Source organism: Saimiri boliviensis, chromosome 2, assembly GCF_048565385.1.
Source record: "Saimiri boliviensis isolate mSaiBol1 chromosome 2, mSaiBol1.pri, whole genome shotgun sequence".
Classification (NCBI taxonomy): Eukaryota; Metazoa; Chordata; class Mammalia; order Primates; family Cebidae; genus Saimiri; species Saimiri boliviensis.
In genome coordinates this window covers 109,042,107-109,186,285 of record NC_133450.1, presented here as the reverse complement: position 1 = coordinate 109,186,285, position 144,179 = coordinate 109,042,107, and the positions used below count along the sequence as shown (strand labels likewise).

The 144,179-nt window shown below is 40.4% G+C and overlaps 3 long non-coding RNA genes and 1 pseudogene across 4 annotated transcripts; 1 reads left to right on the top strand and 3 right to left on the bottom strand.

Annotated features, from left to right (window-relative positions):
- Positions 1 to 34,696: 34,696 nt before the first annotated feature.
- LOC141583636 (uncharacterized) lies at positions 34,697 to 37,556 on the bottom strand. Its single transcript, XR_012516391.1, has 3 exons — positions 37,477 to 37,556; positions 36,184 to 36,329; positions 34,697 to 35,054 (listed from the first exon to the last, which is right to left on the bottom strand). It is a non-coding gene; the product is annotated as an uncharacterized LOC141583636 (long non-coding RNA).
- A 2,268-nt stretch (positions 37,557 to 39,824) lies between these two features.
- On the bottom strand, positions 39,825 to 93,251 carry LOC141583635 (uncharacterized). 2 transcript variants are annotated; one of them, XR_012516390.1, is made up of 4 exons: positions 93,056 to 93,251; positions 42,287 to 42,432; positions 40,998 to 41,143; positions 39,825 to 39,888 (listed from the first exon to the last, which is right to left on the bottom strand). It is a non-coding gene; the product is annotated as an uncharacterized LOC141583635 (long non-coding RNA). The 2 variants fall into 2 exon arrangements; XR_012516388.1 differs by lacking the exon at positions 93,056 to 93,251 and adding an exon at positions 43,555 to 43,627.
- Positions 65,963 to 88,913, bottom strand: LOC120363139 (uncharacterized). The gene is made up of 3 exons (XR_012516392.1): positions 88,750 to 88,913; positions 67,841 to 67,979; positions 65,963 to 66,104 (listed from the first exon to the last, which is right to left on the bottom strand). It is a non-coding gene; the product is annotated as an uncharacterized LOC120363139 (long non-coding RNA).
- Positions 93,252 to 108,672: 15,421 nt separating the features above from the next.
- On the top strand, positions 108,673 to 109,298 carry LOC141582735 (interferon-induced transmembrane protein 3 pseudogene; annotated as a pseudogene).
- Positions 109,299 to 144,179: the final 34,881 nt, after the last annotated feature.

Here is a 144,179-nt window from a genome sequence, read left to right as displayed (position 1 = left end):
CTCTTAGCTGTATCTTTAAAAATAATACAAATACACCACCAAGCTGTGTTATTGTCACAAATACATATTCAACCCTTAGCTGTATGTTTGAAAATAATACAAATACACCCCAAACCTGTGTTATTTTCAGAAATACAAATACAACCCTTAGCTCTACCTTGGAAAATAATAAAAATACACCAACAAGCTGTGATATTTTGAAAAATACAAACACAACCCTTAGCTGTATCTTGGAAAATAACACAAATACAACCCCAAGCTGTGTTATTTTCAGAAATAAAAATACAACTCTTAGCTCTAACTTGGAAAATAATACAAAGAAACCCCCAAGCTGTGTTATTTTCAGAAATACAAATAGAACCCTTAGCTGTATCTTGGAAAATAATACAAATACACGCCCAAGCTGTGTTATTTTCAAAAATACAAATACAACCCTTAGCTGTATCTTTGAAAATAATATAAATAGACCCCGAAGCTGTGTTATTGTCAAAAATACAAATACAACCCATAGCTGCATCTTGGAAAATAGTAGAAATACAACCCAAAACTCTGTTATTTTAAAAAATACAAATACAACCCTTAGCTATATCTTGGAAAATACAGATACACCCCCAAGCTGTGTTATTTTCAGAAAGACAAATACAACCATTAGCTGTATATTGGAAAATAATACAAATACACCCCCAAGCTGTGTTATTTTCAAAAATACAAATAAAACCCTTAGCTGTATCTTGGAAAATGATACAAATACACCACGAAGCTGTGTTATTTTCAAAAATACAAATAGAACCCTCAGTTGTATCTTGGAAAATGATACAAATACAACCCCAAGTAGTGTTATTTTCAAAAATACAAATACGACCCTTAGCTGTATCTTTGAAAATAATACAAATAAACTAACAAGCTGTGTTATTTTAAAAAATACAAATACAACCCATAGCTGTATCTTGGAAAATAACACAAATACACCCCAAAGCTGTGTTATTTTCAGAAAAACAGATAAAACCCTTAGCTCTATCCTGGAAAATAATAGCAATACACCCCCAAGCTGTGTTATTTTAAAAAATACAAATACAACCCTTAGCTGTATCTTGGAAAGTAACACAAATACACCCCGAAACTGTGTTATTTTCAGAAGTAAAAATACAACCCTTAGCTGTATCTTGGAAAATAATACAAATAAACCCCAAAGTTGTGTTATTTTCAGAAATGCAAATACAACCCTTTGCTGTATCTTGGAAAATAATACAAATACAAAACCAAGATGTGTTATTTTCAAAAATACAAATACAACACTTAGCTGTATCTTTGAAAATAATACAAATACACCCCCAGGCTGTGTTATTGTCAAAAATACAAATACAACCCTTAGCTGTATCTTGGAAAATAATACAAATACACCCCCAAGCTGTGTTATTTTCAAAAATACAAATACAACTCTTAGCTGTATATTTGGAAAATAATACATATACACCGACAAGCTGTGTTATTTTCAAAAATACAAATAAAATCCTTAGCTCTATCTTAGAAAATAATACAAATAGACCCTCAAGCTGTGTTATTTTAAAAAATACAAATACAACATTAAGCCTGTACCTTGGAAAATAATACAGGAACACCCCAAACTCTGATATTTTCAAAAATTCAAATACAACCCTTTGCTGTATCTCTGAAAATGATACAAATACACCACCAAGCTGTGTTATTTTCAAAAATAAAAATACAACCCTTAGTTGTATCTTTGAAAATAATACAAATACACACCCAAGCTGCGTTGTTGATAAAAATACAAATACAACCCTTAGATGCATCTTTGAAAATAATACAAGTACACGCCCAGGCTGTGTTATTGTCAAAAATACAAATACAACCCTTAGATGTATCTTTGAAAATAATACAAATACACCCCCAAGCTGTGTTATTGTCAAAAATACAAATACAACCCTTAGCTATATCTTAGAAAATAATACAAATACACCCCCAAGCTGTGTTATTTTCAAAAAAAAAAATAAATAAAACCATTAGCTGTATCTTGGAAAATAATACAAATACACCCCCAAGCTGTGTTATTTTCAAAAATACAAATACAACCCTTATCTGTATCTTGGAAAATGATACAAATACACCAACAAGCAGTGTTATTTTCAAAAATACAAATAGAACCCTCAGCTGTATCTTGGAAAATGGTACAAATACATACCCAAGTAGTGTTATTTTCAAAAATACAAATACGACTCTTAGCTGTATCTTTAAAAATAATACAAATACACCACCAAGCTGTGTTATTGTCACAAATACATATTCAACCCTTAGCTGTATGTTTGAAAATAATACAAATACACCCCAAACCTGTGTTATTTTCAGAAATACAAATACAACCCTTAGCTCTACCTTGGAAAATAATAAAAATACACCAACAAGCTGTGATATTTTGAAAAATACAAACACAACCCTTAGCTGTATCTTGGAAAATAACACAAATACAACCCCAAGCTGTGTTATTTTCAGAAATAAAAATACAACTCTTAGCTCTAACTTGGAAAATAATACAAAGAAACCCCCAAGCTGTGTTATTTTCAGAAATACAAATAGAACCCTTAGCTGTATCTTGGAAAATAATACAAATACACCCCCAAGCTGTGTTATTTTCAAAAATACAAATACAACCCTTAGCTGTATCTTTGAAAATAATATAAATAGACCCCCAAGCTGTGTTATTGTCAAAAATACAAATACAACCCATAGCTGCATCTTGGAAAATAGTAGAAATACAACCCAAAACTCTGTTATTTTAAAAAATACAAATACAACCCTTAGCTATATCTTGGAAAATAATACAGATACACCCCCAAGCTGTGTTATTTTCAGAAAGACAAATACAACCATTAGCTGTATATTGGAAAATAATACAAATACACCCCCAAGCTGTGTTATTTTCAAAAATACAAATAAATCCCTTAGCTGTATCTTGGAAAATGATACAAATACACCACCAAGCTGTGTTATTTTCAAAAATACAAATAGAACCCTCAGTTGTATCTTGGAAAATGATACAAATACAACCCCAAGTAGTGTTATTTTCAAAAATACAAATACGACCCTTAGCTGTCTCTTTGAAAATAATACAAATAAACTAACAAGCTGTGTTATTTTAAAAAATACAAATACAACCCATAGCTGTATCTTGGAAAATAACACAAATACACCCCAAAGCTGTGTTATTTTCAGAAAAACACATAAAACCCTTAGCTCCATCCTGGAAAATAATAGCAATACACCCCCAAGCTGTGTTATTTTAAAAAATACAAATACAACCCTTAGCTGTATCTTGGAAAATAACACAAATACACCCCGAAACTGTGTTATTTTCAGAAGTAAAAATACAACCCTTAGCTGTATCTTGGAAAATAATACAAATAAACCCCAAAGCTGTGTTATTTTCAGAAATGCAAATACAACCCTTTGCTGTATCTTGGAAAATAATACAAATACAAAACCAAGATGTGTTATTTTCAAAAATACAAATACAACACTTAGCTGTATCTTTGAAAATAATACAAATACACCCCCAAGCTGTGTTATTTATAAAAATACAAATACAACCCTTAGCTGTATCTTTGAAAATAATACAAATACAACCCCAAGCTGTGATATTTATAAAAATACAAATACAACCCTTAGCTGTATCTTTGAAAATAACAAAATACACCCACAAGGTGTGTTATTGTCCAAAATACAAATACAAACCTTAGCTGTATCTTGGAAAATAATACAAATACACCCACAAGCTATGTTATTTTCCAAAATACATATGGAACCCTTAGCTGTATCTTGGAAAATAATACAAATGTACACCCAAGCTGTGTTATTGTCAAAAGCACAAAAACAACCTTTATCTGTATCTTGGAAAATAATACAAATACACCCACAAGTTGTGTTATTTTCAAAAAGACAAATACAACCCATAGCTGTATCTTTGAAAATAATACAAATACACACCCAAGCTCTGTTACTGTCAAAAACACAAATACAACCCTTAGCTGCATCTCTGAAAATAATACAAATACACCCCCAAGTTCTGTTATTGTCAAAATACAAATACAACCCTTAGCTGTATCTTTGAACATAATACAAATACACCGCCAAGCAGTGTTATTTTCAAAAATACAAATACAACCCTAAGCTGTATCTTTGAAAATCATACAAATACACCCCCAAGCTGTGTTACTGACAAAAATACAAATAAAACCCTTAGCTGTATCTTTGAAAATAATACAAATACACCCCAAAGCTGTGTTATTGTCAAAAATACAAATACAACCCTTAGCTATACCTTGGAAAATAATACAAATACACGCTCAAGCTGTGTTATTTTCAAAAAAAAAAATAAAACCATTAGCTGTATCTTGGAAAATAATACAAATACACCCCCAAGCTGTGTTATTTTCAAAAATACAAATACAACCCTTAGTTGTATCTTGGAAAATAATACATATACAAAATCAAGATGTGTTATTTTCAAAAATACAAATACAACCCTTAGCTGTATCTTTGAAAATAATACAAATACACATCCAAGCTGCATTATTGTCAAAAATACAAATAGAACCCTTAGTTGTGTCTTTGAGAATAATACAAATACACACACAAGCTGTGTTATTTACAAAAATACAAATACAAACCTTAGCTGTATCTTTGAAAATAATACAAATACAACCCCAAGCTGTGCTATTGTCAAAAATACAAATACAACCATTAGCTGTATCTTTGAAAATAATACAAATACACCCCCAAGCTTTGATATTGTCAAAAATACAAATACAACCCTTAGGTGTATCTTTGAAAATAACAAAATACACCCACAAGCAGTGTTATTGTCAAAAATACAAATACAACCCTTAGCTGTATCTTGGAAAATATACAAATACACCCATAAGCTGTGATATTTTCCAAAATACAAATACAACCCTTACCTCTATCTTGGAAAATAATACAAATACACCCACAAGTTATGTTATTTTCCAAAATACATATAGAACCCTTAGCTGTATCTTGGAAAATAATACAAATGCACACCCAAGCTGTGTTATTGTCAAAAGCACAAATACAACCTTTAGCTGTATCGTGGAAAATAATACAAATACACCCGCAAGTTGTGTTATTTTCAAAAAGACAAATACAACCCATAGCTGTATCTTTGAAAATAATACAAATACACAACCAAGCTCTGTTATTGTCAGAATACAAATACAACCCTTAGCTGTTTCTTTGAAAATAATACAAATACACCCCCAAGCTGTGTTATTTTCAAAAATACAAATACAACCCTAAGCTGTATGTTTGAAAATCATACAAATACACCCCACGCTGTGTTATTGACAAATATACAAATACAACACTTAGCTGTATCTTTGAAAATAATACAAATACACCCCAAAGCTGTGTTATTGTCAAAAATGCAAATTCAACCCTTAGATATATCTTGAAAAATAATACAAATACATCCTCAAGCTGTGTTATTTTCAAAAATACAAATACAACCCTTAGCTCTACCTTGGAAAATAATACAAATACACCACAAAGCTGTGTTATTTTAAAAAATACAAATACAACCCTTAGCTGTATCTTGGAAAATAACACAAATATAATCCCAAGCTGGGTTATTTTCAGAAATAAAAATACAACTCTTAGCTCTATCTTGGAAAATAGTACAAATAAACCCCCAAGCTGTGTTATTTTCAGAAATACAAATACAACCCTTAGCTGTATCTTGGAAAATACTACAAATATACCCCCAAGCTGTGTTATTTTCAAAAATACAAATACAACTCTTAGCTGTATATTTGGAAAATAATACATATAAACCGATAAGCTGTGTTATTTTCAGAAATACATATAAAATCCTTAGCTCTATCTTGGAAAATAATACAAATAGAACCCCAAGCTGTGTTATTTTAAAATATACAAATATAACCCTTAGCTGTATCTTGGAAAATAATACAGGAACACCCCAAGCTCTTTTATTTTCAAAAATTCAAATACAACCCTTAGTTGTATCTCTGAAAATGATACAAATACACCCCCAAGCTGTGTTATTTTCAAAAATAAAAATACAACCCTTAGTTGTATCTTTGAAAATAATACAAATACACCACCAAGCTGCGTTGTCGATAAAAATACAAATACAACCCTTAGCTACATCTTTGAAAATAATACAAGTACACCCCCAGGCTGTGTTATTGTCAAAAATACAAATACAACCCTTAGCTGTATCTTTGAAAATAATACAAATACATCCCCAAGCTGTGTTATTTTCAAAAATACAAATACCAACCTAAGCTGTATCTTTGAATATAATACAAATACACCCCCAAGCTGTGTTATTGTCAAAAATACAAATACAACCCTTAGCTTTATCTTAGAAAATAGTACAAATACACCCCATAGCTGTGTTATTGTCAAAAATACAAATAAAACCCTTAGCTGTATCTTGGAAAATAATACAAATACAAGCCCAAGCTGTGTTATTTTCAAAAATACAAATACAACCCTTAGCTGTATCTTTGAAAATAATACAAATCAACCCCAAGCTGTGTTATTGTCAAAAATACATCTACAACCCATAGCTGTATCTTGGAAAATAATACAAATACACCACAAAACTGTGTTATTTTCAAAAATACAAATACAACCCTTAGCTATATCTTGGAAAATACTACAAATACACCCCCAAGCTGTGTTATATTCAAAAAGACAAATAAAACCATTAGTGTACCTTGGAAAATAATACAAATACACCCACAAGCTGTGTTATTTTCAAAAATACAAATACAACTCTTAGCTGTATCTTGGAAAATGATACAAATACACCACCAAGCTGTGTTATTTTCAAAAATACAAATAGAACCCTCAGCTGTATCTTGGAAAATGATACAAATACACCCCCAAGTAGTGTTAGTTTCAAAAATACAAATACGACACTTAGCTGTAACTTTGAAAATAATACAAATAAACCAACAAGCTGTGTTACTGTCAAAAATACAAATTCCACCCTTAGCTGTATCTTTGAAAATAATACAAATACACCCCCAAGTTGTGATATTTTCAAAAAGACAAATACAACCCTTAGCTGTATCTTTGAAAATAATACAAATACACCCCCAGGCTGTGTTATTGTCAAAAATACAAATACAACCCTTAGCTGTATCTTTGAAAATAATACAAATACACCCCCAACCTGTGTTATTTTCAAAAATACAAATAAAACCTTAAGCTGTATCTTAGAATATAATACAAATACACACCCAAACTTTGTTATTATCAAAAATACAAATAAAACCTTTACCTGTATCTTTGAAAATAGTACAAATACACCCCCAAGCCGTGTTATTGTCAAAAATACAAATAAAACCCTTAGCAGTATCTTAGAAAATAATACAAATACACCCCCAAGCTGTGTTATTTTCAAAAATACAAATACAACCCTTAGCTGTATCTTTGAAAATAATATAAATACAACCCCAAGCAGTGTTATTGTCAAAAATGCAAATTCATCCCATAGCTGTATCTTGGAAAATAGTAGAAATACAACAAAAATATGTGTTATTTTAAGAAATACAAATACAACCCTTAGCTATATCTTGGAAAATAATACAAATACACCCCCAAGCTGTGTTATTTTCACAAAGACAAATACAACCATTAGCTGTATCTTGGAAAATAATACAAATACACCCCCAAGCTGTGTTATTTTCAAAAATACAAATACAAACCTTAGCTGTATCTTGGAAAATGATACAAATACACCACCAAGCTGTGTTATTTTCAAAAATACAAATAGAAAACTCAGCTGTATCTTGGAAAATGATACAAATACACCCCCAAGTAGTGTTATTTTCAAAAATAAAAATACGACCCTTAGCTGTATCTTTGAACATAATACAAATAAACTACCAAGCTGTGTTATTTTAAAAAATACAAATACAACCCTTAGCTGTATCTTGGAAAATAACACAAGAGCACACACAAGCTGTGTTATTTTCAGAAAAACACATAAAACCCTTAGCTCTATCCTGGAAAATAATACCAATACACCCCCAAGCTGTGTTATTTTAAAAAATACAAATACAACCCTTAGCTGTATCTTGGAAAATAACACAAATACACCCCGAAGCTGTGTTATTTTCAGAAGTAAAAATACAACCCTTAGCTGTACCTTGGAAAATAATACAAATAAACCCCAAAGCTGTGTTATTTTCAGAAATGCAAATACAACCCTTTGCTGTATCTTGGAAAATAATACAAATACAACCCCAAGCTCCGTTATTTATAAAAATACAAATACAACCCTTAGCTGTATCTTTGAAAATAACAAAATACACCCACAAGGTGTGATATTGTCAAAAATACAAATACAACCCTTAGCTGTATCTTGGAAAATAATACAAATACACCCATAAGTTGTGTTATTTTCCAAAATACAAATACAACCCTTTGCTCTATCTTGGAAAATAATACAAATACACCCACAAGCTATGTTATTTTCCAAAATACATATGGAACCCTTAGCTGTATCTTGGAAAATAAAACAAATGCACACCCAGGCTGTGTTATTGTCAAAAGCACAAATACAACCTTTAGCTGTATCTTGGAAAATAATACAAATGCACCCGCAAATTGTGTTATTTTCAAAAAGACAAATACAACCCATAGCTGTATCTTTGAAAATAATACAAATACACACCCAAGCTCTGTTATTGTCAAAAATACAAATACAACCCTTAGCTGCATCTTTGAAAATAATACAAATACACACCCAAGCTCTGTTATTGTCATAATACAAATACAACCCTTAGCTGTATCTTTGAAAATAATACAAATACACCGCCAAGCTGTGTTATTTTCAAAAATACAAATACAACCCTAAGCTGTATGTTTGAAAATCATACAAATACACCCCCAGGCTGTGTTATTGACAAATACACAAATACAACCCTTAGCTGTATCTTTGAAAATAATACAAATACACCCCAAAGCAGTGTTATTGTCAAAAATACATCTACAACCCATAGCTGTATCTTGGAAAATAATACAAATACACCACAAAACTGTGTTATTTTCAAAAACACAAATACAACCCTTACCTATATCTTGGAAAATAATACAAATACACCCCCAAGCTGTGTTATATTCAAAAAGACAATTAAAACCATTAGCTGTACCTTGGAAAATAATACAAATACACCCACAAGCTGTGTTATTTTCAAAAATACAAATACAACTCTTAGCTGTATCTTGGAAAATGATACAAATACACCACCAAGCTGTGTTATTTTCAAAAATACAAATAGAACCCTCAGCTGTATCTTGGAAAATGATACAAATACACCCCCAAGTAGTGTTAGTTTCAAAAATACAAATACGACACTTAGCTGTAACTTTGAAAATAATACAAATAAACCAACAAGCTGTGTTATTGTCAAAAATACAAATTCAACCCTTAGCTGTATCTTTGAAAATAATACAAATACACCCCCAGGCTGTGTTATTGTCAAAAATACAAATACAACCCTTAGCTGTATATTTGAAAATAATATAAATACACACCCAACCTGTGTTATTTTCAAAAATACAAATAAAACCTTAAGCTGTATCTTAGAATATAATACAAATACACCCCCAAACTTTGTTATGATCAAAAATACAAATAAAACCTTTACCTGTATCTTTGAAAATAGTACAAATACACCCCCATGCCATGTTATTGTCAAAAATACAAATAAAACCCTTAGCTGTATCTTGGAAAATAATACAAATACACCCCCAAGCTGTGTTATTTTCAAAAATACAAATACAACCCTTAGCTGTATCTTTGAAAATAATATAAATACAACCCCAAGCTGTGTTATTGTCAAAAATACAAATTCAACCCATAGCTGTATCTTGGAAAATAGTAGAAATACAACAAAAATATGTGTTATTTTAAGAAATACAAATACAACCCTTAGCTATATCTTGGAAAATAATACAAATACACCCCCAAGCTGTGTTATTTTCACAAAGACAAATACAACCATTAGCTGTATCTTGGAAAATAATACAAATACACCCCCAAGCTGTGTTATTTTCAAAAATACAAATACAACCCTTAGCTGTATCTTGGAAAATGATACAAATACACCACCAAGCTGTGTTATTTTCAAAAATACAAATAGAACCCTCAGCTGTATCTTGGAAAATGATACAAATACACCCCCAAGTAGTGTTATTTTCAAAAATACAAATACGACCCTTAGCTGTATCTTTGAAAATAATACAAATAAACTACCAAGCTGTGTTATTTTAAAAAATACAAATACAACCCTTAGCTGTATCTTGGAAAATAACACAAGAGCACACACAAGCTGTGTTATTTTCAGAAAAACACATAAAACCCTTAGCTCTATCCTGGAAAATAATACCAATACACCCCCAAGCTGTGTTATTTTAAAAAATACAAATACAACCCTTAGCTGTATCTTGGAAAATAACACAAATACACCCCGAAGCTGTGTTATTTTCAGAAGTAAAATACAACCCTTAGCTGTACCTTGGAAAATAATACAAATAAGCCCCAAAGCTGTGTTATTTTCAGAAATGCAAATACAACCCTTTGCTGTATCTTGGAAAATAATACAAATACAAAACCAAGATGTGTTATTTTCAAAAATACAAATACAACCCTTTGCTCTATCTTGGAAAATAATACAAATACACCCACAAGCTATGTTATTTTCCAAAATACATATGGAACCCTTAGCTGTATCTTGGAAAATAAAACAAATGCACACCCAAGCTGTGTTATTGTCAAAAGCACAAATACAACCTTTAGCTGTATCTTGGAAAATAATACAAATGCACCCGCAAGTTGTGTTATTTTCAAAAAGACAAATACAACCCATAGCTGTATCTTTGAAAATAATACAAATACACACCCAAGCTCTGTTATTGTCAAAAATACAAATACAACCCTTAGCTGCATCTTTGAAAATAATACAAATACACAGCCAAGCTGTGTTATTTTCAAAAATACAAATACAACCCTAAGCTGTATGTTTGAAAATCATACAAATACACCACCAGGCTGTGTTATTGACAAATATACAAATACAACCCTTAGCTGTATCTTTGAAAATAATACAAATACACCCCAAAGCTGTGTTATTGTCAAAAATACAAATTCAACCCTTAGCTATATCATGGAAAATAATACAAATACATCCTCAAGCTGTGTTATTTTCAAAAATACAAATACAACCCTTAGCTCTACCTTGGAAAATAATACAAATACACCACAAAGCTGTGTTATTTTAAAAAATACAAATACAACCCTTAGCTGTATCTTGGAAAATAACACAAATATAATCCCAAGCTGTGTTATTTTCAGAAATAAAAATACAACTCTTAGCTCTATCTTGGAAAATAGTACAAATAAACCCCCAAGCTGTGTTATTTTCAGAAATACAAATACAACCCTTAGCTGTATCTTGGAAAATAATACAAATACACCCCCAAGCTGTGTTATTTTCAAAAATACAAATACAACTCTTAGCTGTATATTTGGAAAATAATACATATAAACCGATAAGCTGTGTTATTTTCAAAAATACAAATAAAATCCTTAGTTCTATCTTGGAAAATAATACAAATAGACCCCCAAGCTGTGTTATTTTAAAATATACAAATACAACCCTTAGCTGTATCTTGGAAAATAATATAGGAACACCCCAAGCTCTTTTATTTTCAAAAATTCAAATACAACCCTTAGTTGTATCTCTGAAAATAATACAAATACACCCCCAAGCTGTGTTATTTTCAAAAATAAAAATACAACCCTTAGTTGTATCTTTGAAAATAATACAAATACACCACCAAGCTGCGTTGTTGATAAAAATACAAATACAACCCTTAGCTACATCTGTGAAAATAATACAAGTACACCCCCAGGCTGTGTTATTGTCAAAAATACAAATACAACCCTTAGCTGTATCTTTGAAAATAATACAAATACACCCCCAAGCTGCGTTATTTTCAAAAATACAAATACAAGCCTTAGCTGTATCTTGGAATATAATACAAATACACCCCCAAGCTGTGTTATTTTCAAAAATACAAATGCAACACTTTGCTGTATCTTGGAAAATAATACAAATACACCAACAAGCTGTGTTATTTCCAAAAATACAAATACAACACTTAGCTTTATCTTGGAAAATAATACAAATACAACCCAAGCTGTGTTATTTTCAAATATACAAATACAACCCTTAGCTGCATCTTTGAAAATTATACAAATACACCCCCAAGCTGAGTTATTTTCAAAAATAAAAATACAACCCTTAGCTGTATCAAGAAAAATGATACAAATACACCACCAAGCTGTGTTATTTTCAAAAATACAAATACAACTCTTAGCTGTATCTTGGAAAATAATACAAATACACCCCCAAGCTGTGTTATTTTCAAAAAGACAAATACAACCCTTAGCTGTATCTAGGAAAATAATACAAATACACCCATAAGCTGTGATATTTTCGAAAATACAAATACAACCCTTGGCTGTATCTTGGAAAATGATACAAATACACCACCAAGCTGTGTTATTTTCAAAAATAGAAATAGAACCCTCAGCTGTATCTTGGAAAATGATACAAATACACCCCCAAGTAGTGTTATTTTCAAAAATACAAATACGACTCTTAGCTGTATATTTGGAAAATAATACATATACACCGACAAGCTGTGTTATTTTCAAAAATACAAATAAAATCCTTAGCTCTATCTTGGAAAATAATACGAATAGACCCCCAAACTGTGTTATCTTAAAAAATACAAATACAACCCTTAGCTGTATCTTGGAAAATAATACAGGAACACCCCAAGCTCTGTTATTTTCAAAAATTCAAATACAACCCTTAGCTGTATCTCTGAAAATGATACAAATACACCCCCAAGCTGTGTTATTTTCAAAAATAAAAATACAACCCTTAGTTGTATCTTTGAAAATAATACAAATACACCACCAAGCTGCGTTGTTGATAAAAATACAAATACAACTCTTAGCTACATCTTTGAAGATAATACAAGTACACCACCAGGCTGTGTTATTGTCAAAAATAAAAATACAACCCTTAGCTGTATCTTTGAAAATAATACAAATACACACCCAAGCTGTGTTATTTTCAAAAATACAAATAAAACCCTAAGCTGTATCTTTGAATATAATACAAATACACCCCCAAGCTGTGTTATTGTTAAAAATACAAATACAATCCTTAGCTATATCTTTGAAAATAGTACAAACACACCCCCAAGCTGTGTTATTGTCAAAAATACAAATAAAACCCGTAGCTGTATCTTGGAAAATAATACAAATACAAGCCCAAGCTGTGTTATTTTCAAAAATACAAATACAACCCTTAGCTGTATCTTTGAAAATAATACAAATCAACCCCAAGCTGTGTTATTGTCAAAAATACATATACAACCCATACCTGTATCTTGGAAAATAATACAAATACACAACTTAACTGTGTTATTTTAAAAAATACAAATACAACCCTTAGCTATATCTTGGAAAATAATACAAATACACCACCAAGCCGTGTTATATTCAAAAAGACAAATAAAACCATTAGCTGTACCTTGGAAAATAATACAAATACACCCACAATCTGTGTTATTTTCAAAAATACAAATACAACTCTTAGCTGTATCTTGGAAAATGATACAAATACACCACCAATCTGTGTTATTTTCAAAAATACAAATAGAACCCTCAGCTGTATCTTGGAAAATGATACAAATACACCCCCAAGTAGTGTTATTTTCAAAAATACAAATACGACACTTAGCTGTATCTTTGAAAATAATACAAATAAACCAACAAGCTGTGTTATTGTCAAAAATACAAATTCAACCCTTAGCTGTATCTTTGAAAATAATACAAATACACCCGTAAGCTGTGTTATTTTAAAAAATACAAATACAACCCTTAGCTTTATCTTGGAAAATAACACAAATACACCCCAAAGCTGTGTTATTTTCAGAAAAACAAATACAACCCTTAGCTCTATCTTGGAAAATAATACAAATACACCCCCAAACGGAGTTATTTTAAAAAATACAAATACAAACCTTAGCTATATCTTGGAAAATAACACAAATACACCACCAAGCTATGTTATTTTCAAAAATAAAAATACAACACTTACCTGTATCTTGGAAAATAATACAAGTAAACCCCAAAGCTATGTTATTTTCAGAAATGCAAATAAAACCCTTAGCTGTATCTTGGAAAATAATACAAATACACCACCAAGCTGTGTTATTTTCAAAAATACAAATACAACCCTGAGCTGAATCTTGGAAAACAATACAAATACACCCACAAGCTGTGTTATTTTAAAAAATATAAATACAACCCTTAGCTCTGTCTTGGAGAATAATACAAATACACCCACAAGCTATGTTATTTTCAAAAATACAAATACAACCCTTAGCTGTATCTTTGAAAATGATACAAATACACCGCCAAGCTGTGTTATTTTCAAAAATAAAAATACAACCCTTAGCTGTATCTAGAAAAATGATACAAACACACCCCCAAGCTGTGTTATTTTCAAAAATACAAATACGACCCTTAGGTGTATCTTTTAAAATAATACAAATACACCCCCAGGCTGTGTTATTCTCAAAAATACAAATACAACCCTTAGCTGCATCTTTGAAAATAATACAAATACACGCACAGGCTGTGTTATTGTCAAAAATACAAAAACAACCCTTAGCTGTATCTTGGAAAATAATACAAATACACCACGAAACTGTGTTATTTTAAAAATTACAAATACAACCCTTAGCTATATCTTGGAAAATAATACAAATACACACCCAAGCTGTGTTATTTTCAAAAACAGAAATACAACCTTTAGCTGTATCTTGGAAAATAATACAAATACACCCCCAAGCTGTGTTATTTTCGAAAATACAAATACAACTCTTAGCTGTATCTTGGAAAATAATACAAATACACCCTAAAGCTATGTTATTTTCAAAAATACAAATAAAAGCCTTAGCTGTATCTTGGAAAATAATACAAATACACCCCCAAGCTGTGTTATTTTCCAAAATACAAATACAACACTTTGCTGTATCTTGGAAAATAATACAAATACACCAACAAGCTGTGTTATTTACAAAAATACAAATACAACCCTTAGCTTTATCTTGGAAAATAATACAAATACAACCCCAAGCTGTGTTATTTTCAAATATACAAATACAACCCTTAGCTGTATCTTTGAAAATTATACAAATACACCCCCAAGCTGAGTTATTTTCAAAAATAAAATTCAACCCTTAGCTGTATCAAGAAAAATGATACAAATACACCACCAAGCTGTGTTATTTTCAAAAATACAAATACGACTCTTAGCTGTATCTTGGAAAATAATACAAATACACCCCCAAGCTGTGTTATTTTCAAAAATACAAATACAACCCTTAGCTGTATCTAGGAAAATAATACAAATACACCCATAAGCTGTGTTATTTTCCAAAATACAAATACAACCCTTAGCTGTATCGTGGAAAATGATACAAATACACCACCAAGCTGTGTTATTTTCAAAAATAGAAATAGAACCCTCAGCTGTATCTTGGAAAATGATACAAATACACCCCCAAGTAGTGTTTTTTTCAAAAATACAAACACAACCCTTAGCTGTATCTTGGAAAATAACACAAATACACCCCCAAGCTGTGTTATTTTCAGAAAAACAAATACAACCCTTAGCTCTATCTTGGAAAATAATACAAATACACCACAAAACTGTCTTATTTTAAAAAATACAAATACAACCCTTAGCTATATCTTGGAAAATAATACAATTACACCCCTAAGCTGTGTTATATTCAAAAAGACATATAAAACCATTAGCTGTACCTTGGAAAATAATACAAATACACCCACAAGCTGTGTTATTTTCAAAAATACAAATAAAACTCTTAGCTGTATCTTGGAAAATGATACAAATACACCACCAATCTGTGTTACTTACAAAAATACAAATAGAACCCTCAGCTGTATCTTGGAAAATGATACAAATACACCCCCAAGTAGTGTTAGTTTCAAAAATACAAATACGACATTTAAATGTATCTTTGAAAATAATACAAATAAACCAACAAGCTGTGTTACTGTCAAAAATACAAATTCAACCCTTAGCTGTATCTTTGAAAATAATACAAATACACCCGTAAGCTGTGTTATTTTAAAAAATACAAATACAACCCTTAACTGTATCTTGGAAAATAACACAAATACACCCCCAAGCTGTGTTATTTTCAGAAAAACAAACACAACCCTTAGCTCTATCGTGGAAAATAATACAAATACACCCCCAGGCGGAGTTATTTTAAAAAATAAAAATACAACCCTTAGCTTTATCTTGGAAAATAACACAAATACACCACCAAGCTGTGTTATTTTCAAAAATAAAAATACAACTCTTACCTGTATCTTTGGAAATAATACAAGTAAACCCCAAAGCTATGTTATTTTCAGAAATGCAAATACAATCCTTAGCTGTATCTTGGAAAATAATACAAATACACCACCAAGCTCTGTTATTTTCAAAAATACAAATACAACCGTGAGATGAATTCTGGAAAACAATACAAATTCACCCCCAAGCTGTGTTATTTTAAAAAATACAAATATAACACTTTGCTGTATCTTGGAAAATAATACAAATACACCAACAAGCTGTGTTATTTACAAAAATACAAATACAACCCTTAGCTTTATCTTGGAAAATAATACAAATACAACCCCAAGCTGTGTTATTTTCAAATATACAAATACAACCCTTAGCTGTCTCTTTGAAAATTATACAAATACACCCCCAAGCTGAGTTATTTTCAAAAATAAAAATACAACCCTTAGCTGTATCAAGAAAAATGATACAAATACACCACCAAGCTGTCTTATTTTCAAAAATACAAATACGACTCTTAGCTGTATCTTGGAAAATAATACAAATACACCCCCAAGCTGTGTTATTTTCAAAAATACAAATACAACCCTTAGCTGTATCTTGGAAAATAATACAAATACACCCATAAGCTGTTTTATTTTCCAAAATACAAATACAACCCTTAGCTGTATCTTGGAAAATGATACAAATACACCCCCAAGTAGTGTTATTTTCAAAAATACAAATACGACCCTTAGCTGTATCTTTGAAAATAATACAAATAAACCACCAAGCTGTGTTATTTTTAAAAATACAAATTCAACCTTTAGCGGTATCTTTGAAAATAATACAAATACACACTTAAGCTTTGTTATTTTAAAAAATACAAATACAACCCTTAGCTGTATATTGGAAAATAACACAAATACACCCCCAAGCTGTGTTATTTTCAGAAAAACACATACAACCCTTAGCTGTATCTTTGAAAATAATACAAATACACCCCCAAGCTTTGTTATTTTAAAAAATACAAATACAACCCTTAGGTGTATCTTGGAAAATAACACAAATAAATCCCAAAGCAGTGTTATTTTCAGAAATGCAAATACAACCATTAGCTGTATCTTGGAACATAATACAAATACACCACCAAGCTGTGTTATTTTCAAAAATACAAATACAACCCTTAGCTTTAACTTGAAAATAATACAAATACACCCTCAAGCTGCCTTATTGTCAAAAATAAAAATACAAACCTTAGTTGTATCTTTGAAAATAATACAAACACACCCCCAAGCTGTGTTATTTATAAAAATACAAATACAACCCTTAGCTGTATCTTTGAAAATAATACAAATACAACCCCAAGCTGTGTTATTGTGAAAAATACAAATACAACCCTTAGCTGTATCTTTGAAAATAATACAAATTCACACTCAAGCTGTGATATTGTCAAAAATACAAATACAACCCTTAGGTGTATCTTTGAAAATAACACAAATACACCCACTAGCTGTGTTACTGTCAAAAATACATATACAACCCTTAGCTGTATCTTGGAAAATAAAACAAAAACACCCATAAGCTGCGTTATTTTCCAAAATACAAATACAACCCTTAGCTCTATCTTGGAAAATAATACAAATACACCCACAAGCTATGTTATTTACGAAAATACAAATGGAACCCTTAGCTGTATCTTGGAAAATAATACAAATACACCCACAAGCTGTGTTATTGTCAGAAACACAAATACAACCCTTAGCTGTATCTTAGAAAATAATACAAATACACACCCAAGCTGTGTTATTGTCAAAAATACAAATACATCCCTTAGCTGCATGTTTGAAAATAATACAAATACACCCCCAAGCTCTGTTATTGTCAAAAATACAAATACAACCCTTGGCTCTATCTTGGAAAATAATACAAATACACCCCCAAGCTGTGTTATTGTCAAAAATACATTTACAACCCATAGCTGTATCTTGGAAAATAATACAAATACGCCCCAAAACCGTGTTATTTTAAAGAATACAAATACAATCCTTAGCTATATATTGGAAAATAATACAAATACACCCCCAAGCTGTGTTATTTTCAAAAAGACAAATACAACCATTAGCTGCATCTTGTAAAATAATACAAATACACCCCAAAGCTGTGTTATTTTCAAAAATACACATACAACCCTTAGCTGTATCTTGGAAAATGATACAAATACACCACCAAACTGTGTTATTTTCAAAAATACAAATAGAACTATCAGCTGTATCTTGGAAAATGATACAAATACACCCCCAAGTAGTGTTATTTTCAAAAATACAAAAATGACCCTTAGCTGTACCTTTGAAAATAATACAAATAAACCACCAAGCAGTGTTATTTTCAAAAATACAAATTCAACCCTTAGCGGTATCTTTGAAAATAATACAAATACACAACCAAGCTGTGTTATTGTCAAAAATACATATTCAACCATTAGCTGTATGTTTGAAAATAATACAAATACACCCCCAAGCTGTGTTATTTTCAGAAATACAAATACAACCCTTTGCTCTACCTTGGAAAATAATACAAATACACCACCAAGCTGTGTTATTTTAAAAAATACAAATACAACCCTTAGCTGTATCTTGGAAAATAACACAAATACAACCACAAGCTGTGTAATTTTCAGAAATAAAAATACAACTCTTAGCTGTATATTGGAAAATAATACAAATACACCGCCAAGCTGTGATATTTTCAAAAATACCAATACAAACTTTAGCTCTATCATGGAAAATAATACAAATAAAACCCCAATCTGTGTTATTTTCAGAAATACAAATACAACCCTTAGCTGTATCTTGGAAAATAACACAAATACACCTCCAAGCTGTGTTATTTTCAAAAATACAAATACAACTCTTAGCTGTATATTTGGAAAATAATACATATACACCGACAAGCTGTGTTATTTTCAAAAATACAAATAAAATCCTTAGCTCTATCTTGGAAAATAATACAAATACACACACAAGCTGTGTTATTGTCAAAAATACAAATATAACCCTTAGCTGCGTCTTTGAAAATAATACAAATACACACCCAGGCTGTGTTATTGTCAAAAACGCAAATACAACCCTTAGCTGTATCTTGGAAAATAATCCAAATACACCCCCAAGCTGTGTTATTTTCAAAAATACAAATACAACCCTTAGCTGTATCTTTGAATATAATACAAATACACCCCCAAGCGGTGTTATTGTCAAAAATATAAATACAACCCTTAGCTGTATCTTTGAAAATAGTACAAATACACCCCCAAGCTGTGTTATTGTCAAAAATAAAAATAAAACCCTTATCTGTAGCTTGGAAAATAATACAAATACATGCCCAAGCTGTGTTATTTTCAAAAATACAAATACAACCCTTAGCTGTATCTTTGAAAATAATACAAATACACCCCCAAGCTGTGTTTTTGTCAAAAATACATATACAACCCATAGCTCTATCTTGGAAAATAATACAAATACACCACAAAACTGTGTTATTTTAAAAAATACAAATACAACCCTCAGCTATATCTTGGAAAATAATACAAATACACCCCCAAGCTGTGTTATTTTCAAAAAGACAAATACAACCATTAGCTGTATCTTGGAAAATAATACAAATACACCCCCAAGCTGTGTTATTTTCAAAAATACAAATACAACCCTTAGCTGTATCTTGGAAAATGATACAAATACACCAATAAGCTGTGTTATTTTCAAAAATACAAATAGAATCCTCACCTGTATCCTGGAAACTGATACAAATACACCCACAAGTAGTGTTATTTTCAAAAATACAAATACGACACTTAGCTGTATCTTTGAAAATAATACAAATAAACCAAAAAGCTGTGTTACTTTAAAAAATACAAATTCAACCCTTAGCTGTATCTTGGAAAATAACACAGATACACCCCCAAGCTGTGTTATTTTAAAAAATACAAATACAACCCTTAGCTGTATCTTGGAAAATAACACAAATACACCCCCAAGCTGTGTTATTTTCAGAAAACCAAATACAACCTCTAGCTCTTTCTTGGAAAATAATACAAATACACCCCCAAGCTGTGTTATTTTCAAAAATACAAATACAACCCTAAGCTGTATCTTTGAATATAATACAAATACACCCCCAAGTGGTGTTATTGTGAAAAATATAAATACAACCCTTAGCTGTATCTTTGAAAATAGTACAAATACACCCCCAAGCTGTGTTATTGTCAAAAATAAAAATAAAACCCTTAGCTGTAGCTTGGAAAATAATACAAATACATGCCCAAGCTGTGTTATTTTCAAAAATACAAATACAACCCTTAGCTGTATCTTTGAAAATAATACAAATACACACCCAAGCTGTGTTTTTGTCAAAAATACATATAAAACCCATAGCTGTATCTTGGAAAATAATACAAATACACAACTTAACTGTGTTATTTTAAAAAATACAAATACAACCCTCAGCTATATCTTGGAAAATAATACAAATACAACTGCAAGCTGTGTTATTTTCAAAAAGACAAATACAACCATTAGCTGTATCTTGGAAAATAATACAAATACACCCCCAAGCTGTGGTATTTTCAAAAATACAAATACAACCCTTAGCTGTATCTTGGAAAATGATATAAATACACCAATAAGCTGTGTTATTTTCAAAAATACAAATAGAATCCTCAGCTGTATCTTGGAAACTGATACAAATACACCCTCAAGTAGTGTTATTTTCAAAAATACAAATAAGACACTTAGCTGTAACTTTGAAAATAATACAAATAAACCAACAAGCTGTGTTATTTTAAAAAATACAAATTCAACCCTTAGCAGTATCTTGGAAAATAACACAAATACACCTTCAAGCTGTGTTATTTTCAGAAATAAAAATACAACCCTTAGCTTTATCTTGGAAAATAATACAAATAAACCCCCAAGATGTGTTATTTTCAAAAACAAAAATAATACCCTTAACTGTATCTTGGAAAATAATACAAACACAACCCCAAGCTGTGTTATTTTCAAAAATACACATACAACCCTTAACTGTGTCATGGAAAATAATACGAATACACCCCCAAGCTGTGTTATTTTCAAAAATACAAATACAACCCTTAGCTGTATCTTGGAAAATAATACAAATACACGCCCAAGCTGTGTTATTGTCAAAAATACAAATACAACCCGTAGCTGTATCTTGGAAAATAGTACAAATACACCCCCAAGCTGTGTTTTTTCAAAAATACAAATACAACTCTTAGCTGTATCTTGGAAAATAATACATATACACCCACAAGATGTGTTATTTTCAAAAATACAAATAAAACCCGTAGCTCTATCTTGGAAAATAATACAAATACACCCCCAAGCTGTGTTGTTTTCAAAAATAGAAATACAACCCTTAGCTGTACATTGGAAAATAATACAAATACACACCCAAGCTCTGTTATTTTCAAAAATACAAATACAACCCTTAGGTGTATCTTTGAAAATGATACAAATACACCCCCAAGCTGTGTTACTTTCAAAAATAAAAATACAACACTTATCTGTATGGTGGAAAATGATACAAATACACCCCCAAGCTGTGTTATTTTCAAAAATACAAATACGACCCTTAGCTGTATCTTGGAAAATAATACAAATGCACCCCCAAACTGTGTTATTTTCGAAAAGACAAATACATCCCTTAGCTGTATCTTTGAATATAATACGAATACACCACCAACCTGTGTTATTGTCAAAAAAACAAATACAACCCTTAGCTTTATCTTTGAAAATAATACATATACACCCCCAAGCTGCGTTATTGTCAAAAATACAAATACAACCCTTAGCTGTATCTTTGAAAATAATACAAATACAAACCCAATCTGTGTTATTGTCAAAAATACAAATACAACCTTTATCTGTATCTTTGAAAATAATACAAATACAACCCAAGCTGTGTTATTGTCAAAAATAAAAATACAACCCTTAGCTGTATCATTGAAAATAATACAAATACACACCCAAGCTGTGTTATTGTCAAAAATACAAATACAGTCCTTAGCTGTATCTTGGAAAATAATACAAATACACCCCAATGCTGTGTTTTTGTAAAACATACAAATATATCCCTTAGCAGTATCTTGGAAAATAATACAAATACACCCCCAAGCTGTGTTATTGTCAAAAATACAAATACAACCCTTATCTGTATCTTTGAAAATAATACAAATACACACCCAAGCTGTGTTATTGTCAAAAATAAGAATACATCCCTTAGCTGTATCTTGGAAAATAATACAAATACACCCCCATGCTGTGTTATTGTAAAAAATACAAATATATCCTTTAGCTTTATCTTGGAAAATAATATAAATACACACATAAGCTCTGTTATTTTCCAAAATACAAATAAAACCCTTTGCTGTATCTTGGAAAATAATACAAATACACCCACAAGCTATGTTATTTTCCTAAATACAAATCGAACCCTTAGCTGTATCTTGGAAAATAATACAAATAAACCCCCAAGCTGTGTTATTGCCAAAAACACAAATACAAGCTTTAGCTGTATCTTGGAAAATAATACAAATACACCGCCAAGTTGTGTTATTTTCAAAAAGACAAATACAACCCTTAGCTGCATCTTTGAAAATAATACAAATACAGCCCCAATCTCTGTTATTGTCAAAAATACAAACACATCCCTTAATTGTATCTTTGAAAATTATACAAATACAACCCCAAGCTGTGTTATTGTCAAAAATAAAAATACAACCCTTAGCTGTATCTTTGAAAATAATACAAATACACCCCCAAGCTGAGTTATTGTCAAAAATACAGATACAACCCTGAGCTGTATCTCAGAAAATAATACAAATACACCCCCAAGCTGTGTTATTGTCAAAAATATCGATACTCACTTTAGCTGTATCTTGGAAAATAACACAAATACACCCCCAAGCTGTGTTATTGTCAAAAATACAGATACAACCCTTAGCTCTATCTTGGAAAATAACACCAATACACACCCAAGCTGTGTTATTTTCAAAAATACAAATACAACCCTTAGCTGTATCTCGGAAAATAATACAAATACACACTGAAGCTGTGTTATTTTCAAAAATACAAATACAACCCTTAGCTCTATCTTGGAAAGTAATACAAATACACTCTCAAGCTGTGTTATTTTCAAAAAGACAAATACAACCCTTAGCTGTGTCTCAGGTAATAATACAAATACACCCCCAAGCTGTGTTATTTTCAAAAATACAAAAATACAGCCCTTAGCTCTATCTTGGAAAATAATAAAAATACACCCCAAAGCAGTGTTATTTTCAAAAGTACAAAAATACAGCCCTTAGCTTTATCTTGGAAAATAATACAAATACACGCCCAAGCTGTGTTATTTTCAAAAATACAAATTAAACCCTTAGCTGTATCATGAAAAATAATACAAATACACCCCCAAGCTGTATTATTGTGAAAAATACAAATACAACCCTTAGCTGCATCTTTGAAAATACAAATACACCCCCAAGCTCTCTTATTGTCAAAAATACAAATACAACCCTTAGCTATATCATGGAAAATAATACAAATGCACCCCGAAGCTGTGTTATTTTCAAAAAAACAAATAAAACCATTAGCTGTATCTTGGAAAATAACACAAATACACCCCCAAGCTGTGTTATTGTCAATAATACATATACAACCCATAGCTGTATCTTAGAAAATAATACAAATACACCACAAACCTGTGTTATTATAAAAAATACAAATACAACCCTTAGCTATATCTTGGAAAATAATACAAATACACCCCCAAGCTGTGTTATTTTCAAAAAATACAAATACAACCCTTAGCTATATCTTGGAAAATGATACAAATACACCACCAAGCTGTGTTATTTTCAAAAATACAAATAGAATCCTCAGCTGTATCTTGGAAAATGATACAAATACACCCCAAAGTAGTGTTATTTTCCAAAATACAAATACGACACTTAGCTGTATCGTTGAATATAATACAAATAAACCAACAAGCTATGTTACTGTCAAAAATACAAATTAAACCCTTAGCTGTATCTTTGAAAATAATACAAATACACCCGTAAGCTGTGTTATTTCAAAAAATACAAATACAACCCTTAGCTGTATCTTGGAAAATAATACAAATATACACCCAAGCTATGTTATTTTCCAAAATACAAATGCAACCCTTAGCTGTATCTTGGAAAATAATACAAATACACTCCCAAATTGTGTTACTTTAAAGAAGACAAATACAACACTTAGCTGTATCTTGGAAAATAATACAAATACACCCCCAAGCTGTGTTAATGTCAAAAATACAAATACAACCCTTAGCTGTATCTTTGAAAATACTAAAAATACACCCCCTAGCTGTGTTATTGTCAAAAATAGAAATACAACCCATAGCTGTATATTTGAAAATAATACAAATACACCCCCAAGCTGTGTTACTGTCAAAAATACAAATACAACCCTTAGCTGTATCTTGGAAAATAATACAAATACACCCCCACGCTGTTTTATTGTCAAGAATTCAAATAGAATCTTTAGCTGAATGTTGGAAAATAATACAAATACACCCCAAGATGTGTTATTGTCAAAAATACAAATACATCCCTTAGCTGTATCTTTAAAAATAATACAAACACACCCCCTAGCTGTGTTATTGTCAAAAATACAAACACAACCCTTAGCTGTATCTTTGAAAATAATACAAATACACGCCCTAGCTGTGTTGTTGTCAAAAATACAAATACAACCCTTAATTGTATCTTTTAAAATAATACAAATACTCCTTCAATCTGTGATAGTGTCAAAAATACAAATAAAACCCTTAGCTATATCTTGGAAAATAATAAAAATTCACCCCCAAGCTGTGTTATTTTCAGAAAGACAAATACAACCCTTAGCTGTATCTTGGAAAATAATACAAAGACACCCCTAAGCTGTGTTATTTTCAAAAATACAAATACAACCCTTAGCTTTATCTTGGAAAATAATAAAAATACATCCCAAACCTGTGTTATTTTCAAAAATACAAATACAACCCTTAGATATATCTTGGAAAATAATACGAATACACCCCCAAGCTGTGTTATTTTCAAAAATACAAATACAACCCTTAGCTGTATCTTGGAAAATAATACAAATACACCTCCAAGCTGTGCAATTTTCAAAAATACAAATACAACCCTTAGCTGATTCTAGGAAAATAATACAAATACACCCCCAAGCTGTGTTATGTTCAAAAATACAAATACAATCCTTAGCTGTATCTTAGAAAATAACACAAATACACCCCCAAGCTGTGTTATTTTCAAAAATACAAATACAATCCTTATCTGTGTCTTGGAAAATAATACAAATACACCCCCCAGCTGTGTTATTGTCAAAAATACAAATACAACCCGTAGCTATATCTTGGAAAATAATACAAACACACCCCCAAGCTCTGTTATTTTCAAAAATACAAATACAACCCTTAGCTGTATCTTGGAAAATAATACAAATACACCCCCGAAGCAGTTTTATTGTCAAAAATACAAATAAAACCATTAGCTGTTTCTTGTAAAATAATACAAATACACCCCCAAGGTGCGTTATTGTCCAAAATACAAATACAACCCTTACCTGTATCTTTGAAACTAATTCAAATACACCACCAAGCTGTGTTGTTTTCAAAAACACAAATACAACCCTTAGCTGTATGTTGGATAATAATACAAATACACACCCAAGATGTGTTATTTTCAAAAATACAAATACAGACGTTAGCTGTATCTTGGAAAATATTACAAATACACCCCCAAGCTGTATTATTGTCAAAAATACAACTACAACTCTTAGCTGTGTCTTGGAAAATAAAACATATACACCCCCAAGCTGTGTTATTTTCAAAAATACAAATACAACCCCTAGCAGTATCTTGGAAAATAATACAAATACAACCTCAAGCTGTGTTATTTTCAAAAATACAAATACAACCCTTAGCTGTATCTTGGAAAATAATACAAATACAACCCGAAGCTGTGTTATTTTCAAAAACACAAATACATACCTTAGCTGTATCTTTGAAAATAATACAAATACACCCCCAAGCTGTGTTGTTGTCAAAAATACAAATAAAACCCTTACCTGTATCTTGGAAAATAATACAAATACATCCCCAAGCTGTGTTATTGTCAAAAATACAAATACAACCCTTTGCTTTATCTTTGAATATAATAAAAATACACCCCCAAGCTGTGTTATTGTCAAAAATACAAATACAACCCTTAGCTGTATCTTGGAAAATAATACAAATACACCCCCAAGGTGTGTTATTTTCAAAAATATAAATACAACCCTTAGCTGTATCTTGGAAAATAATACAAATACACCCCCAAGCCGTGTTATTTTCAAAAATACAAATAAAACCCTTAGCTGTATCTTGGAAAATAATACAAATACACCCCCAAGCTGTGTTGTTTTCAAAAGTACAAATACAACCCTTAGCTGTATCTTGGGAAATAAAACAAATACACCCCCAAGCTGTGTTATTTTCAAAAATACAAATACAAACCTTAGCTGTATTTTGGAAAATATTACAAATACACCCCCAAGCTGTGTTATTGTCAAAAATACTAATACAACACTTAGCTGTATCTTGGAAAATATTACAAATACAGCCCCAAGCTGTGTTATTTTCAAAAATACAAATACAACCCTTAGCTGTATCTTGGAAAACACTACAAATACATACCCAAGCTGTGTTATTTTCAAAAATTCAAATACAACCCTTAGCTGTATCTTGCAATATAATAGAAATACAGCCCCAAGCTGTGTTATTTTCAAAAATACAAATACATCCCTTAGCTGTATCTTGGAAAATAATACAAATACAACACCAACCTGTGTTATTTTCAAAAATACAAATACAACCCTTAGCTGTATCCTGGAAAATAATAGAAATACAGCCCCAAGCTGTGTTATTTTCAAAAATACAAATACAACCCTTAGCTCTGTCTTGGAAAATAATACAAATACACACCCAAGCTGGGGTATTTTCAACAATACAAATACAACACTTAGCTGTATCTTGGAAAATAATACATATACACCCCCAAGCTGTGTTATTTTCAAAAATACAACTACAACCCTTAGCTGTATCTTTCAAAATTATAAAAATACACCCCCTAGCTGTGTTATTGTCAAAAATGCATATACAATCCTTAGCTGTATCTTGAAAAATGAAAAAATATACCCCCATGCTGTGTTATTTTTAAAAATACAAATACGACCCTTAGCTGTATCTTGGAAAATAATACAAATACACCCCCAAGCTGTGTTATTTTCAAAAATACAAATACAACCCTTAGCTGTATCTTTGAAAATAATACAAATACACCCCCAATCTGTGTTATTGTCAAAAATACAAATACAACCCTTTGCTATATCTTGGAAAATAATAAAAATACATCCCCAAGCTCTGTTATTTTCAAAAATACAAATACAACCCTTAGCTGTATCTTGGAAAATAATACAAATACACCCCGAACCTGGTGTCTACTAAAAATACAAAAATGAGCCAAACCCAGTGGCACACGCCTATAATCCCAGCTCCTCAGGGGGCCGAGACTGGAGAACTGTTTGAACCCAAGAGGCGGAGGTTGCAGTGAACTGAGATTGTTCCACTGTACTCCAGCCTAGTTGATGTAGCCAGACTCTGTCTCAAGAAAATAAACGATTTTTTACCATTTTTAGATAGAGTGTCTTGCTCTGTCTCAGAGATGGAATTCAGTGGCGTGATCACAGTTCACTGAAACCTTGAACTGCTGGGCTCAAGGGATCCTTCTGCCTCAGCCTCCCAAGTAGTTAGTACTATAGGTGCTCACTGTAACCAACATGCCCAATTAATATAAAAATTTTTTTTGTAAAGATAAGATCTCTCTGGTTGGTATGTTACTCAGACTAGCCTTGATCTCCTGGCATCCAGTGATCCTCCCGCCTCAGCCTCCATATGCCATTATACCTTAATGGTACCTAGCCAGGGCTTAGTACTTAAATGTACTTAGAATTTCAATGTACTTAGCCAGAATCACCTATACCTGTGTTCCCAGTACTTTGGGAAGCCGAGGTAGGATGATCACCTGAGGCCAGGAGCTTGAGAGCACCTGCCCAACGTACTGAAACCACATCTCTACTAAAAATACAAAATATTATCTGGGTGTGGTAGTGCCTGTAATCCCAGCTACTAGGGAGGCTGAGGCACATGAATTGCTTGAACGTTGGAGGTGGAGGTTGCAGTGAGCTGAGATCACACCATTGCATCAGCCTGGCCAACAGAGGGAGACTCTGTCTCAAACAAACAAACATCTAGCCAGGGCTCTGGAAACCATGGCATATAGTATCTACACAGGAGACATAGAGATCCCACCATCTGGTTTTTATTTTTTATTTTTTATTTTTGAGACGGAGTTTCGCTCTTGTTACCCAGGCTGGAGTGCAATGGCGCTGTCTCGGCTCACCACAACCTCCGCCTCCTGGGTTCAGGCAATTCTCCTGCCTCAGCCTCCTCAGTAGCTGGGATTACAGGCATGTGCCACCATGCCCCGCTAATTTTTTGTATTTTTAGTAGAGACAGGGTTTCACCATGTTGACCAGGATGGTCTCGATCTCTCAACCTCGTGATCCACCCGCCTCGGCCTCCCAAAGTGCTGGGATTACAGGCTTGAGCCACTGCGCCCGGCTCACCATCTGTTTTTATACAGCTCATGAGCTGCCCAAGAATGTTTATTGGTTTTATATTTTTAAATACTTGAAAAAAATCAGACTGGGCACAGTGGCTCACACCTGCAATCCCAGCACTTTGGGAGGCTGAAGTGGGAGGATCACCTGAGATCAGGAGTTGGAGACCAGCCTGGCTAACATGGTGAAACCCCATCTCTACTAAAATACAAAAATTAGCCAGGCCTGGTGGCACACACCTGTAATCCCAGACTATAGTGCAGTGGTTCAGTCTTGGCTCACTGCAATCTCTGCCTCCTGGGTTCAAGTAGTTCTCCTGCCTCAGCCTCCCAAGTAGCTAGGACTACAGGTGTGTACCACCATGCCCACCTTTTTTTTTTTTTTTTTTTGTATTATTAGTAGAGATGGAGTTTCACCATGTTGGGGAGGATGTTCTCGATCTCCTGACCTCATGATCTGCCCACCGCAGCCTCCCAAAGTGATGGGATTACAGGCATGAGCCCCAGGTTTTTTTTTTTTTTTTTTTTTTTTTTTTTTTTTTTTTTTTTGAGAGAGGGTCTCGCTCTGTGGAGGTGCAGGCTGTGCTGAGTTCTGACTGTACTACTGCACCCAGGCTGGAGTGCAGAAGTGACATAATGGCTCACTGCAGCCTCCACCTTCCCTGGATTCAAACAATCCTCCCCCTTCAGCCTCGTGAGTAGCTGGCTACAAGAACATGCCAACATGCCTGGCTAATTTTTTTGTGTTTTTTGTAGAGACTGGGTCCCTCTATGTTATGCACGCTGGTCTCAAACACCTGGCTTCAAGCAGTCCCCCTGCCTTAGCCTCCCAAAGTCCGGAAGTCTGGATATTACAGCGGTGAGCCACTGTACTCAGTCTGTATTGTCCTTACAAACGAATTTTTTTTTTCTTTTTTGATGACAGGGTCTCAGTCTGTCATCCAGGCTCACTGCATCCAGGTGCAATTGTGGCTCACTGCAGCCTCCACCTCTCAGGCTCAAGCAGTCCTCCTGCTACAGCCTCCCAGAAGCTGGGACCACAGGTGCACCACCATGTAAGACTAACTTATTTTTTGTAGAGACGGGCTTTTACCCTCCTGCCTGGGCTGATCTCAAACAGCTGGACTCAAATTATCCTCCAGCCTCAGCCTCCCAAAGTGCTGGGATTACAGATGAGAGCTGCCAAACCCAACCTGTTTTATTGCTTATAGTAGTTACCTGTATTAGAAGACATTCCAAGCCGGGTGCAGTGGCTCAAGCCTGTAATCCCAGCACTTTGGGAGGCTGACGCAAGTGGATCACGAGGTCAAGAGATCGAGACCATTCTGGTCAGCATGGTGAAACCCCGTCTCTACTAAAAAATACAAAAAATTAGCTGGGCATGGTGGCACGTGCCTGTAATCCCAGCTACTCAGGAGGCTGAGGCAGGAGAATTGCCTGAACCCAGGAGGCAGAGGTTGCGGTGAGCTGAGATCGCGCCATTGCACTCCAGCCTGGGTAAACAAGAGCGAAAACTCTGTCTCAAAAAAAAAAAAAAAAAAAAAAAAAGAAGACATTCCATTGTGTTCAAGCCCCTGGCTGACCAAAAACTCCACGGCCATCACTCTGAGCCTGCTTATAGAGAAGACTAGTAGGGGTTGCATTGCCTTTTCTTTTTTCTTTTGAAATGGAGTCTTCTCTGGCCCCAGGCTTAAGTGCAGTGGCGTGATCTAAGCTCACTGCTAGCTCCACCTTCGGGGTTCAAGTGATTCTCCTGCCTCGGTCTCCCAATTAGCTGGGATTACAGGCACATGAAACCATACCCGGTTCATTTTTGTATTTTTAGTAGAGCCAAGGTTTTGCCATGTTAGCCAGGCTGATCTTGAACTCCTGACCTCAAGTGATGTGCCCACCTCAGCCTCCCAAAGTGCTGGGATTACAGGCATGCACCCCCATGCGTGGCAGAAGGATCGGATTTTCTCATTTTATTTTTTAGATGGAGTCTCACTCTGTCACCCAGGCTGGAGTACAATGGTGTGGTCTCGGCTCACTGCAACCTCCACCTCCCGGGATTCTCAGGCCTCAGCCTCTTGAGTAGCTGGGACTACAGGCATGTGCCACCACACCTGGCTAATTTCTGTATTTTTAGTAGAGATGGGGTTTCTATGTTGGCCGTGATGGCCTCGAACTCCTGACCTCTGGTGATCTTCTCACCTCCACCTTCTAAAGTGCTGAGATTACAGGTGTAAACCACCGTGCTGAGCCGTGGGTTTTCTTGAACCAAGGCATATTCCTTGTCATGTTTAAGAAAATTGTGCCCCAGCCCTGTACTTTCCTTGATTCATCCTCCTTTGAATAGCGAACCTCTCAAAAGCTGTAAGGAACATGGAAGAGCCACTGGCCAGGTGGGCTGGGGTCCCAAGCAGTTGCCACCGCCTTTCCCAGGATGTACACGGGGTCTCATGTACCTGTCCTGTTATCTCCTAGGTCAGCTCGTCGACACCGTCTGGGTGAAAAAAGGAGACCAGACCTTGTTTTCTTCCATGTTCAAAGCCAGTATCACCATCCACAACATTGCTGTCAGTGCATGCCTGACCCACCAGTAGCCTGGAAATATTTAGACCCGGCTTATTAACCACACACCTGCCAGACCCAACCCAGCCAAAACACTAAATCGACCAAACGCAGTGACCCACACCTGTAATTCCATCACTTTGGGAGGCCGAGGCCGGTGGATCTCCTGAGGTCAGGAGTTTGAGACCAGCCTGGCCAACATGGTGAAATCCCATCTCTACTGAAAATATAAAAATGAGCCGGGTGTGGGGGTGCACACCTGTAATCCCAGCTACTTGGGAGACTGAGGTGGGAGAATCACTTGAACACAGGAGGTAGAGTTGCAGTGAGCTGAGATTGAACCACCGCACTCCAGCCCGGGCAGAGCATGACACTCCATCTCAAAAAACAACAGTAACGAGGCTGGGCCCGGTGGCTCACGCCTGTAACCCCAGCACTTTGGGAAGCCAAGGCGGGTGGATCACGAGGTCAAGAGATTGAGACCATCCTGGTCAACATGGTGAAACCCCGTCTCTACTAAAAAATATAAAAAAATAGCTGGGCATGGTGGCACATGCCTGTAATCCCAGCTACTCCGGAGGCTGAGGCAGGACAATTGCCTGAACCCAGGAGGCGGACGTTGCGGTCAGCCGAGATCGTGCCATTGCACTACAGCCTGGGTAACAAGAGCGAAACTCCGACTAAAAAAAACCACAACAACAACAACAACAACAACAGTAACAACAACAAAAACACAAACTCAAACTCCAGCCCTTTTTTTTTTGTTTTGTTTTTTTGTTTTTTTAAGAGATAGATAGGGACTTCCTGTGTTGTTCAGCCTACAGTGCAGTGGTATAATCATAGCCCACAGCAGCCTCTTACTCCCAGGATCAAGCAGTCCTCCCACCTTAGCCTCCTGAGTAGCTGGGATTACAGGTGAATGCTACCATGCCCAACTAATATTTGTGTGTGTGTGTGTGGAGATGGGGTCTCACCATGTTGGCCAGGCTGGCCTCAAACTCTGAGCTTCAAGTGATCCTCCCATCTCAGCCTTCCAAAGTCCTGGGATTACAGGTATGAGCCTCTGCTCCTGGCCAAAACCTAATTACACATTCGTGAATGACAGAGAGCATGAGCTTCTGTGTCCTTTAACAATGAAATGCAAAATCCATCGGTATGCTGCATCCAGACCCATCTCACATGCAGGGATACACAAAGACTCAACATAAATGGATGGAGAAAGATTTACCAACCAACTTGAGAGCAAAAATAAGTTAATTAATAAAAAGCAGGAGTTGCAATTCTCGCCTCTGATAAAATAAACTTTAAAGCAACAAAGATTAAAAGAGGCAAAGAAGGACATTACATAATGGTCAAAGGATCAATGCAACGAGAAGAGCTAACGATCCTAAATATATACGCACCCAATACAGGAACACCCAGATTACGTAAGACTTATAAAGAGACAGACTCCCACACAATAATAGGGGGAGACTTCAACATCAATATTAGACTGATCAACGAGACAGAAAATTAACAAGGATATCCAGGACTTGAACTCACATCCAGAACAAGTAAACTTAAAAAACATTTATAGAACTCTCCATTTTAAATACACAAAATATACACTCTTATCAGTACCACATCATACCTACTTACAGGTTTAAATGAATTATTGGTTGGCTGCTTGTTTGTTATTTTCTTTCCTCATTTTTTTCCTGTCTCCATTATTAGGCAAAATTACTGGCATAAAAGACGTTTTCAATACCCGTTTTTAGACTGCATTCTAGCCTGGGCAATAAAGCAACACTCCCGTTCTCTCTCCCTCTTCCTCTTTCTTCCTCTCCTTCATTCTTTTTAATTATTCTTTTTTCTTTCTTTCTTTCCTTTTTTTTTTTTCCTTAAAAACAACAACAATGGCCGGGCGTGGTGGCTCAAGCCTGTAATCCCAGCACTTTGGGAGGCCGAGGCGGGCGGATCACAAAGTCAAGAGATCGAGGCCATCATGGTCAACATGGTGAAACCCCGTCTCTACCAAAAATACAAAAAATTAGCTAAGCATGGTGGCGCATGCCTGTAATCCCAGCTATTTGGGAGGCAGAGGAAGGACAATTGCCTGAACCTAGGAGGCAGAGGTTGTGGTGAGCTGAGATCATGACACTCCACTCCAGCCTGGGTAGCAAGAGAGAAACTCCGTCTCAAAGAAAAAGAAAAAAAGAAACCCCATCTATATGAAAAATACAAAAATTAGCTGGGTGTGGTGGAAGGTGCCTGTAATAACAGATACTTGGGAGGCTGAGGCAGGAGAATCCCTTGAACCCATGAGGCAGAGGTTGCAGTGAGCTATCATGCCACTGCACTCTAGCCTAGGTGACAGAGCAAGATTCAGTCTCAAAAAAAAAAAAAAAAAAAAAAAAAAGACCGTTTTAGCTCTGTATTCTGAAAAACTTGTCTAGCATTCAAAGCACGGACAGTTTTAGCTATGTATTTTCAAAAAGTTGTCTCTACCTGCCATAGCTCATGAAGTCAAAACGAGTGATCTGTGTCCCCTTGAGTTGAGCATTCTTTTAGTAAGAAAGGATTAAGTTCAATTTGAATTCTGGAAAACTGCTTCTCATCTTGTCAATCAGCTGTCAGTTTTGTGTGTTAATTTCTAGGAGAGGTAATAGAGTCAATCCAAAACCAAAGGTGTATTCAAGTCCAGATTGACAAGTCAAACCAAGAAAACAGGCACTGAGCTGGAAGAGGGATCTTTTCCCAGTGGGCCTTAAGACCCACATAAATCCTTGTGAAGGAATCGGGAAACAGAGACAGAAAGGGACTCGCCTAAGGCTTGTCACATGAAAGTGCCTGGCAGATTGACTGGCAGAGGGCTGGAAATCAAATCCAAATCTTTGGACGTGTAATTTCACAGGGTGCACCGCCTCCCCCAGGCCCAATGTGACACTTCAATGGCTTAACGAGAGCTTGACGTGATGGATGTCAACATGAAAAGACATTAGATTCCATCGGACCTGTCTTTGGCCCATTGTCTCTAAGGAGAATGTGACTGGTTCAAATTCTCACTTTGCTTCTCACCTGAGAGATGTGGCCTCCGTGGTCAATGGGAAATGAGGTGGTTTCAGTTACCAACCTCTCACTCATCACCAAGAAAAATTTTTTCAACCATACACGGATTGTGTTTTCAGGAGTGCTGGGCTTCATCCACAATTCTGAGTAACATGCTGAAAGAGGAAAAAAGATTTGCTACTCTGGAATGGAGACAGAAATAAAGACACACACACACACACACAAACACACACACACACACACACGACACAAAAAACACCCAAACACAGGCGGAACACACAACTGCTCGTGTTCAGCAAAATACTTACTGGTATGAGGTGGGCTTTGAACCCGTCCATGCTCCAATGTAATACACACCTTTCGCTATTTCAAGCGTCTATACTCGTAGGGAATGTGAATAATTCTTTCAGACATGGCCCATGATGACAGGGACCACTCTCATTTCACCCTCAGAGGCAGACAAGCGGACGGCAAAGGACTCAGGTGTCGTCCCTGCTGACGGAAGAGGACTCCCATTTCCCCTCGAACCCAAAGGCACAGCAAAAGTAGCTTTCTCTTTGAAGAGCACACAACTTTCTCAAAATACACAGCTAAAACGGTCCCCGCTTAAAGCACTTAAAACGGGGACCGTTTTAGCTGTGTATTCTGAAAATCATGTCTAGCATTCAAAGCACGGACAGTTTTAGCTGTGTATTTTCAAAAAGTTGTCTCTACCTGCCATAGCTCATGAACTCAAAACGAGTGATCTGTGTCCCCTTGAGTTGAGCATTCTTTTAGTAAGAAAGGATTAAGTTCAATTTGAATTCTGGAAAACTGCTTCTCATCTTGTCAATCAGCTGTCAGTTTTGCGTGTTAATTTCTAGGAGAGGTAATAGAGTCAATCCAAAACCAAAGGTGTATTCAAGTCCAGATTGACAAGTCAAACCAAGAGAGCAGGCACTGAGCTGGAAGAGGGATCTTTTCCCAGTGGGCCTTAAGGCCCACATAAATCCCTGTGAAGGAATTGGGAAACACAGACAGAAAGGGACTCGCCTAAGGCTTGTCACATGAAAGTGCCTGGCAGACTGACTGGCAGAGGCCTGGAAATCAAATCCAAATCTTCGGACGTGTAATTGCACAGGGTGCACCGCCTCCGCCAGGCCCAATGTGACACTTCAATGGCTTAACGAGAGCTTGACGGGATGGATGTCAACATGAAAAGACATTAGATTCCATCGGACTTGTCTTTGGCCCATTGTCTCTAAGGAGAATGTGACTGGTTCAAATTCTCACATTGCTTCTCACCTGAGAGATATGGCCTCAGTGGTCAATGGGAAATGAGCTGGTTTCAGTCACCAACCTCTCACTCATCACCAAGAAAAATTCCTTCAACCATACATGGATTGTGTTTTCAGGAGTGCTGGGCTTCATCCACAGTTCTGAGTAACATGCTAAAAGAGGAAAAAAGATTTGCTGCTCAGGAATGGAGACAGAAATACAGACACACACACACAGACACACACACACACACACACAAACACACACACACATGACCCAAAAAACACCAAAACACTGGCCGCACACAAAAATGCTCGTGTTTAGTAAAATACTTAGTGGTATGAGGTGGGCTTTGAACCCGTCCATGCTCCAAAGGAAGACACACCTTTCGCTATTTCACCCGTCTATTCTCGTAGGGAATGTGAATAATTCTTTCAGACAAGGCTCATGATGACAGGGACCACTCTCATTTCACACTCAGAGGCAGACAAGAGGACTGCAAAGGACTCAGGTGTCGTCCCTGCTGACTGAAGAGGACTCCTATTTCCCCTCGAACCCAAAGGCAGAGCAAAAGTAGCTTTCTCTTTGAAGAGCACACAACTTTTTCAAAATACACAGCTAAAACGGTACCCGCTTTAAGTGCTTTAGCACTTAAAGCGGGTACCGTTTTAGCTGTGTATTCTGAAAAACTTGCCTAGCATTCAGAGCATGGACAGTTTTAGCTGTGTATTTTCAAAAAGTTGTCTCTACCTGCCATAGCTCATGAAGTCAAAACGAGTGATCTGTTTCCCCTTGAGTTGAGCATTCTTTTAGTAAGAAAGGATTAAGTTCAATTTGAATTCTGGAAAACTGCTTCTCATCTTGTCAATCAGCTGTCAGTTTTGTGTGTTAATTTCTAGGAGAGGTAATAGAGTCAATCCAAAACCAAAGGTGTATTCAAGTCCAGATTGACAAGTCAAACCAAGAAAGCAGGCACTGAGCTGGAAGAGGGATCTTTTCCCAGTGGGCCTTAAGGCCCACATAAATCCCTGTGAAGGAATCGGGAAACAGAGACAGAAAGGGACTCGCCTAAGGCTTGTCACATGAAAGTGCCTGGCAGACTGTCTGGCAGAGGGCTGGAAATCAAATCCAAATCTTCGGACGTGTAATTTCACAAGGTGCCCCTCCTCCCCCAGGCCCAATGTGACACTTCAATGGCTTAACGAGAGCTTGATGGGATGGATGTCAACATGAAAAGACATTAGATTCCATCAGACCTGTCTTTGGCCCATTGTCTCTAAGGAGAATGTGCCTGGTTCAAATTCTCACTTTGCTTCTCACCTGAGAGATGTGGCCTCAGTGGTCAATGGGAAATGAGCTGGTTTCAGTCACCAACCTCTCACTCATCACCAAGAAAAATTTCTTCAAACCCTCAATAAACTAGGTATTGACGGAACGTATCTCAAAACAATAAAAGCTGTTTACGACAAACCAACAGCCAATACCATACTGAATGGGCAAAAACTGGAAGCATTCCCTTTGAAATCTGGCACTAGACATGGATGCCCTCTCTCACCACTCTTATTAAATATAGTACTGGAAGTTCTAGCCAGAGCAATCAGGCAAGAAAAAGAAATAAAGTGTATCCAAATTGGAAAGGAGGAAATCAAATTGTCTCTATTTGCAGATGACATGATTGTATATCTGGAAGACCCCATCATCTCAGCCCAAAATCTCCTGAAACTGATAAACAACTTCAGCAAAGTCTCAGGATACAAAATCAACGTGCAAAAATCACAAGAATTCCTATAGACCAGTAATAGACTTCAAGAGAGCCAAATCAAGAACGAACTGCCATTCGCAATTGCTACAAAGAGAATAAAGTACCTAGGAATACAACTAACAAGGAACGTAAAGGACCTCTTCAAGGAGAACTACAAGGCACTGCTCAACGAAATAAGAGAGGATACAAATAGATGGAGAAACATTCCATGTTCACGGTTAGGAAGAATCAACATCATGAAAATGGCCATAGTGCCCAAAGTAATTTACAGATTCAACGCTATTACCATCAAGCTACCAATGACCTTCTTCACAGAACTGGAAAAAAACACCTTAAACTTCATATGGAACCAAAAGAGAGCCTGCATAGCCAAGTCAATTCTAAGCAAAAAGAACAAAGCAGGAGGCATCACACTACCGGACTTCAAACTATACTACAAGGCTACAGTAATCAAAACAGCATGGTACTGGTACCAAAACAGAGATATAGACCAATGGAACAGAACAGAGGCCTCAGAGGAAATACAACATACCCACAATCATCTGATCTTCGACAAACCTGACAAAAACAAGCAATGGGGAAAGGACTCCCTGTTTAATAAATGGTGTTGGGAAAACTGGCTAGCCATGTGCAGAAAGCAGAAACTGGACCCCTTCCTGACACCTTACACCAAAATTAACTCCAGATGGATTAAAGACTTAAACATCAAACCTAATACCATAAAAACCTTAGAAGAAAATCTAGGCAAAACCATTCAGGACATAGGTGTAGGCAAGGACTTCATGACCCAAACGCCAAAAGCAATGGCAACAAAAGCCAAAATAGACAAATGGGACCTAATCAAACTCCACAGCTTCTGCACGGCAAAAGAAACAGTCAGTAGAGTGAATCGGCAACCAACAGAATGGAAAAAAATTTTTACAGTCTACCCATCTGACAAGGGGCTGATATCCAGAATTTACAAAGAAATAAAGCAGATCTACAAGAAAAAAACAAACAAGCCCATTCAAAAATGGGCGAAGGATATGAACAGATACTTTACAAAGGAAGACATACAGGAGGCCAACAAACATATGAAAAAATGCTCATCATCACTGGTCATCTGAGAAATGCAAATCAAAACCACATTGAGATACCATCTCACACCAGTTATAATGGCGATCATTAAAAAATCGGGAAACAACAGATGCTGGAGAGGATGTGGAGAAATAGGAACACTTCTACACTGTTGGTGGGAATGTAAATTAATTCAACCATTGTGGAAGACAGTGTGGCGATTCCTCAAGGACCTAAAAATAGAAATCCCATTTGACCCAGCAATCCCATTACTGGGTATATATCCAAAGGATTATAAATCATTCTACTACAGGGACACATGCACACGAATGTTCATTGCAGCACTGTTTACAATAGCAAAGACCTGGAACCAACCCAAATGCCCAACGATGATAGACTAGATAAAGAAAATGTGGTACATATACACCATGGAATATTATGCAGCCATCAAAAATGATGAGTTCACGTCCTTTGTAGGGACATGGATGAACCTGAAAACCATCATTCTCAGCAAACCGACACAAGAGCAGAAAATCAAACACCCTATATTCTCGCTCATAGGCGGGTGTTGAACAATGAGAACACATGGACACAGGGAGGGGAGCACTACACACTGGGGTCCGTTGGGGGGAAATGGAGGAGGGACAGGGGGGTGGGGAGGTGGGAAGAGATAGCATGGGGAGAAATGACAGATACAGGTGAGGGGACGGAAGGTAGCAAAGCACACTGACATGTGTGTACCTATGCAACAATCTTGCATGTTCATCACATGTACCCCAAAACCTAAAATGCAATAAAAAAAAAGTTAAAAAAAATAAAATAAAATAAAATAAAAAAAAAGAAAAATTCCTTCAACCATACATGGATTGTGTTTTCAGGAGTGCTGGGCTTCATCCACAGTTCTGAGTAACATGCTAAAAAAGAAAAAAAGATTTGCTGCTCAGGAATGGAGACAGAAATACAGACACACACACACAGACACACACACACACACACACACACACACACGTGACACAAAAAACACCCAAACAAAGGATGCACACACAACTGATCGTGTTCAGCAAAATACTTAGTGGTATGAGGTGGGCTTTGAACCCGTCCATGCTCCAAAGGAAGACACACCTTTCGCTATTTCACCCGTCTATTCTCGTAGGGAATGTGAATAATTCTTTCAGACATGGCTCATGATGACAGGGACCACTCTCATTTCACACTCAGAGGCAGACAAGAGGACTGCAAAGGACTCAGGTGTCGTCCCTGCTGACTGAAGAGGACTCCCATTTCCCCTTGAACCCAAAGGCACAGCAAAAGTAGCTTTCTCTTTGAAGAGCACACAACTTTTTCAAAATACACAGCAAAAACAGTCCCCGCTTTACCTGTGTATTCTGAAAAACTTGTCTAGCATTCAAAGCACGGACAGTTTTAGCTGTGTATTTTCAAAAAGTTGTCTCTACCTGCCACAGCTCATGAAGTCAAAACAAGTGAGCTGTGTCCCCTTGAGTTGAGCATTCTTTTAGTAAGAAAGGATTAAGTTCAATTTGAATTCTGGAAAACTGCTTCTCATCTTTTCAATCAGCCGTCAGTTTTGTGTGTTAATTTCTAGGAGAGGTAATAGAGTCAATCCAAAACCAAAGTGTATTCAAGTCCAGATTGACAAGTCAAACCAAGAAAGCAGGCACTGAGCTGGCAGAGGGATCTTTTCCCAGTGGGCCTTAAGGCCCACATAAATCCCTGTGAAGGAATTGGGAAACACAGACAGAAAGGGACTGGCCTAAAGCTTGTCACATGAAAGTGCCTGGCAGACTGCCTGGCAGAGGGCTGGAAATCAAATCCAAATCTTCGGACGTGTAATTTCACAGGGTGCACCGCCTCCGCCAGGCCCAATGTGACACTTCAATGGCTTAACGAGGGCTTGACGGGATGGATGTCAACATGAAAAGACATTCGATTCCATCGGACCTGTCTTTAGCCGATTGTCTCTAAGGAGAATGTGCCTGGTTCAAATTCTCACTTTGCTTCTCACCTGAGAGATGTGGCCTCAGTGGCCAATGGGAAATGAGCTGGTTTCAGTCACCAACCTCTCACTCATCACCAAGAAAATTTCCTTCAACCATACATGGATTGTGTTTTCAGGAGTGCTGGGCTTCATCCACAGTTGTGAGTAACATGCTAAAAGAGGAAAAAAGATTTGCTGCTCAGGAATGGAGACAGATATACAGACACACACACATACAGACACACACACACACACACACACACACACGTGACACAAAAAACACCCAAACACAGGCCGCACACACAACTGCTCGTGTTCAGCAAGATACTTAGTGGTATGAGGTGGGCTTTGAACCCGTCCATGCTACAAAGGAAGACACACCTTTCGCTATTTCACCTGTCTATTCTCGTATGGAATGTGAATAATTCTTTCAGACATGGGTCATGATGACAGGGACCACTCTCATTTCACCCTCAGAGGCAGACAAGAGGACTGCAAAGGACTCAGGTGTCGTTCCTGCTTACTGAAGAGGACTCCCATTTCCCCTCGAACCCAAAGGCACAGCAAAAGTAGCATTCTCTTTGAAGAGCATACAACTTTTTCAAAATACACCGCTAAAACGGTCCCCGCTTTAACTGCTTTAGCACTTAAAGCGGGGACCGTTTTAGCTGTGTATTCTGAAAAACTTGTCTAGCATTCAAAGCACGGACAGTTTTAGCTGTGTATTTTCAAAAAGTTGCCTCTACCTGCCATAGCTCATGAAGTCAAAACGAGTGATCTGTCTCCCCGTGAGTTGAGCATTCTTTTAGTAAGAAAGGATTAAGTTCAATTTGAATTCTGGAAAACTGCTTCTCATCTTGTCAATCAGCCGTCAGTTTTGTGTGTTAATTTCTAGGAGAGGTAATAGAGTCAATCCAAAACCAAAGGTGTATTCAAGTCCAGATTGACAAGTCAAACCAAGAAAGCAGGCACTGAGCTGGAAGAGGGAACTTTTCCCAGTGGGCCTTAAGGCCCACATAAATCCCTGTGAAGGAATCGGGAAACAGAGACAGAAAGGGACTCGCCTAAGGCTTGTCACATGAAAGTGCCTGGCAGACTGACTGGCAGAGGGCTGGAAATCAAATCCAAATCTTCGGACGTGTAATTTCACAGGGTGCACTGCCTCCCCCAGGCCCAATGTGACACTTCAATGGCTTAACGAGAGCTTGACGGGATGGATGTCAACATGAAAGGACATTAGATTCCATCAGACCTATCTTTGGCCCATTGTCTCTAAGTAGAATGTGCCTGGTTCAAATTCTCACTTTGCTTCTCACCTGAGAGATGTGGCCTCTGTGGTCAATGGGAAATGACCTGGTTTCAGTCACCAACCTCTCACCCATCACCAAGAAAAATTCCTTCAACCATACATGGATTGTGTTTTCAGGAGTGCTGGGCTTCATCCACAGTTCTGAGTAACATGCTAAAAGAGGAAAAAGATTTGCTGCTCAGGAATAGGGACAGAAATACAGACACACACACACAGACACACACAGACACACACACACACACGTGACACAAAAAACACCCAAACACAAGCCGCACACACAACTGCTCGTGTTCAGCAAAATACTTAGTGGTATGAGGTGGGCTTTGAACCCGTCCATGCTCCAAAGGAAGACACACCTTTCGCTATTTCACCCGTCTATTCTCGTAGGGAATGTGAATAATTCTTTCCGACATGGCTCATGATGACAGGGACCACTCTCATTTCACCCTCAGAGGCAGACAAGAGGACTGCAGAAGACTCAGGTGTCTTCCCTGCTGACTGAAGGGGACCCCCATTTCCCCTCGAACCCAAAGGCACAGCAAAAGTAGCTTTCTCTTTGAAGAGCACACAACTTTTTCAAAATACACAGCTAAAACGCTTTAAGTGGTTTAAAGCGGGGTCCGTTTTAGCTATGTATTCGGAAAAACTTGTCTAGCATTCAAAGCACGGACAGTTTTAGCTGTGTATTTTCAAAAAATGTCTCTACCTGCCATAGCTCATGAAGTCAAAACAAGTGATCTGTGTTCCCTTGAGTTGAGCATTCCTTTAGTAAGAAAGGATTAAGTTCAATTTGAATTCTGGAAAACTGCTTCTTATCTTGTCAATCAGCTGTAGTTTTGTGTGTTAATTTCAAGGAGAGGTAATAGAGTCAATCCAAAAACAAAGGTGTATTCAAGTCCAGATTGACAAGTCAAACCAAGAAAGCAGGCACTGAGCTGGCAGAGGGATCTTTTCCCAGTGGGCCTTAAGGCCCACATAAATCCCTGTGAAGGAATCGGGAAACAGAGACAGAAAGGGACTTGCCTAAGGTTTGTCACATGAAAATGCCTGGCAGACTGACTGGCAGAGGTCTGGAAATCAAATCCAAATCTTCCGACGTGTAATTTCACAGGGTGCGCCGCCTCCTCAAGGCCCAATGTGACACTTCAATGGCTTAAGGAGAGCTTGACGGGATGGATATCAACATGAAAATACATTAGATTCCATCGGACCTATCTTTTTCCCATTGTCTCTAAGGAGAATGTGCCTGGTTCAAATTCTCACTTTACTTCTCACCTGAGAGATGTGGCCTCAGTGGTCAATGGGAAATGAGCTGGTCTCAGTCACCAACCTCTCACTCATCACCAAGAAAAATTCACCCCCAAGCTGTGTTATTGTCAAAAATACAAATACAACCCCTAGCTGTATCTTGGAAAATAATACAAATACACCCACAAGCTGTGTTATTTTCAAAAATACAAATACAATCATTAGCTGTATCTTGGAAAATAATAAAAATACACACCAAGCTGTTTTATTTTCAAAAATACAAATACAAACCTTAGCTGTATCTTGGAAAATAATACAAATACACCCACAAGCTGGGTTATTTTCAAAAATACAAATACAACCCTTAACTGTATCTTGGAAAATAATACAAATACACCCCCAAGCTGCGTTATTGTCAAAAATACAAATACAACCCTTTACTGTATCTTGGAAAATAATACAAATACACCCCGAATCTGCGTTATTTTCAAAAATACAAATAAAACCATTAGCTGAATATTGGAAAATAATAAAAATACACGCCCCAGCTCTGTTATTTTCAAAACTACAAATACAACCCTTAGCTGTATTTTGGAAAATAATACAAATACACCCCATGCTGTGTTATTTTCAAAAATACAAATAAAAAACTTAGCTGTATCTTGGAAAATAATACAAATACACCCCCAATCTGTGTTATTTTCAAAAATACAAATACAACCCTCAGCTGTATCCTGGAAAATAATACAAATACACACCCAACTGTGTTATTTTCAAAAATACAAATACAAGCCTTACATGTATTTTGGAAAATAATACAAATACACCCCCAAGCTGTGATATTTTCAAAAACAAAAATACAACCCTTAGCTTTATCTTGGGAAAAAATACAAATACACCCCTAAGCTGTGTTATTTTAAAAATAAAAATTCAAAACATAGCTGTATCTTGGAAAATAATACAAATACACCCCCAAGCTGTGTTATTTTCAAAAATACAAATACAACCCTTAGCTCTATCTTGGAAAATAATACAAATACATCCCCAAACTGTGTTATTTTCCAAAATACAAATACAACTCTTAGCTGTATCTTGGAAAATAATACAAATACACCCCCAAGCTGTGTTATTTTCAAAAATACAAATACCACGTTTAGATGTATCTTGGAAAATAATAAAAATACTCCCCAAAGCTGTGCTATTTTCTAAAATACAGATACAACCCTTAGCTGTATTTTGGAAAATACTACAAATACACCCCCAAGCTGTGTTAGTTTCAAAAATACAGAAACAACCCTTAGCTGTATCATGGAAAATAATACAAATACACCACCAAGCTGTGTTATTGTAAAAAATACAAATACAACCGTTAGCTGTATCTTGTAAACTAATACAAATACACCCCCAAGCTGTGTTATTGTCAAAAATACAAATACAACCCTTAAATGTATCTTGGAAAATAATACAAATACACCCCCAAGCTGTGTTATTTTCAAAAATACAAATACAACCCTTAGCTGTATCTTGAAAAATAATACAAATACACCCCAAGCTATGTTATTTTCAAAAATACAAATACAAACCGTAGCTGTACCTTGGAAAATAATACAAATACACCCCCAGGCTGTGTTATTGTCAAAAATAAAAATACAACCCTTAGCTGTATCCTGTAAAATAATACAAATACACCCCCAAGCTGTGTTATTTTCAAAAATGAAAATAAAACCCTTAGCTGTATCTTGGAAAATAATACAAATACACCCAGAAGTTGTGTTATTTTCAAAAACACAAATACAACCCTGAGCTGTATCTTGGAAAATAGTAAATACACCCCCAAGCTGTGTTATTTTCAAAAATACAAATACAACCCTCAGCTGTATCTTGAAAAATAATACGAATACACCCCCAAGAGGTGTTATTTTCAAAAATACAAATACAACCATTAGCTGTATCTCGGAAAATAATACGAATACACCCCCAAGCGGTGTTATTGTCAAAAATAAAAATACAACCCTTAGCTGTATCCTGTAAAATAATACAAATACACCCCCAAGCTGTGTTATTTTCAAAAATGAAAATAAAACCCTTAGCTGTATCTTGGAAAATAATACAAATACACCCAGAAGTTGTGTTATTTTCAAAAACACAAATACAACCCTGAGCTGTATCTTGGAAAATAGTAAATACACCCCCAAGCTGTGTTATTGTCAAAAATACAAATACAACCCTTAGCTGTATCTTTGAAAATAATACAAATACACCCCCCATATGTGTTCCTTTCAAAAATACAAATACAACCCTTAGCTGTATCTTGTAAAATAATACAAATTCACCCACAAGCAGTGTTATTTTCAAAAATACAAATACAACCCTTAGCTGTATCTTGGAATATTATACAAATAAACTCCCAAGCTGTGTTATTTTCAAAAATAAAAGTACAATCCTTACCTGTATCTTTGAAAATAATACAAATACATCCACAAGCTGTGTTATTTTCAGAAATACAAATACAACCCTTAACTGTATCTTGGAAAATAATACAAATACACCCACAAACTGTGTTATTTTCAAAAATACAAATACAGCACCCAGCTGTATCTGGGGAAATAATACAAATACACCCCAAAGCTGTTTTATTTTCAAAAATACAAATACAAACCTTAGCTCTATCTCGAAAAATAATACAAATACACCCCTAAGCTGTGTTATTTTCAAAAATACAAATACTATCCTTAACTGTATCTTGGAAAATAATAGAAAAACACGCCCAAGCTGTGTTATTTTCAAAAATACACATACAACTTTTAACTGTGTCTTGTAAAATAATACAAATACACCCACAAGCTGTGTTATTTTCAAAAATACAAATACAACCCTTAACTGTATCTTGGAAAATAATACAAATACACACCCAAGCTGTGTTATTTTCAAAAATACAAATACTACCCTTAAGTGTTTCTTGGAAAATAATACAAATGCACCCCCAAGCTGTGTTATTTTCAAAAATACAAATACAACCCTTCGCTGTGTCTTGTAAAATAATACGAATACACCCCCAAGCTGTGTTATTTTCAAAAATACAGATACAACCCTTAGCTGTATCTCTTAAAATAATACAAATACACCCCCAAGCTGTGTTATTTTCAAAAATACAAATACAACCCTTAGCTGTATCTTGGAAAAAAATAAAAATACACCCCTAAGCTGTGTTATTTTCAAAAATACAAATACAACCCTTAGATGTGTCTTGGAAAATAATACGAAAACACACCCAAGCTGTGTTATTTTCAAAAATACAAATACAACCCTTAGCTGTATCTTGGAAAATAATACAAATACATCCGCAAGCTGTGTTATTTTCAAAAATACAAATACTACCCTTAACTGTATCTTGGAAAATAATACAAATACACACCCAAGCTGTGTTATTTTCAAAAATACAAATACAACCCTTAGCTGTGTCTTGGAAAATAAAACGAATACACTCCCAAGCTGTTTCATTTTCAAAAATACAAATACAACCCTTAGCTGTATGTTGGAAAATAATACAAATACACCCCCAAGCTGTGTTATTGTAAAAAGACAAATACAACCCTTAGCTGTATCTTTGAAAATAATACAAATATCCCCCAAGCTGTATTACTTTCAATAATACAAATACAACCCTTAGCTGTATCTTGGAAAATAATACAAATACACCCCCAAGCTGTGTTATTTTCAAAAATACAAATACAACCCTTCGCTGTATCTCGGAAAATAATACAAATACACCCCCAAGCTGTGTTATTTTCAAAAATACAAATACTACCCTTAACTGTTTCTTGGAAAATAATACAAATACACCCCCAATCTGTGTTATTTTCAAAAATACAAATACAACCCTTCGCTGTGTCCTGTAAAATAATACGAAAACACCCCCTAGCTGTGTTATTTTCAAAAATACAGATACAACCCTTAGCTGTATCTCTTAAAATAATACAAATACAGCCACCCCCAAGCTGTGTTATTTTCAAAAATACAAATACAACCCTTAGCTGTATCTTGGAAAATAATACAAATACACCCCCAAGCTGTGTTATTTTCAAAAATACAAATACAACCCTTATCTGTATTTGGAAAATAATACAAATACTCCCCCAAGCTGTGTTATTTTCAAAAATACAAATACAAACCTCAGATGTATCTTCGAAAATAATACAAATACACCTCCAAGTTGTGTTATTTTCAAAAATACAAATACAACTCTTAGTTGTACTTTTGAAAATAATACAAATACTCCCCCAAGCTGTGATATTTTCAAAAATACAAATACTAAAGCACTTAAATCAGGGACCGTTTTAGGTGTTTATTCTGAAAAACTTGTCTAGCATTCAAAGCACGGACAGTTTTAGCTGTTTATTTTCAAAAAGTTGTCTCTACCTGCCATAGCTCTTGAAGTCAAAACGAGTGATCTATGTCCCCTTGAGTTGAGCATTCTTTTAGTAAGAAAGGATTAAGTTCTATTTGAATTCTGGAAAACTGCTTCTCATCTTGTCAATCAACTGTCAGTTTTGTGTGTTAATTTCTAGGAGAGGTAATAGAGTCAATCCAAAACCAAAGGTGTATTCAAGTCCAGATTGACAAGTCAAATCAAGAAAGCAGGCACTGAGCAGGAAGAGGGATCTTTTCCCATTGGGCCTTAAGGCCCACATAAATCCCTGTGAAGGAATCGGGAAACAGAGACAGAAAGGGACTCGCCTAAGGCTTGTCACATGAAAGTGCCTGGCAGACTGACTGGCAGAGGGCTGGAAATCAAATCCAAATCTTCAGACGTGTTATTCCACAGGGTGCACCGCCTCCCCCAGGCCCAATGTGACACTTCAATGGCTTAACGAGAGCTTGACGGGATGGATGTCAACATGAAGAGACATTAGATTCCATCGGACCTGTCTTTGGTCCATTGTCTCTAAGGAGAATGTGCCTGGTTCAAATTCTCACTTTTCTTCTCACCTGAGAGATGTGGCCTCAGTGGTCAATGGGAAATGTGCTGGTTTCAGTCACCACCCTCTCACTCATCGTCCCATTTCCCCTCAAAGCCAAAGTCACAGCAAAAGTAGCTTTCTCTTTTGAAGAGCACACAACTTTTTCAAAATACAGAGCTAACGCGGGGACCGTTTTAGCTGTGTATTCTGAAAACCTTGTCTAGCATTCAAAGCACGGACAGTTTTAGCTCTGTATTTTCAAAAATTTGTCTCTACCTGCCATAGCTCATGAAGTCAAAACGAGTGATCTGTGTCCCCTTGAGTTGAGCATTCTTTGAGTAAGAAAGGATCACGTTCTATTTTAATTCTAGAAAACTGCTTATCATCTTTTCAATGCACTGTCCATTTTGTGTGTCAATTTCCAGTTCAGGTAATAAAATTAGTTCAAAACCATTGGTTTATGAAAGTTCAGATTGACAAATTTACTCAACAATCCAGGTGCTGAGCTGGAAATGTGGTTTGACAAAATTCTGACTAGAATAACCAGCTTAGAGAAAAACATAAACGACTTAATGGAGCTGAAAAACACAGCAGGAGAACTTCACAAAGCACACGCCAGTTTTAGTAGTTTAATCAATTAAGTGGAAGGAGGATTATCAGAAATTGAAGATCAACTCTATGAAATAAAATGAGAAGGCCACATTAGAGGAAAAAAAGAGTGAACAAAAATGAATAAAGACTACAAGACCTATGGGATTATGTGAAGAAACCAAATCTATGCACAATCGACGTACCTGAATGTGACAGGGACAATGAATCCGAGCTGGAAAACACACTTCAGAATATTACCCAAGAGAACTTCCCCAACCTCGCAAGGCAAGCTGACATTCAAATTCTGGAAATACAGAGAACACCACAAAGATATTTCTCAAAAAGTGCAACCCCAAGGCACATAATCATCAGACTGACTGGGGTTGAAATGAAGGAAAAAAATTTTAAGGGCAGCTAGAAAGAGAAAGGTTGGGTCATCAACAAACGGAAGCCCATTAGACTTACAGTGGATCTCTCAGCAGAAACCCTACAGGCCGGAAGAGAGTGGGGGCCAATATTCAACACCCTTAAAGAAAAGAACTTTCAACACAGAATTTCATATCCAGTCAAACTAAGCTTCGTAAGTGAAGGAGAAATAAAATCCTTTACAGACAAGCGACTGCTGAGAGATTTTATCACCACCAGACCTGCCTTACAAGAGTTCCTGAAAGACGCACTAAACACGGAAAGGAACAACCACTACCAGCCACTACAAAAACGTATCAAAAGGTAAAGACCAAGGACATAACGAATAAACTGCATCGACTAACGGGCAAAACCACCAACCAGTGACAAAATGGCAGGATAAAATTGGCACGTATCAATATTAATGTTACATATAAATGGTCTAAATGCACCCATTGAAAGACACAGACAAACTGGATAAAAAATCAAGATCCTTTGTTGTGCTGTATTCAGGAGACCCATCTCATGTGCAGATACACACATAGACTCAAAATAAAGGGATGAAAGAAGATTTACCAAGCAAATGGAGAGCAAAAAGAAGCAGGGGTTGCAATCCTGGTCTGATAAAATGGACTTTCAACCAACAAAGATCAAAAGAGACAAGGTCTTTTACATAATGGTAAAAGGATCAATGCAAGAAGAGCTAAGTATCCTAAATATGTATGCACCCAATACAGAAGCACCCAGATACATAAAGCATATCACTCCTTCTAAAACTCTTTGAAACAATACAAAAAGAAGGAATACTCCCTTTTTTTAAATTGCATTTTAGGTTTTGGGGTACATGTGAAGAACATGCAAGATTGTTGCATAGCTACAACATGGCAGTGTGATTTGCTGCCTTCCTCCCCTTCACCTGTATCTGGCATTTCTCCCCATGCTATCTCTCCCCAACTACCCACCCCCTGCTGTCCCTCCCCTGTTTCTCCCCGACAGACCCCAGTGCGTAGTGCTCCCCTCCCTGTGTCCATGTGTTCTCACTGTTCAACACCCGCCTATGCGTGAGAACATGCGGTGTTTTTAAAGACCCACAGAGAGACTTAGACTCCCAAACAATAATAGTGGGAGACTAACATTCCACTGTCACTATTTGACAGATCAACAAGACAGAAAATCAACAAGGATATCCGGGACTTGAACGCAGATCTGGACCAAGTGGACCTAACAGACATCTACAGAAATCTCTACCCCAAATCCACAGAATATATATTCCTCTCAGCACTGCATGATACCTAGCCTAAAACTGACCACATAATTGGAAGTAAGTCGCTCTTCAGCAAATGCAAAAGAACGAAAATCCTAACAAGCTCTCAGAACACTGGGAAATCAAATTAGAACTCAGGATTAAGAAAGTCACTCAAAACCACACGAGTACATGGAACCGGGACAATTTGCTCCAGAACAGCAACAGGATAAACAATGAAATGAAGGCAGAAATAAAGATGTTCTTCGAAACCAATGAGAACGAAGACACGACATACCAAAATTTCTGAGACACATTTAAAGCAGTGACTACGAGAAAAATTATAGCAATAAATGCCCACATTGGAAGTGAGGAAAGATGTAAAATCGTCACCCTATCATCAAAATGGAAAGAGCTAGAGAAGCAAGATCAAAAAAAATTCAAAACCTAGCAGAAGACAAGAAGTAACTAAGATGAGAGCAGAAGTGGAGATAGAGGCAAAGAAAAACTCTTCAAGAAATCGGTAAATCAAGCAGCTGGTTTTTTGAAAAGGTCAACAAAATAGACAAGATAGCCATACTAATGACATAGAAAAGAGAGAAGACTCAAATGGATGCAATACAAAATGATAAAAAGGGTATCACCACCAATTCCAAAGAAATACAAACTACCATCAGAGATTACTACAAACAACTCTATGCATATAAACCAGTAAATCTGGAAGAAATGGATAAACTCCTGGACACTTACACCCTCCCAAGACTAAATCAAGAAGGAGTTAATCCCTTAATAGACCAACAATAAGGACTGACGTTGAGGCACTAATTAATAGCCTACCAACCAAGATAGTCCAGGCCCAGATGGATTTACAGCAGAATTCTACCAGATGTACAAAGAGGAGTTCATATCACTCCTTCTAAAACGCTTCGAAACAATACAAAAAGAAGGAATACTCCCTAACATATTTTACGAGACCATCATCATCCTCAGACAAAACCTGGCAGACATACAACTAAAAGAAAAAAATTCAGGCCAATAGCCATGATGAACATTGATGCAAAAATCTTCAATAAAATACTGGCAAACTGAATCCAACAGCACATCAAGACGCTTATCCATCACAATCAAGTAGGCTTCACCGCGGGGATGCAAGCCTGGTTCAGCATACGTAAATCTATAAATGTAATCCATCACATAAACAAAGAAAAAAAACACACACATCATCTCAAAGGATGCAGAGAAGGCCTTCAACAAACTTCTACAGCCCTTGATGCTAAAAAAAAAAAAAAAAAAAAAAAAAAAAAAAAAAAAAAAAACCTCTCAATAAACTAGGTATCAATGGAACACATTTCAAAATAAAAAAAGCTATTTATGACAAACCCACAGCCAACATCTAACTTAATGAGCAAAAACTGGAAGCATTCCCTTTGAAAACCGGTACTAGACAAAGGTGCTCTATCTCACCCTTTCTATTCAACATAGTATTGGAAGTTCTAGCTAGAGCAATCAGGCAAGAAAACGTCATAAAGGGTATTCGATTAGGAAAAAAAGAAGTTAAATTGTCTCTATTTGCAGATGACATGATTGTATATTTAGAAGATCCCATTGTCTCGGCCCAAAATCTCCTTAAGCTGCTAAGCAACTTCAGCAAAGTCTCACAATACAAAATCGATGTGCAAAAATCACAAGCATTCCTATACACCAGTAAAAGACAGAGAGCCAAATAATGAGTAAATTCCCAATTACGATTGCCACAAAGAAAATAAAATGCCTAGGAATACAACTAGCAAAGGCTGTGAAGGACCTCTTCAAGGAGGATTACAAACCACTACTCAAGGAAATAAGGGAGGACACAAACAGATGGAAAAACATTCCATGCTTATGGTCAGGAAAAATCGGTATGGTTAAAATGGCCCTACTTTCCAAAGTAATTTATAGATTCAGTGCTATCCCCATCAATCTACCACTGACCTTCTTCACAGAACTAGGAAAAAAGAAAAAAAAAAAAACACACTTTAAACTTCATATATAACCAAAAAAAAGAGCCCATAAAACGACAATCATAAGCAAAATAAACAAAGCTGGAAGCATCACGCTACCTGACTTCAAACCATTCTCAAAGCTACAGTAATCAAAACAGCATGGTACTGGTACCAAAAATGAGATATAGAGCAATGGAACAGAACCAAGACCTCAGAAGTAATGCCACACATCTACAACCATCTAATCTTTGACAAACTTGACAAAAACAAGCAATGGGGAAAGGATTCCATGTTTAATGAATGGTGTTGGGAAAACTGGCTAGCCATGTGCAGAAAACTGAAACTGGACCCCTTCCTTACACCTAATACAAAAATTAACTCCAGTTAGATTAAAGATTTAAACATAAGACCTAACACCATAAAAACCCTAGAAGAAAGCCTAAGCAAAGCCACTCAGGACATAGGCACAGGCAAGGACTTCATGACTAAGACATCAGAAGTACTGGCAACAAAAGCCAAAATAGACAAATGGGATCTAATTAAACTGAAGCGTTTCTGCATAGCAAAAGAAACAATCACTAGGGTGAACTGGCAACCAACAGAATGGGAAAGGAATTTTGCAACCTACCCATCTGACAAAGGACTGCTATCCAGAATCTACAAAGAACTAAAACAGGTTTACAAGAAAAAACGAACCTATTCAAAAGTGGACAAAGGATATAAACAGACACCTTTCAAAAGAAGACATAGATGAGACTAATAAATACCTGAAAAAATGCTCATCATCTCTGGTCATTAGAGAAATGCAAATCAAAACTACACTGAGATACCATTTCAGGCCAGTTAGAATGGTGATCATTAAAAAATCTGGAGACAACAGATCCTGGAGAGGATGTGGAGAAATAGGAACACTTTTACACTGTTGGTGGGAGTGTAAATTCGTTCAACCATTGTAGAAAACAGTATGGCGATTCCTTAAGGATCTAGAAATCGAAATTCATTTTGACCCAGCAATCCCATTATTGAGTATATGCCCAAAGGATTATAAATCATTCTATTATAAATACCCATGCACACATATGTTCATGGATGAATCTGGAAACCATCATTCTCAGCAAACTGACACAAGAACAGAAAACCAAACACCCCATGTTCTCGCTCACAGGTGGGTGATGAACAATAAGCACACATGGGCACAGGAGGGGAACATCACACACTGGGTTCTGTTGGGGGGTGCAGAGTTAGGGGAGGGACAGCAGGGAGTGGGGAGGCTGGGTAGGCATAACATTGGGAGAAATGCCAGATGTGGGTGATGGGGGGATGGGGGCAGCAAACCACCATGGCACGTGTGCACCTTTACAACAATCCTGCAAGATCTGTACGTGTATCCCAGAACTTAAAGTACAATAAAATTAATAAATAAATAAAATAGGGATCAATGCAGAGCAAAAAAGACTTGTTTTCAAAGGTAAAACACATTTTTTATAGAAAAGATAGAAACCAAACACTGATTTGGCACATAATTCAGACATGTTATTGATCGATAAATATCTGAAAAATAAGGTACAAAAAAGTGAGTTACAGGGAACATTAAAATCTGAAAATTATTGTGCATTTATCAATAGGACAGTACCACAGGGGCAAAGGAATCTCAAAGGCCCCCTATAATCTAACATAAGCTAGCTGAGTTCATCTTGTTCTCAAATTGGACCTTCGACTCCAGCTTATGTGGCCCACTTCCCTATACTCTGAATACAGCTTGCTCATTCATACATCTTTGCCTTTGGTGACACCTTTTGATGTTCATGGAAAAATCCTCTAATTCCTAAATCATATGCCTCCGTTAAAATCTCTCCCTAGATACACCTTTTCCTCACAGTGTTCCCTAGATAACAATACTATTCTTGCAGAATTGAGAGAGGTCTCACTTAGATAAGATCAAGAAACAGTCCCGGACCTGCCACGTTCTCACACAAATATGTGTTACCATGAAATGACTCTCTCACTGTACCACACTTGTTTATTGTGCCCTGCCAAATTAGATCATAAACTATTCTGGAGGAAGAATGGTGTCCATTGTTCTCTTTGTTCCAAATCACCTGGTTGAATAAGAGGTTAATAAATGGTCATATACTTGCTATTTTAGACCTAAAAAAAATTCTTCCTAAAAAAAACAAAGTACTTAAAACAATTACTACAAAAGCAAGAGAAGAGGTTAATCTTCCTAATGTATTTAATTTCAGTGGCCTAGGTAATGACTATTCTCTTCAAGTTTAAGTGCAATTCTTCGGAAGAGGTCGGAGGAAAGACGAGTGAGGGGAATGCAATTTTTTAATGTTCTAAGTACTACTCAAGAAGCAAAGAAGCAGATGTCCTTCATTTCCATACAGACCAGAAATATGTGATGTAATAGGCTTCACACAGACCCAGAGAAAATTTGTTTATACGTGGGGAAGAATTTTTCACTGCACAGCTAACCACTGAAGCAAGCTTCTTAAAGGAAATTTCAAAAACCACGTAGACAACGATGTCTTTCCATTCGTTGGAACATTTTACTACTATAGGAACAATCGCTTTCTTGACTCTCCTCCCCCTGCCCTAGATCCATCATGAACAAGTGTCTTTGGAAAAATCTTACATTTAGAAAGTTGGATAGTCTTACTGGAGTGAAAGAAATAGTTCTTACCATTTTTATCCACAAATAACATAAAAATGTAACAATGATTGCAAGTAGGTACTGAAGAAATAGAGATTACACTGCAGGTTTATAGAAGACACAAAGTCAAAGCAAAAGCAAGCAAAACGTCATCAAATGGAGAAGAAATTGTTCAGACTTTCTCTTTTCTTGATCTGTACTCTGAAGCTGACATAAACCCTCATGTTTATTAGAAATGTCCTCAACAGGGAATCTTGAAGTAGGGATGTGTATCCTAGTCACTAATGGGATTATTTAATCTCCCTGAACCTCTGTTTTTCCGCCATTCATAAGATGAGAATGAGAATACTTATCTACCTATATAGGTGCGACCAGATGCTGTCATGAATATGAACATATTTGCTAAAGTAAAGTGAGCTGTTACTGAAATGTATGATTATTATGGGAAATTTGGTGGGGAAAGTAGAATATGATTAGAATAGTATTTTACTCTATTATTATTATTTTACCACAGCACAATTGCCGATTTTCCGTTTAATACTTGTTGAGCACCAGGTTTCCAGGGTAGAGAAATAAACAAAACAAATACTCCTGCAGTGATTGAAGGAAAGCAAACTCTTGTCAAATACATGTTTGTGCCTCAGTACAATACAGCTAACATTTCCTGAGTGCCGGCTAGACAACAAGTGCATGAATATTTTCATATAAACACTCAGAGCTCAATCATTTTGCTTAAACTATTTTCTGACATGGAAAGAGCCCAGGTTTTCTTTTAAAAAGATAGAAAATTTAGAATGCTCAGTAAAAGTTATGACATCAAATTAATAGAAATTGACTCAGTTTTTACAACTTAAATTTTACGGTGCTTGAACTAAATCAATATCGATTGAATTCTTTTGAGAAAACTTCAACCCTTACTAGTGTTGCTTCCTTCAGGTTGATTCAACAGAACTTTAATCCACCCAAATCATATGTGCTGCACCTGGATGTGCCTCTGGAGAGCATCGAACTCTCCCTGTACAGGAACAGCTTTTCACTCAATTTTTAAATCCCACTTCAATATCATAGAATTTCAGAATTACAAAAGGACCTTAGAGGTTAAAATCTTCCACTCATTCTAGGAGTCTTACAAAATATTCATGGACAATTTTGACCTGTCTTAAAGCTAGACTCCCTTCTATTATGTAAACATCTAAAAAAAAAAAGGCATCATAGTCTTTCATTAGATAGCCCAAACGATTATGTCATTGGTAAAATATTAAGACAAAGTCCGTATTCCTGGAACACATTTAATGCCTCAATTTTGGAAAAAAAAAAAAAAGTCATTATTGTCCTCCATCAAAATTAGGTAGAACTGGAAAATTTTTTACATTATTAGCTGGACATAATGTATTTTTAGACCCTCAGAATAAAATACGTACATACTTGCTTTTTAACGCCTGAAATTATCATTAATGTTAGTAGTCTCCTCATCTCTTACATTATGTTAATACAGTATTTACTAATTAATTTACTCAAATATTTTACATTCTTAGTATGTGTCGTGTAGATTACCAGTCCATGAAAAAGATCAAAATTCAATTCTTTATCGTAATTCTTATGTGTTACACAGGGGTGACTCTCTTGCCTCTTCTGTAGCATCTCAGAGGCAATTCTCCATGCCCAACAATCTTCCCTCTCCTTCCATATGTTACCCCAGACATATTTGGGGTTCATAAGTGGAGGACCACAACCCCTGGGCTTCCTAAAATAAGCCCCTTACATGCACAGAAACGTTGGCCTGCAGGTTCGGTAGAATGTCCTTCTACCAGAGGACCCTGGATTCCAAAGGTGTTAAGCCATCTCCTGATGCACCTGGTAGAATTCTTTGCTGGCACTACAATTGTCTTTGGCTCTGACCTTCCTGAGCAGGGGTTCCTAACTCCCCAGGCCGTGGACTGAGACTGGTCTGCGGCCTGCTAGGAACTGGGCTGTACAGCAGGAGGTCAGTGGCAGGCAAGTGAGCATTACCACCTGAGACCTGCCTCCTGTTACATCAGCCAGCATTAGATTCTGACAGGAGCGTAAACTCTGTCGTCAACTGCACATGTGACGGATCTAGCTTGTGCACTCCATATGAGAATCTAACTATTGCCTGATGATCTGAAGTGGAACAGTTTCATCCAAAAACCATCCCAACTGGTTTTGGGGTAAAGCTGCCCAAGACGGAAACCAGTCTCTGTTGTCAAAAAGATTAGGGACAGCTCTTCCCAAGGATGGGACTTCCCAGTTGTGTTAGTCCATTTTGTACTGCTGTAAAGGAATATCTGAGACTGGGTAACTTATTCAGAAAAGAGGTTTCTTTGGCTCACAGTTCTGCGGGCAATACAAGCATGGCACCACCACCTGCTCAACTAGTGGTCAGACCTCTGGGAGCTTTTACTCATGGTGGAAGGCAAAGGGGAAGCCGGTGTTTCACATTGCAAGAGAAGAGGGAGGTCCCAGACTCTTAACCAGCTAAACTAATAGAGCAATAAATCACTCATTTCCCTGGGGAGGGCATCAAGTCATTCATGAGAGATCTGCTCCCATAACACAAACACCTCCCGCTAGACCCCACCTCCAACACTGGGTGAATCACGTGTCATCATGAGAGTCAGAAAAGACAAAACATCCAAACAATATCCCCAGTTCTCACACCTGTGCAGTGCCTCCAATCAGGGTCATACATAAAGCTGCTGGTGCTGTCATTCGGCCTCTGAAGTTTTTGTTGCATGTGGGTGTGTGCATATGCATATCAGTGGTAACGCCTCAAAGCAAGCCTGGGACTTATCGTCATTTAAGTTCGCATCATGGCCATACTCTTTACATTCCAGTTCCTGGAAGAAAATCCCATGAAACTAAAAACAACAAAGCTGGCCTCCATAGCCACCTCCCTTGTGGGAAATGAGTCATCTAAAATTCACAGGGAGGCATGTTTGGCATGGGATATAGAAATGATCCTTTTTAATGTAGTGCTTTTGGTAGAAAGAATACCCACACTTGGGACAAGCATATTATATGCCATGAAAAACATACAACTTTGTGGTTCATATAACCTCCTCTGAGATGGAATTCAACATGTATTTTTGATTTTAACCTTCAGACTCAGTACACAAACCCTGTCCAACTCAACTAGACTCCGTCATGCTGGGTGTTGGACAGAAATTACCGATGAGCTAAGTAAAAACAAACCAAGCTAAAGCAGACAACCAAAACTCCTCTGGAAAACATTTTTTTTCAAGTTCTTAAAGGCATTTTTATATGCACTATTTCTTATGCTCTGAAGAAATTTATTTTATATAATCATTTAAGAGATTAAATAACTAGTATAATGAATAGAAAATTACTTCCCAATTATTTGGTTACATTTCTGTACAAGGTCAAATGTAATTCACGGGAAAATGGAATCTGTCCAAATAAACCAAAGAATGACACAAATAAAAACTGTCCGAGAATTCTGAATTATTTCTGGAGAAACTGTTATGCCATTGTGTCACCATAACCACTGTTAGCATGAGTGGTAGAGAACGTATTTCCAAGGCAGTTTTAGTGGCAAAATAAGATCTGAACACAATTGCCTTAAATAACTTAAAATATTCACAAATTCCATAATTAGGAATCTGCTTATGGATCAAGGCAGACGAGAGGCAGGAGTAGGTGGCAGCTCCAGTCAGAGTAGCATGTGGAGGCTTCCACTGTGAATTTTTGCTCCAGATTGACTCCAAGAACAAACCAGCAATACTGAGATGACTGACAGACCCTCTGAAGGAAACAGACTCTTTCCTCAGGACCCCAGAGACACCCCAAATACTATGAGAGACCCAGCTGTGGAAGTGGAAAACGTCCCCAGTGGAGAAGCTGAAGCTGAAAGAAGGAAACCCTCTGGCAAGTTTCCGAGCCCGATTTGTCATTCACCTGGAAACAGACTCAGGGATGCTGCAGGGGGCATCATGGGAGTGAGACTGGCCCTTCAGGTTTCCTGGGAGCTGGGTGAGGCCTGTGACTGCCAGCTTTCCCCCACTTCCCTGACAACCTGCAAGATCCAGCAGAGGCAGCCATAATCCTAGGTACACAATGCCAGTGACCTGGGAGTCTCATCCCCACCCACCACAGCAACCACAGCAAGACCTGCCCAGGGAGAGTCTGAGCTCACACACACCTGGCCCTGCCCTACATGACGGTCCTTCCCTACCTACCCTGGTAGGGAAAGACAAACGGCATATAATCTTGGGAGAGAAACCCACCAATGGTTTCTCTCCACAATACCACAGCTGATGCTTTCTGGGATGTGCCACCTCCTGGCAGGAGGCCAATCAGCACAAACGTAGACCTCTAAATCAACAAAGTTAAGAACCCTCATGGATTCGCTGCACCCTACACCACCTCCTCCGGAACAGGCACTGGTATCCACAACTGAGAGATCCATAGATGGTTCACATCACAGGACTCTGTGCAAACGATCCCCAGTACCAGCCCAGAACCAGGTAGACTCACTGGGTGGCTGGATCCAGAAGAGACAACAATCACTGCAGTCAGCTCACAGGAAGCCACATCCACAGGAGAACGGGGAGAACACTACACCACGGGAACACCCCATGGGACAAAAAAATCAGAACAGCCTTCAGCCCTAGACCTTGCCTCTAACACAGCCTAGCCCAATGAGAAAGAACCAGAAAACCAACCCTGGTAATATGGCAAAACAAGGCGTATCAACACCCCACAAAAATCACACTAGTTCACCAGCAATGGATTCAACCCAAGAAGACATCCCTGATTCCCCTGAAAAAGAATTCAGGAGGTTAGTTAAGCTACTCAGAGAGGGTCCAGAGAAAGGCAAAGCCCTGTGGGGGTGGGAAAAAAAATCCAAAAAATGATACTAGAAGTGAATGGAGAAATATTAAAGGAAACAGACAGCTTCAAGAAAAAAAAAATCCAAAATTCAGGAAAATTTGTTCATACTTTTAGAAATGTAAAATGCTCTGCAAAGTCTCAGCCATAGAACTGAACAAGTGGAAGAGAGAAATTCAGAGCTCAAAGATAAGGACTTTGAATTAACCCAACCCAACAAAGACAAAGAAAAAAGAATAAGAAATTATGAACAAAGCCTTCACAAATTATGGGATTATGTTAAATGACTAAACCTAAGAACAATTGGTATTCCTGAGGAAGAAGAAAATTCTAAAAGTTTGGAAAACATATTTAGGGAAATAACTGAGGAAAACTTCCCTGGCCCAGAGAGAGACCTAGGCATGCAAATACAAGAAGCATGAAGAAGACCTGGGAAATTCATCACAGAAAGGTCTTTGCCTAGGCATATTGCCATCAAATTATCCAAAGTTAAGAGGAAAGAAAGACCCTTAAGAGCTGTGAGACAGAAGCACCAGGTAACCTGTAAAACCAAAGTCACCCGATTAAAAGCAGATTTACCTGCATAAACCCTACAAGCTAGAAGGGATTGGTGCCCTATCTTCAGCCTCCTCAAACAAAACAGTTAGCAGCCAAGAATTTTGCATCCAGTGAAACTAAGCATTATTTAAGAAGGAAAGATACAGTCATTTTCAGACAAACACACACTGACAGAATTGACCATTACCAAACCACCACTACAAGAACCGCTATAAAAGGAGCTCTAAATCTTGAAACAAAATCCTGGAATCACACTCAAACAGAATCTCTTTAACGCATAGATCACACAAAACCAATAAAACAAAAATACAAGGTAAAAAGCAAAAACAAAACAACACAGACTATGCAGGCAACAAAGAGCATGATGACTGCAATGATACCTCACATTTCAATACTAACATCGAATGTAAATGGCCCAAATGCTCCACTTAAAAGATACGGAACTGCAAAATGGGTAAGAACTCACCAACCAACCATCTGCTGCCTTCAGGAGTCTTGCCTGACACATGAGGACTCACAGAAACTTAAAGTAAAAGGCTGGAAAAAGGCATTTCATACAAAAGGACACCAAACTGAGCAGGGATAATTGTTCTTAGATCAGACAAAACAAATTTTAAAGCAACAGCAGTTAAAACAGACAAAGAGAGATAGTACATAATGGTAAAAGGCCTTGTCCAACAGGAAAATACCACGATCCTAAACATATATGCAGCTAACACTGGAGTTCCCAAATTTATAAAACAATTACAAACGGACCTAAGAAATGAGGTAGACAGCAACACCATAAGAGCGGGGGACTTCAATACTCCACTGACAGCACTAGACAGGTCATCAAGACAGAAAGTCAAGAAAGATACAATGGATTTAAACTATACCTTGGAATAAATAGACTTAACAGATATATACAGAACGCTTCATCCAACAACCACAGAATACACATTCTGTTCAACAATACATGGAACTTTCTCCAGTATAGACCATATGATAGGCCATAAAACGACCCTCAGGAAGTTTCAGACAACTGAAATTATATCAAGCACTCTATCATACCAACAGTGGAATCAAACTGGAAATAAACTCAAAGAGGAACCTTCAACACCACACAAATACATGGAAATTAAATAACCTGCTCCTGAAAGAGCACTGGGTCCCAAAGCAAATTGAGATAGAAATGTAAAAATTTGTCAAACTCAATGACATATTTAAATTACACAACCTATCAAAACCTCTGAGCTACAACTAAGGAGGTGCTAAGAGAAAACTGCATAGCCCTTAACACCTACGTCAAAAAGTCTGAAAGAGCACAAACAGACAATCTAAGGTCGTGCCTCAAGGAATGAGAGGAAAAACATAAACCAAACCCAGAAGAAAGGAAATAGCCAACACCAGACTAAATGTAATAGAAACAAATGAACAAAAATACAAAAGATAAATGAAACAAAAAGCTGGTTCTTTGAAAAGATAAATAAAGCTGGTAGACCATTAGCAGAATTACCCAAGAGAAGAGAGAAACATCCCAATAACCTCACTGAGAAGCACAACGGAAGATATCACAACTCACACCACTGAAATACTAAAGATCACTCAAGGCTATTACGAACACCTTGACAGAAATAAACTAGAAAAGCTAGAAGAGATGGATGAATTCCTGGAAAAATACAGCCCTCTTAGCTTCAATCAGAAAGAATTAGATGCCCCAAACAAACTAATAACAAGTAGCAAGACTGAAATGGTAATTTAAAAATTACCAACAATAAAAAGTTCAGAAGCAGATGGAATCACCACAGAATCCTACCAGATATTCAAAGAAGAATTGGCAGCAATCCTTTTGACACTATTCCACAAGACAGAGAAAGAAGGAACCCTCCTTAATCCATTCTATGAAGCCAGCATCACCCTATTACCAAAGCCAGGAAAGGACACAACTAAAAAGAAAACTACAGAGCAATGTCCTTGATAAAGATACATGCTAAAATTCTTAATAAAATACTTGCTAAGCAAATCAAACAACATATCAAACAGATAATCTACCATGATCAAGTGACTCATACCAGGGATGCAGGGATGGGGTAACATAAGCAAGTCAATAAATGTGCTGTACCACATTAACAGAATTAAAGACAAATATTACATGATCATCTCAATAGATGCAGAAAAAGCGTTTAACAAAATCCAGCATCATTTTCTGATTAAAACCTTCAGCAAAATCGGTACACAAGGGACATACCTTAATGTAATAAAGGCCATCTATGCCATACCCACAGCCAACATAATACTGAATGGGGAAAAGTTGAAAGCATTCCTCCTGAGAATGGAAACAAGACACGGATGGCCACTCTCACCATTCCTCTTCCACATAGTACTGGAAATCCTAGCCAGGGCAATCAGACAAGCGAAAGAAATAAAGGGCATCCAAACAGATAAAGAGGAAGTCAAACTGTCTCTGTTTGCTAACAATATGATCATCTACCTTGAAAACCCAAAGGACTCCCCAAGAAAGCTCACAGAACTGATAAAATAATTTAGCAGATTTCCCACTACGAGATTAATGTACACAAATCAGCTCTTCTATACACCAACAGTGACAAAATGGAGAACCAAATCAAGAACTCAAACCCTTTCACCATTGCCGCCAAAAAAGAAAAAAAAAAGAAAAAAAAATACTTAGGAATATATCTAACAAAAGGGTGGACAGACCTCTAGTAGGAAAACTACATAACACGGATGAAAGAAAACATAGATGACACAAAGAAATGAAAACACATCACATGGCCCTGGATGGGTAGAATCAATATTGTAAAAATGAGCATACTGCAATGTACAAATACATGCAATGTATAAACACGATGCAATTCCCATCAAAATTTTACCATCATTCTTCACAGAGTTAGAAAAATAGTTCTAAGGCCGGGCGTGGTGGCTCATGCCTGTAATCCGAGCATTTTGGAGGCCAAGGCGGGTGGATCACCTGAGGTCGGGAGTTCAAGAAAAGCAGTTCTAAAATTCATATGGAAACAAACAAGAGCCAACATAGCCAAAGCACGACTAAGTAAAAGGAACAAATCTGGAGGCATCACACTTCCTGATTTCAAACTATAAGGCCATGGTCACCAAAACAGCATGGTACTGGTATAAAAACAGGCACATAGATCAATGGGAACAGAATAGAAAATCCAGAAATAAAACCAAATACTTACAGCCAACTGATCTTCAGTAAAGCAAGCAAAAACATCAAGTGGAGAAAGGACACCCTTTTCAACAAATGGTGCTGAGATAACTGGCCAGCCACATGTAGGAGAATAAAGCTGAATCCTCATCTCTCACCTTATACAAAAATCAACTCAGGACAGATTAAAGACTTAAACCTAAAACCTGAAACTATAAAAATTCCAGAAGATAACACTGGAAGAACCCTTTTAGGCATTGGCTTAGGCAAAGATTTTATGACTAAAAACCCAAAAGCAATTGCAATATAAACAAAGATAAATAGCTGAGAGATAACTAAAGAGCTTTTGCATGGCAAAAATAACAGTCAGCAGAATAAACAGTTAACTCACAGAGTGAGAGAAAATGTTCACAATATATACTTCTGACAAAGGACTCATATCCAGAATCTACAACAAACTCAAACAAATCAGTAAGAAAAAATCAATCAACCCCATCCAAAAGTGGGCTAAGACATGAATAGACAATTCTCCAAAGAAGACATACAAATGGCTAGCAAATAATTTAATAAATGCTCAACATCACTAATGATGTGGGAAATGTAAATCAAAACAACAATGCAATACCACCTTACTCCTGCAAGAATGGTCATAATCAAGGAATGTAAAAACAACAACAACAACAACAGTAGATGTTGGCATGGTTGTGGCAATTAGGGAACACTTCTACACTGCTAGAAGAAATATAAACTAGTACGGCCACTACGGAAAACAGGGCGGAGTTCCTTAAAGAACTAAAAGTAGAATTACCATTTGATCAAGCAATACCACTACTGGATATCTACTCAGAAAAAAAATCATTATTTGAGAAAAGATACTTGCACATGCATGTTTATAGCAACACAATTCACAACTGCAAAATCATGGGACCAACCCAAATACCCATCAATAAATGAGTGGATAAAGAAACTGGCATACATATACATGATGGAATACTACTCAGCCAAAAAAGGAATAAATTAGCAGCATTTGCCATAACCTAGATGAGATTGGTGACTTATTCTAAGTGAAGCGACTCAAGAATGGAAAACCAAATATTGTATGTTCTCACTGATATGCGGGAACTAAGCTATGAGTACACAAAGGCTTAAGAATGACACAGTGGACTTCGATGACTTGGTGGAGGGGGGGAGGCACAAGGGACAAAAGCAACAAATACAATGCCGTGTATACTGCTCAGGCGATGGGTGCACTAGGATCTCACACATTACTAAAGACTTTACTCATGTAACCAAATACCACCTGCACCCCAATAACTTGTGGAAAATAAAATAAAATAACAAAGAATCTTTCTATGAAGTATTTGTTATGCACTAGGCATGGTTCTAAGAGGTTTACATATATTGATTTATTTAGTATTCTCACCAACCACCCTCAGGGGACACTATTGTCAACCTCATTTTACAGATGAGGGAATGAGACGTAGAAAAGTTAAATTGCTTACTCAATGTCACACATAATATGTGGCAAAGACAAGATTTAAAGTAATTAATAATGTGACCGTATTTTAGGGGAAAGTTCAATTGACTTGAGGAAATAAATGTGAAATGCATCAGCATTTTCTTTGTGTTTCAGCAGATAATGCATTGTGCCTCACTGCCACTGATGAACCACGTAGGAAGCTAGGCGAGAACAAAGCCGGGATTAACCAGCAGTCTGCTGGTCAGGAGAAGGGTGAGAAGGTGCCAGTGGGGTCCTACCCATTCTCTATCAGCTTATCTAGGACTCTCCAATCTCTCTACTTTCTCATTCTGCCTAATACAAAATACATTACAAAACCTGTCTTCCTGAGACTAAAATAATTCACCCATGCTTGGTGTCCAGGGCCCACGTTAATCATGTCTGAAACTTGGTTTAACAAATGCACAATGAATCATCATCGCTTTCATCTCTTTAAACTATGACACAGTCATTAAAACATACCTAACTTGACTTCAAGATGCGCAAGGTAGAGAATCAGAGGGTTGGATGGGCATGGGGAGCTGGGTGCAGGCTCAGTCTCATCTGGCCTTCACTTGCCTTCCTCTAAGCCAGATTGCCTGAGGGGAGGAGCAGTGTAACATCTGCTTCCAGTGATGAAAATCCACCCTACCAACAGAATGGCCATACATTGAGAAGAGGGAAGTACTGAGTTCTGAAACTCAGTACTTCATGAGTGAAGACTCATCCCAAACTCCTTCAATGTAAGTTTACTATCTATCTGTGGATGTTATCAGACTACATAATCTTGTAAATTTATTTAGACCACCTTTCAGTTATTTTGAGTGAGTTATGCTTTTTCAATTAGTTGATGGTTGTTTTTTTAAAACTGGGAAGAAATGCAGATAACTGTTTTCTCACCATAAACTGAGCACATATGATGCTTCAAGCCATATAAATGTTTCATGGGTTTTGTGAACTGTACTGGTAGGAAGAGAACTCTGACATGTCACCTCATAATTCTTTGTGTAAAATCAACATGACAACAGCTTGAAATTGAAATCTAAGTTCAAACCTGATTAATAGTTTCATAAAATCTACAGTGGTAGTAAGTGATTGCAGGAAGGAAAAAATTATCTGGGTAGTTTTCAGCCATACTGATGTGTACAATGAATCTAGGGGTGATTAAATGTTGAGTGCATAAACAAATGAGCTAATATGTAAGTGGAATGTTGATAAATTATTGATCGATGGCCTAAATAGTACATACGACTTAGTTATATCACTGATTATCTAGATGATTCTGCTTTCCTGAATTGGTTTTTCTAGCTCCATTCTTTCCAAATCATCAGGAATGCTTGATTTACTACCTGGCTAACCAGGAGCTCACAGGTATCTTCTCATCCTTGAGCCAAGGGCCTTCACTCATCACTGTTTCTTTCCTTGATTATTACTTGCAAGTGATAAATGTACTTGCTTTTCATCATCTCTTCTTCCAATACATGCCCCATGATGAGAAGGACTCAGCCTGGCTTGTTATTCCCATAAGGACAAAGGCCAACTAAAAATAAGAAGCTCGACTCTATGTAAAGGACTGAATTGTGCCCCACACTAAATTTGCATGTGGAAGTCCTACCCTCCAGTGTGACTTTATTGGAAGAGAGGGCCTTTAAAGAGTTAATTAAGGTTAGATGAGATGACAAGGATTGGGCTTCAGTATGATAAGACTGGTGTTCTTCTAAGAGGAGAAAGAGACACAAGAGATCTCTCTCCCTGTGCATGGGGAAAAGGCCACATGGGAGGGAGTGAAAAGGTAACTGTCTCCAAGATAGGAAGAGCAGTCTCACCAAAAGCCAACCCCACTGGCACCTTCGTCTTAGACTTTCGGCCTCAAGAACAGTGAGGAAATAAATATCTGTTGTTTAACTTACCCACTCTGTAGTATTTTGTTAGAAGCCTGTAATTACTAACTGACTCATATATTCTCCATGTTAAAAATAAGAAAAGAAGCACCTTTTGCTTAGGGCGTTTATTTTAGAAAGCTTGTACATCTTTGTCATATTGAAATGTATGTAAATATTCTTAAAAGATAACTTAGTCTCATTAGTTTTAAGACCCAAAGATGCTGTTCTGAAAGCCTGGGAATCATCACTTTGAAAATTATCAAGGAAGATAACACCTCCATTTCTCAGGTTCAGTAGGAGGCTGGGAGGGTAAGTTCCGCAGGTATCTTACTCCAAGTTGCAAGACAACCTCCTTTTATAAAGACATAAGAAGTTTATTTTTTCTTTGGAAAAGCCAATTGTCTAACAGAGACGGTTACCCCAATTGCTAAGAACGTTTAAAATGAAAGGTGTGTGACAAATGGGACTGTAAAGTCCCCTTGAGGACAAGTTATTGCTTACCTTGAGAATTTGTATGTTAAAGGTTGTATCTGCTTTTTATATAAAAAGGTGAGAGTTGGTTTTTTTTTTTTTTTTTTTTTTCTGTCTTTGCAACTGCTGAGCTGATTTCCTGAGAAGTGCATCTCACTTTGGTTTCATGCTAAAAGAAATAAAGGTTATTCAATTAGAAAAAGAGGAAGTCAAATTGTCTCTATTTGCAGATGACATGATTGTATATTTAAAAGACCCCATTGTCTCAGCCCAAATCTCCTTAAGTTGATAAGCAACTTCAGCAAAGTCTCAGGATACAAAAACAATGTGCAAAAATTATGAGCATTCCTGTACATCAGCAACAGACACACAGAGAGCCAAATCATGAGTGACCTCCCATTCACAGTTGCTACAAAGAGAATAAAATACCTAGAAATACAACTAACAAAACATGTGAAGGACCTCTTCAAAAAGAAGGACAAACCACTGCTTAAGAAAATAAGAGGGGACAGAAACAGATATAAAAACATTTCATACTCATGGTCAGGAGGAATCGATATTGTGAAAATGACCATACTGCCCAAAATAATTTACATATTCAATGCTATCCCCATAAGCTACCAATGACTTTCTTCACAGAATTGGAAAATAAACACCTTAAGCTTTATACGGAACCAAAAGAGAACCTACATAGCCAAGACAATCCTAAGCACACAATTATGGAGACATCATACTACCTGACTTCAAACTGTACTACAAGGCCACAGTAATAAAAACACCGTGGTACTGGTACCAATGTAGACCAACGGGACAGAACAGAGGCCTCGAAAGTAACACCACACAGCTACAACTGTCTGATCTTTGACAAACCTGACAAAAACAAGCCATGGGGAAAGGATGCCCTAGGTAACAAATGGTGTTGGAAAACTGGCTAGCCACATGCAGAAAGCTGAAACTGGATCCCTTCCTTGCACCTTATATAAAAATCAACTCCGGATGGATTCAAGATTTAAACATAAGACCTAACACCGTAAAAAACCTAGGCAGTACCATTCTGGACATAAGCATAGGCAAGGACTTCATGACTAAAACAGCAAAAGCAATGGCAACAGAAGCCAAAACAGACAAATGAGATCTAAACTTAAGAACTTCTGCACAGCAAAAGAAATTAGCATTAGAGTGAACTGGCAACCGAAAGAATGGGCAAAAAATTTTGTGACAGAGATGAAGAGACACTTTTCAAAAGAAGACATTCATGCAGCCAACAAACATGAAAAAAAAAAAGCTCATCATCACTGATAACTAGAGAAATGCATATCAAAACCACTTTGAGGTACCATCTCATGCCAATTAGAATGGCAATCATTAAAAAATCTGGAGACGACAGATGCTGGAGACAATGTGGAGAAAAAGGAATGCTTTTACACTGCTGTTGAGAGTGTAAATTGTTCAACCATTGTGGAAGACAGTGTGGTGATTCCTTCAGGATCTAGAAATAGAAATATTGTTGGACCCAGGAATCCCATTATTAGATATGTACCCAAAGGATTATAACACTTTCAATTATAAAGACACGTGTACACGTATGTTTATTGTGGCACTGTTTACCATAGCAAGGACTCTGAACTAACCCAAATGCCCATCATAGATAGACTGGACAAGGAAAATATGTCACACATACACCATGGAATACTGTGCAGCCATAAAAAATAACTTCATGTCCTTTGCTGGAACATGGATGAAGCTGAAAACCATCATTCTCAGCAAACTGACACTAGAACAGAAAACCCAACATTGCATGTTCTCACTCACAAGTGGGTGCTGAATAATGAGAACACACAGACACAGGTAGGGGAACATCACACACTGGGGCCCAGGGGCTGAGGGGCTAGGGGAGGAATAGCAGGGTGTGGGCGAATTGGGGAGGGATAGCATTAGGAGAAATACCTAATGTAGATGACGGGGCAATGGATGAAGTAACAACCACCATGGCATGTGTATACCTATTGAACAAGCCTACATGATCTCCACATGTATTGCAGAACTTAAAACATAATATTTTTTTCTAAAATATAAGTGGATGGTGAACAATGAGACCACATGGACACAGGGAGGGGAACATCACACACTGGGGCTTGTGGGTGGTGGGGGAGGGGTGGGGAGGAACAGGCAGGGGTGGGGGGATTGGGAAGGGATAACACGAGAAATACCTAGTGTAGTTGATGGGAGGATCAGATGCAGCAAAGCACCAAGACGTGTGGATACCTATGTAACAAAATGCACGTTCTGCACATGTACCCCGGAAATTAAAGTGTAATAATAGTATTTCTTTCTCTTCTACCTTCGTGGAGAGGTTTTCTTGGTTGGGGGGAGATTTCGTTTTCAATTATGTGTCTCTAACACCTCCCAGTCTCAGTGAGAATGTTAAACATATATACATATATACATATATATGCATATGTATATGTATATAAACATCTTCTAAATTAATACTTTATCTCTTCATCTGTATTAGTCCAATTTGCATTGCTGTAATAAAGGGATACCTGAGGCTGGGTAATTTATAGGGAAATGAGGGTGATTAGACTCATGATTGTGCAGACTGTCCAAGAAGCATGGCACCAGCATCTGCTTCTTGTGAGACCTCAGGGAGCTTACAACCATGGCAGAAGGCAAAGGGGAGCTGGCATCTAACATAGTGAGAGAGGAAGCAAGAGAGAGACGGGGGCAGTATCACACTTTAACAACCAGATCTCAGTGAGTGAAGAGAGCAGGAATTCAGCCATTACTGTGAGGAGGGCACCAAGCCATTCATGAAGGATCTGCCCGATGAGCCAACACCTCCCTCCCAGCAGGCCCTACCTCCAACACTGGGGATCACATTTCAACATGAGACTTGAAGGGCCCAAACATTCAAACGATATCACCATCTCTGTTACTACTGTATCTACACAGGTAATGAGGGGTTCTGTTAGACTTCATTACATCTTAATTCTGCTGCCCATATCAGATAAACAATGGTAGGCTGGTAATGAGGAATCAGAAGTAGAGGCCAAAAGTGGTTTTACTCAGATGGCCATAGCATCATTTTAAATGTTTGGAAAAATTAGATTTCTTGGGTTAGTGCACCGATTAGTGGAAAATGCCCTGTGCTTGCAGTTGGAAGAATGTGGATCTGAACTCCGTTCCACCACCGACTCTCTCTGTGAGTCTTACCAGTCTCCTAATTTCACCCTGAAGCCCAATCTCCTCATCTGAAAACATCTCTTGTTTCTTCTAGGGTCACTGAGAGACCAGATGAAATATTACAGGTGTGCTTTGCGTGATGAACATTTGTACCTTAGTGTTTTCTTAGTATTCACTAACCTTGCCATCTAAAGGGACTGTGACATTTACCAGCTAGTTTCCAAAGGGGCTTACTCCTAAAGGAAAGGAAAACTGATCTTTCCATTTCCAGTTCATCTGTCCATTCTTCTACTCCTTTAAACTTCTTCATAAAGACTTTCTTGCCTTTCAGCATTATATTCTATCTTTAATAACATAGGACATGGTGCTCACAGTTTTGCACATTTAATTTGTTCTGCATTGGGGGTTATGGTTCCTAAGGGAGATGCCCTATCAAGTTACCCTGTCTTTTCAGCTCAAGAATTCAAGGTGTTTATAAACTGAGGAAATACAATCACTTCAAGTGGAAAATAAAATGAGGAATAACTGCATACTACAAGATAGCAGTGCAATTTAGAGCTAGAACAGGCCTAGTGTGTTCTAAATCTAGCATCAACACATTTTATGTTATAAATATGGATTTTAAGTAAAAAACCAAGCTTTCTGTTGTGATTTATTTATTTAGGTTTCTCTCTAATTTGGTTGAGGTCTCTCTTTAAAGGAGGCCAGAAGCCAGCCCATCTCCAGGAGAGCCCTGGCCAGGAGGAAAGGCAGGCTCTGGGGTGTCAGTCAGGTAAGGCACAAGGAGGAGGCAACACCAAAACACAGGAACAGAAGAAATCTCTAACTTACACATCCTGGAGAAGGTCGGGGAGCGTCTGGAGCCCGAGGGGCAGTCTGAAGGCCGTGAGGAACCAGAGAGCAGAGGGAGGGCCTGAAGCTTTCTTCTCGGGCTTTCCCATGAGGGTGTGGCTTTGCTGATTTAAGAGAACACGTGGAGCTGGGCTTATTTACAGGGCTCTGGTGTCGACTTGTAACACAAAACATCAAATGCCAATTCATGAAAATATTGATAACGGACTTCATAAAACTAAGTATTCTACTGTGCAAAACTGTATGCAGAGAACAAAAAGTAAAGAGAGATGCGAGAAGATAATGACAAAACACATACGTGATTTTAAAACTGGGTAAATATCTGAACAGATACCTAACCGAAGCAAATATACTGATAGTAGGCAGGACATGGTGGCTCAAGCCTGTCACCCCACATCTTTCGAAGGCTTACACGGGTAAATATTCTGAGGTCAGAGTTCCAGACCAGCCTGGCCAACATGGCGAAACCCGTCTCTACTAAAAATACAAAAAATTAGCCACGCGTGCTGGTGGGCACCTGTAATCCCAGCTGCTTGGGAGGCTGAAGCAGGAGAATCGCTTAAACATGGGAGGTGGAGGGTGCCATGAGCCAGTATCGTGTCATTGCACTCCAACCTGGGTTACAGAGCAAGAAAGACTCCATCTCAAAAAAAAAAAAAATATATATATATATATATATATGTATATATAGTGAACAACACATCTCATACATGTTGATATGTTTATACGAGGGGAAACTAGTTCGGGTCTACACAGGAAATCCGCATTTTCCTCCCAATTTCGGTGTGATTCTAAAACTAATTTAAAATAAAACCTTTATTTAAAAATTGTAATTTTTAAAAATATCTCCTTACTTATTTGTACTAATAAGAAGCAGTAATTGACACTAACTACTCCTACTTTTCAAAACAAGGGCATTCATGATGCTGCAAAGTAATTTATGCAAACATATGTAATTTCAATGAAATGCCTATTTTACAAGATTTATGTTAAAATAACACATCCATGTAAACATATTTATCATATATTTTTTCTTGTGGTGTGGTTCACTTTCTAGGAAATCTGGTCACCTTAGAACCAAGGAAAGACTTCAGATTTTGGACACTATTTCAATTTACAGCAGGACGTTTTCAAAAGTATAACTTAAAAAAAAAATTAAAATAGCAATTGATTATGACTGAATCACCTATTATAATGAATGTCTGTCTTTGTTTTGTTTCCCAGCATTCCTTTTAGCTACAATACAACAAAAGCAAATATTTGCCACTGGAAAAAAATATTCAAAGAAAGACTGTAAAGGGAATTTGTGACCACAATTATTCAATGTTTCATGATGATGCTTTCTAATACTGAAAAGTTTAAAGGGTTACTCAAAGTTATCCCCCCAAAGATGCTTTGAAGTAATCGATGAAACTAGAGAAACAAAAGTGGCAGGACAATCAATGCGACTTTAGATGTCACTGTGTCTCGTGAGAAAAAGTAATTTACCCTTAGAGGATTGCTAAGAATTACTGGAAACCCAGACTCTGGAATGCATCTAAATTTAGTTGTCAATATCACTAGCAATGAAGGTGATAAAAAGGGATCTGTGTTTTATTTCTGTGATACAATACCAATGCAGTATTTAACGCTCCAAGGAAAATAAGTTATACCTGAAATACAGTTGACAATATCAGAATCAAAATAAGCTTCCTGACCAGGCACGGTGGCTCATGACTATAATCCCAACACTTTGAGGGGCCAAAGGAGGTTGATAATCTGAGGTAGGGAGATCGAGACCCACCTGACAAACACGGAGAAACCCCATCTCTACTAAAAATACAAAAATTACCCATGCTTGGTGGTGCATGCCTGTAATCCCAGCTACTGGGGAGGATGCGGCAAGACAATCGCTTAAACCAGGGAGGAGGTGGGTGTGCTGGGCCAAGATCACACCATTCCTCTGCCCTAATGTATGTGTAAAAATGCAAATTCACTGAACCAGACTAAATTGTATTCACTGGAAGGCTGATCAAAAAATTCAAAAGAATGCAACTTTTGTTTTATCTACTTCTGACCTAGAACCACCCCCCACCCCGCCTTCCTACCTCCAGTTGTTCCACCTCACTGAACCGAATGACTTTACATCTTGCACATATTGATTGGTGTCTCATGTCTCTCTAAAATATATAAAAGCAAGCTCTACCCTGACCACCTTGGGCCCATGTTGTCAGGAGCTCCTGAGGCTGTGTCATGGGTATGTCCATAACCTTGGTGAAATAAGCTTTCTACTTGACTGAGACCTGACTCAGATATTTAGGGATCACAATCCACAATCACCATGGTGTGACATTTGACTACAGCATTCAGTACAGAGATGAGCTATACAGGTATGGTATGTAGCCTGAAAGCAAGAAGCTATACCATATCACTTACACCATCCAGGTTTTACAAGGACACTTGATGGTGTGTGCACAAAGATGAAATCACTAAGGACACATTTCTTAGAAAGTATCCACATTGTTAGGAGATGCTGGAGTGTATTTTAAATGGTTAAAGCCTAGGAGGAAAAAAAAAAAAGCAACTGAACTCCTGTTATGGTTTAATAACAAAACTTAATAGAGTTAACATATTTCATCTAATCTAAGATGCTAATAATTAACACACATTATTTTATGCAACATCACAAATAGGCTGCCAATTAAACCAACTTTCTGAATGACAACAAAAATGTAAACTTTCTTCTATTAATGCCAGGAAAGTAAAATGAATATGAATCATGGTTTTGACATGTTAAAGCAAAAAAGGGGAAAGCTGTTAGCCTGAGGTCTTCCCTAAGCAAACGAAACCGAACTTCGAGGCATGCAAACTGACTTAAAAACGTTAACCAACCAACCAGTCAATGACAAAATACCCAGCTGCCAGCTGGCTGTATGACTATTGACGCTGAGGGAACCATCCCCACAACCGGCGGTCGCCCAGCTGGAGCCAATGAGAAACCTCACTCAGCAGCCACCACTGAGAGCTGGAAGACCCAAGCCCTATTTTTCACTCTGGTGCTTCAGGCACGATTCAAGCATCATTCCTTCCTTCAAATTTGCCTAAAATTCTTCTAACCCCTAAATTCTAACTTTTAACCCTAACCCTTAACCCTAATCCTCACCCTAAACCCTAACGATACGTTAGTTTCTACGTTTGCACTGATATGTCAGTGTTGATTATTAAAACTTGCACTGCAGCCACCTGGCCTTGGGCGGGGAGAACCTAGGTGCGAAGGATTCAGAGGAGCTTTCGGTGTCCAGTTTTCCATACCGAGATCTTACCAGTCTCTGACCCTAAGCATTGAAGGGCTGCAAACAGGAAGGAATTTACTCACTGTAGACGTGGCCCAGAGTTGTAGCGAGGCTATGCCCGCTAGGCCTGTGCCATGGAGCATGCAGCTCCACACTCACGGTTCCCAGCAGTTATATACTGAGAAGACTGCAACCCCGCAGACCGGCAGGATGCCGCGTGATGCACACCAGGGCCTGGATGCCACACCACACAAGCCGGCGCTGGGACGATGCACCACATGCCCCTAACCCCAACCCACCCCTAATCCCTAACCCCTAACCCTAACCCTGAGCCTAACCACGTTAAGTACAGGTTGCAATGAGCACAGATTGTGCTAATGCTCTCCACCTTTGGCAACAGAGCTACACTCTGTCTCAAAAAGGTAAAATACAAAAAATTAGCTAGGCATGGTAGTAGGAGACTAATCTCAACTACTTTAGGGGGCTGAGGCAGGGGACTTGTTTGAACCCAGGTAACGAAGGTTACAGTGAACTGAGATCGCCCCACTACACTCGAACCTGGACAACAGTGCAAGACTTCATCTGCAAAGGAAAATAGAGACACGGTTAAACACACACTGCACTAATAAGACATGCAAACAGACAACAGGCACATAACAAGATGATCAGTATCATTACCATTACGACCATCTACACTGAAACCACAATGGCATATACCTTTGACACACACTAGAAAGGCTATAATCTAAAGAAATGTAAAATAACAAGTGTTAGCAAGGTCTGAGAGAAATGACCATCCTTAAATACCGTATGGGGAATATAAAATAGTGCAGCCTTTTTTGTTTAAATATGTATGTTACTGCGATTTAGGTTTTGGGGTACATTTGAAGAATATTCAAGATTGTCGCATAGGTACATACTTGGCAATGTGGTTTGCTGCCTTTCTCCCTATCACCTATATCTGGCATTTGTCCCCATGATATCCCTCCCCAACTCCCACTACATGCCCTCCACAGACCCCAGTGTGTGATGCTCACCTCCCTTTGTCCATGTGTTCTCACTGTTTAACACCCGCCTATGAGTGAGAACATGCAGTGTTTGATTTTCTGTTCCTCTGTCAGTTTGCCGAGATTGATGCTTTCCAGGTTCATCCGTGTCCGTACAAAGGACACGAACTCGTCGTTTTCTATGTATATGTGCCACATTTTCCCTGTCCAGTCTATCACTGTTGGGCATTTGGGTTGGTTCCAAGTCTTTGCTATTGTAAACCGTGCTGCAATGAACATTCGTGTGCATGTGTCCTTGTAATAGAACCATTTATAATCATTTGGATATATACTCAGTAATGGGATTGCTAGGTCAAATTGAATTTCTATTTCTAGGTCCTTGAGGAATTGGCACACTGTCTTCCACAATGGTTGAACTAATTTGCACTCCCACCAACAGTGTAAAAGTGTTCCTATTTCTCCACATCCTCTCCAGCATCTGTCGTCTCTAGATTTTTTAACGATGGCCATTCTAACTGGCGTGAGATGGTATCTCAATGTAGTGTTGATTTGCATTTCTCTACTGCAGCCTATTTTTAACACAGTTTGCTGATTCCTCAAAAAGTTAAAAATACGCCGGGCATGATAGCTAATGCCTATAATCACAGCACACAGGGAGACAGAGACAGGTGGATTACATGAGCCCGGGAGTTAAAAGCTAGCCAGGATGACACAGCAAAACCCAACCTCTACTAGAAATACAAAAATTAGCCAGGCATGGTGGCACACACCTGTAGTCCCAGCTACATGGGAGGCTGAGACAGGAGGATTGCGTGAGCCCAGAATGTGGAGGCTGCAGTAAGCTGAGATTGCATCACTGCACTGCAGCCTAGGAGACAGCACAAGACCTCATCTCAAAATGGAAAGGCCAAACATGGTGACTCACACCTGTAATCCCAGCACTTTGATGGGTGGAGGCAGAAGGATCTCTTGAAGTCAGCAGTTAAAAACCACCTTGGCCAGCATGGCAAAACCCGGTCTCTACTAAAAATATGAAAATTATCCGGGTGTCGTGGTATGCACCTGTAATCCCAGCTACTTTGGAGGCTGAGGCAGGAGAATTGCTTGAACCCAAGAGACTGAGGTTCCAGTGAGCTGATATCAGGCCACTGCACTCCAGCCTGGCCAACAGAGGCAAGATCGCACCAAAAAAAAAAAAAAAAAAAAAAAAAAAAAAAAAAAAAAAAAAAATGAAAGAAGAAAGAAAAAGAAAGAAAAGAAAAGAAAACCATAATGCCTGGGACTGGAGGAGTGTAGTGGCTCATGCCTATAATCCAGCACTTTGGCAGACGGAGACGAGCATGTACCTCAGGTTGGGAGTTTGAGACCAGCCTTACCAACATAGAGAAACCTCGTCTCTACTGAAAATACAAAAATTAACTGGGCGTGGTGGTGCTCACGTGAGGAATCACTTGAAGTTGGGAGGTGGAAGTTGCAGTAAGCCGATTGTGCTACTACACTCCAGGCCTGGGTGTCAGAGCGAGACTCCATCTCCAAAAGAAAAAAAAAAATACAAAAACTTAGCTGGGCATGTTAACAGGAGCCTGTAATCTCAGCTACTCGAAAGGTGAGACACAAGAGTCATGTGAACCCAAGAGTGGGAGGTTGCAGTGAGCCGAGATTGCACCACTGCACTTTAGCCTGGGTAAAAGTGCAAGACTCCATCTCAAATTAAAAAAAGAAAGTGAAAAGACAGCACACAGTGCATTATATATCTAACAACAGTCTGTTAACCACAGTGTATAATTTGTCTGACTCAACAACAAAAGCAACCAAATTACAAAATCTAAAAACAGCTGAACACACACTTCAACAATATGACATGCAAATGGAAAACAAGCACATAACAGGATGATCAATATAACTCTCATGATGGCAATCTACATGGAAACCACAATGATAAACTCCTTTAACACACACTCAAAAGGCTATAATCCAAATAAATAGAAAATAACAAGTGTTAGCAAGGTCAGAGAGAAATCACCATCCTTAAATACCATATGTGAATATAAAATGGTGCAGCCTATTTTTAACATAGTTTCGTATTTACTCACAAGTGAAAAATAGTCTGGGCACAATAGCTGATGCCTGCAACCACAGCACATTGGGAGGCCGAGACAGGTAAATCACGTTGAGTCCAGCAGTTCACGATCACCCAGGACGACTTAGCAAAACCCCGTCTCAACTAAAAATACAAAAATTAGCCAGGCATGGTGGCACACACCTGTAGTCACAGCTACTTGAGAGGCTGACACAGGAGGATTGCTTGAGCCCAGAATGTGGAGGTTGCAGTAAGCCGAGATTACACCACTGCACTCCAGCCTGGGAGACAGCACAAGACCCCGTCTCAAAAAAGAAAGGCCGGGCATGGCAGCTCATGCCTGTAATCCCAGCATTTTGGGAGGCCGAAGCAGAAAGATCGCTTGAGGTCAGGAGTTCGAGACCAGCTTGCCCAACATGGTGAAACCCCGGTACCTGTAATCTCAGCTACTTGGGAGGCTGAGGCACAAGAATTGCTTGAACCCAGGAGGCAGAGGTTCCAGTGAGTAGTTGTCAGGCCACTGCACTCCAGCCCGGCCGACAGAGCAAGACCTATCTCAAAATAAAAAAGAAAGAAAACCAAAATACCTAGGAGTGGCAGGTGCAGTGGCTCACGCCTGTAATCCCAGCACTATGGGGAGTTGAGGCAAGCAAATCAACTGAGGTTGAGAGTTTGAGACCAGCCTGACCATTGTGGAGAAACAACATCTCTATAAAAAATACAAAAAATTTGCCGGGCGTGGTGGCACAGGTCTGTAATCCCAGCTAGTCAGAAGGCTCAGGGAGAAGAATCGCATGAACCCTGGAGGTGGAAGTTGCAGTGAGCCGATATTGCACTAATGCACTCCTGCCTGGGTGACACAGCAACAGTAATACACCATCTCAAAAATCAATAAATAAATACAGAAAATTGGCTGGGCATGGTACTGGGAGTATGTAATGTCAGCTACTTGGCAGGCTGAGGCAGGAGAATCATCTGAAACCAGGAGGAAGAGTTGCCATGAGCCGAGATCACACTACTGCACTCCAGCCAGGGAAACAGAGCTAGACTCTGTCCATCTCATGAAAAAAAAAAAAAAAAAAAGATAGGGGGAACACAACCCACAGAAAGGAAGAAAATATTTGTGCATTACATGTCTAACAGTCTGTTAGCCACGATGTGTTATTTGTATAAATCAACAACAAAAACAACCAAATTACTAAATGCAGAAACAGCTGAACCCACACTCCGCCAATAAAACACTGAAATGTAAAACAGGCACATAAGAGATAGATAATATCATTATCATTAGGGCCATCTTAACTGTATGACATACTCAATGTCATACACAATGACATAAACACGCTTTGCCAAAAATACATGTTAATGGAAAACAAGCACATAAAAAGATGATCACTATCATGACTATGGCCATCTAAACTGAAACTATGACATACTCCCTCACACACACTAGAAAGGATATAATCCAACAAATGTTAATTAACAAGTGTTGGCAAGGTGAGAGAGAAACCACAATCTTTAAATACTGTACAGGGAACAAAAACGGTGCATCCTGTGTTTAACATAGTTCGGTAATTCCTCAAAAAGAAAAAAAACTAGCTGGGCACGTCAGTTGATGCCTGTAATCCCAGCACAAGGGGAAGCTGAGGCAGGTGCATCGCATGACTCCAGGAGTTCAAGACCAGCAAGGATGACAAAGCAAAACCACCTCTCTACTGGAAATACAAAAATTAGCCAGTTCATAGTGGCACACACCTTCAGTCCTAGCTATTTGGGAGGCCAAAACGAGAGGACTGCTTGAGCACACAATGTGGAGGTCACAGTAAGCCAGGATCACAGCCCTGCACTCCAGCTTGGGTGCCAGCATAAGATCCTGTCTCAAAAAAGAAAGCATGGCCATGGTGGTTCATGCCTGTAATCCCAGCACAAGGGGAAGCTGATGCAGGTGCATCATGTGACTCCAGGAGTTCAAGACCAGCAAGGACGACATAGCAAAACCACCTCTCTACTGAAAATACCCAAATTAGCCAGTTCATGGTGACACACACCTGTAATCCCAGCACTTTGGTAGGCTGAGACGGACAAATCATTTAACATTCAGAGTTCAAGACCAGCTTGGCCAATATGGCCACTCAGACCCTGGATTCTACCACTGCAGCCCACCTGCACCTGAACCCTCCTCCCCACATCGGTAAAAGCCTGGAACTCTCAGAACAGCAGACCTCACCAGCCATGGAACTTGATAGTCCTCAAGTTCCTGAGGATGGAGCTGGTGAGCCGGGCCCTCAAGTCCTTCTGCCTCATTTGCTCTCCTGGGATTGGAGGGGAGAGAGAGATGAAGACACGGCTGGTCCAGAATTATCCCCTGCACCCTGACAGTCACCCTGCAGCAAATCCCACTGATCTCACCAAGTGTGTCCCAAAGCTGCCTGCCTCTCCGCATCTCTGACCCTCAGTCCTGATCCATCCACCGTTATCCTGTGTCTGGACTCCTGCAGGAGCTGACCCAGGAGCGTTTCCCCGGGGAGGCAGCTTCTGATGCCCAGAGAACAGAGGCTGCCCCTGAGCCCACCTGTGGATGGCACTATCAGAAAGGCTACCTGGAGGTGAGTAATGCCTGAGCTACATCTTTTTTTCTTCCTTTCACATTTTTGGTGGGGTTTGGGGGGGGAATCTCACTATGTTGCTCTGGCTGGCCTCAAGCTCTTGAGTTCAAGTGATCCTCTGCCCTAGGCCTCCTAAAGTGCTGGGATTACAGCCTGAGCTACACATAAAATGACCAGGAGGTGGACACCAGGAAGGCAGAGGATGGGGCTGGGAAGAGGGAGGGGAGGCTTTGAGACAGGGAACAGCATGACTCAGAGGACACAGTGCGGCCAGAGGAGTGCGTGGGCAGGGTCACTTGGCACTTTCGGGTCAGGCAGGAATTTGGGGTCTCCCGTGCTTCACTGGGTGAGGGGGGCATCATCAGAAGGCAGCTGCCTGGAGAAGGATTTTTATTTTTTGAGATGGAGTCTTGCTCTTACCAGGCTGGAGTGTAGTGATGCAATCTCAGCTCACTGCAACCTCCGCCTCCTGTGTTCAAGCGGTTCTCCTGCCTGAGATTCTGGAGTAGCTGAGATGATAGGTGCCTGCCACCATGCTTAGCTAATCTTTGTAGTTTTTAATAGAAATAACATTTTGCCATGTTGGCCAGGCTGCTTTTGAACTCCTGATCTCAGGTGATCCGCCTGCCTCCACCTCACAAAGTGCTGGGATTACAGGTGTGAGCCACCATGCCTGAAGGAGGCCACGCAGGAGGCTGGAGAAACAGTCCAAGTGACAGATGGACATTGGGACAGCTGGGCCTAGAGAGGAAATAAACTCCTTCCCTTCATGCCCCTTGCCTCCCTCCCTCTCTCCCGCCTTTCTTTCCTTTCTTCCCTACTACTTTCTTCTGCTCTCCCGCCCTTTCTTTCTTCCCTTTTTTCCTTTCCTCCCTCCCCCCTCTTCCTTCTCTCCCTCCTTCCTTCTCTTCCTCCTTCAACTCTTTCCTTCCCTCCATCTGTCCTCCCCTTTCCTATGTGTCCTTGCCTCCCTCCTCTTCACTCCTCCCCTCCTCTCCTTTCTCCCCTCCCTCCTTTCTTCCCTTCATCTCTCCCTCCCTTCTATCCACCCTCCTATCTTCTGTGGTTCTCAAACACTGATCCAGCACCTTCTGCATGAGGAGCACTAACTAGATACTGAGTCTGCCACAGGGAGTGGCCCGTGCTGCTGTGGAGCTTCCAGTCTAAGGAGAGCGAGGCCATCGGCCCCTGCCAGGAGCCTCCTGCAGGGCCCTTTAGGAAGTGCGAAGTGCTGGGGAAAAGCAAAAACAAACCCAGGACAGGCCAAGGAAGGGAGCTGCTGGGAGGAGAGGGATGGGCGGGCCATGTCCTTGCTGGATGGTGGTGAGGGAGGCAGCCCTGACTGCAGGGGGTGCTGGAGGGGACAATGGTCTTCTGGAAGGAGGGTGGTCCAGGTGGAGGGAACAGCTAAAGCAGATGCCTGGAGGGATGTGTGAACATCAGGCAGGTGTGAGGATGGGGAAGAATGGTAGGTGGAAAACGGAGGGAGACTGGTGGAAGGTGAGGCTGGAGGCAATGAGGCAGCCCAGGGTGAGCCTGGTGGGCCACTCTGGGGCCTTTGGCTCAGATCGAGAAAAATGGGGCCGCTGTGGGTCTGAGCAGAGGAGGGTGCAATGGATTCAGCTCATACAGGTCTCCTGTGGCTGGAAGGGCAGAGAGGCTGGGACAGAAGTAGGGAGTGAGCCAGGGCCTTGCTTCTGGATGCATTTTCAAGGTGATGCCAAGCAAATCTTCTGACTAATGGAGTGCAGGAGAAAAAGACATCGATCTGACCCAGGGCCCGGGGCCTGAACACTAGAGAGAGGAGTCCCCATCCATTGCGATGGGGAAGGAGCGGGGCAGATCTGCACAATGGGCAACTCACAGACACAAGAACAAAGACAGACCCACCGGCTCCCACTCAGCTCTCCCCTCCCCATCGCCCATGCCAGGGCCTGTGTCTCCCTCCCTACTGCCTGCCTGGTCCATCCCTTTCCCAAAAGCCAAACCTAACAGCGATTCCTCTTCTTGGTGATGAAGAAATTCAGAAGGAGGAGGCTCAGGAAGACAGCGATGGCAGTGAGGGAGGAGGGCACAGAGGGCACAGAATGTCAGGAGATCCCAAGGAGCCCAGCTGCCAGAGGTGTGTGAACCACAGCAACTGCATCTTGAATAGGAGATGGGTAAAAGGAGGCTGAGACCTACTGGGCTGCGTTCCCAGGCGGGGAAGGCATTCTAAGTCACAGGATGACCTAGGAGGTCAGCACAAGATACAGGTCACAGAGACCTTGTTGATAAAACAGGCTGCAGTAAAGAAGCCAATCCAAAACCCATCAAAACCAAGATGGCCAGGAGAGTGACCTCTGGTCGTCCTCACTGCCACATTGCCACCAGTGCCTTGACAGTTTACAAATGCCATGGCAACAACAGAAAGTTGCCCTGCATGATTTAAAAAAGGGGAGTCATGAATAATCTACCCACCCCATTCAGCATGTCATGAAGAAATAACCCTAAAGATGGGCACCAGTGCCCTCTGGGCTGCTCTATGGAGTAACCATTCTATCTTTACTTTCCTAAAAAACTTGCTTGTCTAGGAAAGCATAAACTTGCTCTGTGGCTCACACCTGTAACCCCAGCACTTTGGGAGGCTGAGGGAGGTGGATCACCTGAGGTCAAGAGTTTGAGAGCAGCCTGGCCAACATGGTGAAACCCCATCTCTACTAAAAATATAAAAATTAGCCAGGTGTGGTGGCACGCACCTGTGATCCCAGCTACTTAGGAGACTGAAGCAGAAAAATCACTTGAACCCCAGAGGAGTAGGTTGTAGTGAGCCAAGATCACACCACTGCCCTCTATCTAGCCTGGGCAACAGAGTGAGACTCCATCTGAAAAACAAACAAACAAAAAAAACCACCAACCAAACAAACAAACAAAAAATGTGTTTTCACTTTATGTACTCACCCCGAGTTGTTTCTTGCACGAGATTCAAGAACCCTCCCTTGGGGTCTGGATCGGGTCCCCTTTCCTGTAACACAGCTGCAGATCCCACAGGGGGTCAGACTTGGGTCCTAAGATGCAGTCGGGGAATGTCATAATGGCAGCCACCAGGTCTCAGGGATCTGGGCTCATGGGGGTCTGCTGGGTCAGGAGGCACCTGCTGAATATGGGGTTCTTCAATGTCAGGGAGGGGAATGGTCCACTTACACGATGGGGAGAGGGTTATATTCAAGACAGAACATGCACGCACATGGCGGACTATGAGATGTTCCTGGCCACAACAGTGAAATTGGGACCTCTGGAATCAGGACCAGGTTCAAATCCTGACTCTGACGCTTGTGAGTGTGGCCTTGGGGCAAGCCACCTCCCTAATGTGCAATTCTCTTGTCTGTACAATGGGAACAGAGTTGTCTTTATTTTGCATGTTTGCTTATTACATTTAATTATTTCCCTAATCTTCATTTTACCCTCATGAGGGTTGTCAGACTTAGCAAAGCATCATACAGATGCACAGTTACCTTCGAAGACAAAGAGTAAATAAGGTTTTAGTTTAAGTCTCGTGCATTATTTGAGACATACACGAAGAGTCCAAAACTCACACTTCACTTGATGTCCTGTGTTTTCTCTGGCAACCCGGTTCCCCACCGACATGGTGCTTTTGGGATAGTTATCTCCCGCTCTCAGCTTTGGTTTCTATATCTGGAAAATGTGGAAGTGGGAGGTAGAATAAATGATTTTTAAGTTGCTGTGACTTTCTGAGAGTCCTTCACATGTTACTTGAACCCATTCTCTTGCCAAGCCCAAGCCCCACCCCAACTCCAGTCTGCATGCCTCAGTTTCCCCTCTCAGTCCTTAGGAATACTGTTTTTTTAAAAAAAACTGGGGTCTCGCTTTGTTACCCAGGCTAAAGGGCAGTGTCCCGATCTTGGCTCACTGCAACCTCTGCTTCCCAACCAATGCTGTCTCAGCCTCCCGAGTAGCTGGGATTATAGGCGTGAATCATTATGCCTGGCTAATTTTTAAATTTTTAGTATAAAAATTAGGGTTTCACCATATAGGGTTTCACCATGTTGCCAGGCTGGTCTCGAACTACTGGCCTCAAGTGAACTACCCGTCTCAGCCTCCCTAAGTACTGGGATTACAGGTTTGACCCACCCCACCCAGCTCAAAGACAATGGAACACTACTTTCTAATCTTGAGTCAGTTTCACTTATGCAGCAATGGCGCCAGCTGGTGGCTCCATGGAGAAGTGCCCTGAGGGTAAACTGCCCACAGCAGGGATCGGAAAAACACTCAAAGGAATCTGACAGAAGATTAGCATCTCTGGGAGAAAAAATGGTTCAATAAACTGTAGCAACCCCAGTATCCACACCTCCTTCACCAGGATCTCATGGTGATGTTAGGAGCTGTCTACCAAGAGGCAGGAAAAATGCACAGGGAAAGTGACACAGTGCATTATCTGCAGGTATCTTGGTCTTCTCTGATTTTTTTTTTTTCCTTTTTTTTTTTTTTTTTTTTTTTGAGGTGGAGTCTTGCAATGTCCCTCATGCTGGAGTGCAGTGGTGTAATCTCATCTAACTGCAACTTACACCTCCCGGGTTCAAGTGATTCTCCTGCCTCAGCCTCCTTAGTAGCTGGGATTACAGGGGCCTGCCACACCATGCCTGGCTAATTTTTGTATTTTCAGTAGAGATGAGGTTTTGCCATGTTGTCCAGGCTGGTCTTGAACTCCTGACATCAAGTGATCCACCTGCCTCAGACTCCTAAAGTGCTGAAATTACAGGCATGAGCCACCACACACAGCCTGGTCTCCTCTGATTTTAGCAATGATGGTGTCGACCTGATCAATTGCCCTGAATTTTCCCTTGTTCTTCCTGTCTGTCTCTTTCTTCCTAATGAAGACAAGTATGCACTACACATCAATCACTGTCTGAGTGCCTTCTATTGCATTTGCTAAGCACCTAATGTTTGCAAGGCCCTAGAATACAAGGTGAAGGAATTAGAAAAAAGTCCTGGCCCCTAGTCCTGCCAAAAACAATCATATGTATGCGCATTTGATTTTTTAAAAAGTATTCAATTATAATCAAAATGCCACTAACATTTTCACAAGGTCAGGCGCAGTGGCTCACACCTGTAATCTCAGCACTTTGAGAGGCCAAGATGGGTGTATCATTTGAGGTCAGGAGTTGGAGGCCAGCCTGGCTGACGTGGTGAAACCTGGTGTCTACTAAAAATACAAAAATGAGCCAAACCCAGTGGCACACGCCTATAATCCCAGCTCCTCAGGGGGCCGAGACTGGAGAACTGTTTGAACCCAAGAGGCGGAGGTTGCAGTGAACTGAGATTGTACCACTGCACTCCAGCCTGGGTGATGTAGCCAGACTCTGTCTCAAGAAAATAAAACATTTTTTACTATTTTTAGAAAGAGTGTCTTGCTCTGTCTCAGAGCTGGAATTCAGTGGCGTGATCACAGTTCACTGAAACCTTGAACTGCTGGGCTCAAGGGATCCTCCTGCCTCAGCCTCCCAAGTAGTTAGTACTATAGGTGCACACTATAACCAACATGCCCAGTTAATATAAAAAATTTTTTGTAAAGATAAGATCTCTCTGGTTGGTATGTTACTCAGACTAGCCTTGATCTCCTGGCATCCAGTGATCCTCCCACCTCAGCCTCCATATGCCATTATACCTTAATGGTACCTAGCCAGGGCTTAGTACTTAAATGTACTTAGTATTTCAATGTACTTAGCCAGAATCACCTATACCTGTGATCCCAGTACTTTGGGAAGCCGAGGTAGGATGATCACCTGAGGCCAGGAGCTTGAGAGCACCTGCCCAACGTACTGAAACCACATCTCTACTAAAAATACAAAAAAAATTATCTGGGTGTGGTAGTGCCTGTAATCCCAGCTACTAGGGAGGCTGAGGCACATGAATTGCTTGAACGTTGGAGGTGGAGGTTGCAGCGAGCTGAGATCACACCATTGCATCAGCCTGGCCAACAGAGGGAGACTCTGTCTCAAACAAACAAACATCTAGCCAGGGCTCTGGAAACCATGGCATATAGTATCTACACAGGAGACATAGAGATCCCACCATCTGTTTTTGTTTTGTTTTGTTTTGTTTTGTTTCTTTGAGACGGAGTTTTGCTCTTGTTACCCAGGCTGGAGTGCAATGGCGCTGTCTCGGCTCACCACAACCTCTGCCTCCTGGGTTCAGGCAATTCTCCTGCCTCAGCCTCCTCAGTAGCTGGGATTACAGGCATGTGCCACCATGCCCAGCTAATTTTTTGTATTTTTAGTAGAGACAGGGTTTCACCATGTTGACCAGGATGGTCTCGATCTCTCAACCTCGTGATCCACCCGCCTCGGCTTCCCAAAGTGCTGGGATTACAGGCTTGAGCCACTGCGCCCGGCTCACCATCTGTTTTTATACAGCTCATGAGCTGCCCAAGAATGTTTATTGGTTTTATATTTTTAAATACTTGAAAAAAATCAGACTGGGCACAGTGGCTCACACCTGCAATCCCAGCACTTTGGGAGGCTAAAGTGGGAGGATCACCTGAGATCAGGAGTTGGAGACCAGCCTGGCTAACATGGTGAAACCCCATCTCTACTAAAATACAAAAATTAGCCAGGCCTGGTGGCACACACCTGTAATCCCAGACTATAGTGCAGTGGTTCAGTCTTGGCTCACTGCAATCTCTGCCTCCTGGGTTCAAGTAGTTCTCCTGCCTCAGCCTCCCAAGTAGCTAGGACTACAGGTGTGTACCACCATGCCCACCTTTTTTTTTTTTTTTTTTTTTTTTGTATTATTAGTAGAGATGGAGTTTCACCATGTTGGGGAGGATGGTCTCGATCTCCTGACCTCATGATCTGCCCACCGCAGCCTCCCAAAGCGATGGGATTACAGGCATGAGCCCCAGCATTTTTTTTTTTTTTTTTTTTTTTTTTTGAGAGAGGGTCTCGCTCTGTGGAGGTGCAGGCTGTGCTGAGTTCTGACTGTACTACTGCACCCAGGCTGGAGTGCAGAAGTGACATAATGGCTCACTGCAGCCTCCACCTTCCCTGGATTCAAACAATCCTCCCCCTTCAGCCTCGTGAGTAGCTGGCTACAAGAACATGCCAACATGCCTGGCTAATTTTTTGTGTTTTTTGTAGAGACTGGGTCCCTCTATGTTATGCACGCTGTTCTCAAACACCTGGCTTCAAGCAGTCCCCCTGCCTTAGCCTCCCAAAGTCTGGAAGTCTGGATATTACAGCGGTGAGCCACTGTACTCAGTCTGTATTATCCTTACAAACGAATTTTTTTTTTCTTTTTTGAAGACAGGGTCTCAGTCTGTCATCCAGGCTCACTGCATCCAGGTGCAATTGTGGCTCACTGCAGGCTCCACCTCTCAGGCTCAAGGAGTCCTCCTGCTTCAGCCTCCCAGTAGCTGGGACCACAGGTGCACCACCATGTAAGACTAACTTATTTTTTGTAGTGATGGGCTTTCACCCTCCTGCCTGGGCTGATCTCAAACAGCTGGACTCAAATGATCCTCCAGCCTCAGCCTCCCAAAGTGCTGGGATTACAGACGAGAGCTGCCAAACCCAACCTGTTTTATTGCTTATAGTAGTTATCTGTATTAGAAGACATTCCAAGCCGGGCGCAGTGGCTCAAGCCTGTAATCCCAGCACTTTGGGAGGCTGAGGTTGGCAGATGAAGAGGTCAGGAGTTTGAGACCAGCATAGCCAACATGGTGAAACCCCATCTCTACTAAAAATATAAAAATTAGCTGGCTGTGGTGGTGCACGCCAGCCATCCTAGCTACTCAGGAGGCTGAGGCAGGAGAACTGCTTGAACCCAGAGGTGGAGGTTGCAGTGAGCTGAGATTGCACCACTGCACTCCAGACTGGAGGAAAGAGCAAGAATCCATCTCGGGAAAAAAAAAAAAAAAGCCAGGTATGGTTGCATGTACCTGTGTTCCCAAGCTACTCAGGAGGCTGAGGTTGGAGGATTGCTTGAGTCAGGGAGGATGAGGCTGCAGTGAGCTGAGATCACACCACTTCACTCCAGCCTGGGTGACAGAACAAGACCCTGTCTCAAGGAAAAAATATTTTATTCTTTCTTTTTCTTTCACAGGCAACAAATTTTTCTTTTAGTAAGGACAACAGTTATATAGCATCAGGGCCCCACCTTCATGACCCATTTTAACTTGATGACCTCTGTAATGACCCAGTCTCCAAATAAGGTCATGCTTGTAATTCCAGCACTTTGGAAGGCTGAAGCGGGAGGATTACTTGAGGCCAGAGTTCGAGACCAGCCTGGGCAACATAGTGAGACTTCACCTCTACAAAACCAATTAAAAAAAAAATTAGCTGGGTATAGGAATATGCACATGTAGTCCTAGCTCCTTGGGAGGCAGGAGCACAGAGCCAGTCCAGGAGGTCGAGGCTGTAGTCATCTGTGATTGTGTCACTGTACACCAGCTTGGGCAGCAGCAAGACCTAGTCTATCTCAAGAGGGAAAAAAAAAAAAGTTTGCTGATCCAATTTTGGGTAATTTTTAAAAACTTTAACTCTGTATTTTTTCATATTGCTTAGCTTTTCTACATGAACTCTGTGATTATAACCAGAAAATAGCAGTCGCATTACTTTTTTTTGTTTGTTTCTTGAGATGGAGTTCTGATCTTGTTGCCCAAGCTGGACTGCAGTGGCATGATCTCTGCTCACTGCAACCTCTGCCTCCTGGGTTAAGTGATTCTCCTGCCTCAGCCTCCTGAGTAGCTGGGACTGCAGGCACACACCAGCCCACCTGGCTCATTTTTGTAGTTTTAGTAGAGAGGGGGATTCACCGTGTTGGTCAGGCTGGTCTCGAACTTCTGGCTTCAAGTGATGTTCCCGCCTCAGCCTCTCAAAGTGCTGGAATTACAGGCATGAGCCACAACCCCTGGCCATACTTATCTTTTTGTCCACAAAAATGACCAGCATTTCAATTTTTGTTTTGTTTTTCTTAGATGAAAAAAAACTGGTAGTTATAATTGGGGAGGACAATTTGCATTATGGGAATCTGGGCATCATGCCAAGTTCCATAATCTAAGTTGGTAAAAAGAAACTGGGGTTATGGGCTGGTGGGGTGGCACACGCCTATAATCCCAGCACTTTGGGAGGCCGAGGTGGATGGATTACGTGAGGTCAGGAGTTTGAGATCAGCCTGGCCAACATGGTGAAACCCCATCTGTACTAAAAATACAAAAATTAGCTGGGCCTAGTTGTGGGTACCTTTAATCCCAGTTACTCATGAGACTGAGCAGGAGAATCACTTGAGCCTGGGAGTGGGAGTGAGACTCTGTTTCCAAAAACACAAACAAAAAAAAAAAGCAAAAGTAAAATTGGGGTTATGAATCATTTGGTAAGGAATAATGGTCTTGTTCACAAACTTGTGATCCTTTTTTTGCAGGCTAGAAATCAACCCAGTTAGTAAAATAGTAGCAACAGCAGCCAAAAGGGAAGAGTATTTAAAATGCAGGAGGTGCTGGTCTAGGCACGTTCATGGATTACATTATTTAGCCTTGAGCATCATCTTACGAGTACATCCTCATATGGTTCCTATTTGACAGGTGGAAAAACTGAGGCACGGAGACCTATGTCATCTGTCCGGACTCACAGTGGTACTACATGGTAGTGCACGTGTCACCTGACATTATCTTGTGCACTATGCCTATCTAATTATTGTTTTTGAGACACAGTTTCCTTCTTCTCGTCCATGCAGGAGTGCAATCTTGGCTCACTGCAACCTCCACTTCCCAGGTTCAAGCGATTCTCCTGCCTCAGCCTCCCAAATAGTTGGGATTACAGGCATGTGCCACCATGCTTGGCGAATTTTATATGTTTATTAGAGATGGGGTTTCTGCATGTTGGTCAGGCTGGTCTTGAACTCCTGACGTCAGGTGATCCACCTTCCTCTGCCTCCCAAAGTGCTGGGTTTACAGGCATGAGCCACCACATCTGGCATTTTTTTTTTTTTGAGATGGAGTCTCACTCTGTCGTCCAGACTGGAGTGCCGTGGGATGATCTCTGCTCACTACACCCTCCACCTCCCAGGTTCAAGCCATTCTCCTGCCTCAGCTTCCTGAGTAGCTGCGATTGTAGGCACGTGCCACCATGCTAGGCTAATTTTTGTAATTTTAGTGGAGTCAGGGTTTCACCATGGTGGCCAGGATGGTCTTGAACTCCTGACCTCAGGTGATCCACCTGCTTCAGACTCCCAAAGTGCTGGGATTACAGGTATGAGCCACCTCACCTGGCCACTATGCCTATGTCATTGTATTTCTAAAAGGAAAGGGGAAAAAAATTGTACTTCCATCCTCACAGTAACTCCATGAAGGAAATAATATCATCCACCTTTCACAAATGAGAAAACAAAAGCTCCAGTTTTTTTGTTTTGTTTGGTTTTGTTTTTTCCTCCTGAGACAGTGTCTCACTTTGAAGCCCAAGCTTGAGGGCAGTGGCATGATCTTGGCTCACTGCAGTCTTGACCTCTGGGACTCAAGTGATCCTCCCACTTTAGCCTCCTGAATAGCTGGGACTACAGGGTGACACCACCACACCGCAATAATTTTTTGATTTTTTTTTTGTAGAGATGGGGTCTTGCTATGTTGCCCAGGCTGCTGTCAAACTCCTGGGCTCAAGCAATCCTCCCACCTCGACCTCCCAAAGTGCTGGGATTGCAGGCGTGGTTGCTCCAGCTTCTTTGTTTCCCAGGGCCACACTAAGTTGTTAGTGGCTGAGTCAAGAGAGTCCCGGGGGTCTACTTCAGCATTTTTCCAGCTAGACTACAGCCACTGTAATACCTGGAAGTTGTCTGACAGTGAAGTAAGATCGATTATTTGGGTGTGGAGCACAAACAGAGGAACCATCTCTTAGAAACCTTAACTCTCACATTCTGATGCGGCCAGGATGTTTTGTAGGAAGAGATTCCATAGCTCCCATCCACGACCAGTGAATAGGAATTAGGTACAAGGCGTGGTGCCTCATGCCTGCAATCCCTGCACTATCAGAGGCCAAGGTGGGCAGATCACTAGGTCAGTTCAAGGCCAGACAGGCAAATATGGTGAAACCCCAACTCTGGGCCGGGCACGGTGGCTCAAGCCTGTAATCCCAGCATTTTGGGAGGCCGAGGCGGGCGGATCACAAAGTCAAGAGATCGAGGCCATCCTGGTCAACATGGTGAAACCCCGTCTCTACCAAAAATACAAAAAATTAGCTAAGCATGGTGGCGCATGCCTGTAATCCCAGCTATTTGGGAGGCAGAGGAAGGACAATTGCCTGAACCCAGGAGGCAGAGGTTGTGGTGAGCTGAGATCATGACACTGCACTCAAGCCTGGGTAACAAGAGAGAAACTCCGCCTCAAAGAAAAAGAAAAAAAGAAACCCCATCTCTATGAAAAATACAAAAATTAGCTGGGTGTGGTGGCAGGTGCCTGGAATCACAGATACTTGGTAGGCTGAGGCAGGAGAATCCCTTGAACCCATGAGGCAGAGGTTGCAGTGAGCTATCATGCCACAGCACTCTAGCCTAGGTGACAGAGCAAGAATCAGTCTCAAAAAAAAAAAAAAAAAAAACAGACCGTTTTAGCTGTATATTCTGAAAAACTTGTCTAGCATTCAAAGCACGGACAGTTTTAGCTGTGTATTTTCAAAAAGGTGTCTCTACCTGCCATAGCACATGAAGTCTAAACGAGTGATCTGTGTCCCCTTGAGTTGAGCATTCTTTTAGTAAGAAAGGATTAAGTTCAATTTGAATTCTGGAAAACTGCTTCTCATCATGTCAATCAGCTGTCAGTTTGGTGTGTTAATTTCTAGGAGAGGTAATAGAGTCAATCCAAAACCAAAGGTGTATTCAAGTCCAGATTGACAAGGCAAACCAAGAAAGCAGGCACTGAGCTGGCAGAGGGATCTTTTCCCAGTGGGCCTTAAGGACCACATAAATCCCTGTGAAGGAATCAGGAAACAGAGACAGAAAGGGACTCACCTAAGGCTTGTCACATGAAAGTGCCTGGCAGACTGACTGGCAGAGGGCTGGAAATCAAATCCAAATCTTCGGACGTGTAATTTCACAGGGTGCACCGCCTCCCCCAGGACCAATGTGACACTTCAATGGCTTAACGAGAGCTGACGGGATGGATGTCAACATGAAAAGACACTAGATTCCATCGGACCTGTCTTAGGCCCATTGTCTCTAAGGAGAATGTGCCTGGTTCAAATTCTCACTTTGCTTCTCACCTGAGAGATGTGGCCTCAGTGGTCAATGGGAAATGAGCTGGTTTCAGTCACCAACCTCTCACTCATCACCAAGAAAAATTCCTTCAACCATACATGGATTGTGTTTTCAGGAGTGCTGGGCTTCATCCACAGTTTTGAGTAACATGCTAAAAGAGGAAAAAAGATTTGCTGCTCAGGAATGGAGACAGAAATACAGACACACACACACAGACACACACACACACAAACACAAACACACATACGTGACACAAAAAACACCCAAACACAGGCCGCACACACAACTGCTCGTGTTCAGCAAAATACTTATTGGTATGAGATGGGCTCTGAACCCGTCCATGCTCCAAAGGAAGACACACCTTTCGCTATTTCACCTGTCTATTCTCGTAGGGAATGTGAATAACTCTTTCAGACATGGCTCATGATGACAGGGACCACTCTCATTTCACCCTCAGAGGCAGACAAGAGGACTGCAAAGGACTCAGGTGTCGTCCCTGCTGACTAAAGAGGACTCCCATTTCCCCTCGAACCCAAAGGCACAGCAAAAGTAGCTTTCTCTTTGAAGAGCACAAAACTTTTCAAAATACACAGCAAAAACGGTCCCCACTTTAAGTGCTGTATCTTGGAAATAATACAAATACACCCCCAAACTCTGTTATTTTCAAAAAGACAAATACAACCATTAGCTATATCTTGGAAAATAATAATAATACACCCCAAGCTGTTTTATTTTCAAAAATACAAATACAAACCTTAGCTGTATATTGGAAAATAATACGAATACACCCCCAAGCTGTGTTATTTTCAAAAAAACAAATACAACCCTTAGCTGTATCTTGGAAAATAATACAAATACACTCCCAAGCTGCGTTTTTGTCAAAAATACAATTACAACCCTTAGCTGTATCGTGGAAAATAATAAAAATACACCCCCAAGCTGCGTTATTTCAAAAATACAAATAAAACCCTTAGCTGTATCTTGAAAAATAATACAAATACACGCACAGCTCTGTTATTATCAAAAATACAAATAAAACCCTGAGCTGTATCTTGGAAAATAATACAAATACACGCACAAGCTGGGTTATTTTCAAAAATACAAATACAACCCTTAGCTGTATCTTGGAAAATAATTCAAATACACCCCCAAGCTGTGTTATTGTCAAAAATACAAATACAACCCTTAGCATTATCTTTCAAAATAATACAAATACACCCCCAAGCTGTGTTATATACAAATACATCCCTTGGCTGTATCTTTGAAAATAATACAAATACACCACAAAGCTGTGTTATTGTCAAAAATACAAATACAACCCTTAGCTGTATCTTTGAAAATAATACAAATACACCCCCAAGCTGTGTTATTTTCAAAAATACAAATACAACCCTTAGCTGTATCCCGGAAAATAATGCAAATACACCCCCAAGCTGTGTTATTTTCAAAAATACAGCTACAACCCTTAGCTGTATCTTGGAAAATAATACAAATACACCCTCAAGCTGTGTTATTTTCAAAAATAAAAATACAACCTTTAGCTCATTCTTGGAAAATAATACAAATACACCCCAAGCTGTGTTATTTTCAAAAATACAAATACACCCCTTCGCTACATCTTGGAAAAAAATACAAATACACCCACAAGCTGTGTTATTGCCAAAAATACAAATAAAACCCTTAGCTGTATCTTGGAAAATGATACAAATACACCCCCTAGCTGCGTTGTTTTCAAAAATACAAATACAACCCTCAGCTGTATCTCCGAAAATAATACAAATACTCCCCCAAGCTGTGTTATTTTCAAAAATACAAATACACCACTGAGCTGTATCCTTGAAAATAATACAAATACACCCCCAAGCTGTGTTATATTCAAATACATCCCTTAGCTGTATCTTCTAAAATAATACAAATACACCCCCTAGCTGTGTTATATTCAAATACATCCCTTAGCTGTATCTTTGAAAATAATACAAATACACCCCCAAGCTGTGTTATTGTCAAAAATACAAATACAACCCTTAGCTGTATCTTTGAAAATAATACAAATACACCCCCAAGCTGTGTTATTGTCGAAAATACAAATAGTACCCTTAGTGGTATCTTTGAAAATAATACAAATACACCCACAAGCGGTGTTATTTTCAAAAAGACAAATACAACCCTTAGCTGTATCTTGGAAAATAATACAAATTCACCTACAAGCTGTGTTGTTTTCAAAAATAGAAATGCCACCCTTAGCTGTATCTTGGAAAATAATACAAATACAACCCCAAGCTGTGTTATTTTCAAAAATACAAATACAATGATTAGCTCTATCTTAAAAAGTAATACAAATACACCGCCAAGCTGTGTTATTTTCAAAAATACAAATACAACCCTAAGCTGTATCTTGGAAAATAATACAAATACACCCCCAAGCTGTGTTATTTTCAAAAATACAAATACAAACCTTAGCTGTATCTTGGAAAATAATACAAATAAACCCGCAAGCTGTGTTATTTTCAAAAATACAAATATAAACCTTAGCTGTATCTTTCAAAATATTACAAATACACCCCCAAGCTGTGTTATTTTCAAAAATACAAATACATCCCTTAGCTGTATCTTGGAAAATAATACAAAAACACCCCCAAGCTGTGTTATTGTCAAAAATACAAATACAACCCTTAGCTGTATCTTGGAAAATACTACAAATACACCCCCAAGCTGTGTTATTCTCAAAAATAGAAATACAGCCCTTAGCTGTATCTTTGAAAATAATACAAATACAACCCCAATTGTGTTATTGTAAAAAATAAAAATACAACCCTTAGTTTTATGTTGGAAAATAATACAAATACACCCAAAAGCTGTGTAATTTTCAAAAATACAAATACAACCTTTAGCTGTATCTTGGAAAATAATACAAATACACCCCCAAGCTGTGTTCTTGTCAAAAATACAAATACAACCCTTAGCTGTATCTTTCAAAATAATACAAATACACCCTGAAGCTGTGTTATTGTCAAAAATACAAATACAACCCTTAGCTGTATCTTGGAAAATAATAAAAATACACCCCAAACCTGTGTTATTTTCAAAAATACAAATACAACCCTTACCTGTATCTTAGAAAATAATACAAATACACCCTCAAGCTGTGTTACTGTCAAAAATACAAATAAAACCCTTATCTGTATCTTGGAAAATAATACAAATACACCCCCAGACTTTGTAATTGTCAAAAATACAAATACAACCCTTAGCTGTATATTGTAAAATAATACAAATACACATCATATCTGTGTTATTCTCAAAAAAACAAATACGACCTTTAGCTGTTTTTTGGAAAATAATACAAATACACCCCTAAGTTGTGTTATTTTCAAAAACACAAATACAACCCTTAGCTGTATCATGGAAAATAATACAAATACACCCGCAAGCTGTGTTATTTTCAAAAATACAAAACAAACCTTAGCTGTATCTTGGAAAATAATACAAATACACCCCGAATCTGTGTTATTGTCAAAAATACAAATACAACCCTTACCTGTATCTTAGAAAATAATAGAAATACACCCTCAAGCTGTGTTATTCTCAAATTTACAAATACAACTCTTAGATGTATCTTGGAAAATAATAGAAATAATACACCAAGCTGTGTTATTTTCAAAAATACAAAGACAACCCTTATCTGTATCTTGGAAAATAATTCAAATACACCCACAAGCTGTGTTATTGTCAAAAATACAAACACAACCCTCTGCTGTATCTTTGAAAATAATACAAATACATCCACAAGCTGTGTTATTGTCGAAAATACAAATACAACCCTTAGCTGTATCTTTGAAAATAACAGAAATACACCCACAAGCTGTGTTATTTTCAAAAATACAAATACAACCCTTAGCTGTATCTTGGAAAATAGTACAAATACACCCCAAAGCTGTGTTATTTTCAAAAACACAAATATAACCCATAGCTGTATCTTGGAAAATAATACAAATACACCCCCAAGCTCTGTTATTCTCAAAAATACAAATAGAACCCTTAGCTGTATCTTGGAAAATAATACAAATACACCCCCAAGCTGTGTTATCTTCAAAAACACAAATACAACCCTTAGCTGTATCTTGGAAAATAATACAAATACAACCCCAAGCTGTGTTATTTTCAAAAATACAAATACAACCCATAGCTGTACCTAGGAAAATAATACAAATAAACGCCCAAGCTGTGTTATTTTCAAAAATACAAAGACAACCCTTTGCTGTATCTCGGAAAATAATACAAATACACCCCCAATCTGTGTTATTTTCAAAAATACAAATACAACCCTTAGCTGTATCTCGGAAAAAAATACAAATACACAACCAAGCTGTGTTATTTTCAAAAATACAAGTACAACCACTCGCTGTATCTCGGAAAATAATACAAATACACCCCCAAGCTGTGTTATTTTCAAAAATACAAATACAACCCTTAGCTGTATCTTGGAAAATAATACAAATACACTCCCAAGCTGTGTTATTTTCAAAAACACAAATACAACCCTTAGCAGTACCTTGGAATATAATACAAATACACCGCCAAGCTGTGTTATTATCAAAAATACAAAAACAACCCTTAGCTGTATCTTGGAAAATAATGCAAATACACCCCCAAGCTGTGTTAGTATACAAAATACAAATACAACCCTTAGCTGTAACTTGGAAAATAATACAAATACACCCCAAGCTTTGTTATTTTCAAAAATACAAATACAAATGTTAGCTGTACCTTGGAAAATAATACAAATACAACCCCAGGCTTTGTTATTGTCAAAAATACAAATACAACCCTTAACTGTATCTTGTAAAATAATACAAATACACCCACAAGCTGTGTTATCATCAAAAATACAAATACAACCCTTAGCTGTATCTTGGAAAATAATACAAATACACCCCCAAGCTGTGTCATTTTCAAAAACACAAATACAACCCTTAGCTGTATCTTGGAAAATAAGACAAATACACCCCCAAGCTGTGTTATTTTCAAAAATACAAATACAACCCATAGCTGTATCTAGGAAAATAATACAAATAAACCCCCAAGCTGTGTTATTTTCAAAAATACAAAGACAACCCTTTGCTGTATCTCGGAAAATAATACAAGTAGCCCCCAAGCTGTGTTATTTTCAAAATGACAAATACAACCATTCGCTGTATCTCGGAAAATAATACAAATACACCCCCAAGCTGTGTTATTTTCAAAAATACAAATAAAACCATTAGCTGTATCTTGGAAAATAATACAAATACACTCCCAAACTGTGTTATTTTCAAAAACACAAATACAACCCTTAGCAGTATCTTGGAATATAATACAAATACACCCCCAAGCTGTGTTATTTCCAAAACTACAAATACAACCCTTAGCTGTGTCTTTGAAAATAATACAAATACACCGCCAAGCTGTGTTATTATCAAAAATACAAATACAACCCTTAGCTCTATCTTGGAAAATAATGCAAATACACCCCCAAGCTGTGTTAGTATACAAAATACAAATACAACCCTTAGCTGTATCTTGGCAAATAATACAAATACACCCCAAGCTGTGTTATTTTCAAAAACACAAATACAAACGTTAGCTGTACCTTGGAAAATAATACAAATACAACCCCAGGCTTTGTTATTGTCAAAAATACAAATACAACCCTTAACTGTAACTTGTAAAATAATACAAATACACCCCCAAGCTGTGTTATTTTCAAAACTACAAATACAACCCTTAGCTGTGTCTTTGAAAATAATACAAATACAACCAACGCTGTGTTATTTTCAAAAATACAAATACAACCCTTAGCTGTATCTTGGAAAATAATACAAATACACCCCACGCTGTGTTATTGCCAAAAATACAAATACAAACCTTAGCTGTATCTTGAAATATAATACAAATACACCCCTAAGCTGTGTTATTGTCAAAAATACAAATACAACCCATAGCTGTTTCTTGAAAATAATAGAAATACACCCCAAAGCTGTGTTAATTTCAAAAATACAAGTACCACCCTTAGCTGTATCTTGGAAAATAATACAAATACACCCCCAAGCTGTGTTATTTTCCAAAATACAAATACAACTATTAGCTGTATATTGGAAAATAATACAACTCCACACCCAAGCTGCGTTATTTTCAAAAATACAAATACAACCCTTAGCTGCATCTTGGAAAATAATACAAATACACACCCAAATTGTGTTATTTTCAAAAATACTAATACAACCCTTAGCTGTATCTTGGAAAATAATTCAAATACACTCCCAAGCTGTGTTATTTTCAAAAATACAAATACAACCCTCAGCTGTATCGTGGAAAATAATAGAAATACACCCTACGCTGTGTTATTTTCAAAAATACAAATACAACCCTTAGCTGTATCTTGGAAATTAATACAAATACACCCCCAAGCAGTGTTATTGTAAAAAATACAAATATAACCCAAAGCTGTTTCTGGAAAATAGTACAAATACACCCTAAAGCTGTGTTAATTTCAAAAATACAAATACAACCCTTAGCTGTATCCTAGAAAATAATACAAATAAACCCCCAAGCTGTGTTATTTTCAGAAATACAAATACAACCGTTAGCTGTATTTTGGAGAATAATACAAATACACCCCCAAGATGTGTTATTTTCAAAAATACAAATACAACGCTTAGATGTATCTTTGAAAATAATACAAATACACCCCCAAGCTGTGTTATTTTCAAAAATACAGATAAAACACTTAGCTGTATCTTTGAAAATAATACAAATACACCCCCAAGCTGTGTTATTTTCAAAAATACAAATACAACCCTTAGCTGTATCTTGGAAAATAGTACAAATACACCCCAAAGCTGTGTTATTTTCAAAAACACAAATACAACCCATAGCTGTATCTTGTAAAATAATACAAATACACCCCCAAGCTCTGTTATTTTGAAAAATACAAATACAACCCTTAGCTGTATCTTGGAAAATAATACAAATACACCCCCAAGCTGTGTTATCTTCAAAAACACAAATACAACCCTTAGCTGTATCTTGGAAAATAATACAAATACACCCCCAAGCTGTGTTATTTTCAAAAATACAAATACAACCTATAGCTGTACCTAGGAAAATAATACAAATAAACGCCCAAGCTGTGTTATTTTCAAAAATACAAAGACAACCCTTTGCTGTATCTCAGAAAATAATACATATACACCCCCAAGCTGTGTTATTTTCAAAAATACAAATACAACCCTTAGCTGTATCTCGGAAAAAAATACAAATACACAACCAAGCTGTGTTATTTTCAAAAATACAAATACAACCATTCGCTGTATCTCAGAAAATAATACAAATACACCCACAAGCTGTGTTATTTTCAAAAATACAAATACAACCCTTAGCTGTATCTTGGAAAATATTACAAAACACCCCCAAGCTGTGTTATTTTCAAAAACACAAATACAACCCTTAGCAGTATCTTGGAATATAATACAAATACACCCCCAAGCTGTGTTATTTTCAAAATTACAAATACAACCCTTAGCTGTGTCTTTTAAAATAATACAAATACACCGCCAAGCTGTGTTATTATCAAAAATACAAATACAACCCTTAGCTGTATCTTGGAAAATAATGCAAATACACCCCCAAGCTGTGTTAGTATACAAAATACAAATACAACCCATAGCTGTATCTTGGAAAATAATACAAATACACCCCAAGCTGTGTTATTTTCAAAAATACAAATAAAAACATTAGCTGTACGTTGGAAAATAATACAAATACAACCCCAGGCTTTGCTACTGTCAAAAATACAAATACAACCCTTAACTGTATCTTGTAAAATAATACAAATACAACCCCAAGCTGTGTTATTTTCAAAACTACAAATACAACCCTTAGCTGTGTATTTGAAAATAATACAAATACACCCCCAAGCTGTGTTATTTTCAAAAATACAAACACAAGCCTTAGCTGTATCTTGGAAAATAATACAAATACATCCCACGCTGTGTTATTTTCAAAAATACAAATACAACCCTTAGCTGTATCTTAGAAAATAATACAAATACACCCCACGCTGTGTTATTGTCAAAAATACAAATAAAACCCTTAGCTGTATCTTGAAAAATAATACAAATACACCCCCAAGCTGTGTTATTGTCAAAAATACAAATACAACCCATAGCTGTTTCTTGAAAATAATAGAAATACACCCCAAAGCTGTGTTAATTTCAAAAATACAAGTACCACCTTAGCTGTATCTTGGAAAATAATACAAATACACCCCAAGCTGTGTTATTTTCCAAAATACAAATACAACTATTAGCCGTATATTGGAAAATAATATAAATCCACACCCAAGCTGCGTTATTTTCAAAAATACAAATACAACCCTTAGCTGTATCTTGGAAAATAATACAAATACACACCCAAATTGTGTTATTTTCAAAAATACTAATACAACCCTTAGCTGTATCTTGCAAAATAATTCAAATACACCCCCAAGCTGTGTTATTTTCAAAAATACAAATACAACCCTCAGCTGTATCGTGGAAAATAATAGAAATACACCCCACGCTGTGTTATTTTCAAAAATACAAATACAACCCTTAGCTGTATCTTGGAAATTAATACAAATACACCCCCAAGCAGTGTTATTGTCAAAAATACAAATATAACCCAAAGCTGTTTCTGGAAAATAGTACAAATACACCCCAAAGCTGTGTTAATTTCAAAAATACAAATACAACCCTTAGCTGTATCTTGGAAAATAATACAAATAAACCCCAAAGCTGTGTTATTTTCAGAAATACAAATACAACCCTTAGCTTTATTTTGGAGAATAATACAAATACACCACCAAGGTGTGTTATTTTCAAAAATACAAATACAACGCTTAGATGTATCTTTGAAAATAATACAAATACACCCCCAAGCTGTGTTATTTTCAAAAATACAGAAACAACCCTTAGCTGTATATTGGAAAATAATACAAATACACCCCCAAGCTGTGTTACTGTAAAAAATACAAATACAACCCTTAGCTCTATCTTGTAAAATAATACAAATACACCCCCAAGCTGTGTTATTGTCAAAAATACAAATACAACCCTTAGATGTATCTTGGAAAATAATAAAAATACACCCCCAAGCTGTGTTTTTTCAAAAATACAAATACAACCCTTAGCTGTATCTTGGAAAATAAAACAAATACACCCCAAGCTGTGTTATTTTCAAAAATACAAATACAAACCATAGCTGTACCTTGGAAAATAATACAAATACACCCCCAGCCTTTGTTATTGTCAAAAATACAAATACAACCCTTAGCTGTATCTTGTAAAATAATACAAATAGACCCCCAAGCTGTGTTATTTTCAAAAATACAAATAGAAACCTTAGCTGTATCTTGGAAAATAATACAAATACACCCCCAAGGTGTGTTATTTTCAAAAACACAAATACAACCCTTAGCTATATCTTGGAAAATAATACAAATACACCACCAAGCTGTATTATTTTCAAAAATACAAATACAACCCATAGCTGTATCTCGGAAAATAATACAAATACACCCCCAAGCTGTGTTATTTTCAAAAATACAAATACAACACTTAGCTGTATCTCGGAAAATAATACAAAAACACCCCACGCTGTATTATTTTCAAAAATACAAATACAACCGTTAGCTGTATCTTGGACAATAATACAAATACACACCCAAGCTGTGTTATTGTCAAAAATACAAATACAACCCATAACTGTTTCATGGAAAATAATACAAATACACCACCAAGCTGTGTTATTTTCAAAAATACAAATACAACCCTTAGCTGTATCTTGGAAAATAATACAAATACACCCACAAGCTGTGTTATTTTCATAATACAAATACAACTCTTAGGTGTACCTTGGAAAATAATACAAATACACCCCCAAGCTGTGTTATTTTCAAAAATACAAATACAACCCTTAGCTGTATCTTGGAAAATAATACAAATACTCCCCCAAGCTGTGTTATTTTTAAAAATACAAATACAACCCTTAGCTGTTTCTCGGAAAACAATACAAATACACCCCCAAGCTGTGTTATTTTCAAAAATACCAGTACTACACTTAACTGTTTCTTGAAAAATAATACAAATACAAACCCAAGCTGTGTTATTTTCAAAAATACAAATACAACCCTTAGCTATATCTAGGAAAATAATACAAATACACCGCAAGCTGTGTTATTTTCAAAAATGCAAATACAACCATTCGCTGTATCTCGGAGTATAATACAAATACACCCCTAAGCTATGTTATTTTCAAAAATACAAATACTACCCTTAACTCTTTCTTGGAAAATAATACAAATACACACTCAAGCTGTGTTATTTTCAAAAATACCAATACAACCCTTAGCTGTGTCTTGGAAAATAATACGAATACACCCTCAAGCTGTGTTATTTTCAAAAATACAAATACAACCCTTAGCTGTGTCTTGGAAAATAATACGAAAACACCCTCAAGCTGTGTTATTTTCAAAAATACAGACACAACCCTTAGCTGTATCTTGGAAAATAATACAAATACACCCCCAAGCTGTGTTATTGTCAAAAATACAAATACAATCCTTAGCTGTATCTTGGAAAATAACACAAATACATGCACAAGCGTTGTTATTTTCAAAAATACAAATACAAGCCTTAGCTGTATCTTGGAAAATAATACAAATACACCCCCAAACTGTGTTATTTTCCAAAGTACAAATACAACCCTTAGCTGTATCTTGGAAAATAATACAAACACACCATCAAGCTGTGTTATTGTCAAAAATACAAAGACAACCCTTAGCTGTATCTTTGAAAATAATACAAATACACCCCCAAGCAGTGTTATTGTCAAGAATACAATTACAACCCTTAGCTGTATCTTTGAAAATAATACAAATACACCCCTAGCTGTGTTATTGTCAAAAATACAAATACAACCCATAGCTGTATTTTTGAAAATAATACAAATACACCCCCAAGCTGTGTTATTTTCAAAAATACAAATACAATACTTAGCTGTATCTTGGAAAATAATACAAATACAACCCCAAGCTGTGTTGTTGTCAAAAATACAAATACAACCCTTAATTGTATCTTTTAAAATATTACATTTACACCCTCAAGCTGTGATATTGTCAAAAATACAAATAAAACCCTTAGCTGTATCTTGGAAAATAATACAAATACACCCCCATACTGTGTTATTTTGGAAAAGACAAATACAACCCTTAGCTGTATCTTAAAAAATAATACAAAGACACCCCTAAGCTGTGTTATTTTCAAAAATACAAATACAACCCTAAGGTGTATCTTGGAAAATAATAAAAATACATCTTCAACCAGTGTTATTTTCAAAAATACAAATACAACCCTTAGCTGTATCTTGGAAAATAATACAAATACACCCCCAAGCTGTGTTATTTTCAAAAATACAAATACAATCCTTAGCTGTATCTTGGAAAATAACACAAATAAACCCCCAAGCTGTATTTTCAAAAATACAAATATAATCCTTATCTGTCTCTTGGAAAATAATACAAATACACTCCCAAGCTGTGTTATTGTCAAAAATAAAAATACGACCCTTAGCTGTAGCTTTGAAAATAATAAAAATACACACCCAAGCTGTGTTATTGTCAAAAATACAAATACAACCCTTAGCTGTATCTTGGAAAATAATACAAATACACCCCCAAGCTGTGTTATTGTCAAAAATACAAATAGAACCCTTACCTGTATCTTTTTAAATAATACAAATACACTCCCATGCTGTGTTATTGTCAAAAATACAAATACAACCCTTAGTTGTATCTTGGAAAATAATACAAATACACCCCCAAGCTGTGTTATTGTCAAAAATACAAACACAACCCTTAGCTGTATCTTTGAAAATAATACAAATACACCACCATGCTGTGTTATTGTCAAAAATACAAACATAACCCCTAGCTGTATCTTTGAAAATAATACAAATACACCCCCTAGCTGTGTTACTGTCAAAAATAGAAACACAACCCTTAGCTGTATCTTGGAAAATAATACAAATACACCCCAAGCTGTGTTATTTTCAAAAAGACAAATACAACCCATAACTGTATCTTGGAAAATAATACAAATACACCCCCAAGCTGTGTTATTTTCAAAAATACAAATACAACCCTTAGCTGCATATTGGAAAATAATACAAATACATCCCGTACCTGTGTTATTTTCAAAAATACAAATACAACCCTTAGCTGTATCTTGGAAAATAATACAAATAGACACCCAAGCTGTGTTATTTTCAAAAATACAAATACAACCCTTATCTGTATCTTAGAAAATAATACAAATACACCCACAAGCTGTGTTATTTTCAAAAATACAAACACAAGCCTTAGAGGTATCTTGGAAAATAATACAAATATACCCCCAAGCTGTGTTATTTTCAAATATACAAATAAAACCCTTAGCTGTATCTTGGAAAATAATACAAATACACCCCCAAGCTGTGTTATTTTCAAAAACAAAATACAACCCTTAGATGTAGCTTGGAAAATAATACAAAGACACCTCCAAGCTGTGTTATTGTCAAAAATACAAATACAACCCTTAGCTGTATCTTGGAAAATAATACAAATACACACCCAAGCTGTGTTATTTTCAAAAATACAAATACAACCCATAACTGTATCTTGGAAAATAATACAAATACATCCCCAAGCTGTGTTATTTTCAAAAATACAAATACAACCCTTAGCTGTATATTGGAAAGTAATACAAATATACACAACTGGGCCTGGCAGAGGAGCCGGGGAATGGTGGGGCCAGAATGGACAACTGGACCTTTGAATCTAGGCCACACATAGGCAGACTAACAAGTGATGGTGCAACCAGCTCAGGCAGCTTTATGTAAGGGCACCTGCTACTTAGGAACACACACCCCATCCCAGACTCCAATCCCAGACCACCTGCCTGCTCTGAGCATTCTCTCATCTTGGCAGAAAGGTGTGGGGGTGATGATCAGGTGATGTGTCCCTGGGTCTCAGGCCTCAGAAGTTCCTTAGGAACTGGGCAGTCACTGGGCAGGGGAAAGGGCCCAGGGACCCCTTGTGTGCATTTGCCCATGGAATATGCTCCTACCCCAGTTTCTCAGCCCTCACTGTGAGAGTCCAGGGCTCCCACCTGCTCTGTGTTTCCAGCTCTGATCCACTCACCTGGTGACCCTGCTGGCTTCCTCACCCCAGCCTGGGTCCTGCTCTGTTACATGGGGGTTCCAGGTTTCCTGAAGACAGAGGCCAACCACCAGCCCCACCTCAGTGGTTGGACCTGGATCTCTTTTTTTTTTTTTTTTTTTTTTTTTTTGAGACGAAGCCTCACACCATCACCCAATCTCAGCTCACTGAAATTTCTACCTCCTGGGTTCAAGGGGCTTTCCTGCCTCAGCCACCTGAGTAGCTGGGACTACAGGCGTATGCCACCATGTACATCACCATACCCAGCTAATTTTTTTTTTTGTATTTTCAGTGTACAAATGGGGTTTCCCTTGTTGGGCAGAGTGATCTCGATCTCCTGACCACGTGATCTGCCCGCCTTGGGCTCCCAAAGTGCTAGGACTACAGGCATAAACCACTGCTCTCGGCCCGTAGTTCTTTTTTTTCTTTTCTTTTTTTTTTTTTGAGACGGAGTTTTGCTCTTGTGACCCAGGCTGGAGTGCAATGGCGCGACCTCGGCTCACCGCAACCTCCGCCTCCTGGGTTCAGGCAATTCTCCTGCCTCAGCCTCCCGAGTAGCTGGGATTACAGGCACGCGCCACCATGCCCAGCTTATTTTTTGTATTTTTTTTTTTTTTTTTTTTTTTTTGAGACGGAGTTTCGCCCTTGTTACCCAGGCTGGAGTGCAATGGCGTGATCTCCGCTCACCGCAACCTCCGCCTCCTGGGTTCAGGCAATTCTCCTGCCTCAGCCTCCTGAGTAGCTGGGATTACAGGCACGTGCCACCATGCCCAGCTAATTTTTTTCACTTTTAGTAGAGACGGGGTTTCACCATGTTGACCAGGATGGTCTCGATCTCTCGACCTCGTGATCCACCCGCCTCGGCCTCCCAAAGTGCTGGGATTACAGGCTTGAGCCACCGCGCCCGGCCAATTTTTTGTATTTTTAGTAGAGACGGGGTTTCACCATGTTGACCAGGATGGTCTCGATCTCTTGACCTCATGATCCACCCGCCTCAGCCTCCCAAAGTGCTGCGACTACAGGCGTGAGCCACCAAACCCGGCCTCACCCATCGTTCTTAAAATATAATTTTTTTCTCTCTCCAGTCTCCCATTTTTACTAAAGAGAAATTACGGTGTGACCAAGTGTCTCTATTATACTTGCCCTGATTATTTGTATAAAGTGTAGCAAGAACAATTCTTTTTACATAGGTTTTAAAAATCAAGTTTCATAAAACTTTGTTTCATAAAGTGAATCTCAGAAAAGACTTTGCAAAGCTGAGCCCAGCTATGGTTCTCTCCCGTCAAATAACTGTATGAGTTGCATAAATGTCTCTTTTGAGGTCGCAGGATAACTTGGGTCTCATAAGCCTGTCAGGAGGTGACATTATTGACTTACCACAGGTTAGGGACCCTGTTCAGGGAATGTGTAGACAAGGTAGGAAGCTACTTTTCCCAAAGGGCTTTTATTGACTCTATACATCATGTTTGATTCCCTAGGGGAACGCATGCCATTCCAGTCAAAGCCTTGCCAAAACGACTAATTTCTCCGATTGTGTCCCATTTGTCCCATTGCAGAAGGAAACATTCTTTTCCACTTATGCAAATTATATTGTCCTAAGTGAAGAATACTCACAAACCCATTCCCAATTTTGGAGAAAACAGGTAGAGAGAAACAAATATGCCCCTCATTTTGTTTACTCAATTGGAGTATTTTTTACTCGATTGCTAAAAGCTGTAAATAGCTGAAAATAAATTTCCTGAACTCTGAAAAACCAAACAAAGGACCAGTAATATTTTAAGCAAAGTCCAAAAGATGACTTCAATCTTATATTAGTTCACTCCATGCAGTTATCTCCTGTTCTGCTTGATATTCATGAACAGGTCAGCTCTCCATGAGAGTCCCGAAAGTTTTTTCTTTATGCTAATGAAAAAATTTCCAAAGTTATCAGAAACCTGCATTTAAAAGTACCTGTCAGTGTCCTACAGCTGATTATAAATCACCTTTCAAAGACGATTAAAACAAGACAACAGGCCGGGCGCGGTGGCTCAAGCTCCTAATCCCAGCACTTTGGGAGGCCTAGGCGGGTGGATCACGAGGTCGAGAGATCGAGACCATCCTGGTCAACATGGTGAAACCCCGTCTCTACTAAAAATACAAAAAATTAGCTGGGCACGGTGGCGCGTGCCTGTAATCCCAGCTACTCGGGAGGCTGAGGCAGGAGAATTGCCCGAACCCAGGAGGCGGAGGTTGCAGTGAGCCAAGATTGCGCCATTGCACTCCAGCCTGGGTAACAAGAGCGAAACTCCGTCTCAAAAAAAAAAAAAAAAAAAAAAAAAAAAAAAAAAAAAGGACAAGCATCCCAGCAACCCCACCACGGCAGGTCTTCCCCGACACCATGAACCACACTGTGCAAACCTTCTTCACTCCCGCCAGCACCGACCTTCCCTCAAACTATGAGATGCTGAAGGAGGAGCATGAGGTGGCTGCGCTGGGGGTGCCCCACAACCCTGCACCCCCGACATCCACCGTGATTCACATCGGAAGCGAGACCTCCGTGCCCGACCATGTCGTCTGGTCCCTGTTCAACACCCTCTTCATGAACTCCTGCTGCCTGGGCTTCATAGCGTTTGCCTACTCCGTGAAGTCTAGGGACAGGAAGATGGTTGGCGACCTGACCGGGGCCCAGGCCTACGCCTCCACCGCCAAGTGCCTGAACATCTGGGCTCTGATTTTGGGCATCATCATGACCATTCTGATGATCATCATCCCAATCCTGATTCTGCAAGCCTATCGGTAGATCCAGAGGAATCACCCGGGCCAGGGGCTCTGCCCGTGACCTGTCTCCCTGGTATCCAGATTCCATCCCTCGCCCTGCCCCCAGCCCTTCCTGTATCAACCCTTTACCCTCACACACTTTTCTACAGTGGTTCAATAAAGTGCACGTGCTCCTGGAAAAAACAAAACAAAACAAAACAAAACAAAAAAAACAAGACAACAAATGTCTGTGGGTGACAAAGGCATCTTAGGACAGCCATTATGACAGCCACAATTGACAGGGATGTTTTGGTTACTTCTGCTGCATACAACAATTTGACATAACAATTATTACTATTAATAACATACACTAAGTCACATCAGAGTTATGGGAGTTTTCTATTATTTTGAAACACACACCAATAAGACATTTATGCAAATACAGCCCAAGGGAAATGAAACACCATTTCACATTTGGCAATGCTTGCCTCTTTTTCCTGAGATAGAGTTTTGTTCTCGTTGCCCAAACTGGAGTGCAATGCTGCAATCTCCACTCACTGAAACCTTCACCTCCTGGGTTCAAGGGATTCTCCTGCCTCAGCCTCCTGAGTAGCTGGGACTACATGCTATCACACCTGGCTGATTTTTGCATTTTTGGTAGAGACAGGGTTTCACCATGTTAGCCAGGCTGGTCTCGAACTCCTGACTTCAAGTGACCCACCCACCTTGGCCTCCCAAAGTGTTGGGATGACAAGCATGAGTCACCGTGCCCAGCTTGCAATGATGCTTTTTTCTAGCTTGACCAAAATGTTGCCATGATAGATTCCCATAGAAGCACGAACCCTATTGTGAACTGCGCATGCGAGGGATCTGGGCTGCATGCTCCTTATGAGAATCTCACGTCTGATGATCTGTCACTGTCTCCCATTACCCCCAGTTGGGACCATCCAGTTGCAAGAAGACAATCTGAAATGATTATTTCATTACATATTACAGTGTAATAATAATAAATGTACAGTTAACGTAATGTGTTTGAATCAACCCAAATCCATGCACCCCACCCCGGGCCGTAGAAAAACTGTCTTCCAGAAAACGAGTCCCTAGTGTCAAAAAGCTTGCAGACCACTGTGTTACCATGTTCCCAACAGGACCTTTAGGTATTCAACAGCCATCAGCACCTCTAATCTTCACAGAGATGGGAGGGAGGCTGAAATTTCAAATCCCCTAATGGCAAGGTCGGTTTCTTTGGCAACCAGCCCCACTGAGGCTGTCCAGGGGCGCCCAGCCATCAGCCATCTCATTAGCACACAAAGACACATCACTTCATATACTCCAAAGGCGTAGCACTCTGCCTCAGAACACTGGGGCAGAGACCACACAGAAACTCTTTTTATATTCCAATAACCCACAGAATGGAAGAAAAAATCTGCACGGTAGACACTTCATAAGTGTCTGCAATCCAGAATATATAAATAACTTTTACAACTCAACAACAAAGACAATCCAATCTAAAAACTAACAAAGCTTTTTAATACACACTTCACCAGCAAGCACTTGAGAGATGCTTAACATCATGAGTCATAATTAAAACCATAAAGAGATACCCCTTAACTCACACCATGGAATACTATGCAGGCATCAAAAAGGATGAGTTCATGTCCTTTGCAGGGACATGGATGAACCTGGAAACCATCATTCTCAGCAAACTGACACAAGAACAGAAAATCAAATCCCGCATGTTCTCACTCATAGGCGGGTGTTGAACAATGAGAACACATGGATACAGGGAGGGGAGCGTCACACACTGGGGTCTGTTGCGGGGAAATAGGGGAGGGACAGTGGGGGGTGGGAGTTGGGGAGAGAGAGCATGGGGAGAAATGCCAGATATAGGTGACGGGGAGGAAGGCAGTAAATCACACTGCCACGTGTGTCCCTATGCAACAATCTTGCATGTTCTTCACGTGTACCCCAAAAGTTAAAATGCAGTTTTAAAAAAGTGGTATAAAGTTAGGGTGGCACAAAAAAGCAGCATTTGAAATTAAAGCCCTTTAACATTATCTTGAAATAAAGAAAACCAAAAACAAGTGTTGACAAAGATGTGCGGAAACTTGAACGATTAAACACTGCTGTGACAATATGAGATGGTGCAGTGTATGTGTCAAATAATTTGGAGTTTCTCCAAATGGTTCCAAGTAGATTTACCATATGACTCAGTGATTCCATTCCTAGCTATATACCCCAAAGATCTGAAAACAGGTGTTCAAACAAACACTTGTATGCTCTTTAAATCTGTCAAGATCATACATATGCAGGAAAGTCTTGGGAACAGTGTCGGGAAAACTGGATCAGAGTGAAAAAACACATCATACTCCAAGGCGGGGCAGGAGGTAAAAGCGAAATGAGTTTGGGAACTGAATTACCACGTAGGAACCATGCTGATTTCCTGATCTAGGGGTTCTGTGGCGGTAACGTAGGAGAGTGTCCGTGCTGTGGGTAAAATATACCGGAGTATTTTGCAGGACGCTGCAAATCTGGTACAGCAAAAACTGCTGGGGACTCTAAGAAAAGAAACAGGTTATATTTTGCACTGCTACTGGAAGTTTCCTAGAACTATGACATTATTAAACAGTAAATTACTGGCCGGGCGCGGTGGCTCAAGCCTGTCATCCCAGCACTTTGGGAGGCCGAGGAGGGTGGATCACGAGGTCGAGAGATCGAGACCATCCTGGTCATCATGGTGAAATCCCGTCTCTACTAAAAATACAAAACATTAGCTGGGCACGGTGGCGCGTGCCTGTAATCCCAGCTACTCAGGTGGCTGAGGCAGGAGAATTGCCTGAACCCAGGAGGCGGAGGTTGCGGTGAGCCGAGATCGCGCCATTGCACTCCAGCCTGGGTCACAAGAGCGAAATTCCGTCTCAAAAAAAAAAACAACAACAATAAAAAAGTAAATTAGTTTTTAAAACAACCATATCAATACTGTGCCAGAAAAGCAGAGACATCACCAAAATATAATATAGAGGCTACGCTTCATGCAAAGCTGTGAATGCTTATAAAAGCTTCAATGCCGGGGGCCGGGTGCGGTGGGCCAAGCCTGTCATCTGAGCACTTTGGGAGGCTTAGGCAGGCAGATCACAAGGTCAAGACATCGAGACCATCCTGGCCAACATGGTGAAACCCCATCTCTAATAAAAATAGAAAAATTAGCCGGGTGTTGTGGCACACACCTGTGGTCCGGGCTACTTGGGAGGCTGAGGCAGAAGAATTGCTTGAACCCGGGAGGCGGAGGTTGCAGTGAGCCGAGATCGCACCACTGCCCTCCAGCCTGGCGACAGAGCAAGACTCCATCTCCAGAGAAAAAAAAAAAAAAAAGCCTCAATGTCAACAGACTCCACTTAGTAGATATTATTATACTTATTAGTATTAGAGGCTGCTGTGTGGACACATTAGTTTTACTGCACAGTGTGGCTATTAGTGTTAGGGCATGATGTACATATTATATTGGTGTTGGAGAACAGTGCAGATATTACATTAACATCAGGGAACCATATGGATAGTATTACATTAGCATTAGAAGCAACAGTGTGGATATCAGATTAGCGTTAGAATATTATATTGGTGTGGATATTATGTTGGTGTTAGGGTACGGTATGGATATCATAGTAATGTTAGGGCACGGTGTGATTATTATATTAGAAGCCACTGTGAGAACACATCTTAGCAGCCACTGTGTCTGGATATTGACAATGATATCAGGATGTAGTCGTAATGATGGGATTTGGGGATTTCATTTTTCTAGACGAATTTCTTCCTTTGCTGAGTACTCTAAAGACTCTCTTCTCTGCACTCAGGGGTGTAGAAAGGAAGCTTTTTACTCACCAATGAACAAGACTTAGTTGACACCACCGTCGTGCTGCCCCGAGGAAGTCTTCGGGCACCTCAGAGGGAAGTTGGTCAGGGGTGGGTTCGTGTGCCCTCTGGTAGCACCAGAGCTCAGCACAGACACTCTTGCTCAGTTTCTCAGCAGATGTGCACCCCCACCTGGCTGTCCTGAAATACCTATAAAATTCAATATTGAGTTTATTCAATGTAATAATTTTAGAAATTCAAACCAAAATGAAGCCCACTGTTGCCATTCCTTCCCAAAGACGGTGATGGAAGACTTTGCAAGCCATGTAGAATCAAATGAATATATACACAAATTAAGAAAAACAAAAACCTACTCAAAATAGTCCAGAGACTGTAATTTTAAATGCAAAACTATAAAAAAATCTAAAAGAAAATCTATATGACGCTGAGTTTGGTGTTGACTTGTAACACAAAACATCAAATGCCAATTCATGAAAATATTGATAACGAACTTCATAAAACTAAGTATTCTACTGTGCAAAACTGTATGCAGAGAACAAAAAGAAAAGAGATGCGAGAAGATAATGACAAACACATACGTGATTTTAAAACTGGGTAAATATCTGAACAGATACCTAACCGAAGCAAATATACTGATAGTAGGCTGGACATGGTGGCTCATGCCTGTCATCCCACATCTTTTGAAGGCTTAGACGGGTAAATATTCTGACGTCAGAGTTCCAGACCAGCCTGGCCAACATGGCGAAACCCGTCTCTACTAAAAATACAAAAAAATTAGCCACGTGTGCTGGTGGGCACCTGTAATCCCAGCTGCTTGGGAGGCTGAAGCAGGAGAATCGCTTAAACATGGGAGGTGGAGGGTGCAATGAGCCAGTATCGTGCCATTGCACTCCAACCTGGGTTACAGAGCAAGAAAGACTCCATCTCAAAAAATATATATATATATTGTTAACAACATATCTCATACAGGTTGATATGTTTATTCGAGGGGAAACTAGTTCGGGTCTACACAGGAAATCTGCACTTTCCTCCCAATTTCGGTGTGATTCAAAAACTAATTTAAAATAAAACCCTTATTTAAAAATTGTAATTTTTAAAAATATCTCCTTACTTATTTGCACTAATAAGAAGCAGTAATTGACACTAACTACTCCTACCTTTCAAAACAAGGGCATCCATGATGCTGCAAAGTAATTTATGCAAACATATATAATTTCAATGAAATGCCTATTTTACAAGATTTATGTTAAAATAACACATCCATGTAAACATATTTATCATATATTTTTTCTTGTGGTGTGGTTCACTTTCTAGGAAATCTGGTCACCTTAGAACCAAGGAAAGACTTCAGATTTTGGACACTATTTCAATTTACAGCAGGACGTTTTCAAAAGTATAACTTAAAAAAAAAATTAAAATAGCAATTGATTGTGACTGAATCACTTATAATGAATGCCTGTCTTTGTTTTGTTTCCCAGCATTCCTTTTAGCTACAATAAAACAAAAGCAAATATTTGCCACTGGAAAAACATATTCAAAGAAAGACTGTAAAGGGAATTTGTGAGCACAATTATTCAATGTTTCATGACAATGCTTTCTAATACTGAAAAGTTTAAAGGGTTACTCAAAGTTATCCCCCCAAAGATGCTTTGAAGTAATCGATGAAACTAGAGAAACAAAAGTGGCAGGACAATCAATGCGACTTTAGATGTCACTTGTGTCTCATGAGAAAAAGTAATTTACCTTTAGAGGATTGCTAAGAATTACTGGAAACCCAGACTCTGGAATGCATCTAAATTTAGTTGTCAATATCACTAGCAATGAAGGTGATAAAAAGGGATCTGTGTTTTATATCTGTAATACAATACCAATGGAGTATTTAATGCTCCAAGGAAAATAAGTTATACCTGAAATACAGTTGACAATATCAGAATCAAAATAAGCTTCCTGACCAGGCACGGTGGCTCATGCCTATAAGCCCAACACTTTGAGGGGCCAAAGCAGGTGGATAATCTGAGGTCAGGAGCTCGAGACCCGCCTGACCAACACGGAGAAACCCCATCTCTACTAAAAATACAAAAATTACCCAGGCTTGGTGGTGCATGCCTGTAATCCCACCTACTGGGGAGGATGCGGCAAGACAATCGCTTAAACCAGGGAGGAGGTCGGTGTGCTGGGCCAACATCACACCATTCCTCTGCCCTAATGTATGTGTAAAAATGCAAATTCACTGAACCAGACTAAATTGTATTCACTGGAAGGCTGATCAAAAAATTCAAAAGAATGCAACTTTTGTTTTATCTACTTCTGACCTAGAACCACCCCCTACCCCGCCTTCTTACCTCCAGTTGTTCCACCTCACTGAACCGAATGACTTTACATCTTGCACATATTGATTGGTGTCTCATGTCTCTCTAAAATATATAAAAGCAAGCTCTACCCTGACCACCTTGGGCCCATGTTGTCAGGAGCTCCTGAGGCTGTGTCATGGGTATGTCCATAACCTTGGCGAAATAAGCTTTCTACTTGACTGAGACCTGACTCAGATATTTAGGGATCACAATCCACAATCACCATGGTGTGACATTTGACTACAGCATTCAGTACAGAGATGAGCTATACAGGTATGGTATGTAACCTGAAAGCAAGAAGCTATACCATATCACTTACACCATCCAGGTTTTACAAGGACACTTGATGGTGTGTGCACAAAGATGAAATCACTAAGGACACATTTCTTAGAAAGTATCCACATTGTTAGGAGACGCTGGAGTGTATTTTAAATGGTTAAAGCCTAGAAGGAAAAAAAAAAAAAAAGCAACTGAACTCCTGTTATGGTTTAATAACAAAGCTTAATAGAGTTAACGTATTTCATCTCATCTAAGATGCTAATAATTAACACACATTATTTTATGCAACATCACAAATAGGCTGCCAATTAAACCAACTTTCTGAATGACAACAAAAATGTAAACTTTCTTCTATTAATGCCAGGAAAGTAAAATGAATATGAATCATGGTTTTGACATGATAAAGCAAAAAAGGGGAAAGCTGTTAGCCTGAGGTCTTCCCTAAGCAAACGAAACCGAACTTCGAGGCATGCAAACTGACTTAAAAACATTAACCAACCAACCAGTCAATGACAAAATACCCAGCTGCCAGCTGGCTGTATGACTATTGACGCTGAGGGAACCATCCCCACAACCGGCGGTCGCCCAGCTGGAGCCAATGAGAAACCTCACTCAGCTGCCACCGCTGAGAGCTGGAAGACCCAAGCCCTATTTTTCACTCTGGTGCTTCAGGCACGATTCAAGCATCATTCCTTCCTTCAAATTTGCCTAAAATTCTTCTAACCCCTAAATTCTAACTTTTAACACTAACCCTTATCCCTAATCCTTGCCCTAAACCCTAACGATACGTTAGTTTCTACATTTGCACTGATTTGTCAGTGTTGATTATTAAAACTTGCACTGCAGCCACCTGGCCTTGGGCGGGGAGAACCTAGGTGTGAAAAATTCAGAGGAGCTTTCGGTGTCCAGTTTTCCATTCCGAGATCTTACCAGTCTCTGACCCTAAGCATTGAAGGGCTGCAAACAGGAAGGAATTTACTCACTGTAGACGTGGCCCAGAGTTGTAGCGAGGCCATGCCCGCTAGGCCTGTGCCATGGAGCATGCAGCTCCACACTCACGGTTCCCCACAGATGTATACTGAGAAGACTGCAACCCCGCAGACCAGCAGGACGCCGCGTGATGCATGCCAGGGCCTGGACCCCACACCACGCAAGCCGGCGCTGGGACGATGCACCACATGCCCCTAACCCCAACCCACCCCTAATCCCTAACCCCTAACCCTAACCCTGAGCCTAACCACGTTAAGTACAGGTTGCAATGAGCACAGATTGTGCTAATGCTCTCCACCTTTGGCAACAGAGCTACACTCTGTCTCAAAAAGGAAAAATACAAAAAATTAGCTAGGCATGGTAGTAGGAGACTAATCTCAACTACTTTAGGGGGCTGAGGCAGGGGACTTGTTTGAACCCAGGTAATGAAGGTTACAGTGAACTGAGATCGCCCCACTACACTCGAACCTGGACAACAGTGCAAGACTTCATCTGCAAAGGAAAATAGAGACACGGTTAAACACACACTGCACTAATAAGACATGCAAACAGACATCAGGCACACAACAAGATGATCAGTATCATTACCATTACGACCATCTACACTGAAACCACAATGGCATATACCTTTGACACACACTAGAAAGGCTATAATCTAAAGAAATGTAAAATAACAAGTGTTAGCAAGGTCTGAGAGAAATGACCATCCTTAAATACCGTATGGGGAATATAAAATAGTGCAGCCTTTTTTGTTTAAATATGTATGTTACTGCGATTTAGGTTTTGGGGTACATTTGAAGAATATTCAAGATTGTCGCATAGGTACATACTTGGCAATGTGGTTTGCTGCCTTTCTCCCTATCACCTATATCTGGCATTTGTCCCCATGATATCCCTCCCCAACTCCCACTACATGCCCTCCACAGACCCCAGTGTGTGATGCTCACCTCCCTTTGTCCATGTGTTCTCACTGTTTAACACCCGCCTATGAGTGAGAACATGCAGTGTTTGATTTTCTGTTCTTCTGTCAGTTTGCCGAGATTGATGCTTTCCAGGTTCATCCGTGTCCATACAAAGGACACGAACTCGTCGTTTTCTATGTATATGTGCCACATTTTCCCTGTCCAGTCTATCACTGTTGGGCATTTGGGTTGGTTCCAAGTCTTTGCTATTGTAAACCGTGCTGCAATGAACATTCGTGTGCACGTGTCCTTGTAATAGAACCATTTATAATCCTTTGGATATATACTCAGTAATGGGATTGCTAGGTCAAATGGAATTTCTATTTCTAGGTCCTTGAGGAATTGGCACACTGTCTTCCACAATGGTTGAACTAATTTGCACTCCAGACCGGGCGCGGTGGCACAAGCTTGTAATCCCAGCACTTTGGGAGGCCAAGGCGGGTGGATCACGAGGTCCAGAGATCGAGGCCATCCTGGTCAACATGGTGAAACCCCGTCTCTACTAAAAATACAAAAAATTAGCTGGGCATGGTGGCGCGTGCCTGTAATCCCAGCTACTCAGAAGGCTGAGGCAGGAGAATTGCCTGAACCCAGGAGGCGGAGGTTGCGGTGAGCCGAGATCGAGCCATTGCACTCCAGCCTGGGTAACAAGAGCGAAACACCATCTCAAAAAAAAAAAAAATTTGCACTCCCACCAACAGTGTAAAAGTGTTCCTATTTCTCCACATCCTCTCCAGCATCTGTCGTCTCTAGATTTTTTAACGATGGCCATTCTAACTGGCGTGAGATGGTATCTCAATGTAGTGTTGATTTGCATTTCTCTACTGCAGCCTATTTTTAACACAGTTTGCTGTTTCCTCAAAAAGTTAAAAATACGCCGGGCATGATAGCTAATGCCTATAATCACAGCACACTGGGAGACAGAGACAGGTGGATCACATTATTCCGGGAGTTAAAAGCTAGCCAGGATGACACAGCAAAACCCAACCTCTACTAGAAATACAAAAATTAGCCAGGCATGGTGGCACACACCTGTAGTCCCAGCTACATGGGAGGCTGAGACAGGAGGATTGCGTGAGCCCAGAATGTGGAGGCTGCAGTAAGCTGAGATTGCATCACTGCACTGCAGCCTAGGAGACAGCACAAGACCTCATCTCAAAATGGAAAGGCCAAACATGGTGACTCACACCTGTAATCCCAGCACTTTGAGGGGTGGAGGCAGAAGGATCTCTTGAAGTCAGCAGTTAAAAACCACCTTGGCCAGCGTGGCAAAACCCGGTCTCTACTAAAAATATGAAAATTATCTGGGTGTGGTGGTATGCACCTGTAATCCCAGCTACTTCGGAGGCTGAGGCAGGAGAATTGCTTGAACCCAAGAGACTGAGGTTCCAGTGAGCTGATATCAGGCCACTGCACTCCAGCCTGGCCAACAGAGGCAAGATCGCACCAAAAAAAAAAAAAAAAGAAAGAGAGAAAGAAAGGAAAGGAAAGGAAAGGAAAGGAAAGGAAAGGAAAGGAAAGGAAAGGAAAGGAAAGGAAAGGAAAGGAAAGGAAAGGAAAGGAAAGGAAAGGAAAGGAAAGGAAAGGAAAGGAAAGGAAAGGAAGGAAAGGAAAGGAAAGGAAAGGAAAGGAAAGGAAAGGAAAGGAAAGGAAAGGAAAGGGAAGGAAAGGAAAGGAAGGAAAGGAAAGAAAGGAAAGGAAAGGAAAGGAAAGGAAAGGAAAGGAAAGGAAAGGAAAGGAAAAGGAAAGGAAAGGAAAGGAAAAAAGGAAAGGAAAGGAAAGGAAAAGGAAAGGAAAGGAAAGAAAGGAAAGGAAAGGAAAGGAAAGAAAGGAAAGGAAAGGAAAGGAAAGGAAAGGAAAGGAAAGGAAAGGAAAGGAAAGGAAAGAAGGAAAGGAAAGGAAAGGAAAGGAAAAGGAAAGGAAGGAAAGGAAAGGAAGAAGGAAAGGAAAGGAAAGGAAAGAGAAAGGAGAAAGGAAAGGAAAGGAAAAAGGAAAGGAAAGGAAAGGAAAGGAAAGGAAAGGAAAGGAAAGAAAGGAAAGGAAAGGAAAGGAAAGGAAGGGAAGGGAAAGGAAAGGAAAGGAAAGGAAGAAAGGAAAGGAAAGAAAGGAAAGGAAAGGAAAGGAAAGGAAAGGAAAGGAAAGAAAGGAAAGAAAGGAAAGGAAAGGAAAGGAAAGGAAAGGAAGAAAAGAAAACCATAATGCCTGGGAATGGAGAGTGTAGTGGCTCATGCCTATAATCCCAGCACTTTGGCAGACTGAGATGAGCCACGTACCTCAGGTTGAGAGTTTGAGACCAGCCTTACCAACATAGAGAAACCTCGTCTCTACTGAAAATACAAAAAATTAACTGGGCACGGTGGTGCTCACCTGAGGAATCACTTGAACGTGGGAGGTGGAAGTTGCAGTAAGCCAATTGTGCTACTACACTCCAGGCCTGGGTGTCAGAGCAAGACTCTGTCTCCAAAAGAAAAAAAAAAAATACAAAAACTTAGCTGGGCATGTTAACAGGAGCCTGTAATCTCAGCTAGTCGAAAGGTGAGACACAAGAGTCATGTGAACCCAAGAGTGGGAGGTTGCAGTGAGCCGAGATCGCACCACTGCACTTTAGCCTGGGTAAAAGTGCAAGACTCCATCTCAAATTAAAAAAGAAAGTGAAAAGACAGCACACGGTGCATTATATATCTAACAACAGTCTGTTAACCACAGTGTGTAATTTGTCTGACTCAACAACAAAGCAACCAAATTACAAAATCTAAAAACAGCTGAACACACACTTCAACAATATGACATGCAAATGGAAAACAAGCACATAACAGGATGATCAATATAACTCTCATGATGGCAATCTACATGGAAACCACAATGATAAACTCCTTTAACACACACTCAAAAGGCTATAATCCAAATAAATAGAAAATAACAAGTGTTAGCAAGGTCAGAGAGAAATCACCATCCTTAAATACCATATGTGAATATAAAATGGTGCAGCCTATTTTTAACATAGTTTCGTATTTACTCACAAGTGAAAAATAGTCTGGGCACAATAGCTGATGTCTGCAACCACAGCACATTGGGAGGCCGAGACAGGTAAATCACGTTGAGTCCAGCAGTTCAAGGTCACCCAGGACGACTTAGCAAAACCCCGTCTCAAATAAAAATACAAAAATTAGCCAGGCATGGTGGCACACACCTGTAGTCACAGCTACTTGGGAGGCTGACACAGGAGGATTGCTTGAGCCCAGAATGTGGAGGTTGCAGCAAGCCGAGATCACACCACTGCACTCCAGCCTGCGAGACGGCACAAGACCCTCTCTCAAAAAAGAAAGGCCGGGCATGGCAGCTCATGCCTGTAATCCCAGCATTTTGGGAGGCTGAAGCAGAAAGATCGCTTGAGGTCAGGAGTTCAAGACCAGCTTGCCCAACATGGTGAAACCCCATCTCTGCTAAAAACATGAAAATTAGTCAGGCATGGCAACAGGTACCTGTAATCTCAGCTACTTGGGAGGCTGAGGCACAAGAATTGCTTGAACCCAGGAGGCAGAGGTTCCAGTGAGCAGTTGTCAGGCCACTGCACTCCAGCCCGGCCGACAGAGCAAGACCTATCTCAAAATAAAAAAGAAAGAAAACCAAAATACCTAGGAGTGGCAGGTGCAGTGGCTCACGCCTGTAATCCCAGCACTATGGGGAGTTGAGGCAAGCAAATCAACTGAGGTTGAGAGTTTGAGACCAGCCTGACCATTGTGGAGAAACACCATCTCTATAAAAAATACAAAAATTTGCCGGGCGTGGTGGCACAGGCCTGTAATCCCAGCTAGTCAGAAGGCTCAGGGAGAAGAATCGCATGAACCCGGGAGGTAGAAGTTGCAGTGAGCCGATATTGCACTAATGCACTCCTGCCTGGGTGACACAGCAACAGCAATACAGCATCTCAAAAATCAATAAATAAATACAGAAAATTGGCTGGGCATGGAACTGGGAGTATGTGATGTCAGCTACTTGGCAGGCTGAGGCAGGAGAATCATCTGAAACCAGGAGGTAGAGGTTGCCGTGAGCCGAGATCACACTACTGCACTCCAGCCAGGGAAACAGAGCTAGAGTCTGTCCATCTCATGAAAAAAAAAAAAAAAAAAAAAAAAGATAGGGGGAACACAACCCACAGAAAGGAAGAAAATATTTGTGCATTACATGTCTAACAGTCTGTTAGCCACGATGTGTAATTTGTATAAATCAACAACAAAAACAACCAAATTACTAAATGGAGAAACAGCTGAACCCACACTCTGCCAATAAAACACTGAAATGTAAAACAGGCACATAAGAGATGGATAATATCATTATCATTACGGCCATCTTAACTGTATGACATACTGAATGTCATACACAATGACATACACACGCTTTGCCAAAAATACATGTAAATGGAAAACAAGCACATAAAAAGATGATCACTATCATGATTATGGCGATCTAAACTGAAACTATGACATACTCCCTCACACACACTAGAAAGGATATAATCCAACAAATGTTAATTAACAAGTGTTGGCAAGGTGAGAGAGAAACCACAATCTTTAAATACTGTACAGGGAACAAAAATGGTGCATCCTGTGTTTAATATAGTTTGGTAATTCCTGAAAAAGAAAAAAAAACTAGCTGGGCACATCAGTTGATGCCTGTAATCCCAGCACAAGGGGAAGCTGAGGCAGGTGCATCGCGTGACTCCAGGAGTTCAAGACCAGCAAGGATGACAAAGCAAAACCACCTCTCTACTGGAAATACAAAAATTAGCCAGTTTGGCCGGACGCGGTGGCTCAAGCCTGTAATCCCAGCACTTTGGGAGGCCGAGGCGGGTGGATCACGACGTTGAAAGATCGAGACCATCCTGGTCAACATGGTGAAACCCCATCTCTACTAAAAATACAAAAAAACTAGCTGGGCATGGTGGTGCATGCCTGTAATCCCAGCTACTCAGGAGGCTGAGGCAGGAGAATTGCCTGAGCCCAGGAGGCGGAGGTTGCGGTGAGCCGAGATCGTGCCATTGCACTCCAGCCTGGGTAACAAGAGTGAAACTCCGTCTCAAAAAAAAAAAATAAAAAAAAAAATTAAAAAAAAAAATTAGCCAGTTTATGGTGGCACACACCTTCAGTCCCAGCTATTTGGGAGGCCAAAACGAGAGGACTGCTTGAGCACACAATGTGGAGGTCACAGTAAGCCAGGATCACAGCCCTGCACTCCAGCTTGGGTGCCAGCATAAGATCCTGTCTCAAAAAAGAAAACATGGCCATGGTGGTTCATACCTGTAATCCCAGCACAAGGGGAAGCTGATGCAGGTGCATCATGTGAGTCCAGGAGTTCAAGACCAGCAAGGACGACATAGCAAAACCACCTCTCTACTGAAACTACCAAAATTAGCCAGTTCATGGTGACACACACCTGTAATCCCAGCACTTTGGTAGGCTGAGACGGACAAATCATTTAACATTCGGAGTTCAAGACCAGCTTGGCCAATACAGCAAAACCCCGTCTCTACTAAAAATATGAAAATTACCAGGGCTTGCTAGCATGCACTTAAAATCCCAGCTACTTGGGAGGCTGAGGCAGGAGAACTGCTTGAACCCAGGAGGTGGAGGCTGCAGTAAGCCGTTATCGAGCCACTGCACTCTAGCCTGGCTGACACAGCAAGAGCCCATCTGAAAAAGGAAAAAGGAAAGAAAACCAAAATGCCTGAGAGTGGCAGGGTGCAGTGGCTCCCGCCTGTTATCCCAGCAATCTGGGAGGATGAGGCGAGCAGAGCACGTCAGCAGTTCGAGACCAACCTGACCAACATGAAGAACACCTGTCTCTACGGAAAATAAAAAATTAGCCGGGCATAGTGGCATGTGCCTGTAATCCCAGCTCCTCAGCTGGCTGAAGTAGGATGATCACTTTAACCCGAGAGGTGAAGTTTGCACTGAGCCATGGTCGTGCTACTGTACTCCAGCCTGGGCGATAGAGAAAGACTCTGTCTCAAAAACATTCAAATAATTTCACACTAGAATAGTTATACTAAAAAAAAAAAAAAAAAAAAGAGTTGACAAAGATGTGAAGAAACTTGAACCCTTAAATACTGCTTCTGACAGTATTAAACGGTCCAGCCTATGTGTAAAATCATTTGGTGTTTCTTCAAACACTTACAAATAGATTTGCCATCTGACTCAATGATTCTGTTCCACGGCATATACCGCAAAGAACTGAAGACAGGTGTTCAGACAAAAACCTGTATGCTCTTTAAATGTGTCAAGGTGACAAATATGCAGGAAAGTCTGGGGAACAGTGCCAGGAAAAGAAAACTGGATCAGAACAATGAAAAAATACATCATACTCCCAGCTGGTGCAGAAGGTAAAAGTGAAATGAGTTTGTAGACTGAATTATCATGTAGGAACCATGAGGATTTCCTGATCTAGGGGTTACGTGGTGGTTACCTGGGAGAGTGTACTTTGGGTAAAATATACTGAAGTATTTTCTCGGACATTGTAAATCTGGTACAGCAACAACTGCTGCAAAATCTAAGAGAAGAAACAGGTTATACTTTGTACTGCTATTGGAAGATTCTTAGAAGTGTGACATTACTGGAAAGTAAACTACTTTTTAGAACAACCATATCAACACCATGCCAGGAAAGCAAAGACCTCATCAAAATCCATTATAGAGGCTATAGTTCAACCAAAGCTGTGAAATCCTTATAAAAATCTCCATGTCAACAGAGTCCACTTAGTAGACACTATTGTATTTACTAGTATTAGCTACTGTGTGGATATATTAGTGTTATGGCATGATGTGGATTTTAGTGTGAGGACATGGTGTGAATATTATATTGGTGTTAGGGCATGGTGTGATGACTGTATTACAGACCACTATGAGAATACTTATTAGCAGCCGCTGTGTCTTGGACACTGGAAAGATCAGAATGTAGTCAAAACAGTGGATGTGAGGGTTTCCTTTTTCTAACTGAAATCCTTCCTCTGCTGAGTACTCTCTATAGTACTCTCTCTCCTCTGCACTCAGGGCTTTGGACGGGAAGTTTGTTACTCACCAATGAACAACACCAAGTTGACACGACCTTCATGCTGCCCTGAGGAAGATAAAGCTCCTTGCGGCTTCTGGCATCTCAGACAGAAGTTGGTCAGGGGTGGGTTCGTGCACCCTCTGGTGATGCCAGAGCTCAGCACAGACACTCTTGCTCAGTTCCTAGGTGGACGTGCAACCCCGCCTGGCTGTCCTAAAATACCTATAAAATTCAATATTGACTTTACTCAATGTAGTAATTGTAGAAATTCAAACCAAAATGAAGCCCACTGTAATCATTTCTTCCCAAAGACGGCGATGGAAGACTTTGGAAGCCATGTAGAATCAAATGAATATATACACAAATTAAGAAAAACAAAAACCTACTCGAAATAGTCCAGAGACTCTAATTTTAAATGCAAAACTATAAAAAATCTAAAAGAAAATCTATATGACGTTGAGTTTGGTATTGACTTGTACCACAAAACATTAAATGCCAATTCATGAAAATATTGATAACACAGACTTTATACAACTAAGTATCTACTGTGCAAAACTGTATTCAGAGAACAAAAAGACAAGAGAGATGTGAGCAGATATTTACAAAACACATACGTGATTTTAAAACTGGGTAAATACCTGAACAGATACCTAACCGAAGCAAATATATGGATAGTAGGCTGGACATGGTGGCTCATGCCTGTCATCTCACAACTTTCGAAGGTTTAGACGGGTAAATAATCTGAGATCAGGAGTTCCAGATCAGCCTGGCCAACATGGCGAAAACCCATCTCTACTAAAAATACAAAAATTTAGCCACACATGCTGGTGGGCACCTGTAATCCCAGCTGCTTGGGAGGCTGAAGCAGGAGAATCACTTAAACATGGGAGGTAGACGGTGCAATGAGCCAGTATCGTGCCATTGCACTCCAACCTGGGTTACAGAGCTAGAAAGACTCCATCTCAAAAAATAATAATAATAATTTATAACATATCTGATATGTGTTGATATGTTAATACGAGGGAAAACTAGTTCGGGTCTACACAGGAAATCTGCATTTTCCTCCCAATTTCAGTGTGATTCTAAAACTAATTTAAAATAAAACCTTTATTTAAAAATTGTAATTTTTAAAAATATCTCCTTATTTGTACTAATAATAAGTAGTAATTGACACTAACTACTCCTACTTTTCGAAACAAGGGCATTCATGATGCTGCAAAGTAATTTATGCAAACATATATAATTTCAATGAAATGCCTATTTTACAAGATTTACGTTAAAATAACACATCCATGTAAACATATTTATCATATCTTTTCTCTTGTGGTGTGGTTCACTCTCTAGGAAATCTGGTCACCTTAGAACCAAGGAAAGAATTCAGATTTTGGAGACGATTTCAATTTACAGCGGGACATTTTCAAAGGTATAACTTTTTTTAAAAAAATTAAAATAGCCGGGCGCGGTGGCTCAAGCCTGTAATCCCAGCACTTTGGGAGGCCGAGGCGGGTGGATCACGAGGTCGAGAGATCGAGACCATCCTGTCAACATGGTGAAACCCCGTCTCTACTAAAAATACAAAAAATTAGCTGGGCATGGTGGCACGTGCCTGTAATCCCAGCTACTCAGGAGGCTGAGGCAGGAGAATTGCCTGAACCCAGGAAGCGGAGGTTGCAGTGAGCCGAGACCGCGCCATTGCACTCCAGCCTAGGTAACAAGAGTGAAACTCCGTCTCAAAAAAAAAAAAAAAAATTAAAATAGCAATTGATTGTGACTGAATCACTTATTATAATGAATGCTTGTCTTTGTTTTGTTTCCCAGCATTCCTTTTAGCTATAATACAACAAAAGCAAATATTTGCCACTGGAAAAAAATATTCAAAGAAAGACTGTAAAGGGAATCTGTGACCACAATTATTCAATGTTTCATGACGATGCTTTCTAACACTGAAAAGTTTAAAGGGATAGTCAAAGTTATTCCCCCAAAGATGCTTTGAAGAAATTGATGAAACTAGAGAAACAAAAGTGGCAGGACAATCAATGTGACATTAGATGTCACTGTGTCTCGTGAGAAAAAGTAATTTACCTTTAGAGGATCGCTAAGAATTACTGGAAGCCCAGACTCTGGAATGCATCTAAATTTAGTTGTCAATATCACTAGCAATGAAGGTGATAAAAAGGGATCCGTGTTTTATGTCTGTAATACAATACCAACGCAGTATTTAACGCTCCAAGGAAAATAAGTTATACCTGAAATACAGTTGACAATATCAGAATCAAAATAAGCTTATTGACCAGGCACGGTGGCTCATGCCTATAATCCCAACACTTTGAGGGGCCAAAGCAGGTGGATGACCTGAGGTCGGGAGCTCGAGACCCGCCTGGCAAACACGGAGAAACCCCATCTCTACTAAAAATGCAAAAATTACCCAGGCGTGGTGGTGCATGCCTGTTATCCCAGCTACTGGGGAGGATGCGGCAAGACAATCGCTTAAACCAGGGTGGAGGTGGGTGTGCTGCGCCAAGATCACACCATTCCTCTGCCCTACTGTATGTGTAAAAATGCAAATTCACTGAACCAGACTAAATTGTATTCAGTGGAAGGCTGATCAAAAAATTCAAAAGAATGCAACTTTTGTTTTATCTACTTCTGACCTAGAACCACCCCCCACCCCGCCTTCCTACCTCCAGTTGTTCCACCTCACTGAACCGAATGACTTTACATCTTGCACATATTGATTGGTGTCTCATGTCTCTCTAAAATATATAAAAGCAAGCTCTACCCTGACCACCTTGGGCCCATGTTGTCAGGAGCTCCTGAGGCTGTGTCATGGGTATGTCCATAACCTTGGCGAAATAAGCTTTCTACTTGACTGAGACCTGACTCAGATATTTAGGGATCACAATCCACAATCACCATGGTGTGACATTTGACTACAGCACTGAAGTACAGAGATGAGCTGTACAGGTATGGTATGTAGCCTGAAAGCAAGAAGCTATACTATATCACTTACACCATCCAGGTTTTATAAGGACACTCGATGGTGTGTGCACAAAGATGAAATCACTAAGGACACATTTCTCAGAAAGTATCCACATCGTTAGGAGATGCATCACTGTGTTTTAAATGGTTACAGCCTAGGAGGAAAAAAAAAAAGCAACTGAACTCCTATTATGGTTTAATAACAAAGCTTAATAGAGTTAACACATTTCATCTAATCTAAGATGCTAATGATTAACAAACATTATTTTATGCACCATCAGAAGTAGGTTGCCAAGAAAACCGACTTTCTCAATAACAACAACAACAACAACAAACTTACTTTTGTTAATGTCAGTAAAGTAAAATGAAAATGAATTATGGTTCTGATACATTAAAGCATAGAAGGAAGAAGCTGTTAGCCTGACGTCTTGCCTAAGCAAATGGAAACCAAACTTGGAGTCATTTAAACTGACTTAAAAACATTAACCAACCAACCAGTCAATAACAAAAAGCCCAGCTGCCAGCTAGCTGTATGATTAGGGACGCTGAGGGAACCATCCCCACAACCGGCAGTCGCCCAGCTGGAGCCAACGAGAAACCTCACTCAGCTGCCTCCACTAAAAGCTCGAAGCCCCAAGCCCTTTTTTCCATTCTCCTGCTTCAGGCATGATTCGTGAATCATTCCTGTGCTCAAACTGTTTAAATTTATTTGGCCTAAAATTTTTCTAACCCCTGTATCCTAACCCCTAACTGGTAACCCCGAACTCTAACCCTATCCGCTAGCCCTAATCCTCACCCTAAACCCTAACCATACGTTAGTTTCTACGTTTGCACTGATATGTCCGTGTTGAGCATTGAAACTGCGGTACTGGCAGGGCCGCATGACTAGTGCGGATTTTATAGTCACATGTTTGGACTGAGGCCTTGCATCAGCGTTAGGTGTTTCCTACCTGAGCACTGCGCTTATTGTATCCGTATTTCAGAGGCCATCTCTGCCTCAGGAACGCTCCATTTGTCTTCTGAGGCTGCTGGGTGCACCTCACACCGCAGCCGCCTGGCCTTGGGCGGGAGAACCCAGGTGCGCAGGGTTCAGAGGGGCTTTTCATGTCCAGTTTCCCACACAGAGCTCTTTGTACTAGTCTCTGACCCTCAGCAGTCAGGAAAGCAAACAGGAAGGATTTTACTCACCGTGGACACGGCCCAGAGTTGTCCCACACCGAGGGTGTGTCCCCTACGTCTGTGCCGTGGAGAACGCAGCTCCGCAGATTGCCCTGACGCGATGCACGCCGGCGCCCTGACGCCCACTGAAAAGGCACGCTCGGGCGCCCCCTGCTGGTGGCCAGGCGGTGGGGGCCCTCTTGCTCATGGTCCTGTGTCTGCACCCCCCTGATGGCAGCTGGGGCCACCGAAAGCCCCTCTTGCAGTAAGAACCCCGCCCCAAGGTGTGTGCTGAGGAGGCCGCAGTTCCACCCTCACAATGCCCCCCAGTTCTGTAAGGAGGAGAATGCAACTCTGCAGACCGCTGTGACTCAATGCACGCTGGTGGTGTGACAGGATGCACGCTGGTGGAGGAGCCTCAAGAATCTAAAAGGTGGGTGTGGGGGCCCCTACTGGGGGCCTGCACTGCAGGGCCCTCTTGCTCACGATGCTGTGCCCACGCCCCCTTCTGGCTAGGTCCACTGCAGGGCCCTCTGACAGTGTGGTGACCGGCATCACCTGCTGGCAGCTGGAGCACTGCAGGGCCCTCTTGCTCAGTGTAGTGGCAATATGCCCGCTGCTGGCAAACAGGGCAGTGCTACCTCCTCTTGCTCACAGTGTGGTGCCTGTGCTGCTGGGCACTCTTACTCTCGGTGTAGTGGGGTCATGCCCCCTGCTGGCCTCTGGGGCACTGCAAGACCCTCTTGCCCATAGCGTCCTGGCAACACTCCCCTGATGGCAACTAGAGCACTGCAGGGTTCTCTTGCTCATGGTGTGGTATTCGCTGGGATTACAAGCGTGTGCCACCATGCCTGCCTAATTTTGTATTTTTAGTAGAGACAAGATTTCTCCATGTTCGCCAGGCTGGTCTCGAACTCCCAACCTCAGGTAATCTGCCCACCTCAGCCTCCCAAAGTGCGGGCATTATAGGCATGAGCCACTTAGCTCGGCCTAATTTTTTGATTTGTCATAGAGACGGGGTTTTGCCATGTTACCTATGTTGCGGGGTTTCCTTCTGATGAGATGAAAAGATTCTGGAATTAGGTAGAGGAGATGGCTGTACAGCATTGTGAATGTACTAAAAATGAACTGTACACATTAAAATGGAAGAAATGGTGACTTATCTTATACAAATTTTATTTCGATTTATTTAATTAATTAATTAATTAATTTTGGTCTGACATTACCCTAGGCTTGTCAGTCAATATTTTGTTTTTTTTTTAAAAAGGACAGCGATGAGTTAAAACGTTTAAGGACCTATCAGTAGAAATGGTAAGAAGACAGCGCATGGCTGGGCGCGGTGGCCTACGCCTGTAATCCTAGCACTTTGGGAGGCCAAGGTGGGTGGATCACCTGCAGTCAGGAATTCAAGACCAGCCTGGCCACCATGGTGAAACCCCATCTTTAAAAAAAAAAGAAGAAGACAGCGCAGAAGAGGGCAGGGCTGAGACTCAAGGGAGACAGCATGCTCCCCGCGGCCTCCTGCTGTCTGCGGGGCACCTGGAGCCCTGAGGCCCCACTCCTGCCTGACCCCCTGCCTGCTGGCTCCTAATCATCTGGCTTCTGCGGCTTCTTCAGCTCCCACTGCCCCCAAAGTGAAGGCTGCTCGTCCAAACTCACCTGGCCTCGGTGACGCCAGCAGCGTTTCCCTTGCACACGCTCTCCAGCTGCTCGTAGACCGAGCAGTTGCCCAGCTCCACTCGGGGTCACAGATGGCCAGGAAGTTAGGGTGCAGGTGGCCGATCATGTACTTGGCCAGGTACGTCAGAGACTGGCTCACAGCCGCCCCGAAGAGGAAGGCCCCCAGCACCTTGTACACGGCAGCCATGTAATTATTGAAGTCAGAGCAGGAATAGAGCCGGTCTGTGGGCACCAGGTAGGCTTCTCCCGCCGAGACCTGCGTGTGGGGCAGCTGCGGTGACGAGAGGGGGTCCTGGTCATCCCATGGGCCCTTAGTGTGCCTCAGTCCTCCCCACGGGCCGCCCCAAGGCTGCTGCAGAGCTGGGGACTCTAAAGGTGTCCTAGCTGGGCTCGGTGGCTCACACCTGCCAGCCCAGCACTGTGGGAGGCTGAGGCGGGAGTATCACCTGAGGTCGGGCATTCAAGACCAGCCTGACCAACATGGAGAAACCTGTCTCTACTAAAAATACAAAAATTAGCATGCCTGTAGTCCCAGCTACTGGGGAGAATGAGGCAAGGGAATCACTTGAACCCAGGAGGCGGAGGTTACAGTGAGCGGAGATCCTGCCATTGCACTCCAAACTGGGCAACAAGAGCAAAACTCCATCTCAAAACACAAAACGGGGTTCCTATTACCCACAAGTACCACTCGGGGCAAGGCTGTGTCCCCCAGCTCCCCACAGACCTCCAGGCCACCCCCATCAGGAACCAGGGTTAGGCTGTGCCCCATCCTGCCCACTACCTGTCCCTCTGAACCCCTCCTGCCTTACAAGGATGACGGTGGCCGTGGTGGTGACCCCAGCCAGAGCCCAAGGGTGATGGTGTCTGGACGATAGGGGTACCGGATGGAGTCATCCCCACAGTCAAATCCTCGGTTATACAGGGTGTTCACCAGCGACAGGACAGCAAAGGACAGGGAGGCTGGAGGGGGAGAAGGGCCTGAGAGCTGTGAGGCTCTCAAACCAGCTGGGCCATGGGGCCCCCACACCCGCCTTGGCCTCGAGGCCTCCCACCAACAAAAATGAGCTTTTCTCACAGCCCGTGGGAGGCCCAAGTGACACTCCTTTCCCATCACCCTCAGATGAGCGGGAACTCTCCAGGCCCTCTCCCCCTCACACCCTCCCTCTGCTCCTTGAAAAACCGGGCAAGACCGGGCGCGGTGGCTCAAGCCTGTAATCCCAGTACTTTGGGAGGCCGAGGCGGGTGGATCACGAGGTCAAGAGATCGAGACCATCCTGGTCAACATGGTGAAACCCCGTCTCTACTAAAAATACAAAAAAATCAGCTGGGCATAGTGGTGCGTGCCTGTAATCCCAGCTACTCAGCAGGCTGAGGCAGGAGAATTGCCTGAACCCAGGAGGCGGAGGTTACAGTGAGCGGAGACCCTGCCATTGCACTCCAGCCTGGGTAACACGAGCAAAACTCCGTCTCAAAAAAAAAAAAAAAGAAAAAGAAAAAGAAAAAACCGGGCAAACACTCACCTCTGGGCCTCTGCACAGGTATTCTCTTTGCCCAAAATATCTTATTTTTATTTTTAAAAGTAGAGACAGGGGTCTGATGCTGACCAGGCCAGTCACAAACTCCCAGGCTAGAGTGACCCCCCCAGCCTCAGCCTCCCAAAGTGCCGAGATTACAGGTGTGAGACAACGTGCCGGGCACCAAAGTGACTCTCACTTCTGCTCAGTTTCATCTCTCCTTCGGCTGACCCCACCGGCGTCCCTCTCACAAAAGGAAAGGTCTGTTTAGCCGTGCGTGGTGGCGTGTGCCTGTAATCCAGCTACTTGGGAGGCTGAGGCAGAAAAATTGCTTGAAACCGGAAAATGGAAGTTGAAGTGAGCCGGGATCGTGCCACTATACTCCAGCCTGGCAACAGGGCGAGACTCTGTCTCAATTTATTAAAAGAAAATAAATAAATAAATAAATAAATAAATAAAAATAAAAGGGAAGGTCTGCTCTTTCTCCCTATTGCCCCATGTGGAATTATGCAGTCACCTGTGGGACACTGGACTTAATCTCCCCGCCTCCACCCGCCAGCACCAGCAGTCTATAGTGTTCAGGACAGAGACCCTGGAGGCTGCTCAGAGCCTGGCCAGCGCAGATGTTTAATAAACATCTGTTAAAACAGGCAGGACTTATTTCAACCTAAGAGCTGGCCGGAGAAGTCAGGAAAAAGCAAAAGCAGGGGCACAGCGGAGGTGCCTTCCTGCTCGCCCCTGCCCGCCACTGAGCCTCGTGCCAGGGCACATGCCAGCCACACGGTGACTCAGGGACGAAAAGCTCATTCTTGTCAATTCCACACTTGCGGACGGTGTCACACAGCACTGGGGCTCCCGGGGCCCTGCTGAGCTGAGGGTGGCCAGGGAAGCCGGAGTCAGCTACAGAGGGCAGGGCCCGGGGCAGCTCCCTGTTCCACATGGCAGGTGCACAACAAAAGTGCAGGGTGTCTACCCCAGAGAATAACGAAGGCAGGGCGTCTTTGGCCCAGCAGGGCAAGGACAAAAAAGCGTGGCTTTTCTGAATTCTGAGAGCCTGAGGAGGGACAGGGAGCCTCACACTCCTCCCTGCATGCCAGCTGCAAGGGTCCTAGGACACGGCACGCCTTCGATGCTGGCTGAGTCTGGGGAAATAAAGCAGTGAAGACAGCAGAGGTCTGCCTCACAGGGCAGAAAAGGTGGAGGGAATGCAGAACAGAACCGGCAGTGCAGGGGCCCAGAGCCTAGACGGTGCCTGGAAAGGCGAGCGCTGGGGCAGAGCGGGATGCGCTGTAAGAGCCCGGCTTCTGCTGGGGCGCAGGGGCGGCTGGCGCAGCTGTGAGTGACGGCAGAGACCAGGGAGGAGGCTCCTGCAATTGCCCCGCAGTGGAAGGTCAGGGTCACAGGACTGCAGCCTCTCCCCGTGGTTCTCAGCAGGCGGAGGCTCACACCGGTTGGCCTCCGTTTCCGACCTCCCTGCCCCAGTAACCCCAGCTAGAGACTCAGACATCCCCATGACAACCGGCCCCAGGCTTCCCTCTGCCTGGAAAGCTCACCCTGGGGTCCCCGGAACAGGCACCTTCCCTTCCTTTGACCCCCGGGAGCCTTCCCGCCCTCACGCTGCCCCCACAGCCCCGTCTGGAACCTGTGGACTGCACTGTGATGGGCCGCAGCTTCCAGAATGGAGGTACCCTCGGCCTGGCCGCCACCCCTGGCACGCAGCAGCCACACCCAACTCCACCCCGGCGGCACCTCCCGGCTGTGCGGCCTCCAGCAGGCGACTCCACGCGGCTGCCCCTCCCTCACAGGCCATTTAGGGAACCGGTTCCATTATCTGCATCCTGCTGAGGGCCTGGCTGCCAGAAAGTGCACACACACATGTTTAAGTAACTGACAGTACAGCTGCTCAGGACATGGCACCCAGGGCTGGCAGACACCCCACGGGACATGGCACCCAGGGCTGGCAGACACCCCACGGGGACCTCGTGCTGTCCCCTTGCTCCCCCTAACGAGGGTCTACTTCGGAGTTCAGAGGGCTTGGCCAGAGAACCAGGAAACGCACTGAGGAGGAGCGCCCCCCGCCCCTCCCCCTGAGGTGACAGATCCTCGGGGCCATTGTCCCTTCAGCCACAGAGCAAACACTTGGCCTTTGTTTCCAGGACCCTGGCTGGAGGCCTCGGAGGCACGCTGCTTCCCCGACCTGACCCAATAACCCGCGGGACAGGTTTCGGTCTCCCGAGGTCCCAAAGCCTGGGACTCAGCTTTTCTCTCCAAGTGTCTCCCCCGCCCAAGGCACAGGGGTTCAAATCCCACCGACACACAGAGCCTATGCCTATCTGATTATTATTATTTTTTTTGAGACAGAGTTTACTTCTCGTTGTCCATGCTGGAGTGCAATCTCAGCTCACTGCAACCTCTGCTTCCCAGGTTGAAGCAATTCTTCTGCCTCAGCCTCCCAAGTAGCTGCGATTACAGGCACATGCCACCATGCTTCCCTAATTTTGTCTTTTTAGTAGAGGTGGGGTTTCTGCATGTTGGTCAGGCTGGTCTTGAAGTCCTGACCTCAGGTGATCCATTCAACTCGGCCTCCCAAAGTGCTGAGATTACAGGGATGAGCCGCCACACCGGGTTTTGGTTTTTGTTTGTTTTTTCAGATGGAGTCTTGCTCTGTCTCCCAGGCTGGAGTGCAGTGGGATGATCTCGGCTCACTACAACCTCCACCTCCCGGGTTCAAGCAATTCTCCTGCCTCAGCTTCCCGAGTAGCTGAGATTGTAGGCACATGCCACCACGCTGGGCTAATTTTTGTAGTTTTAGTGGAGTCAAGGTTTCACTATGTTGGCCAGGCTGGTCTTGAACTCCTGACCTCAGGCGATCCATCCGCCTCAGCCTCCCAAAGTGCTGGCATTACAGGCATGAGCCACTTCACCTGTCCACTATGCCTATCTCATTGTATTTCTAAAAGGGGAGGGAAAAGAAATAATTGCATTTCCATCCTCACAGTAACTCCGTAAAGGAGATAATGTCATTTACCTTTTACAAATGCGAAACAAAAGCTCCAGCTTTTTTTTTCTGAGACAGTGTCTCACTTTGAAGCCCAAGCTTGAGTGCAGTGGCATGACCTTGGCTCACTGCAGTCTTGACCTCCCAGACTCAAGTGATCCTCCCACTTTAGCGTCCCGAGTAGCTGGGACTACAGGGGCACACTGCCATACCTGGAAAATTTGTTGAAATTTCTTGTAGAAATGGGGTCTTGCTATGTTGTCCAGGCTGCTCTCAAACTCCTGGGCTCAAGCAATCCTCCCACATCGACCTCCCAAGGTGCTGGGATTACAGGCATGGTTGTTCCAGCTTTTTTTCCCCCAAGGCCACATTAAGTTGTTAGTGGCTGAGTCAAGAGAGTCCCGGGGTCTGCTGACTGCTACTTCAGTGTTTTTCCAGCTAGACTACAGCCACTGTCATTCCTGGAAGTTGTCTGACAGTGGACTGAGATGGATTATTTGGGTGTGTAGCACAGAGGAACATCTATTAGGAGACTGAATCCTGAAGTTCTGATGGGGTCAGCATGTATTCTGGGGAAAGCTTCCATAGCTCCCATCCATGACCAGTGAATAGGAATTAGGTACCAGGCGTGGTGGCTCAAGCCTGGAATCCCAGCAATTTGGGAGGCTGAGGTGGGTGGATCACTAGATCAGTTCAAGACCAGCCTGGCCAACATGGCAAAACCCCGTCTGTACTAAAAATACAAAAATTAGATGGGCGTGGTGGCGGGTGCCTGTAATTCCAGCTACTCAGGAGGCAGAGGCAACAGAATCGCTAGAACCCAGGAGGCGGAGATTGCACCGAGCCGAGATTGCACCACTGCACTCCAGCCTGGGTGACAAAAAAACACTCATTCTATAAAAAGAAAATGCTGGACATTGGCCAGGTGCGGTGCAATGGCACATCTGTAATCTCAGCACTTGGGGAGGCTGTGGCAGGCAGATCACTTGAGTTTAGGAGTTCCTGACCAGCCTGACCTACATGGTGAAAGCCCATCTCTACTAAAAATATGAATATTAGCTGGGCGTGGTGGCGGGTGCCTATAATTCCACCTACTCAGTGTGCTGAGGCAGGAGAATTGTATTAACTTGGGAAGCAGAGTTTGCAATGAGCTGAGATCACGCCACTGTACTCCAGCCTGGGCAACAGAGACAGACTTCATCTCAAAAAAGAAAAAAAGTTGAGTGTGGTGTGTGTAGTCTCAGCTACTCAGGAGGCTGAGGTGTGCGGATCACTTGAGCCCAGGAGTTTGAGGCTTTAGGGAGCTATGGTGGAGTCACTGCACTCCAGCCTGGGTAACCAAATGAGACCCCTATTTCTAAAAAACTAATTTAAAAAGTTAACAAAATAAGAGAGACAATATGATAGTATTCATCACCAATAAGAAATCAATCACATCACCCACTGAATCTTGCCAACATCATCAAACTCTAATGGGGTGAGCATAAATCCAGCTGCAAATATGCCACAAATACAAAAGACAGAGAATGGGTTCACCTGCACCAGGGAAATCCAGACTTTGAGAAATGCTACAGGCCCAACAGTGTGGAGCCTTCCAAAATCCATCGAAAGGAAAAGGGAGAGGCCAGGCAAGGTGGCTCAGACCTGTAATCCCAGCACATTGGGAGGCCAAGGTGGGCAGATCACAAGGTCAGGAGTTTGAGACCAGCCTGAGCAACATGGAGAAACCCCATCTCTACCAAAAATACCAAAATTAGCCAGGTGTTGTAGCACATGCCTGTAATTCAAGCTATTCAGGAGGCTGAAGCAAGAGAATCGCTTGAACCTGGGAGTCCGAGGTTGCAGTGGACTGAGATTGTGCCATTGTACTCTGGCCTGGGTGACAGAGCAAGACTCTTGTCTCAACAACAACAACAAAAAAAATAGGAAAAGGGTCGGGCGCGGTGGCTGAAGCCTGTAATCTCAGCACTTTGGGAGGCCGAGGCTGGTGGATCACAAGGTCAAGAGATCGAGACCATCCTGGTCAACATGGTGAAACCCCATCTCTACTAGAAATACAAAAAATTAGCTGGGCATGGTGGCATATGCCTGTAATCCCAGATACTCAGGAGGCTGAGGCAGGAGAATTGCCTGAACCCAGCGGGTGGAGGTTGCGGTGAGCCGAGATGGCGCCATTGCACTCCAGCCTAGGTAACAAGGGCAAAACTCTGTTTCACAAAAAAAAAAAAAAAAAAAAAAAAAAAAAAAAAAAAAGAAAGAAAGAAAGAAAAAGAAAAAGGAATACAGGAGAAACTTATAAATTGTGCCTTTTTTTAAATTTTAGTTTTTGGCCGGGCATGGTTGTTCACACCTGTGATTCCAGTCTTTGCACTTTGAGAGACTGAGATGGGCAGATCACCTGAGGTCAGGAGTTTGAGGACAGCCAGGCCAACATGGTGAAACCCCAGCTCTATTAAAAGTACAAAAATTAGCTGGGAATTGTCCCATGGGCCTATAATCTCAGCTACTTGGGAGAATGAGACAGAAGAATGGCTTGAACCCAGGAGGTGAAGGTTGCAGTGAGGTGAGATCACACCACTGCACTGCAGCCTGGGTAGAGTTTAAAAAAAAGAAGAAAATTAGGTTTTGTAGAGACAGGAGTCTCCCAGTGTTGTCCAGGTTGGTCTCAAACCTCGGAACTTAAATGATCCTATCACATCAGGATTACACGTGTGAGCACTCACCCAGCCAACAAACTTGGAGAGTGAAAGAGGTTTAAAAGACATAACAATGCTGGGGAACAGTTATGGGCTAGAGATGCATACTAGGACGGCTCTACTCTAAAGAAACACAAAGAGGCCAGGTGTGGTGGCTCACACCTGTAACACCAAACACTTTGGGAGGCTGAGAAGGGAGGATCGCTTGTGCCCAGGAGTTTGGGAGCAGCCTGGCAACATAGTAAGACCCTGTCTCTACAGGAAAAAACAAACTTTTTTTAAATTAACCCAGAATGGTGGTGCACACCTATAGTCCCAGCTACTCAGGAGGCTGAGGGGAAATGATCACTTGAGCCCAAGAGGTCAAGGCTGCAGTGAGCCATGATCACACCACTGCACTCCAGCCTGGGTGACTGAGCAAGAACCTGCCTCAAAAAAAAAGCGAACAGAAAGAAGCAATTACTGTGAACGTCAGGGTTGCGGAACACTTCTGGAGAGAAGGGAGGGGCTCACATTGTGCCCATCTCCAGCCCCTTCTGGAAGTCCAGAGTCCAGTGGGGAAGACAGCAGCACAAGTGGAGATTCAGGCCGCAGCACCAGGAAGTTCCCTTCCACCTTCCCGCCTCCTTGCCCTTTCCTTTGGGGAACGGGAGCATGATTTTCTTTCTTCTTTGCCTTTCTAACTAGATCGAGTTTCTGATGGGAGAATTCATATACAGGATGTATAGCATCAACACCAACAGCCAGCTAGAATTGATGGCTTTGTTGATACCCCAGCCAGGCACACCCCCGATTCCTCTGGTAAGTACATCTGGATGTTGCTGCTGTCCAGGATTCTCAGCCACATGCTCGGTGCCCGCTCCTAGATTCTAGAAATCCCCTGACATTACCCCCAAAAGGAGAGACACTCATTCACAATTCTGCACTGATATTGTCTCTATGCAGAGCTCCTGCCTCAGCCTCCCAAGTAGCTGGAGTTACAGGCACCTGCAACCATGCCTGGCTAATTTTGTATTTTTAGTGGAGACAGGATTTCACGGTATTGGTCAGACTGGTCTTGAACTCCTGGTCTCAAGTGATCTGCTCACCTTGGCTCCTAAAATGCTAGCATTACAGGCATGAACCACCACACCTGGCTATTTCTGTGTCACCCCCTAGGCCGGCCTCTGCATGTTTGGGCTTGATGAGGCTGCGGCTGTCCAGCTGGCTGCCTGTCATCTTTAGTCTCTGTGTCTCCTCGATCCTTCTCAGCTGCCCATACATTCATTTCCTTTTTTTTTTCCTTTTTCCCTTGAGATGAAGTTTTGCTCTGTCACCCAGACTGGAATGCAATGGCATGATCTCGGCTCATTGCAACCTCCGCCTCCCATGTTCAAGCAATTTTCCTGCCTCAGCCACCCAAATAGCTGGGACTACAGACACGTGCCACCAAGCTGGGCTAATTTTTTATTTTTATTAAGATAGGGTTTCATCATGTTGGTCAGGCTGGTCTCAAACTCCTGACCTCGGTGATCTACCCACCTCAACCTCCCAAAGTGCTGGGATTACAGGCATAAGCCACAGTGCGTGGCCTCAGTTTTTAAACTCGGCCTGAGTGGGCTTCTCTCACTAGCAGCTAAGAGCTCTGACTCCTACGGCCTGCTCCCACCCAGCAGGAACTGTTTGGATGTTTCTGGATCTAAAATTCAAGTGTCTAAGCCTACCAGTAGTTGCAAGTGCAGATGGTCACACAACTTTTTGACTTTACAATGGCACAAAAATGATCACATTCAGTAGAAACTATGCTTCCAGTACCGATACAATCTGTCTTTCACTGTTAGCATAGTGTTCAATAAATTGCATGAGGGCCAGGCGCAGTGGCTCATGCCCTTAATCCCAGTACTTCAGGAGGCTGAGGTGGGAGGATCACCGGAACCCAGGAGTTTGAGACCAGCCTGGGAACATAGTGACACCCGGTCTCTATAAAAAAGATAAAAATTAGCCACGTGCAATTGTGTGCACCTGTAGTCCCATCTACTTGGGAGGCTGAGGCAGGAGGGATCACTTGAGTCCAGGAGATTGAGGCTGCAGTGAGCTATAATCATGCCACTGCACTCCAGCCTGGGTAACAAAGCAGGACCTCATCTCTTAAAAAATAAAAAAAATTAGGCCAGGCGCGGTGGCTCAAGCCTGTAATCCCAGCACTTCGGGAGGGCGAGGCGGGTGGACCACGATGTCAAGGGATTGAGACCATCCTGGTCAACATGGTGAAACCCCGTCTCTACTAAAAAATACAAAACAACTAGCTGGGCATGGTGGCACGTGCCTGTAATCCCAGCTACTTAGGAGGCTGAGGCAGGAGAATTGCCTGAGCCCAGGAGGCGGAGGTTGCGGTGAGCCGAGATCGCGCCATTGCACTCCAGCCTGGATAACAAGAGCGAAACTCCGTCTCAAAAAAATAAAAAAAGAAAAAGAAAATAAAAAAAATAAAAAATTTAGGCCAGGCATGGTGGCTTATGCCTGTAATCACAGCACTTTGGGAGGCTGAGGTGGATGGATCACGACAAGGTCAGGAGCTCAAGACCAGCAGGACCAACACGGTGAAACCCCATCACTACTAAAAATACAAAAATTAGCTGGGTGTGGTGGCATGCACCTGTAATCCCAACTCCGGAGGCTGAGGCAGGAGAATTCCTTAGAACCCGGGAGGTAGAAGTAGCGGTGAGCCGAGATTGCACCATTGTACTATAGCCTGGGAGACAGAGAAAGACTCGGTCTCATAATAAATAATTAAATAAAAATTTAAAGGTAGGTAAACTATTGCTTCATGAGGACAGCATTTCCGTTTGGGATGATGAGAAAGTTTAGAAACAGATGGTGGTGATGGTTGCACAATATTGTGAATCTACCAAACGCCATTGAATTGTACACTTAAAGGTGGTACCTTTATCCAAGTTCATTATCTATTTCTACAAACATTCACAAAGGCTGGACTCCTGAAATGTCAAAGTCATGATCCAAGGTGGGGAAGGGTGAGTGGGTTTTGTTCTCCTTTTAGTACTGCTCGGTTTGTTCTCAACCTAAAGTCGGCCGGGCTAACATCCAATGCTTGGTAGGGTAGGTGTATTACATGCATTTGCGGGCCAGGTATGGTGGCTCACACATGTGATCCCTGCACTTTGGGAGGCTGAGGTGGGCAGATTGCCTAAGCTCAGGAGCTCAAGACCAGCCTGGGCAACATGGTGAAACCCTGTCTCTACTAAAAATACAAAAATTAGCTAGGTGTGGCAGGGTGCCTGTAGTCCCAGCTACCCGGTAGGCTGAGGCAGGAGAATCGCTTGAACTTGGGAGGCAGAGGTTGCAGGCAGTGAGCCAAGATTGCATTACTGCACTGCAGCCCGGGCGACAGAGCCAGACTCCACCTCCAAAAATAAAAATAAAAATAAATAGGACAAGTACGGTGGCTCACACCTGTAATCCCAGCACTTTCGGAGACTGATATAGGCAGACTACCTGAGGTCAAAAGGTCGTGACCAGCCTGGCCAACATGGTGAAACCCAATCTCTACTAAAAATACAAAATTTACCCAGTGCTCATGCCTGTAATACCAGCCACTCAGCAGGCTGAGGCAGGAGAATCACTGGAACCTGATAGGCAGAGGTTGCAGTGAGCCAAGACTGCACCACTGCACTCCAGCCTGGATGACAGTGTGAGACTCTGTCTCAAAAAATAAATAAATGCATTTTCAACTTAGTATATTTTCACTTCCCCCACCCCCAACCAGAGAGAGGATCTCTGTGTTGCCCAGGCTGATCTTGAACTCCTGGGATCAAGCAATCTTCCCACATTGACCTCCCAAAGTGCTGGGATTACAGACGTGAGCTACTGCACTTGGCTGCTATTACCCATTTATAATATATTTATGGGTACATGACCCCATCATGAGTCAAGGAGCATCTGTAATCATGCTGAAAATGGGGGTAGCTTGTGTGATGATATGGGGGAATGTCACAAAAGGGGACCAGGGCCTGCAGGGGGACACCACAGGCTGCCTCTGGCTCAAACCCAGGGCTCCTTTCTCTGTGTCTCCTGCTGCAGGACAGACCCCAGGCTCGCAGCTCTGCAAATCCACACTGTCTGCACTGCAGGACTGCAAATCCACAGCTGGGGGTTGTGGGTGATGTTGGAGCAGGAGCAGGGCAGGGGGGACACATCAGGGGTTGCACCTGCAGTCACATTGGTAGAGCAAGTTCATTTTTGTTTTTGTTTCTTTTTTTTTTTTTTTTTTGAAATGCAGTTTCACTCTTGTTGCCAAGGCCGGATTGCAATGGCATGACCTCGGCTCACCGCAACCTCAGCGTCCCATATTCAAGGGATTCTCCCCCATCACCCTCCTGAGTAGCCGGGATTACAGGCATGCAATAGCACGCCTGGATGATTTTGTATTTTTATTAGAGATGGGGTTTCACCATGTTGGCCAGCTGGTCTCAAATTCCTGACCTCGAAAGGTCCACCTGCCTCCGCCTCCCAAACTGCTGGAATTACAGGCGTGAGTCACTGCACCTGGCCCTGGTTTCCCTGTCCTCCCTGCTGGCTCTGTACAGCCTCAGCTTCTCTTCCCCCGACCCCTAGGTGATGATGAGCAACCCCCACTCCCTGAGGTTCTAGGCCACCTTCCATGAGAGCTGTTACAAGTTACATGGGAACATCAAGTACAATCTGGTGAGCCATGTCCCCACCAAACCTCACCGCATGTCCCCCGAGAGCTCCCTCTTTCTTCTTCCCTTACCAGCTTAAAGAGCTGAGGAATTTCCAGACAACACAGCCCCTATCCCTGCCCCGTGGTCTCAGTGGTCCATGGGAAATGAGCTGGTTTCAGTCACCACCCTCTCACTCATCAAGAAAAATTCCTTCAACCATACATGGATTGTGTTTTCAGGAGTGCTGGGCTTCATCCACGGTTTTGAGTAACATGCTGAAAGAGGAAAAAAGATTTGCTGCTCAGGAATGGAGACAGAAACACACACACACACACACACACACACACAGACACAGTGACACAAAAAACACCCAAACACAGGCCGCACACACAACTGCTCGTTTTCAGCAAAATACTTAGTGGTATGAGGTGGGCTTTGAACCCGTCCATGCTCCAAAGGAAGACACACCTTTTGCTATTTCACCCGTCTATTCTCGTAGGAAATGTGAATAATTCTTTCAGACACGGCTCAGGATGACAGGGACCACTCTCATTTCACCCTCAGAGGCAGACAAGAGGACTGCAAAGGACTCAGGTGTCGTCCCTGCTGACTGAAGAGGACTCCCATTTCCCCTCGAACCCAAAGTCACAGCAAAAGTAGCTTTCTCATTGAAGAGCCCACAACTTTTTCAAAATACACAGCTAAAACGGTCCCCACTTTAAGTGCTTTAGCACTAAAAGTGGGGACCGTTTTAGCTGTGTATTCTGAAAAACATGTCTAGAATTCAAAGCACGGACAGTTTTAGCTGTGTATTTTCAAAAAGTTGTCTCTACCTGCCATAGCTCATGAAGTCAAAACGAGTGAGCTGTGTCCCCTTGAGCTGAGCATTCTTTTAGTAAGAAAGTATTAAGTTCTATATGAATTCTGGAAAACTGCTTCTCATCTTGTCAATCAACTGTCAGTTTTGTGTGTTAATTTCTAGGAGAGGTAATAGAGTCAATCCAAAACCAAAGGTGTATTCAAGTCCAGATTGACAAGGCAAATCAAGAAAGCAGGCACTGAGCTGGAAGAGGGATCTTTTCCCGGTGGGCCTTAAGGTCCACATAAATCCCTGTGAAGGAATCGGGAAACAGAGACAGAAAGGGACTCGCCTAAGGCTTGTCACTTGAAAGTGCCTGGCAGACTGACTGGCAGAGCGCTGGAAATCAAATGCAAATCTTCGGACGTGTAATGGCACAGGGTGCACCGCCTCCCCCAGGCCCAATGTGACACTTCAATGGCTTAACGAGAGCTTGATTGGATTGATGTCAACATGAAAAGACATTAGATTCCATCGGACCTGTCTTTGGCCCATTGTCTCTAAGGAGAATGTGCCTGGTTCAAATTCTCACTTTGCTTCTCACCTGAGAGATGTGGCCTCAGTGGTCAATGGGAAATGAGCTGGTTTCAGTCACCACCCTCTCACTCATCATCAGGAAAAATTCCTTCAACCATACATGGATTGTGTTTTCAGGAGTGCTGGGCTTCATCCACGGTTCTGAGTAACATGCTAAAAGAGGAAAAAAGATTTGCTGCTCAGGAATGGAGACAGAAACACAGACACACACACACACACACACACACACACACACACAGAGTGACAGAAAAAACACCCAAACACAGGCCGCACACACAACTGCTCGTGTTCAGCAAAATACTTAGTGGTATGAGGTGGGCTTTTGTCCCGACCTGCAGGACAACAACAGGAGCCCGAAGGGAGGGAGTGGGGATGGATGGGCAGGAGACGCGAAGAATGGAGACAAGATAGGAGTCTGATCAAGTCTCGTTTATTGTTGCTGAGCTCACAGCTTAAATAGGCCAGGTACGGGGGCGGGACAAAGGAAGCTTGCAGTTGGGAAATTCCGGCCAGGTGTGCCAG